The sequence below is a fragment of the Dermacentor albipictus genome, chromosome 8 (assembly GCF_038994185.2).
Source record: "Dermacentor albipictus isolate Rhodes 1998 colony chromosome 8, USDA_Dalb.pri_finalv2, whole genome shotgun sequence".
Lineage (NCBI taxonomy): Eukaryota > Metazoa > Arthropoda > Arachnida > Ixodida > Ixodidae > Dermacentor > Dermacentor albipictus.
In genome coordinates, this window is record NC_091828.1 from 48,165,883 (window position 1) to 48,310,061 (window position 144,179).

General features: G+C 46.6%; 2 protein-coding genes across 2 annotated transcripts; one reads left to right on the forward strand and one right to left on the reverse strand.

Annotated features, from left to right (window-relative positions):
- Nucleotides 1-953: 953 nt before the first annotated feature.
- Nucleotides 954-21,966, reverse strand: LOC135910191 (NPC intracellular cholesterol transporter 2-like). The gene is made up of 5 exons (XM_065442243.2): nucleotides 21,825-21,966; nucleotides 20,840-21,026; nucleotides 5,912-6,010; nucleotides 3,494-3,672; nucleotides 954-1,389 (listed from the first exon to the last, which is right to left on the reverse strand). The coding sequence occupies exons 2-5, from the start codon at nucleotides 20,934-20,936 to the stop codon at nucleotides 1,306-1,308; spliced, it is 459 nt and encodes a 152-aa protein (XP_065298315.1). The 5' UTR covers nucleotides 20,937-21,026; nucleotides 21,825-21,966; the 3' UTR covers nucleotides 954-1,305.
- Nucleotides 21,967-38,361: 16,395 nt separating this feature from the next.
- On the forward strand, nucleotides 38,362-115,111 carry LOC135910199 (uncharacterized). The gene is made up of 5 exons (XM_065442250.2): nucleotides 38,362-38,789; nucleotides 98,172-99,084; nucleotides 102,935-104,233; nucleotides 107,612-107,848; nucleotides 114,617-115,111. Exons 2-5 carry the CDS (start codon nucleotides 98,470-98,472, stop codon nucleotides 114,809-114,811), a joined length of 2,346 nt encoding a protein of 781 aa, XP_065298322.1. The 5' UTR covers nucleotides 38,362-38,789; nucleotides 98,172-98,469; the 3' UTR covers nucleotides 114,812-115,111.
- The last annotated feature ends 29,068 nt before the right edge of the window (nucleotides 115,112-144,179 follow it).

The following is a 144,179-nucleotide window of genomic DNA, read 5'->3' on the forward strand; positions in this document are numbered from 1 at the left end:
ACAAAGGTGAGCTACAATCTCAGAAAAAGAAATTTGCGGATCCCACATACTATGCGAATCAAATCAAGCGAAGTTTTGTATGCTGATTGCTTTGATTGGCGGTAATAATTGGTGATGTTGGCAGCGAATGTTTAATTTCTGCATCGTTTCGTGCAATGCGAAAGTGGTCAGTTTATGTTAAACCTCACCTTTCGTGCACCACTGATGTTTGTCCGCGTTGTCCAGAGAACACACAGCAAGACGTGTTGCTTGAGGCGTTGTTGTGCGTAATTTTTGATAATCTCTAAGATTAGAGCAGTGCCACTGCCTCACATGGCACATCGCATCCTGGCAGAAGTGTCAACATTTTATTGAAATATGGGCCAGTGCCTAACTCAATTAATTGTTATAGAATAGAACGTATAGATTGTATATATACATTCGCAGTATGCACCACGTTTTTCTGCCTAGCGAAGAAGTTCCTGTTCCGCGCGACGCTTCTGTCAGGCCTTAGTGCCCTCGACGTTGAGTGCACGGTTTGCTGCCATTTTTCTGGCGCGTGTTTACGTGCTCCTTCTGCATACGTGACCAGCACGCTGTTTAGATGCCAGCTACGAGCGCTCTCTTCAGGCTATGGACGATTGTAACGTGTACACTATCACAGCCCAGCACCTGCATTTTTGTCGCACAGGATATCAAATACAACACGTGCCATACGCACAAGCTACGCATCCCGGCCCGCGGTTGCGCCGGTCTGGATGCGCGGAGGCGAGCGCCATCTGCTGGTGGTACACGGCAAAAACATCACAGCACCAAGAAAGTCTAGAGTAGAGTCAAAGAAGGCTTTGTTTAAAAAAGTGTTCTAGTAGCGGTCCAAATGACGGACCTTAGAGGAATTTAAACACTCGAGCCAAGCAACGTAAATCACGACATCGCTTCGAATCACTAGTGTGACGTGATTATCTCTTTATTTACGTTTTACTGGACAGAAGTTGCTCCCTCCCCCCTCCCCCCCCGACACACAGGTGGAGGTGGTTGCAATATGCTGCCATATGCTAGGCATGCAGGCTTCTATCAGAAACTTGACTACTAGTTGACGTATACCTTGTATATTGCACGAACAGCCAGGTCATTCCTGGGCGCCACGAAAAGGAAATTCCATCATTGTCCATCGTTCACAAGAACGAATTTGTCAAGACAGAGTTGCGAAGAATTGCACTTTTGAGTTTAAAGCAGGACCACGATTCATTCTTTCGATCCGTGGACGTCATAAGTTGGTCTGAGGCCGTGAAACGGAATCGTCGTTGGCCACTGTGACTATGATGTTCAAGCAATTTTCACGGGCACGTAGAAACAGAAGATCGTCGTGCCATTTCCATCCTTCAGTCGAATTTCCGATTTGACTTGAAGCTGCAATGAAGCGAAAGACAAGCCTGCGTAAATGAATTGAGTGCCAATAACCTTTAAAAGGGCCAGCAATGAAATCTCGTCGTCTGTAATGCATACGGTTAAAAAAAGTGGCCGCGTCTCGGAAGTGAACTGTTGGCAGTGGTAACCCCATGGCAATGCAATAGTAGTACAGTTTCGTCACGTACTGCGACGGTCACATTCACACACTGCATTACGAGTTTCCTTAAGTTCCCGACTGCATTGCTAGAAGCTTTGGTTCCCGAATGCATGGCTGGAACAAATTTTCGCTGATACATATGTGTTGTACAATTGCACAATTTTACCGCGCCCTTACGACAAAACTACGCTATTGTCAACTGTACAGACGCACAGCGTCTACAGTCGTCTGCTATGTGCAGCGTCTGCACATAGCTTCGATCGTGGCAATGTGCTTTGTCCTTGTGCGGCAGTAGCGCGGGAACGTCGCAGATCAGCTGCGGCCCGTAGTTTTTGCAAACGTCTTCTGCTCAGCACATACCATGCAGGAAAGATAAAGAAGCACCTACAAGATAAATTTTTTTTGAACTAGTTCATTTCAACAGCCGCTAAATACGAGAATCTGATCAGCGGAAAGCCGCAGGCATTGTTCAAAGATGCGGATGACGCATGTTACCACAAACTCTGACGGTGTGCCCAAGAAGATTTAGTGGTGTTGGCTCTCTATTTTGTTGCCGCGCGATCTTTGCAACCGACAACATCAGCAATACACCCAAATGTGCGCATTTTGAGAAAAAAAAAAAGTGAAATTCTGAGGTACCACGGCACAAAACAAAGCGCGCCGGGGTGGAGGATTGCGGAATAATTTTGATCACCTGGGGTTCCTTAACGTGCCCCCAGTGCACGGTATAAGAGCGTTCTAGCATTTCGTACCCCTCAGGTTGCGGTCACGAATTGAACCCAGACGTCGTGCTTTGCAGCGCCGCGTCTTAGCCACAAAGCCGGGTGTGCACATGTTGATGCGTTGTTTGTTAATCAATGCTCAAATGCAGATGATAGTTATGACTTTCATGTACCTGCCGTTCACTTGCTCCGTAAATTCGATGCTAGATTGGTCTTTGTATTAAACAGCCCTAAATATGTCTTCAGAAGAAGAGCTCATTTGCCCGACGTAACGTGTGATCCATCATCATCCACCATTGAAATATCGGAGACAGTGCTAGCGAAACATAATATCAAAAGTTTGGGGGGCTGTACGAGCACGGCCGCAGTCCGTTGCCGCAGCTTGGTGTCTCGCCTGAGATTGAGGTGTCGTTACTCATTTTGCAGCCTCAAAAGGTCCTTTCTTTTTATTTTCCATTGTACACAGTGATCTGTATAACCATGCGTACGGACGTCTACTCGAAGAGAAATACTTGGTGCATGCGCATGTATTAAATCATCTTTAGTTTGGTAAAAAAGCGGGTTTTAGATGACTCATTGAGGTGAAAACGAGAGGTCAAAAATTCAGAAATGCTTTTTCTGCCGGGTTTGATAAATAAGCCGAACTTTTATTTTGTTATAGTTGCAAATGTGCTCATGGTCACGTAACGCGAACCAGCAGACATTTAGAATGCAGCAGACAGGGTCAAGCTGTCGCTAAACCGGGTGTTACTGCACAAAGCACTGACATTATCAAGAGCCGGTGTGAAAATATTATCTAAACCTTCTATTGACGTACGGCCTGATGAACTAGTTGAGTAGGCAGCAAGCCTACAATTAGTTCAGTGAAAACATGAGTGCTAAGTAAGTAGGAGGCCAGAACAGTTCAGCCAGCGTGTGTACAATCATTGAAAAAGTAATACCTCTACGCTGTTTATTCTGAAACTCCAAGATTCTCTTTTTTTGCGCACACTACTTCTTTAGACGTGAGAAGGGGCTAAGACACATCGTTTCATCGGCATTTCCAGTAATAACTGAAACATGTTACTAGGGGCTTCAGCTGACATGATACACATCACAATGACAGAACCAACTAGCAGCAACAGATGAGTTGCTGTTGTGATTTCTTACACGTTGTCTTTTAAATCACTGCTGCGTATCATAACGGTAACGAAATATCAGCATTTCCTCATAATGACACACTCACCGTAGGAAATGACGGCAGCACTGAAATCTCCTTGGCAAAAGTGTACTGCTTTCCAGCTTCCAGCGGACACGATAGACCACTTTTCGCGCAGGCGTTTTTCTTGAAGCCCGGCAGGGGCAGCCAGGTGCCGGGTGACAGTTCCCCTTTGAACGTCGCCTGAAGTTTGTCAAAGCTGGCCTCTGCGAATATTGCACGCAAAATGTTAGCGATTTCTTTACTACTCGAAACATTAGCCACAACGCCTGTCAAGAGGATTCAATAATAATAAAGAAACTAATTGTCCTTCCCAGTTTGCGTAAATGTAGTAACATAAACATGCTCGAAGGGTGACCACCAAATTCGGCTTTCAAGTCACGTGCTAGCTTACAAACCTTTCTAGATTTAAATCGAGGAGCGAAATGTTCTTTGTAAAAGGACTGTTGGCCGCCTCATCTAAATATTCAAGCCCCGACGCGACTAGGTTTTAATTTCCTTTTATTTGCAAACAGAAATTAAGAACGTTTGCTCAGGCCCTCCCTGTTCACACAACTCACGTGAAATTGGCTCATTAGCCAACTGCTCCAACGATTCAATTTCGATATTTTTCACAAATCAGAAAAAGCACTAAGATGAATGTTCGGAATACGCTTTAGATTTCCGTGAACATTATGTGAAACCTTAAGAAGGTTTCTCGAAAGAAATTCAACTCGCTTAGGTGGGCTTCAGTAAAGGTGGACTTGGCTAAAGAAAGCGCAGGTATCTCCACATTATGAAATGTGCGTGGCAGGGACTTCCCCCTAAATATGCGAAAGTAATCAAAGGGAACCATCTTTTTCGCCACCATTGTGCCCAATTAACGCGCACGTGCTGTGGTATCACCCACAATTCAAAAAATACTTCCTCTTAGAACTTCTTCATACTATATATGAGTAGCTGTGGCAAACACTGCAACGTAGCATGATGCGACTCGTCAGCGTGCCACAGTGCAGGCTAGCCTCAGTCTGCACACTGGAGCAAATACTCGACAGCTGCTAAAATTTACCACTGATAGGTGGTGTTCAAATTCTGGTGCGTCTCGACGACACCAGGCTCATAGCACTTTCGTTTCTTCTCCGGAGGAAGCCCGAGACAAAGAGACGCGGTATATTTTGGTATATTTTTGATATACTTTAATTAGTTCTAAATGAAAAAATAACCCGCCAAAACGCAGGTGCAGGAAAAGAAGCATGCGCACACAAACAGCCGCCGGACTTACAAATTCTGGTCCTGCCTTTCATTTTCGCTGCTTCCTCTTTCATTTAAAATGGGACAACTAGCCCAGTGCCTCACGCTTCTGTACCCCTTTAATTTAGTTAGTCTTGCAGTATTTTTTTCTATTCCTAATGCCCTATCTTTTGCTGTCACTGTTTAACTTTAGTTTTTATCTATCATCGTGCTCTTTCTATACTTCCTGAAAAGTGGGCTGGCGTCATGGCCCGTCTTTACAGTGGCCAGTCGCCGTGACCATTCTTTTTTTTCTTTCTCTCTCTCTTTGCCAATGTGCAATGTGTCAATGCGCATGTGTTTTGAAACCATATATAATAATTAAAATATAAAGTTTTACCGTCCAGAGGCTTAGAAGGAAACAGTAGGGGAGGGCATTCAAATAATCCCGACTACTTGAGTGTACATGAGTTCCACATGGAGATCAGCTCACGAACACTTCTTTAGTATCGCTCCTGTCGAAATACGAACACCGAACCGGCCGCCTAACGTGCTGCAGCATAGCACCGTAGACTGTGAACCACAGTGGCAGCTGCACTTCTGAAGTGCTTGCTACAATGGTTAAGGCATTAAAAGCCAGAGTACGCTATAATGAAACTGAATTATTGTGTACATCATTTTTGGACAAGGTGAAGGCACCTGCTTCGTCCCTGGCGCGTGGCCCACCTTGGGACACTTTTGCGAGATCTACTTTGGCCATGACTTACTTTTGTATCTATAATGCATAAGTGAACGGATCTAGTATTACGCATGCTGGGGATTAAGTTTCAAGAACGCAGTAAGAATATGTGATCCAAGGCAATGGTTTCTTACCTCCAAGATGCGCAATTATTCCATACAAACTTCTAACTACGCATATGTGGTTTTAAACACACATTTAAGAAAAGGGAGGCCAAAAGAAAAACCTATCCTTTCGCACATATTTTCCGATCTCGGCAAGGCGCGTGGTTATTACATACCTGTTTACCCATACCGCAAGCTCGTCTTGACTTTTCGTCGTACAGACACACACATGCACACACCAGAAAGCATCTACGCATAAATACACAACAGATCTCACGATACCGACCTCGTGATAATGAATCGAATACGGCGCAGTAAATGAATATACGCTATCGGTATGTCACGTGAGCATATCACTCCATCTTGTGCGTTGAGCAAATACTGCTTCCTCACCAGGAGTGAAGTCCACTTCTATGCGGACACTCTTGCCTCTCTCGAATTTGCAGGGCAACTCTGGGCACGGGCTCACTCGCACTTCCTTGAAGTCGCCTCCTGGTGGAAAAAAAAATAAACAGGAATTTTGTGTTGCCTCATAATGTGGCCTCTACACAAAGTATCACAGCGCAGTACGCCCGGATCAGTGTGTCTAAAGAGGAATCTTTAGCTCGGGCCCAACTCCCACGCGGCCCATTCAAATGCGTGGAAAACGCAACAGATTTTACTGAGATAACGCCTGCACCGATTATAATGAAATTTAGTGCATTTGAAAGGGAAAGTTAAATTCTAGTCACTCTTGCAAGCGGCATTTCGATTTAGAACCTGAAATTTGTTGAAAATATTGTCAAAATCTGAAAGTCTGAAAAAAAAATAGAAGCACGAAGTTCACAAAATGATATTTCTGCATCAAGAACAGATATCGCGGTTCTGTAAACGGCATCCGCTATAGCATTGAAAGCGGGCAAATTTCCTATGTAACATTTTATTTTACGTGAATTTGTTACGTTGTGCAGAAGGCTCTGCAAAAGCTGGATTTCCGTATTAGTACATTTTTCGATATTCATGTGTGCCATGTTAGTTTTCTCCGTTTAGATGTACCAATAGATGCAATTCCCATAATTGCGCTATCATTTTTCATTTCCGAGTTACAGAATTGTGAACTTGGTAGTTTTGTTTTCTGATAATTTCGGATGTCTGCGGCTTTTTCATAAAAAATTGACGACCTAAATAAAAACACCGAAAGCAACTGTCACTATAAGTTCGCTTTTTCTTTTAAGTGCGACAAACGTCGCCAAATTTGGTGCAGTGGTCTCCGAGAAAAACGAATTCTCCTTTTACATGTATTTAGATATATAGGAGCACCCGAGCTATAGCTACGTCTCAAGACGTAGTCGTGGCCAACCAACGTTCGCCAGATCCGTTTGCCCAGCACTATCGGGATAACGCACGCGCAAAAATACGAAATTGGAGTTGCTATAGTGTCCACATATCAAATAACACCATGAAAAAGAGACACACTGTAATGGCTGAGCCAGTGAGTGCTGACGCGAGACTGAATAATACGTGATACGCCGAACGGATATATTTCGAGCGCAAACATGTAGCAGAAAATATTTCGTGAGCTAGGATAACAAGAAAGCCTTAAAATGCGCTCCCACAAACAGATATTTCGAGAAACCATGTACACTGAAGAAGGAGTCATGGCCGGAAAAATGAAGCGATCGCATTAAAATTGCAATTCCATCCGCTTGCGATATCACCAAAACCGGCCAGTCGCGAGCCTGTTGACAGGAAGCGTGGCATTATGCCGCTTCATCTTGCGCAGCGACTCCTTGCGACAGAAAGGTTGACCTTCGGGCGCACTGTGCAAACGATCGCGAAGCTGTTCGATGGCCTCGGCGACGCTCGACGTTTACGCTGTGGCTTCCGCATTTCGAACGCCGTCTTACAGTAGTGGCAGCTTACAATTCAGCCACAGGCAGCACTTTGCTCGTACGGCCCGGCAATGAACTGTGTAACAAGGACAACTGCTGCAGTGATTCTGAACCCCCCCCGATTCTCGAAGGTGAATATATGTTCGAATAAAAATTTCGACTGGAGAGGCGACTACACGTGAGCGCGGAACAATTATTTCGAGGCATTTTTTTAGGTAATTTAAGGTGCTGCAAATTTTTTATGCTGTTGTAATGGTTCGAAAAGCGTTGTTTTGGCGCAGTGGTGAGGTGTTTTTTGTGCATGAATGGTGAAACCACGCCTCTTCTGACGCACTTGTGTGGTTCGTTCTAAGCGTGAATTGGCTGAAGCGGCGCCTCTTCTTTAACGTGCTTTACGGTACACGCACGGAGCGAGCACGAGTGCCCGTTTAACCTCGCGCACAATGGTCATGTCATTAAAAACAAGGTAAAAGCAGTAACTTAAGCACCGCAGGTAGCTAGTTTACCAAGTCCAACCGTATTTTGTGGTTATCGATTGCACAGTGACTTAATGACCCGCACCCGCCGTGGTTGCGCAGTGGCTATGGTGTTGGGCTGCTGAGCACGAGGTCGCGGGATCGAATCCCGGCCACGGCGGCCGCATTTCGATGGGGGCGAAATGCAAAAACACCCGTGTACTTAGATTTAGGTGCACGTTAAAGAACCCCAGGTGGTCAAAATTTCCGGAGTCCTCCACTACGGCGTGCCTCATAATCAGAAAGTGGTTTTGGCACGTAAAACCCCAAACATTATTATTAATGACCCGTTTTATCCCAGCTATCGAAGAAAGGTTTTCGGATTTACGGGTATATCCACCATCAGGCGGTACACGAATCAAGGCCATAAGGGCAACAGTTACTTACATTCCCATAACTGCAGCATACATGGGTTCATACAGTTGACAGCAAAAGTTCACAGGCCGCGCCATCAGCGAAAAACAAACATTTATTTCTGCAGTACCGTGCAACATCGAGTACTCTCAATGCATTACATTGGTCGAAAAGGCGCTCTAGGCTATACCACTTTTCTCCGTAGTTTAGGCATGCAGGCCAAACACACTCCTGCCCGCGAATTCACATACTGCACACATAGTTCACTTCAGGCGCCAATTAATTTAGTACAACGACGTGAAGTTTACAGAATTCGGACTCCGTGTGAGAACGCTGTGCAAGAACGTCAGATGTGACGTCAACTGTTTCATCTCTAGTATCCTTGTAAAGCACTCGTCCAGCCACCTGTAATACTTGCTGGATGCGAAACAAACGCTAAAAAATGAAAGAGAACCTACCATGGGGATAGCATACTGATACAGAGAACAAGCACCCAGACGTCAACATTTCAATTCGCTTACCTAAATTATCTTGCAAATAATATTCAAATCTGCAGCACAGATCCAATCACTGCTGCTTCGAGATGTTTGCGAAATGATTGAAATAAAATTTTCATCGGGTCTTTCCTTTAAAAGCACCATCTCGCATGAAGAATTCTGAACGCAGCTCGGAAGGCATGTTGATTGCAATTTTAACAGGAAAGTTTCATCAATGAATTTGCAATACTATTAGAACATCTGTAAAAGATGGCATGTTTTTTCACAGCAATGACGACTTCGCAAAATGACCACAGTGCCTACAATGACTGTAAAATGATCGCAGCGTCTGATTAACGCTCATGAAATGTGACAACCACTGTTTGCATGTTCCGTTTACAGATGCGAAAAAAATGAACTTGGGAGGTAATCAGGGCAGCGGTTGAGCGCAAGAACTGCAGGCGTTTTGCATGAGCCCCCTGAACGAAGCTAACGACAGCGACATTCGTTTGATATCATCGCTGCCCGAGCCGACCAGGAGATTCAGGCCTGGCTGTACATGGAGCGGAGTCACGTGACTGTGCTTGCACCGTTTTTGCGGGAACAAGCGCTCGAGCCGGCAGCCCGCGCATTTTGTTTTCTTGTTGTTGTCTTTTCCCCCGCTCGCGACGGTGTTATGGCAGTCGCTCTAGGTTATTAAAGCGCTCGCGGATCACACGATCACAAAGAAAAGTGAGAGGGCGAGAAGCATGGGGAAGGGCGTGCGGCGGGGCGAGCTGGAAAAGGAGAGGCTAAGCGAGGAGGAATGTAGCTTCCTTCAGTTTACTCGTGGGGGTTGGTTCCGAAGCTTGCGCAACGAAGCCTCGGGGATCGTGGCACCTTAGGCGCGATGGCGTGGTTGAGGATGGACACGTATTTTATGCGTAACTTCCTTCTTCGTTAATGTGACGCGACTGCATGCGTAAGCGATAGAATTCAGTTTTGCCTGTGCCACCGAAGATAACATCAATGAAAAAAGCTTGTGAAAGCTTGTGTGTAAGCTTGTGAAAGCTTACAGCGTTAGCTAACTAATGGTTTTGCATAACTGTTGCCGTCTTGCCCCGGAAAGCTCCCCTTCGTCCATAACGTTAGCCGCCAGCGTTTCCAGGAAATCATTACGGTTACACAATCTGTAGTTGCCGGGAAGCGTAAGAAGCAGTCGGGGTTGTTTGACTGCTATTGCGTTACACTCTTACATGCGAAGCTTAAGCGTCCTTGAAGTTTTTCAAGTTTAAATTTCTCTCAAAAAGTTCCACTCAGATCCCAACGTCAATTCCACAGAAGCCGAACCCCTCACGCTATTCGTCGCAGTGACGCTGAATATTTCCTCTACCTCACGCTTGTTTTGTGCAATTCAAATTATACTTCCCTTTTCTTTTTGCCAGTAATCTTCGCCAACCTGTAACGATATGTGAATTTGCTTCACGTGCTAGCAGGGCAACGTACTTAGCCAGGAATTACTCTCTTATGCTGCCGGAAAGGGAATGTTTTCTTTCGTCGTTCGCAAATGCATGAAGGTCTTTCCAAAGAGCAACGTGGTACATCCTAATCATTCCTGGTGCAGTCTCCCTATTTAGTCTTCGTTTTTATTTGCTGCGAGTGTCATTTGTTCGTACTTAGTTTCATACTTCGTAATTGGTGTTTATGCCCCAAACAAAGGAGCAGCCAAACCTTCGCCATCTACATGCGGAACTGCAATTATTGCCCGATATTGGGATGCAGACTTCACTTCGTCGTGCGGGACTGGGATATAGAAATATGGACCCTTTTTGCGGTGATCCCGCGGGAACGGCCATGTTTGATGACGTGGTGACGCGCCCATTGCTTGCCTCCGCTCCTTCCGTGTTTACAATGGATGTGCATGACGCCTGGTGCGGCTCAGCAAACCTCTGTTTCGGTGGATATCGTGTACCTGACTGGGTGAATGACATGAAGCTTTGGCTGCAGCTTTAGGGGTCATGTAAGGGCTTTCTGAGCTCACTGAGCCTTGTCCAAACGGTGCGACCCGCGCATACGGTGCATGTATGCAGCAAAAGCGACGCTAGAAGTGTATTTCAAACAGTCCGAACTTTCGCCAAATGAAATAAATTAGCATGAGTGTTTTTAGCTCTTCGTTTTCAACTGAGCAAATACTTTTAAGCAGTGGCCTGTCACGTTTCTGAGTGATGTTCTCCCGGCGGTCACTATCAAATTGGTTTATTTTCTCCGTTATCGCTCGCGTGTTTATTCAGTTCTGATTGATTTGTTCTTGCTGGGCCCAAGCCTTTTAACGTAGATGTTCTGTACGTTGTTGTAGCTTGTAGCAAATACGTATTATCGCTAGTCACTAGCTTACATTGTGCACCGTTACGAAACGTTCAGCTTCGTACATTTGTGTGCTCTCGGTGTAGTCGCTTGCTTCCCATGCTTCGGCACATGAATTCAAGTTTGCGCCCATATACTTTTTATTGACACGTTGGTGATAGATTGGGTGTAAGTTTGCGCACGCGGTGGGGCAGAAACCTGTTGGGGCAGAAACCTGTAGATAACGCGGGAGAAACTTACTATTCCAGTAAACGGCGCTACTCCCTTTGACACTGTCTAACGAACGGCACTCACTCTTGCCGACGCTCCCTGGTTGAAGTCATTGGTTTGAAGGTTAGCGATACAACGCTGACGGATAACTGAATTTTGTCACCCGCCAATATGTGCATTGCGAAGGGATGGCAATATAGGCGTTCCTTACCTAGCAGCGGCTCGTTATATTGGTCCCACAGATTCATTCCATTCCTTAAAATGCTAATCACTATTCTTGCAACCAAGTACCGCACATGACTTCTGTCCACATCTCCACGTTTTGTAGCATGAACAGAGCACAGAGCGTTAGCGAACACCCAGTTGCGTTTCCGACATCTGATCGCACAGAAGCATAGCACAAGTTACAGTCGTTTCATATTCCTGCGCATTCGCTGTGGCAACGTGGGATGGACGGATGGATGGATGGCTGCATGGACGGACGGACGGACGGACGGACGGACGGACGGATGGATGGATGGATGGATGGATGGATGGATGGATGGATGGATGGATGGATGGATGGATGGATGGATGGATGGATGGATGGATGGATGGATGGATGGACGGACGAATGGATGGATGGGTGGATGGATGAATGAATGAATGGATGGATGGATGGATGGATGGATCGATGGATGGATGGATGGATGGATGGATGGATGGATGGATGGATGGATGGATGGATGGATGGATGGAGGGAGGGAGGGAGGGAGGGAGGGAGGGAGGGAGCGATGTTATGAGTGTCCCTTGGAACGGGGTGGTGTGCTGCGCTACCAAGCCTTTGCTATTGTACTGCTTAATGCCCTACCTAGGTTAAAAAGAAAAAAAAACATGGTGAATTCCCATAACGAAATTTTCTTACCCTCTATTGCGAACTTTGTTCTTGTACGTCTCCATTTTTTGCGGTTTCGCTTATTTTTCTTCCCCCAATCTTCCAATCGCTCTCTACTAATCACTTTTACGGACGTGTTTACTTTAACCCTGCTCTCGCTGAACACAAGGGCTTTAAGGAGGCCAGTGGTGCCTAGATGGACCGCTGGGCAGATATGTTCACATTCCAATAAAACATGCTCCATCGTTTCCCTCGCTTTACCGCAGCAAACACATGCTTCTTCTACCTTCCTATATCTCGCTTTATAGGTGCTTGTTTTAAGGCATCTTGATGTCGCCTCGAAAGGTAATGAGCTTTCCTTTGAGTTATGATAAATTGTTTATTTCCTGATTTCTTTTCTTCCTCTCCAGTAGTTACTGACGGCAGGTTTTTTTTTTTTTCATTGCCGCCACCCATGAGATTATACCAGCCTCTCTGACTTTCCTGTTGACGTTCCTTGACACTGTGTTGTCCACCCTACACGCCGCATACTTGCTAACGAGCTTCCTAGTTCTTTCCGTCCACTGTGAATCAATGTTTTTCCTGTAGAAATACTTCCACACTCTCCAAGCCTTTTTACTTTCTTCCATATTCTTCAGTCTTTCTTCATTATCAATTTTACTGTGAGCTTCCCTCCCTTCAGCAATTTTCCAGCCCATATCGCTCTGCACAGCTTCATTTTTAGTCTTCCCGTGAGCGCCCAATGCGAGGCGTCCCACTGAGCTTTGGTTCCCATCGAGTCTTCATTGTAGCGCTGAATTCAACCAAACAACCGAATTTCCAAAAGTAAGTCCTGGAACCATTACACCTTTCCACATACCTCGGAGGACATCGTACTTATTGTATCCCCATAGCGCTCTGTGCTTCATTATGGCTGCACTTCTCTTCCCCTTTACTGTTAGTGTTTTTTCGTGTGTTTCCATATATCTATTGCCCTCGTTTATCCCTATACGAGGGTATTTGTAATCTTTCACCCGAGGTAATTGCTGGCCCTGTATTGCCACTGTCTGTTCATGCTTTTCATTCAATACCATAACACCTGATTTTCTAACGTTAAATTTCAAACCTAAGTTATCGCCTTCCTCTCCAAAGATATTAGCCAGACGTTGCAAATCACTTTGCTTGTTAGCGAGCAACGCAATGTCGTCCGCATAAAATAAACGTGGAAGCTGCTACTCTACTACTGCATCCGCCTCTTTGTAACTGAGTGTAAACCCGATATTACTTCCTTCTAGCGCCCTCTCCATCCTGCCCGTGTACATCATAAACAGCAGCGGGGATAAAGGGCACCACTGCCTCAGTCTCTTGTTGATATGAACTTTCTCCTCGCTGCTCACCCCTTTCCATTCAACGCAAACGGCATTTTCTAGCTAAATCTCTCTCAAAAGCTGTAGACGATCGTCGCCTAAGCCTTCCCCTTCCAGAATATCCCCGAAATGTTGCGGTCTTTGTTGTCGTACGCTCCTATAATATCTATAAAAGCCACTTATAACGTTCTGTTTTATACTCTTCGTATTTCAATACACTGAGCAAGAAGAAATAAGCTATCATCCAAAACGCCTACCTATACTGAAGCCACTCTGAAGTTCTCCCAAAATGCCACTATTCTCTGCCAACGCTTCCAGCTTCAACTTAATTGCTTGCATTGCTAACTCGTATATTACCGATGTAATAGTCAACTGTCTATACGAGTGAATTCTTTCTCCCTTTTACCTTTATAAATTAAATTTATTATACTTTGTAGTTAACTGTCTGGTACTCGTCTTTCCTTAAATGTTTTTCCACTGCTTTCCCCAGAGCTTGCTCACTTTTTGGTCCTAGTTCATTAATTAGCCTAATGGGAACCTCATCTAGCCCTGCGGCTGAGCGCTTACGAATTTCTTCCAGTTGAAATTTGTCAGCACCAGCTCCTTTTCCATCTGATTATCTTTCAAGCTCTTTTTTTTTTTCTTAGAATACAACCCCGTCATTGTCTTGCAAAGATTCGGTTGTTACTTTCCGATATAATTTAATGCCACTTCCCCTTCCAGTTTGTTTCCATCTTCGTCTGGGATATATGGTTGTATTGTTGTTGACTTCCTGCCCAAAAATTTCATGTGGTTGCATAATATTCTAGGTGCGGCCTTCTTTTTCTCACGTATTTCTGACAACCAACGTTGACTTTCACTTTTTATCTTTGCTTGTGCCGGCATTCGAACCATAGACTTTTTCTCCCGGTATATTTCCCATTTACTGGTTGCTTCATCCTGCGGCAACTGCGCCTCCTTTGCCTCCCTGTGCTCTCGAGATGCTTTCTGTCGTTCGGCGATCGCTTCTCGTATCTCCCCGTTCGACCACATTTTCGCTTTCTTTTTTCGTTTCAACGAACATTTCGTTTCTCTTTCCGTTTCGCTGTTGTGATTAAACTTAGAACCTCAATATATTCCCACTCGTTACTTGGCCATTTGCCAATTTCTTCTTCGACTCTAGTGACTATGTTTTTTTTATTTGTTCAGCGTTCAAATTTGGACTGGCCATTTTGCACTCCTTGCTCTCTTTACCAACTACATATCCCATTTTCAAAATGATGCGTTTATGGTCACTCCCTATGCTGCTACACCTTTCCTCATCAATGACCATTTCTTTACACTTATCATGAATTCCTTCTGTCATCAGGCAGTAGACAATGGCCGATTACCGGTTTCCCACTTCCCACGTTATCCGCCCTTCACACTTGAACCCTGTGCTCACGATAACGAGGTTATGCTGCTCACAAAGGTCTAGCATTGACTTTCCGTTGTTCTCGGTAAAGCCATCTAAATCCCGTATATGGGCATTCATGTCATCTAAGAGGATAATTTCGTCATCATTCCCGAAACCCCTAATATCAGCACTTATGCATTCCACTAATTCTTGATTCTTCTCGGTGCAATTGCTTACGGTCGACAAATACGTTACGCCAGGCCAAGTTATTTTTTCGAACTCATTGTACCTGATGGCAAAGACGCTCTTGATATATTGAATTTACTCTTTTCCACTTGGGTCCCTGATGGTTGAGTATTCCGACTCCCCTACCATTACTTTCCGACTTAGTACTGTTGCACCCTTCCCAAACCTAATTCTCAACGACTGGCTGCTCTTCCGAGTGTCAAAGGTGCGTTTCTGTACCCGCATACACCCATATTTGTTCTCTAACTGCTCCTGAATCTCTGCCCAGTTTTGCTTTCTTCTGCCGCCCTGCATGTCGACGTAGCCTATTGCATGGTGAGCTTTCTTTTTTGTATTCCTCCTTTTTCTGTTATTGAGGGCGATGCTATTCTGAGGTTCCCCTAGGGGACCTTCTTCATTATTACCTACTCTGGCCTCCTGAGTGGGCCCCCTAAAAAAGCAACAGCGCGACGAGCAAGTCGCCAGCCCACTTCTCGTCCAAGCCTGTAATTGAAGTGTACCCGGTCTCGATCAAAACCACCCCACTTTCTCGCTTTCGGCGGTGTACCGTCGAAAGCACCATCTCGTTTCTCCGAAGCAAACTCCGCCGCGAAAAGGGTCAATCTGCGGCAACTTTGCCTCTGTTGGAGCACAACTTGTGAAGCGTTACCAATTTCATGCTCGTTTCTGCGCGTTTGACGCAATCTCGTGTATGAAGGTCATAAGAAACCTTCCAAAACTTCCGTGTACTAAGGAATACGTGGCTGGAGCATTTCCAAAGTGCCATCAACAATTTCTGTGACGCACCAGCATGTTGGTAAACTGCCATAGCATAAATAAACTGAGCTGTTGTGCAAGTCTCTCCTCTTTCCGGAAAGAGCGCTTCAGTTTTCTCATGCATTTTTTTTTATAGTCACTACAAGGACATCCGTGGGTGACTCAACCAGAATATTTAAAAGACCCTTTGATGTAACGTAGAATAAACAGAGAAAATGGAATTCGTCAGAGTTCTTCAAAAACTGCACGGTAACTGCGAGAAAGCGTCTAAATGGCATGAATTATCTTTAGGATTTAAAGCTTTTAAGGCACACCATTAGAACAGGCGCATGGAATACTAGCCATAGTTTTTAGCTACCAATTTCACCATTCACGGCGCGGTGACTTCTGAGGGAACTGACAATGAGCACAGCGAACTAGCTTGCGTGGGACATTTATCACCCTGATTCAGGTAAATATATATGTGCAACTTACTGAAACAATAATTTAACTTCAGTTTAACAGTTTATTTCTGAGTGCCTCGTAATTTGCTATGCGCAGCTCTGCGGTGCATGTGTGTGTGCGTGAGCGTGTTTTGGGATTTGGCACATTCGCATCTCGGGCAGGCCATACATGCCCAAGTAGTGTAGCCATCTTTTAGTTGTCTTTTATGACTTCTTCCTTAGACTTAGTTTTAACTTTATATGCTACTTATTCTTCAGTAGATTGATGCTACACACATGATAGGTGTTCGATAACGACATGCAGTTCGGCTGTAAAGGGGCTTAAAAGTGTTGCCGGTATCAATGTTCCAAATTGTAGCCAGTATAGTTTCCTCAAGCATATATATTGTATAAGCTACGGATGTGCATGGGGTGGGGTTCAAACCCAGTATTTCATAAAATGCGTTCGAAATTCCTTATAAATATATGGAAGATGAAATTAGTGGTGTGGTCTTGATTGCTTCTTGCCATGGAGGCACGGACTTGAAAATGATCCGATGTATTATTTATTCAAGTAATTATGCAAAAATAGGTCAATTGCTTTTAAACGAAAAGGCGCCTTAAATTCATTCCAATCGAAGAACGGAAGCGTACCACACGATGACCGTTTCCAGAATTTCAGAAAACTGGACAAGGCAGATTTTCGCAGCGCAGTGAATCGCGGCCAGTTTCAGACAAAACACGGGAACCGAACAGCCGAACAGCACAACTGTCCACTAGTGAACATACCGTTTGTGCTTCACCGGTGGGCAATCATCCAGCAAGCGCCTTTATCCGAACAGCTCTCTCACTCGCTTGTTGCTTGCCCGATGGTGAGGCGCAAGTAGTCACCTCACTCATAGGCGTCTAGTAAGACAGTGACAGCTGCGCCATTTGGCTGTTCAGTTTCTGCGTTACATTGGCTGGAATTCATCACCTTATCAAAAAATAGCAGCGTCAATGTTCTGGAATTCCGGAAACGGTTATCAGCTCCGCAGATGGCACTCCTCCATTGAAACCAGTCCCAGGGCTCTCTCGGTTAATAAGTCTTTGGTTCAATCTGCACAATTGGTTGAGTATTTACTACACCGAATCATTTTGAAATATATGCGTCTATGGTAAAATCAATCTAAAGAGTATTATTTAATCAAGTAACGTTTCCTATATTTGGGACATTTAGAACACATTTCGTGACCCACCTGCATACTCTGACAGAGTAAGCATTTTTATCTTGCGATTACGGTGTGTTAGGGTTTGACTAAATAGTCAACTGACGCTAAAGAAGATGAAAATTTCTCCATGTTTGACGAATGATTTTTGGTGAAATGTTTGGGCTGGGGGAAATGGCAGACACGGCAGTGAACGTCATCAGAAGGCTTTTCTTTTATTTGATGTGCCTTTGCACCGTATAACGATGTGAGGGAGGGTGGGAGCCACACAGCACGCCGCTAATGCGCAACTTGGCCAGCAAGAAATGCGTGCGTGTTGATGAAATTACGCATCATTGCGAGAACATTACTTGGTTCGCTGTGCGACCCCGCCGTCATCAGAAAGCTGTGGCTAAAAAAACGGCACACAAATTACGTCATACTCTCAACTAAGAAAAAAGTCGCACTTTCGCCCCAAGGGCGAAGCATTGACTGCGATAGCAAATAAGTAGACAGCTGCATGGTGTAAGGATAGCAGTTTCATCATCCGCATTAACTTGGAAAGATTCGCTTACTAACTGAATTAACAAGCATGGTTTCAGCCCGTACGAGCAAACATGAACACCTCACACTCGATGAGCGGGGAAACACGCTGTCAAAAGGCTCGTGTGAGCAAAGTGACCTTCGTGCAGTCTCTTGCTTGAACGCAAGAGCGGCGAGAACCCTGAGCGCACAAAGGTATGAGCCGCCTGCTGATCCCGTTTACGAATGGCCTATTAATTTTTGTTCAATTAACCATTAATCATTCATCGTGTTTGCCTTTAATCAATTCATTACTTTGGATGGAGTGTTTTTGATCGATTAATTGATTATTCGAGATTTTTGTCGGGCACGGTAAGAACGTTGAAACACCGTTATCTAAGGTTTTTAGGAACCTATTTTAATGTTTCAGAGGTGGAACCCAGGTAAGAACTACTAGTGTATAATGTTTGATAAAGAATAATCTTTAATTTGTTAAAGACTAAATAGAGCTGGCACAAGTGGCCTTTGAAAACATTAAAAATATGTGATTTAAAATGCCAATTAGAGCAGATATAGACACGATACATGGCACTCATGATTCCCTATACTGTACAGTAAAACAACCAATGAGAAAAAAGGGGAAAAGTGAAAGGTAAAGTCCAACTGTAAGGTATGCAAGAAATTGCAATATGCCCAGCCGGAAAGAATATTACTGGCTTAGGATTTTAAACCACATGATCCTTTCTACAGAGCGACGGAATGTCAATTGGCTAGGATGTATGGGTTAAACCGGCACCTTCTTTGAATGTCCACACAACCGGCGTGCGAGAATAGACGCTCGGAAGCTATATATTGGCTGCGATCGACATGAACTAGATCGCTATGTCAAATACATGCTTCAGACCGATGCGAATGCTGTGCCACGTCTTCAAAGGAGTGGGAGTGACACGACGATAAACGACTGGGTTTCTACAGTAGGCCGTGAATTTCGAGGACATTTCAAGCCTCCGGATTCGGGCGGCGTGAGAGAGGAGGGGAAGAAAGAAGAAAGGGGAAGCGCCCGGCCCGGCAGCACTCTGGGACTCTCAAAAACAGTCGTCAATCGCTCCTCTACCACAGCCGCGCAGCCATTGCTCATGCTCCGCCATTCTAGCGCGAATTCAAAATTTTCACGCCAGTTCTGTCACAATCTAGGAAACGATTAAACGAACATGTCTAATCGATTAGGTCGACTAAATGAAAGGTGGACATCGATGACGATTAATCGTTTTGCGGGATACTTTTATACGATTAGTCATTCATCGATATTACCGATCCAAATTCCTTTCAAGATAGGGCGCGCGCGTCCGGGCGCGCTGTATCAAAGCACCGCGCACTGCGCAAAGTACGTACTTGTAGATGGAGTTAAAGTCGTCGTCCCCCCCTCCTCTCTCCCCCGCTGCCTCCGCGCTTTCCTTCCTGGAGAGTGCGAGATTGAGCCGCTATCATTAGTTCCCCTCGCGTCCGTTGGCGAAATGCGCTGCTGCTGCGGAGGCCTTCTTCTTTTATAAAGCGAGTAGGTTGTACAGGCAGTGATTTCTGCATTATTCGGCAGTGGCTAGTAATAGATATAGCAAAGAATTACTGCGGTCTTCTGTTAAACGCAGCGAATTGCCTTAGAGCACACGCGCATATGCCTCTCTCGCCAGAGTGGAATTTCACGGCTGTGCAACAGAGCTCTTGTGGTTGTTGCCATTGGCACATCGATACTCTCCTGTGCAGTGCACTGGCGCAGCGTCCACCATTAATTATTCTCGTCTTGCGCGTTAACAGTCAGCCGCAGTGTTCACACGAAAAAGGCGGTTCAGCCAGGCAAACCATGCATTTAACCCCACTTCTTTTTCCATGGCGCGCCGATTCCTTTGTCGCTTCAACTACGTTTCCTTTCTCTGAATAAAGCAACATTTTAACCGCGACATTTTAAGTCGAGGAAAGATGTTTGTGGAGCAGGCCCGCAGAGGAAACGCTAAATTTAGTCCAAGTGAACCTGGACAAACAGGAAACTTGTCACTGCACTATGATTTTCCAGGGGGGAAATTTAGTTGGCCCTTTTCGGTTGGAAGTTACGTGAAAAGACCACGGCGAAATCCAGCATTCTCTCAGAGGATGTGCACGACAGAATTTTGCCCCTTCTATGATCCTACTTCTTGTGTTTGTATATATACACACACACATATATATATATATATATATATATATATATATATATATATATATATATATATATATATATATATGTGAAGAACAATATTTTAGAAATACACATAGTGGGGGAATGACGGACTGTGAGGTAATGCTGTAAAACGGCTTAGTTGGTTCCCATATGCTTCATTGCTGCCCCCGTCGCTATATTGGCGCGCAGAGAGAAGACGCAGACTTCGAAAACACTGGGTGTTTGTGGTGTCCAGCGGTCGCGGTGCGCTCATATCCTGTCTCTGTACATTTTACATTGCGCCTGAATGTAAAACATAGCCCACCCAGGTGCCATCAAAAGAAATAAGAGCTGTCGTAGCTAGCCAAGCAAACTTGCTAATGTTGACCACTCGGCGGGTGGACGGAGCATACTAGAAGTTGGGCTGCTCGACATTTGCCGAGACACATGCACAGAACGGAAACACACACACACACACAGTGGAGTAATGTGTGCGTTTGATGGGATGAGAGCACGTTTGAAGGCGATGGGGTGACGAGTGGAGGTCCGCTGTGCGCGTTTATGTTCTGTCTATCCCATCAAAATATTTCGCAGTCCAATTTCCAGAGAGCCCAGCAGAAACCGCAGACTCACCGCACTTCTCCGGCGTGACGACGTCGAGAGCGGCCACGGAGTAGCCGGCGACGAGCAGAAGACCCAAGGCAACCGAGCACGCTGAAGCACGAGCCATGACGGACGTATAGGCACGGACCGGGCTGATGCGTGTCCTTTCAGAGCGTATTTGCGGGCGACTGCACGCGTTCTGCGCTCGCCGCTTCCTCTTGAGACCAAAAAAAAAGAAAAAGGAAAGAAGAATAAACGTCCACCGCGTAAAGAAAACGCAGCGTTGGGCGCGGCAACGAAACGTGCGCCTGAGCGAACGAAACGAACCAAAGAACTCGGTGTCTCGGAGGGGAAACGATCTACGCCAGCCGAGCAGAGAGATAGATAGTAATCTAAACCGGAAGCACGGCGAAGCGTCGTCAGGGGAGAGGGAGTCCCGCGACGCGCCTGGCAGCGGTCCCAATGCGCGCGCGGCGCGCCTCCTGTCGGGGCAGCGCCGTACATTGAGAGGAGGGGGTCTTCTGTGTTTGCCGCAAGATGGCTCTGCGTGTGCGGAAAGCGCAGAAGAAATGCAGCGGAAACGCACTTCGAAACTCGTGTAATTGTGACTTCTGTACGTTACATGTTCATAATTACCGATATACACCGCAGTATAACTTTCCACGGCTCGTTTCGAAGGCAACACCGCATTCACTAGAGGCGCGTTTGCACCGCTTGGAAGCATCGAACTCGTGGCTGAGTGGTAGCGTCTCCGTCTCACGCTCCGGAGACCTGGGTTCGATTCCCACCGGGCCAATCTTGGAAGTTGCTTTTTATTTATGAAGCGCCTGCCGTGATTTATCGCTCACGGTCAACGCCGCCGACGCCGACACCCGACGCCGACGACACCGGCTTTTCTGCGACACGAGCTCCTTAACGCTATCGCGTTAAAACTGCGCCCGCTGCACGCACTATCGCTCGCTCTCGCCTTGTAACCTTAACCCTCTCTCTCTTCCTTGCCCACCGGTCGTCTTACCTAACAGGCTCAGCTTCTTCCTGTTCACGTCATTCTGGTCGGCTCGCCGAGACATGGCAGTCGTCGGCGTCTTCCCTGAGTTCACTCGATCGCGCGATTTCCGCTTCGCGAACTCCCGCGAACGATGTGGCTCCGGGCAGACCTCGGGGCTGAAAGAAAACGGGCAGCGAAATTCGGGCACATTTCGCGAGAAGAATCGTTAGAACGCCATTCCTTGAATGCGTGTAATTCCCAACCCTCCCCTTCCTTCTCGCATTCGATGCAACAGGCGACGTCATTCAGATCCCAGCACACGTGAATGCGTCTATGGCAGCGACATCTGTCATGTCGGTAGCATGCGTAGTCCAAACATAGATAGCGTAATTGGACATCGCTCGAATGCTATACCGCGCTTAATTAACGACGAGATTAAGGTCGACTCGCAATAAATGGTTTTCTCGAAGGCGCAACGGAAACGCGAAGTTCATTAGCGCAAACTGATTTTGGCGACTTGTATGTCCGCAAGGACACCACGACACGGTGGAACGATGTCGCAACGGCGAGAAAGTGCGACTACGGTGCCTCATGGTTGAGTCGCTGAACAATCTCACAATAATACCTCAAGGTGGCTCCTGTCGGTTCTGCCAAACCCGTTGAAAAGAGTGAAATCGTATTTAAAGAAAGGAGCGAGAATCTGGAGGTTGTTGCAGCGAGGCTGCCGGGAAAGGAGCGACGATAGGGAGAGAGAGAAACGAAACACACCACGCACGCGTTTCAGCTGCTGCTCTCCCCCAAGGGAGGCGTCACAATGAACGCACCTGCACGTGCCGACAGCACACTTGCGCGTACACAATTTCGCTTCGAAAGGGCGTGAATGTTTCGTGCCTCGTGTACTTACCCGAGGCTCCTCAATGCCTAGTAACTGACAAGCATTCTTTATTGCTTTGGGTGCCGACGTTACCGGGACAAACGGAGACAAACATGACCAAGAGTTTCCTGAATGAGAAGAAAGCTTGAAACCATGGCGTTTTCACCATGCAAGTACACGGCTCCCTAGTAGGATGTTTGTGTTCTATCGACTGCGGCCTTTCCCTCCCACTTCCTTTCTGCATGCCGAGTATCACATTGGCGCTAAACACACGCCAGCATAATACCCGCGCTTTCCCTCCCTCACACACATGCACAGACGCACCGACTGCCCATCTACATCTAAAGTGCTCAAGCAAGCAGGGAAACCACCACACAGGCAGTAAGGACCAGTTATGATGAAACCCAGTGTGAAGGGATGTCGGAATTTTCTGGGCGTGGCATAGTTTGTAATTCCTTGCCTTGCAGAAGTTTCGATTAATTAGTGCTCAAAATCTGCAGCGCAACTTATTCCTCTTGCGGTTTATTCTCGCGCTTTGGTTAAAAATGCGGTTCGGAAATATGGTGACTCGAACAGCCCGACATTTCTCGGAATTTTGAGTCCGTATTTTACAAAACTGGTGCAAGGCACCAACGTCACAGGAAAAGGTTGGGCTCCGAATAACAACCCACTTCAGTTGTGCAACTATAACATGCTAAGTCTGACAAATAAAAAACATCATGTTCCATAAGGCAGGAACTATAGCGAAACCGTCGAAAATTATAACAAACAGCTATACGCTTCGCGGATATAATGATACTGCAACTACATCGATGCTACTGTTACACCAAATAGGCAGTGTATTCACGATACACTGTAGGCGATTGAGTTAATAACGCTTGCGCTACAGTTTTGCGCAGTACAGAATTGAGATCTTTACTTTAGGGGACGCAAGGCGTTGGGGCTCCTAGTGCATGGGCGCGTTTGCGTACGCAAGCAAAAACACGTTATAGACCCGCCACGGTAGCTGAGTACCTGGCGTTCCGTTGCTAAGCGCGGGGCGCGGCGACCGCATTCCGATAGGGCCCGAAATGCAGAAATGCTCGTGCGAAACTCTTTGAGTGTGCGTTAAGGAACCGCAGGTGGTCAAAATTATTCCCTCTATTCATTACGGCATCTCATGTAACCCGCGGCGCAGTTTCGCAGCGTTAAACCCAAGAATTTATTAAAAAGTCCGAAGACACCTAAGCACTCCTCACGAGTTGTGAATACGCAAGCATTAATGTCCACTTGAACGCCGCTGAGCGGGCTTTCGACTTATGAACTCCTCGAGGGCAAGAGACCACGTTGAGATGCTTAGCGTGTTTTGATTCTGTTTTACCCAGGCGCAGTTAGAACGCACGCGAGAACTTGAGCGGACAAGCTACGCGCGAATACCACAGGTTTCCGAGAGCGAAGGTGACGTGGCGCCGCGGCGATGCCCTCTACCCTCACACAGTATGGGGGGAGGAGGTGTTCCCTTTCGCCGGCACTGCGAGGCCAGAGACAGCAAGCGCGAGGGAGCGTCGTGAGCTCGCGATGCAAGTCAAGCGTCCGATATTAAGACAGCTAGAGAGCTACAGACAATTACAAGTTACCCTCCTCCGTAGCCATGCTTTTCCTCCTCAACTCGTTCGGCGAGAAATTGGGGCTAAGCTCTGCCTCATGAATGCAACGTCATGTTGTCTACTTCCGGTTGTCTTCAGCCAGCGCGCGATGCCTCTCCGACCTCTCCGCTAGCCGCCTAACCGTCGATCCCCTACGAGAGCTATCCAAACAGCGTGCATTGCGACCGTTGTTTTAGCATCCAGCGTGCACAGTATTGCAGTAAGCGCAGGCGAGTTGGGTCTTCTAGCAGGGTTGGGCGGAGGCGCTATCTAAAGCCCCTCCATATTGCTACCGCTGTGATGAAGGGCTTTAGTCGCTTTAGCGTAAACGTGAGCGATCTGCACGGTGAAAGCGGCCTGGTGGTGCAGGCCTTTATGCGCCAAAGAAAGAGCGACTATTGCTGAAGCCAAGTTTAAAACATATTAAACATTTAAAAAGACAGCGTCTTCACGTTAGCGCTTCTGCCGGAAATTAGCTCTATTTGTCTGGCTGAGCTCTGTGCCACCAGGTGGGTGCGCCGTGCAGGCCGTTCACGTTTGCGCCTCCGCTCTTCCGGTAAAACGCCTAGCCTACTCGCGCTTGCGTTTACCAGAATACCGGCACGATAAAACTGTCTATTGTGGTAGTATTCCTATGCGGTAAAGTGACGGCCGCAAATGCGTAGATCTTTGCGTAGAGGGGACACCGACAGTCCGATGCGCTGCAGCCACTCCGCTCGTCTGCTGCCTTGAAGGACACGATGCCGTAATTTGACATATCGCCTATCACTACGTTTGCAGCCCACATCGCAACAAGGGCGAACCATGGTGCTCGCTAAACGAAAGATCAAGACCAACACTGACCGCGCAGCTTGCGTCAATATGGAGCATGTTGTAACACAAGCAGACGACACTTGCTGGGTGCCGGAAGTGCTTGAGGGCAATGCTAAATTCTTGTGCATTCTCTCTGTGCAACTTTTTTTATAGAAACACGTTAACCAACATTCCAAGTATTAAGAACAACATTTGTCCACCATAAGGAAGGAAAACATTATCCATGACGCGAGCTGGGGAGCCAGTCGGATAGTTAGTCCAGCTGACGTCAGATGGGTAACACGACTCAACTTGGGTGGGTGGATGAAAACTCAGTGGAGCGGTGGCGCTGCGATAGGTGGCGATGTACATTTTCAAACCTTATAATAAATTACGCGCTTTACGTGGAGGGCCTAAATGTGCCAAATAACGATCCCAAGGACCTGCTCTAATGAGTCGGCACGTTTCCACAAAATCGTCAAAATCATTTATTGGTCCTTTTAAGAGAAATGCTTAGTTCAGGGGTTCCAATCTAGATACATGGCAAATGGAGATATCGTTTTTCTCGCCAAAGCACTGCGCCTGATTTGACGAGCTTTGATGCATTCAAAATAAAAAGCCCAAGTTTCGCCCGAAAGGCGAAGTATCGATTGGGATAGGAAATTAGTGGACGGGTATACGAAGTAATCAGAGTAGTTTTATCGGCCATACAAACTTATAAACATAGACATACGGAGTAACGAGAATAGTGTCGTGTGCGCACCGGCAAACATGAAGACATGTCTCTTGAGAACCACGGCAGTTCGCTGTCAAAACGCTGGAGGGAGGAAGCGCGGCAGCAGCGAAGAGCGAATTGACCTTCGTGCTGCGCCTTGCATCAACCCGAACTAAGCCGAGAAAACACAACGTGCGGCAGCTCACGTCTCCATCGCAGATGGCTTTCAAGATACCGCGGCCCGGAGCAAACGTACACCCCTTCCCTGCCCTCCTGCCGGAGCCTTGCGCGTGATGAAAGCGGGCGCGCTTGGTCCCCGCTTTCCTCCATTGCATCCGCGAGATTAAGCCACGATCACCAGCTTAGCCTCGCATGCTTTCTCCCGCACATACTACATACGGCACGCGGCGACGATTTTAGCGCCCTCGGACTTAGCACGGAACCCCACAGCGACGGCGAAAGCAGAAATGCGCCTGGGGAGTCCATGAAATGCGCCTGGAGTGTCCATATAATAGATATCACAACAAAAACTTACAACCTAATTATTGTTGCAAGCGCACTTTTTTTTAATTTAGCCGTCCAATTTCTTTATCAAAATTGTGGAAAATTTAAAGATATCATAAAATCAAATTACGAAGTTTACAACTCTATACAACCAAGCAATGAAAACGATATACAAATCTGTAAACGGGACGTAATAATACATCTACAGCGCACGAAACCGATGTATTATACTGCTCTCTGAAATGTACCACTAATTTGTTAGTGGGACATTTCAAAATCGTTGTATGTATTTCTAGCTTGCGCTATATTGCTACTAGGTGAACAACAACTGTGTCCGTTTCGGATGCTCTAACGGTTTCTGTGCACACAACTGTGACATCTGTCCTTAGTGCAGACCTGCGATTCTCAAACATTCCAGACCGCTGATCAGAGCTCTGCTTTCTGCACTCACCAGAACTCAACTTTCCGTCGCAAATGCAGTGCATTTCTTTCAAATCGATCCGGCGGTTGTGTCGGCAAAGTATTTCTCCGTTTTACGTGCATATGAATAAAGAGCATCGGAGTTTACTGCGAGCGAAAGCTTCCTCTTAAATTAAGGGCTACTGCTACACAATTCGAATTTGGTTAAACTAGCATAAATTAGTAATATTTATTACTGAAATCATTTTTCAAAGCTGAGGATTGGTAATTGTCTAATTGTCTTACTAGCAGCCTTCTTATAGTCCCTAAGCAGACGGGTCGTGCACCTGGTGCTTAGCGGCTATGATGTTAGTCCCACCACATAGCAGTAGCGGTGCCCGATCTCAGAGGTCGTGCTGAGGAACCGCGATATCTTAGTGATGCCTCACATCCGGCCATGTAGTAGCGACCCCGTTTTCTTTTCTTGTTTTTTTTTTAATTCGCAATCAATAGCCTACTTTTGAAAGCCTATCGCGACGAAACCAGTGGTTCTTCAAATCTACAAATTGGACTCTAGGTGATTCTGTATTACACTCTCAATATAAGCATTCTACACGACACAATGTCTCGTTGGCTTAATGACATGCAGGATTTTGCCTCGCGTTTTGTGTAGCAATAATGAAAACGAACGCACCGGTACACTGCATACTTCTCTTTGGCCTACGGAGCCCGCGGGCGGCCGAGAATTTCATATTTGCATAATTAGACCACGGTGAAAAAACTACGGGCTATGGGGAAAAGAGAGGGCAACCCACCGTTTCTTCGCGATGGTCCTCGGATGCAGTTACACGCACCCGACTATTGCCTAGAACTGAACCTCGAACGCCCCGCAGCTAACCTGCTTGGCAGGCGTCAAATCAGCATTTCGGCAAGCTTCACCGACGTCTTAGCGAAAGGCACACGGTTGCAGAGGAAGAGCGACTGCAGACATCATCGTCAGCGCGCGAGATAGCAGATCGCATGTCGACCCATCTCTTTGGAACAGAAGCCACCGTCACGTGCGAGGGCTCGACGATGGTAAACACCTTCGGGTGCGCATGTCAAGATGATGATAAAGCTTCAGTCAGATACAGATGGCCCATGGCGGCCCACCTATGGCAATGAGGTCGGGAAATCTGGAGACCTGGACAGGTCCCGTTGACGAGGAATGCTCCCCCGCGCGATTGCAACAAGATGAGAATGCCCGATTTCGCAGCAATGGCGCACAGCGTTCGCAGGACACCCGCCGGCCTCCGCTGAGGGACGGATGCACTTATCGAAGCTCGCCACTTGCCCATGGGGCTTTCGTTGGGGATTGCGTACATTTGGAACTCCATAGCACGTGCCCGATAGCTGCGGTGGGGGGCCCTGTTGCACAGTAGGCAACGGCTTTGTGTCGCCGGTTGCTGTTCCAACGTAGTATTCGAAAGGCGCTTTCTCTCTTTTTGTGCTAATCCTACGCATACGTACATCCATAAAGCAAGCCTTGTTCATGAAATGTTTCCGGCAGATATGTGCCACCTGCGGCACTACGACTCGCAAATCGTGCGATGCAGTAGTCACACCGATCCAATGCAAGTCCCACGGATGAGAAAACGTTCGGGAGTATTCAACGCCTGCAAAAGAAATTTTTTTGCCCGTATTGGTCTATGCTTAAAAATGCGTTCAAGCGTTATTTTTCCCGGAACGCAATGACGGAAAATATACATGAAATAATCCGTGGTTCTGCAGCCTAGGCAGGTTAACCCTGAACTGTCTTTACTAAATGAAACGCCCGTGCGACCAAAACTAGAATATGCATGTGCTATGTTCTACCCTTACCAAACTGATATCACTAAACTCTCGAATCTATTCAGGACAGGGCTGCTAGATTTCTTGTTTCGGGTTACACAAATCACCACTAGCGTTTCATCACTACAATCTAAACAAGGCCTATCTCGTCTTGCCTGTAATCGTCCCGTCTCTCTCCTGTGCGCTATCACAGGTGTTTTTATTCACTACCTCGTGACAGCCAGCCGATCCAGCTGACTCACCGTGTTCATGGAACACACTATCCGAACTCGGTCATCTCGCCGCGAGCCCGAACAACTACGTTCCTGCTGTCATTCTTCGTCCGAACCGCCCGAGACTGGAAAGGTCCTCCAAGACCAAGTGCACTCATCCGCGATACAGCACGCTTTAGATTTGCCATCGAGAACTTTTACTCATCTTTATAATGGTTAAGAGACAAAGCCGGCAATATCACTACTAATATGGATGAGATAGTTCAAGTGGCTGAGGAGTTCTATAGAGATTTATACAGTACCAGTGGCACCCACGATGATAATGGACGAGAAAATAGTCTAGAGGAATTCGAAATCCCACAGGTAACGCCGGAAGAAATAAAGAAAGCCTCAGGAGCTGTGCAAAGGGGGAAGCCAGCTGGGGAGGATCAGGTAACAGCAGATTTGTTGAAGGATGGCGGTCAGATTGTTCTAGAGAAACTGGCCCCACTGTATACGCAATGCCTCATAACCTCGAGCGTACCGGAATTTTGGAAGAACGCTAACATAATCCTAATCCATAAGAAATGGGACGCCAAAGACTTGAAAAATTATAGACCGATCAGCTTACTGTCCGTTGCCTACAAAGTATTTACTAAGGTATTCGAAATTATAATCACGAACACCTTAGACTTCTGTCAACCAAAGGACCAGGCTGGATTCCGTAAAGGCTACTCAACAATAGACCATATTCACACTATCAGTAAGGTTATAGAGAAATGTGCGGAATATAACCAACCCTTATATATAGCTTTCATTGATTACGAGAAAGCATTTGATTCTGTCGAAATCTCAGCAGTCATGGAGGCCTTACGGAATCAGGGTGTAGACGAGCCGTATGTAAAAATACTGAAAGATATATACAGCGCCTCCACAGCCACCGTAGTCCTCCATAAAGCAAGCAACAAAATCCCAATAACGAAAGGCCTCAGGCAGGGAGATACGATTTCTCCAATGCTATTCACAGCGTGTTTACAGGAGGTATTCAGAGACCTGGATTGGGAAGAATTGGGGATAAAAGTTAATGCAGAATACCTTAGCAACTTGAGATTAGTTGATGATATTGCATTGCTTAGTAACTCAGGGGACCAACTGCAATGCCTGCTCACTGACCTGGAGAGGCAATGCAGAAGGGTGGGTCTGAAAATTAATCTGGTCATTAAGGGTTACGGACTGGATTCCAAGGGAAGGGAAGTGTAGCAGGGGACGGCAGAAAGTTAGGTGGGCGGATGAGATTAAGAAATTTGCAGGGACGGCATGGCCACAATTAGTACATGACTGGGGTTGTTGGAGAAATATGGGAGAGGCTTTTGCCCCGCGGTTGGCGTAACCAGGCTGATGATGATGATGAAGAGGAAAACTAGCTTTTTTACCGCGAAGGGATTCCTGGTCTTAACGCTTATACAAAAAACTGTGAGGGCCAGAGAGGGTACAGTACATTGGAGATCACAATGATGAGGTCCCGCCATCCAGCAATTACCAAGAGACAAGGAGGCTGTCCAGCCGTCTATACAGTGTAAAGGGCAAAATAAGAGAGCATAAAGTTAGTTGAAAGACATATCTGCAATGAGAAATTAGCTGAACCACAACAATTCACATTAATAAACAACAAGCAGTTGTGACTCCACTTCCAGGCAAAGGACCTGCTAGGCGACAAGGTTTGCAGCTTTCTTGGAGCAAAGCGTCAGCGCAATTTTACCATTGTATGAATTAAGTAACCATGGCCGTAAGGTTTCTCAGTTGCTATGAAGCGGGAACACTACAAGCTGTATGGTAACACAAGCGTGCGCGCGCAAGCACGAAAAAATGTAAACCAATCAAGAACAAAAGGAAACAAAGTCTAGTTCATGACTATGACCAGCGCCTCTTCTTTGAATGCAGTCCCTTCGGTTGCTTCGTGCTCCGTTAACCATAAAGACTATAAGCAAGCAAAACCCTCGTATAAAAAAATAAAGATGACGAAGACCGCCAGGGCAGAAGAAGCCAACAATGTGTAATTGTCGCGGTTGAAACCTGAAATAATTGAGACATTGTTGGCAAATAATTAAGTGCAAGGGTTTCCACTTATCGCAAAATTAGATATCCAGACCTGCTACGTACACAGACACATCGAGAACAACGAAGGCGGCGAACGCAGATCCCGCCATTGTGGTATTATCAGTCAGAGATAACACACAATGCAGCCAATGTCACAAAGCGTTGATGCAAGACACACGGCAGAAAGCGTCAGAAATGTTAAAGATCGCCAGTTAATATGACAACATGGCAGCACAAGATTTGGAGGGGCTTCTGAGTGAAACGAAAAGATCCCAATTACGACGAACTGCGGCGATGGATGCACTCGGCGCTAGACCACGTGTGTACTGAGCGACGATTTGTCCGCCTCTGGCGAGCACGCGGAGCAACGCTTGGCGGCGGGTCGCGCGCCTACGGAGCAGCGGGCTTGAAGAGTCGGACGCCGGCGATTGCTCCGAGCTGCAGTACTGAGCGCGGGCCAAACGCGCTCTCCACGGGAAACGGTCACCCGGAGGCTCCACGGCCCTCGAGCCTAGATCGCTGGCGTCGGACACTTGGGCCTGGTGAATTCCCTGTGCTGCTTTGTAGGCACATGTCCCACCACCACGTACTTCCGCGGACTCACCACGGGGGGCGCAGTTGTGGCATGCCGCGCCTGTGTGATTACACAAGGCACGGCATGCACACATATCACGCGCACGCGTGTTTCAATGGCGAATCCGCAAGAGGGCACGCGGAAAAAGTGCCGGTGTGGGTTTTTTTCATTTCAGCGCGTAGCACGATGAAAAAAATAAGGAGTACAACACATACCAGTTCCCAAGAAACGTGCGAAAGAAGTCATTTCTTCACAGAAGATTTCAGCCATGAATGAGTCGTGCCTCACTTTTAATGAGCTACTACTTTTTCCAATTTTCGCAGAGTTCTACTGGAGGTAAAAGTGAGACCGATTGCCGAATAGTGAGGTTTGCTGGCGCATAAGCGTGGGCCGCGAATCGATGGGCTTTGGTGATTGAATTTGTCGTGGACGTGGCAGCCCCGTGCGCCACCGTTGTTTAGTCTTTCTGTCTGTGCAGACATTTTGCGATCCCTCTAGAACGCGCTGAGTGCTCTCAGCCCCAAATTTTTTGTTTTGTCAATCGTGGCTCTCCAATCCACCCTGGAGCATTCTCGCGCTGTAAACGAATAGAACTTGCGGCCACGAGCAAGCATGGAGCGCCTACGTCGCATCGGTGGCACCGTATTTTTGGGTCACGTTTCTCGCTTCGTAATTATATAACAATTATGGCAAACACTCTTTGGTATGGTAAATACATCAGGTATGGTAAATAAACTATGGTTAATACATCAGCTCAACTCAATAGACCTAATTTCCGAAAGTGTAAAAAAAAATCGAGCATCGCATTTTTTGTTTAATTAAGATGCCACTAATTTACTAACAAGCCTAAACTTGGGCATTTCTTGTGAATGCTTGGTAGCGACTAGGGCAAAAAGATTTGCTTCAAATTATAGCGACTTTCTGTGAAACAGGTTGACAAAATTTTACAATCCTGCTCTTGACAGATGTGGAGAAAGAAATGTGGACTTTGTGCAATGTTCCGTTGTCGCATTTTTCTTTCTCTAAGTCATTGCGCTGATGCTCCGCGTAAATTATTGAGGACCAATGCTGTCGACCCGCAATATATGTCTGAATAGCTTTAGAGCGGCAGTTAAAAAATTATCTCTTTGGAAGCTGACCAAAATGCGGATTCAGCAAAATCCGAGAAAATCGCTTGTGAGCAACCAGCCACTTCGATATCTTTTTTTTTTCTTCTGGCGACAAATTTTTATCTCGCGAGACTAAGAATGCTTTCATTTTGCTTTGCACTCAGGCAGCAAAATATAACTTTTTGATCAAAGTTAAGATATGTTCACCGTGCACATTCCCGGCATAGCCGAACTTATTTGAATACACCCGATTGTGTTTATTCGACAGTACAGGACTACGCAACCGCCAGTGACCATCAGAGTGAACGTTCTTCTGAAGCATGCGCACTGAGTGAATTTGGCCTCTATAAGTGTTCTTAGCGCAGCCAACAGCGCTCTGCCTCGGTTAACCTCCCTGTCGGTCCATCCGTTCTTAGTATCTCCTTACCAAATCTTTTTCAGCTTTTCACATATTCGGACATCTTATTTGCCAGAAGCAGCATTCAGCGAATTTACTTCAACAAATCGGCAGCCTTGTTGAAATAAGCTATATTTATTTATTGCAAAGGTTTATGCAGTAATGTTGACGGCGACAAAGGAGAACCGTTACCATTTCACCGGACCAAGGAATACTATGGCACCGTGGTGAAAAAATAAATGCTGTGATGGGCACAGCTAGCTAGAAACACAGACCCGGAAATTTGTATAGAGAGAAGAACCTTGGTGACATTCGGTAAAATAGGCGAAAACGAAAAACCATTTCAAAAATAAAAGTAACCCTTCTAACCTTGGTGCGAAAGACATCACATCGTCCATTCGGCTCCCTTCCGCTCAAACTGACAATCTGCTTCTCTCCTTGGCGCTGTGTTTGCGGAACCTTTCGCCATGTAACTCATACAGGAAAATGCAAAACGTAGGAAGGACAATTGCAAAGCAAGAAGCTTTTGCGTTACTTCAAGATTCAGTCAGTAGCAGGCAAGAACCACGCCACTCGCCCCCTACGTTTCCGCCTGCGCTGTCATTAGGGATTCTTACTCTTTCCCAACGCTTGGGGCCAGATGTGGAAGATAAACTAGGTAGCGGCAGCAAGGAGGAAATATTTACACACGAAATGACTCTTCCAGAGAAGGTAGCAGTTTACCCGTCCCGAAATATATTCGCGATACGACGTCGAAGAAAAACAGGGCCAGATGACTTCCTTCACACAACTCGCACCCGGCACTCGTCCTAACGATTTGCCGCTGAATTCGCTTTTTTTTTCAGTCCAGAAAACAATGCAGATAGGGAGTAGGTCGAATTCATCACGGTGTTTCATCGCTCGCGCCTGGCCTACCAGTGCCAAAGTTTTTTTTTTTTTTAAACATGTGGCAGTGGTCAGACAGATGTTAGTTTTGTCGCTCGGAGACGAAAGTTGGAATGAAACCCAAATTACTGCCAGATTTCAGGCACAGAATACAGTTGTCAGATGAATAATAAACGCGGGGACGTGCCCACGAGAGATGCGAGTCCCTTCAGAGTATCGCTGTTGTCGCACGTAACGACTGCAACAACGCAACAGTGCGAAACACTTCCTTGCACCGTGCGCGAAGTGTTTCATCTTTTTCTAATTACCAAGGTCCGGAAACTGTTTTGAGCATAGGTTATAGAGAAATCGCACATTCGTGCCCCCACTACACGTCCCTGGTAGAAAAAGAGAGAGAAAACATCATAGAAGCTGGCCTCTGTCTCCATACAAGGTTATCTCTTTTAAATAAATATGATGCACCCACTGCCGGCAACTTTTTGCGATGGTGCATAGCGATCACGGATCCGTGCGCCGGCGACAATATCAGAGATTACAATTTATCTCTTTAGAGCTTGTTTGGAGAGTCACGTTCCCCCAAGAACTTTAAAACATTGGCCCCTAGAACTAGTCACCTAATGTTGCAATAGGTTGTGTTCAGTCATCTATGAGATTCATAAAAATATCCTCGTTGTTTTCAATTAGGGTGGCATGTAATTGTAACGTATAAATCCCAGAAGAAGTCTTTATTTTCTATCTAAACATGTAAATTATATCAAGAAGAAGCATGATCAAACACAAGAAGAATATTTTGCGGACATTTTTTTTTCAGCTGTACGGGGCAAACCCAAGGCAGGAAACCGGAAGTGGGCTTCACCCCAAGCCCTCTAAGGCTTCATTTTCAATTTGTATAGACAGCTTTCATCATATGTGAACCATAGTAGTACATTTCATTTGCTTTACGTCACGTCTGTGACACGACTGCACCTGGATATCTTGCATCGCCCTGTCTCCTCCAACCTTACTTTCAAAAGACAGTGTTGAAAATCGCCAGCGACCGTCACAATTTGTTGCACCCGTGGTTGAGGGGCCCGACGACTCAAGAGAGAGAGAGAGAGAGGGGGGGGGAGCCGGCAAGCGGACGAGGGGTGGCCCGCTGTGCTAGCGACCCGGCCGGCGCCTCGACCCGAAACCTGATCCGCGCCACAGGGTTTTCCGCAGACCGCCCGCTGAGTGCGGATCGCCGGCGCCTCCGACAGGGACGAAGGCGCCGGTGCGGCCAACGGAGAACGTGGACTTTGTGTTTCTTCTCTCTTTCCTTTCTCTTAATTCCTTTCGATGTGTCTTTCGCAAAGTAAACCAGTCCGAAACGGATCCCAGCGAGTGAAGTTATTTCCTTCGAGGCTCCTGCGCGCGCACGCCGAGGCCGTCCAGTTCAGTTAACGCGCAGCAAAAGTTAACGCAGCCGTCCAAGAGCGACAGCAATTAGAGTCAGCCCAACGGCACGAATATTCATTCACAGACAGTAAGTAGTGTGCGAAACTTTATGTTCCTCGCTCAGTGTTACTGGCCTAAACCAAAAAATGATGCTTACAACCTGCCATACAGTGTTGGCCGAATACATTTAGCCAGAGACTTCGTACGCAATAAATACTTAAACTGGGCTGGGAAAAAAAATTGTATGTACCTTAGGCAGCCTTCTTCAATAAAGGGTTAAGGTTCGTTTCATTGTAAACAGTTCCCGGCATTCGTTGCATGGTGGTTGTCGTTCTTAACATGACCAGTTGTGGCGTAATGTCCTCAAACTCAAGGTAGGGAAATTAGAATACCGCATACAAAGTGCTGGTAAACAGGCAAACAAAAAAATCCCTTTCATTACCCGCCACTTCTGCGGTGACTCAAGCCAACAATACGGCGCTGAATAAATGTGACCCTTGGCTATGTTCTCTCGGTAAGTGTCAATACGTGGGCGACATTTCTGGTCTCCAAAATCTGAGTAAGGAGATTCGAGAGCACGCAAAAAAAAACGTAATTTCTTCGGTGCTTTTACGCGCGGGGTTTGTGGTAGTCAAAGCTTTTGTACTATTAAATTAAGCACGTGCACCTGCAATAGGACTTTTGTTTTCATGTCAAGCGCATAAGCGATTCATAAAGTAAAAGTTCTCCAAGGATCTGTCACATCGAGGATGATTATCCCGACGGTAAGAAACTTCAAGCGCGATGAATTCCTAGCGTCCTCGGCAACCTTATCCCGGAAAAACCCTACAGCCACGCAGTGGTTTTTATAAGACAACCGCTTTTCTTTGGAATCTATGAAAGGCCAAAAAAACAGGGCAGTCCGTGATTTTACTTCTCCCTTCCTAACCTTGATTTTATGGGGAAAAGGAACGGAGCTTTCATGCACACAGCACATGGTTAAATAAAAATGGCTTGAAAGTAATTATGTGATGGTGATAAAAGTGTAAATTGATGTTTAGGTGTAAATCGGCAGGCTAAAGAGGGAGGAAGTCTCCAAAATATATTCTTGCAACCAATAACTTCGTCATCGCATTAGCGCCTTCTGAGGGAAATTTAAAACCCGTGGAAGTTTTAAAATTTCTTCTAAGAACGTCCCTCGTGAACTCACTTGCTCGAATTAACGAACTGCATGAAATTTGGCCAATTAATTACCTGGTTATTTGACATTCATGCAATTTGCCTATTTGATGAATCTACCTGAGGCAGAAGAAATGCGCTAAATGAAATTGGCGATGTTTAAATATTCCGTTAGAATATTTAACACGCCAATAATAAGAACACTTCGTGTAAGAAAAGAAACGAAATTGAAACAAATTAATGTGGAGACACGCCGACCACCAACATTGCATGGGAGTCTTTACATCAAATATGGCATGCGTAAACTGAAAGTCTTCATTGATATTGCTTTCATTTATTTATTCCTAAGAAATGCTTTAGTAGCCTATGAAGAACTCAGCCATACGTCAATAAATACCTACAACGTCAATGGCAACAATATTTACAGTGGCATAAGAATTTCACAAGGCTTATGAAATGTGCAATAAATTCTGTTGGGACATTTCAATTGTCTGCTATGTATACGAGCGTTTGCGATGCAATTGATAAGGAGGCCATTTATTTCGAATAGGAACGTGGCAATCCTGGTCACAAGCACAATAAAAAATAAATAAACACGAGGTGCTGGCTTCTTCCGATATCTCTGTTGTTGTGAACCTGCTTGTTGTACTTTTGTGCACAGAGTGATATGAAACATTTTTCTGACAACTCGTACAAATGTTCTAATTACTTAACAGTAGCGCTCCAATGTATCGCAAAACGGTTTCCGATGTCTTTGATCACTACGTTCGCAAGAATACAGCGCGCGCGGCTTTTCAACAAAAGCGGTAACATCGTAATTTTAAACAGAACAGCGCGTATTTTGGCAGGGACGAGGGTCGAGGCACAGCGCTCGTCCGTGTCGTGTCTCCATCCTTGTCCCTGTCAAAATACGCGCTGTTATGTTTAAATTGGCTTACAAACTCGCCCAAACGTTCGTTTTAACGGTAACATAGATCATCCGAAGAAGCTGCTTGAATTTTAAGCACACGTACTTGCTAACTGCAACACTGTCCGAAATAAAAGTGCTTAGCGACGCTCGAGTACAATTACGACTGGAGCGAAAACAGTTCAAATATTTAACTATAGCCAGCTATCACTATCTACATTCTTTCGTATATATTTGTGTCCTCGCGTTATTCAAGACAACCACGAAGACCTTATAGCAAGGCATTCTTTATGCGAGCGCAGCGACGAACTAACTAGCATAAATGTCTGCTAATAAACCCAGCTGATCCAGCTCTGCAATGCTTTCCTGAAGTCCGGCGACGGTCTTCGACTGCAGCTATTTGGTTTACAGCAAACAATGCGCAACACGCATCTTGTTTTCTATAAAGGCCATTTGTTGCCGAAAGTGATTATATAGAGGTCCAACAATTATCTATAGGTGGGAACCAGCGGGGCTGCACATGGCCATGTGAGTTTTAACGTCATAGAGGCTTGATTGCTCCGGTCGATCATGGCCGTACGATAGTACAGGTCTCGAGGCTCAGTTGAGCCCTCCACTTTGTCGATGGCATAATACTTACTTACGCTTTCTGCGAGCATTTCTTGCTTTCGGTTTCTACGAGCATTTCTTTTCAGCGGAGTGTTCAGCAAACATCTCGCCAAGCACAGACGGGTTACGGCGCCGTCCGGTAGTTGGGCGGCTGCATTGTTTCCGTCGCCGCCTTCCGCTTCCTCTGCGAGATGACTTCATGGCGCGCGCAGAAAGCCCACAACCGCGGCAGGACGCCCACGTCCCTCTTGTCAACACACCAGCAGACCACACCTTCGGTACACAGCGTCTGATCTTGTTTGCGTACGCTAAACCGTACGCGGAGGAGTGACGTCATCCTCTCTTTTCTTTCTCGACCGTTCATCCGGCGGTGGATCACAGCAGAAAAAACTCCCGAAGTTGCCGCTACCCTCCACCAGGCGGCAACGCGGCTCGCTCGCTGGCTCCGGAAGAGGCGCCGGTGGTTTTGCAACGGTTTCTTTGTGGTGTGCGTGCTAGCGAGTGATAAGAGAGCTAAGGAGAAGGCGATAGTCTGACTAGGCGACGTCAAAACGAAAGCAAAGGGAAAGGAAATCGAGTGAAGAAGGAAGGAAGGCAAAGTGAACGCGGAGACCAGGAGAGCCTGATACGGAGGCAGTACATCACTCCCGGCACGGAGAGCACGCGTACGCGTGCGAGCCCGGCGAATGTGACTCGTAGGTTATCGCGGACCGGAGTTTAAGAGGCACGCTCGCGATTGCTCCGGCACAATTCGGCAGCGCCTTCTTTTCTCTCTCTTCTCCTTCTCGCACACGGTGTCGAGATAAGCACGTCAGGACAATCGGTCCCGCGCGTATCTCGTGTAACAACCTCGCCGTGCCGGCAACGCCAGCAGGACTGACGACGCCGTAGGGAACGGCAGTTGTGAAAGGTGAGTCATGGTTGCGTGTTTGTTGTAAGCCGCAACAATGCCACTCAGAAGTACGCACTGCGAATGTTGAAACAAATGGGTGAAATGGTCGCGGTGACTACAAACGCGAGCTTGTGTCAACGACGACGTCACGGTGCATTCAAGCAACCCCTCGCTTCCCACGCCCACGGGACCGATGCGCCGCGTTCGGATCCGGGCTCCGTGGTGTGCTGCATCGTTTACTTTCTCGCACTATGGTAGAGCTCACAGGAAGCCACTTACGTGTAACCACCGAACAGGGCTCTAAACTGTAACCATCTCTTGCCGAGGCCGCACCACCATGTCACACGTGTTGCACGGTGTACAAGGTGGCCTAACGTCAAAGCATCAAATTTTTCGTCGAAGCTGGAAACTATTCCGGTTCCAGCAGTGACTTAAACGAAATTTCATATCGGGGGGATTCGGAAGCAGTATATGAGGTGCTGACTTGTAAGGCAGGCGACTACAGCTGTTTACGTGCGGCTGAATGCTTTAAGAATCAGCAGTTTCGGTGGCTAATGCGGCTCCTTAGGAACGTAACGCTTTTAAATTTATGAGACTGAATGGTGAGCTTGTTTACTGAAACACATAGGGTGATGGAAAATGAACACTCAAGAGTAGCTGTGAACGTTTACGTAGCTTTGTAGCTTCGGAAGAGCCACTGTGTACAAGTGCCTGGAAACCGAAGATCCACGCGACGGCCCATATTCTCTGGCGGGCACACGGCAATTGCTTGAAAATTAAGTGCTCGCCGAGTTTTAGAAACATCATATCATACTCAGCCATTCCAGTAACGCACCTGTAGCAAAAAAATGAAATTACTCGCAACGTAGTCCCGTGTCGATCCCTAAATTTTTCAACAGTACTTGGCATAAGAAAGCGCATCACATCATGACCTGAGATCTTTTGGGGGGCATTGTCACGCCGTCGTGTGGTCCGGTGATGATTAAGACATTGCGAAAGATGCGTGTTAATTTCTCATTTGGCCATATTTGTGTTCATAACGAAACTAAGTAACACTCGAAACACAATGACAGCGACGAACCGCATCACCGGAATATGATCTGCGGGTCAAGTTTGTCGGCTTTACATGGTCCATCGTACATTGAACTTCTATACGACCTCCAACACGATGCCCGTGGTCGGAATGGCTCCAAGATTACGGCTACTTGAACGTAACAAATTGTGTTTAATAAACACCAGTATAGGGAACGGTACTAAACTCTGCAATTGTTTGTATCTCAGCGCCGCCGTGCTGTTTTGGTGCTCCTCCATGTGCCTTGTTTCAGCTAACATTGAAAACTACTCTACATTCCAGCACGTGCCACGTTCCAGCATATAAACTATTCTGTCGTGCAATCTCATTAATTCTGTATATATAAAAATATTTCGCTATAGAATAAGTGACAACATTGGAGAAAGTTCTGATACATGCAGGCACGTCTTACGACGAGTGAACAGCTTGTGCCTGGTTAGGCATTCAAAAACAGCCACCGAAAAACGATAAACAGTGTACGCGTGTCAATATTTTGTCAATGCTGTGTCAACAGACGCCAGCCGTATCTTTGTCTTCCACAACTGTAAATGGGCATTGCTTTTCAACGAAAGCTTGCTTCGCCGTGGTCGTTGCCAATCTTTCTTCACAACTCAGCTTTTCTAATTTATACATCGCATTTTATATATAGACTCACATCTCCTCTTGAAACGAACGTGACATTCATTCGTACCAATATATTTCCTCTATTTTACATGCCGTCGAAACTGGAGGGGCTCTTCACACCGTGTATACAGGCGTACAAAAACAAAGTTCCCAGTAGTGGTTCAGAAAGTTTGATGCTGGCAATTCTTTTTGTGTATGTCCATATATCTTTGTTATGGTCATATAACAAGAGATTGGTGGCGCAATCCACCGCAACACAGTGCGCTGTGGTGATACAATAGGTACGAGGTGCACCAGGATATGTGCAAAGGTGTAACGGTCCCAGGGCTTACATTAAGGAACACGTGTGTTTGCTTCAAATCAGGGATACAATCAGGCCTCGATGGCAACCAAGGTTCAGTGAGACGAGTCGCATTGGGCGCTCAAGAGATTTCTACTAACGAAGCTGTGCAGGGTTATATGGGCTGGACAAATTTTTAGGCGAGGAAAGCTCCGAGTAAAATAGATTTTCGAGAATGACTGAGGAATATGAAAGAAAGTCAACGGGTTGCGTGAGTGTTCAGATATTTGTATAAGAAAAACATTGATTCACGGTGGAGAAAACGATCTAAGAATCCTGCCAGCAAGTACGCGACCGGTATGGCAACATGACAAAAAAGAAAGTCAAACGCCAAGTCACATAGTTTGAGACAATCTGATGGGGGATGTCAATAGAAAATAAATCCGCTATGAATAACTGGCGAAGATTAAAAAAGGAAATCAGGAAAGAAACAACTTATCTTAACTCAATGAGAAGCTCATTAGTTTTCGAAGCGACGTCAGGATGTTTTATTAGTCTCCTCTGGCCTCCTTGAAGACCTTGGGTTCAGGGATAGCAGGGGGAAAGTAAACATGTCCGCAATAGAGATTATTAAGAGGCGATTGGATGTTTGCTGACAGAAAAGTAGGGAGACCACAAAGAACGGAGGCGTACAAAAGCAAAATTCCCAGTCATAGTTCAGAAAGTTTGATGCCGGGAATTCTTCCTGTGTGGATGTTTTCTTTTTTCTATAAGTCGGATATTAGGCAAAATAAGAACAAGAGCTTAGTGCCGCAACCCCCCTCCCCCCCCATTTCAAACGGCATGCACATAGCATCCATCCATCCATGTTTGCGACGTTCACTCTCGCGTTATAGATTTTACCAGCTCTCCATATTACCTTGTCACTGCTTTATCAAATAACTTAAATTTTTTAATCATGTAAGAAGCCCTTATGATTCAGGTAAGCTGTTCTAATGTTGCTGCCATTCTCTTGCATAGAACGCCCCTTCCAGGGCACGCCATCATATGTGTTTGGGTGCGTGGTAATTGCATCAAAAACATACTGACATTTGGCTTACTATGCCGCAATACTGTCGCAACGGTAACAATAATGAAAAACGGAACCTTGTACTAAATATGCCAATCCCTCGCAAAGAAATTATGACAATCCCTTTGGTACAGTTCTCTCTCCACTGTGTTTTATGTTTTAATGGCGTCGACTGTTGTGTGGAGATTTAGAAGCTTTCCAATACTCGAAACTTCAACCACGAATCTGATAGTCATTTCTATTCGATTCATATTCGATTAGTCGCTTTTTGAAATCGTAGAATATTGGTTTCTCTTAGGATACAAAGAGTAACAACAGTTATTGGAGTGCAGATTGAAATAGCTATATGCAAGTGACTACTGTTCCGAATGGTTCTGTCGCAGGATTTCGAGCTTTAATTTTTGCGCAGGAGCATTAGTTCCTGAGCGAACAATAGGGCCGATAATCTCTGCTAAGTGTGATCCAGCAATTTTATGGAGTAGTTGAACAAGAAATCCTCCAACTTAGGGGGGCTGTGTAAAAATTGGTCGTTCAGTCTAGCCACACTATCACTGCTTTAAGCAACGTGTAGTTCCGCAGCAGCAAACACACTTTACGTATATCTTATGCGGCGCTGCTCGCTTGCTTCATCGCTGTCGTCCCGGTGCGCTTCATAATAGAATTCTCTACTAATTTGCAAGTTCCTCAGTTTACCGGACGTCCGATAGCGAACGGTATTACGCGCAGGTATAAATTACTGAAAACAAGATTTTAAAAACAATCAAACGAATTTGACAAGTTTAAATAGGACGGATTCTTTGGTACTCTTCGCAGGCCAAATGTCTGTAACATTCTTTTTCCATTCGTACATTTCACTATTAGAACAGCTTAGTACGCTGTCGACTTAAGAGGAAGCTGTAGCTTGGGACAAACTCCAATTTTCCTTGTTCAAGCACATGTAAAAGACAGAAATGCTTTTCTTACTGAACCGCTGAATTCACTTGAATGAAATGTGTTGCATTTGATAGTGTAAGTTAAGTTGAAGTGACCGTAGCAAGGAAAACTTTGATATAAGGAAAAGAATATTGTACAAAAATTACTCAAAATCCGTCACTTTGCACCAAAACTCATATCGCAGTTACGTCAGCTGCATCTGTTGGAGCACTTAAAGTGGCCAAATCTTTTATAGGGATTTACAGCATATCTAAATGTGTTACAATGTTTACAAGGATGTAGGAAAGTTCTACTCACAAATTAGTCCTATATTGCGTAGTAGTGTATGTAGAATCAATTCTGTCAGTTTTAGACATAAAATCAAGTGCAGTTTACAGAAATGTAAATTCCTCAGTTGGAGCTGTGATATATCAAATAAACAAAATATGCAGTTCACAACTCAACACAATCGATGTCACAAATAAATACTCAGTTTGCTACCGTCAATATGTTATAACATTTTTCTTTTAAATTAACAAACATCATCAACTTCGATGCACTAGTTGCCGAGAAAACCGATTTCTCCGCTCCCGTGTATTAACACAGATAGGAGTTCCCGAGGTAAAGTTTCTTTTTAAGGAGGAACACTGGAATTTTTTATAGGCTTCATTATGCAGCAGGTTTCTTAAAATTGATAAAATATTAATTAGCTAAGTTCCGGCGCGAATAACAGCATGACTAAAAATACGTGTTTCCCGAATTCCCGTTTTTTTTATAACTTACTGCAAACCTTCAATCACAAAAGCACTGTCTGTTTCGATATGAAAACAGCCAGTTGCGCCTTTAAGGGCTACCTCAGCTAAGAAAATATGTAAGTGAGTATGTGTCAGGTTTCTGCATTGCGCTTTGGACAAAACAAGAATTTGAAGCTTTCGCTCCGGTCAGTCGCCACAGACGCGTACTTGAATCAGCCCAGAAATGTTACTGAAATATGAAGTACTAAGAAAATGGCAGAATAATAGCGCTGCCAAAGACGAGGAGAGTGAGTCATTCGTCAAACGTTATCAGGCAAACACCCCTCTCTACCTGCGCACCTTGATACGTGGCCTTGGCTCAACACAAGGCGATATCTTTACGAGACAAGGCAAGACACGATTTCCCGGATCGTGTGCGTGCTGGGAGGTGTGATAAATATGCCCGTTTTCGTTCCATAGAACTGTTTCTAGAAGAGCTCGCGTACATTGACTGGAGCCGAAGCTTTGTGTCAGCAGCGTATAAGGGATGTGAAACACTGTGTGAAATCAACCTACATAATTTTCCGTTAATCTACGTACAGGGTTACCTAGTAGAAAGAACAATGTTGACGGCTGGGTTTATTTTTTTTATTGTGAAGCATTTAAAAAAATCGCCTGTGAAAGATAGTGCGAGTCATTCAAATGCATTACTCAAAGAGGTGAGTATTATACCTGCGCGAAGAATCCAATCCCACAATCGAATAATTACCAAAACCCACTGATTAATTTTCCAATGATTTATTTTATGGCACATACTGCTATTTTTAAGTTCTAGCCAATTGGTTGGCAAGGCGTATCCACTTACAAAGAAATGTCAGGATTAAACCCGTTTTAAGTTATTGATTTAGAAAGTGCACTACACAATACATGCGCGTTCCAGTTACTTTTCTGCTTCAATGCATAAAGTGGCGGACTAGTAAAAAAAAGTGGAGTAATAGTGCATTTGTACAGCAAATTTGATGGCGCATATCGAAACCCGTGCTATCCTTAGAATGCCTTGCTTTGTTTGACTCGGGTTAGCGTTTAGGCGACGAACCCTACAGGAATAGGGGTGAGTACGTCCAGAAAGTTAGTTTGCTTTCGCTCCAGAAAGCAGCGAAAGCAAAGCTTTGTTTACATGTTGAAGCACGCAAGCAGTCAGATTGCAGTCAGAGCACTCAGACACACTCGGAAGATCAATTTTAAGCAGCTCTTTTGCCCTGGTTCCTTACACAAGAGAATTCGGTGACCTTGTCCCGACCGATCAGAAAGGTCGCGCTGTTTACAGCACTCCGCCACGGACGCATCACTTTGCTGGACTCCGCCTGTGATGTCCAACCTTTGAACCCACCTACCATGCAATGACGAGGCAATCAGTTAATAGGGGTCCATGCCAGGCACGTACCCAGGATTTTTTTAAGTGGGGGGGGGGGGGGCAAACCGAGGTAAATTTTCTATGAAACTAATGGGAGGGGGTACTTTTACTAGTATTCACGTGAATAATGGATACGGTTCGCTATAAAAACGTGTCAACCCGCAAAAGAGAAATTAAATAAGGTGTATCTCACGGATACACGCCTGCGAGATATACCTGTTCTCTACTTGACAAACAAGTAACATCAAATGGACTCGCGCAGAAAAGAAGCGCAAGAAGAACACAGCCAAGGACAAGTAAACAAGCGAAAGTCTAAAATAGAGATTTCTAGTAGCAATTTTCGAATTATATCTGGAAGGATTAAATCGAAATATAGAGAAACTGCGGAACAGTCACAGTTCTTTTGAAGCACTCGTTTACTACTCTACCCAGTGCCAAAACCGACTCGTATAGATAACTTGGAAGTTTCGTAACGGTGCGAGGTCACCGGCCTCGTACAACCGCGTAGTGCGCCGAACGCTGCGCTTCAAGACGTACTACGCCCATCGCGAAGTTAGAAGGACGCCCACATATGCACAGCAGAGAAGTGACAACGTCAGGCGGCTCGACTGGTACCTGTAGAAGCGTCATTCAAACCACACGGAATCATCCCCACTTCCGGCGGCGTTCTTTCTACTTTCTTTTTAAACAAAAAAGATGTTGACCCATAAATATTTTCACAAACAATGGTTAAATTTGTTAATTTTCGCTTTTTCTTCCTGTTTGGCTGTTGCCTCGGCTCTCTCCCATATATCGCGAAATTTCTAAACTTGTTGCGACTCTTGTTTCCAGTTGCCAATTTGCGCGAAAAGTGCTGTAGAATTAGCAAAAAATCAGACGAGGTAACGGGTGACATTATATTGCTTATGTGTTTAGCGGTTATTGCAAGGGTTGGCGACGGACGCTGTTTCGCATGATCTTATTTTCCACATTCCTAACCCATATCATGGGTTAGGAATGTGGAAAATGGGTTAGGATCTGTCAGCGTCGCGGCGAGCCGTCACTCGAGGAAGTGTACTGAGGCAAAAGGAAAAGTTGAACACAGCTAGCGTTTTCTCCGGCAGCAACTCGTTCCAGGAGCATACGGACCAGCTTACTACGAACTGAATCTCTTTCCTCGTCCTTGGATGAGTGTAAACAAAGAAGGTTGAACTAACGAAGGAACAGCGATGCGCCTGACCGTTGCAATAGATGGTGACAACTGGACGCCATCTCGAGTTAATCGCACGGGCACCGAATCGATGAGAAAACTAGCCTTCGTACCCCAGGAGATGTCGGTAACTACCGCCACCCAAAAGTATTGAAAGAGGCAGCAAAATGTTTACCGCCGAATAGCTGTCAAGTCTCAAGATTGCTTTGGGGGTGCTTTAGGAATGTGTGTGAGGAGTGGTGGCGTGAGCGGGAGGGGGGAGGGGGAAAGCGCCCCCTCCGGGCCCCCCTTGGCTACGTGCCTGGTCCACGCTGCCCCTACTAAATTGATGGACATTGGTTCCGTCGTGCAATTACTAGGCTATCCGGGTCGGTCAGCTTGTACCGATTGGAGAAGCCTGACCTTGACGGTCGTTAACGCTTCCACAAAATGCGGCGGTTGCTATCACCTCTTTGTTTGCACGTCAATAGCCTGCTCTGGCCCCACCGTCGTCGAAGCGGGCGCTGGTGAAGTGGCGCCTTCTTAGGAAGCACCCATAAATCCCCATTTTCATTTTGAGACGCAACAGCCTTCGAGATAAATGTCCTTTGCGAATTCCCCTGTTACATATCATAATTTGCAATATGTGCCGTAACATTATTAGTTAACCATATAAATCGCGATTTTAGGCCAAGCTTTCTTTCTCTCTTCCTTTCGACTTTTCGACTGCTACTGCTTCGATGTCTCGCAGCCGCGTCGGGATGTGGTTCAGAGCGTGTATACATTTTAGAAGCGCGGCAGATAGGAAAGACGACGTGGGAAACTCCTTTCGCCCTTTCCATCGCGACGCTACTATGCCCTCTGCAGTTCCCTGGACATGTCTACATTACCCTCTAGACTGCTGTGATTATTCGTGATGCCCCGCAAACATTGCAGAAATTGCAGCTCTTACTTCTGTACTCATGCACGGTCACAATGGGGATGTCCGAATGTCCTGATTCCCCCTTTCCTTAAATTTGTGTACGCATCACCATGGTACGGCACGTGACAAACTCATGAAGTCATTCTTCTCTACGTTACTGTTGTTTTGCTCTGTAGAGCCTAGAAATGTTCAATGAAGATTGAAGAGAACTTTTCCAACGTGAAAAAAACTCATCATCATCATCATCAATCGCCATCCCAAAGTGCTTCATCATCATCAATCACCATGCCCCCCTTTGAAAAAATTACATTGACTTTCCACATCGTGAAAGCAGGTTACGGAGCTTCTAAGCTGTGTCGTCTTGCCACACACACCCGCGGTGTCGCAAGCCGCCTAGCACGCCTAAACGGCGCCTTTTGCCGGTCTTGTTGAGCTTGCGCTTGCCAACAACTTCGGATTTGTTGAACTCACGTTCGCCCTAGCACCGCTTAGTTTGCTGCTCCCTCCTCGCTCGGTATCTCGATCGCCAAGTGAACCCGGTATTACCATACATAGCGCCCACAGAATCCGCAGGAACTGCTGGAGGAGGTGAACGCAACGCGCCTCTGACTACCCTCCTTCCTCCCCGCACTTCCGCCGTACGCTCCTTCTTTCCACCTCCCTGCGCCCTCCTCCTCGGGTGCCCAATTCCCTCTCCCAGCTCCTCCGACGTAATGTCACCGATTTTGCAGACGGGGCCTGTACGTTTGCGCGCACAAATCTGGGTCCGCGCATGTTGGTACCAACGCGGAATTGTCCAGAGGAGAGTGATAATGGTTGAGACAGGGTAGGGAGAGGAGGCAGAAAATGGGCAGAACCGACGCAGTCACGAAACGATGAAACGAGCGAGCATTGCCACTCGTCGCTCTTCATGGTGCATTCATGGGGTAAGTGCGGGAGATGAACAATGCTCACAACAACGCCTCTAGCATGATGATGAATGTCGTGTTTTCAGGAGCAAGGGCCAAGTATGGCCAAAGATTGCCAGGCCAGTATTATTGAGTTCGCAGTGGAGCGATGAGTTACCAGAGGTAGATGTTAACGTGGCTTTGAAGGGGTTGCTGTGAAATAGTTGCTCAAACTGCATAAAGCTTATGTGGAATAAAATTATGGCAATGGCTAATGAGGTGTACGGTGGACACGAAAGATACATCGTGAAAGAAATGATCATATACTCAAACATTCCAGAGGCAAACGTTTGCAAGAATCACTACTGCCCTAACAGAGCCTTTGAAAGGCAAGGAGCAGGAGGCATGTGCTATACTAAACTACTACACAGCGGCTTTTTGTTGGAAGTGGATGTCCTACCAATTTATTGTGCTATTAAAATGTAAGACAACCTCGTTCATGAAACCCAAGACTGCTCTGGTGTCAAAAAGCGGTTCTGAACCAAGAAACATTACGAAATAAAGAGGGATATGCTGCCTGTATGCTACAGGAAAGTGTTTCTTTCTCTCAGCTTCTGTGGAGTGGTCAGCCGTACGTGGAGGGTGTTCAGCCTCTCACCGCATCTAAATGCATCAAGAAAACACGCCTCGCTTTGTGTTATGTGTACTGTGCAAACAAACAAAAGTTGTGCACGCAAGCAACGCTTAACATCAAATCGCCACTCTAGTGTTACACTAAACGCTGACGAACTTAAACATGTGCCGTAAACATCACCGCCAGTTATCGTCAATCAACGCAAACAACGAAAAAAGCATCGCTTACATCGATTCGGACAGCGCGTGGGATCCACGTCGCTTAGTTTTTTTTATGTATTATGTATATCGATTTCTTGTGAAAGTAATAATGTCCGCCTCCTCGAGTAATCCAGCACAAGACAAGAATTATGTGACTTGCCGCAGGCGATTCTTAAAGAAATCTCTATACACTAAACAAGCATCCCATATCTAAAGATGTTTTCCCTGGCAGACGCCTCCTGAGACGCAAAATTACTCATCGTTGAATAACAATTCTGTAAGCACAGATGAAAGCGGGGTAATTGCTTCATTATCAATTTCTATTCGCATGCGAACAATAATAAAACGTGCTTACGAGCTCCTGTAGGGGGTGCCAGCATGCACATAATTAAGCGTTTGCACAGGCTTTTTGTCTGCGCCCCCAAAAGCTCCGAGCCATTGAACTCGGGACATTTGCCAGGGTGCCAGGCTATTGAAAAGCCGTTAAATTCGCGAAAATATGCAGAAAGAAAGGATTCGTGAACAAGCTATGTTATTTTAAAACTAACGGAAAAAAGCAAAGAGGAGGAGTTAACAGTGACAACGCTGAGTTACAATGAAATAAAAAAAAAGCTTTGCAGAAGGATACCTTCTGCGCAGTAGTCCTTCACCCACGGGGCCAGATTTCGAGAAATGTTTACTATCGTCCACTCGTCCACTTATTCTGCGGCAGTTTATATGACTTTGCTGGAACTGTTCAACCGTTAATAGTTTTATCTGGGCGTATAAAATTCCCCCGTAGTACTGGCTGTTCAACTGCGCGTGTAGTGACATCTGATGGTATGAGGTGGAATGCAATACAATAGTCGATTGTAACAACGAATGCACACCGCATTAAATGGATATAGCGGCACCGAGTACAAGACATGTTAAAAGGGAGGTTCGATGCCGGCATTTAGTTGTCGTTATGACATAATCTCCTCAAATTTGCCAGCACCGGTCGGACACATCGCTTCAAGAAAATGAGCGCCAATCCTGCAACCAAGCAAGAAAACGCTTCAAGGAAACACCGTGTACAAGTAGGGACAAAAAGGATAGAACAACCGATAGCCATTGTTCTGTCATACGTAATCCTGTCTGCGTATGTGTCCGCTGTAATAATGCATCTTCCAAACCGAACCAAGTAGACCTGCTCGTTGGCCTTGCCCAATGTCGAAGAAACGTAACCGCATCAAGCGACCTGCGCATTTACCGCTCCCAAGTGTTAAAGCGCTCCTCTGCGGCACGTTTATGGGAATTCCTTTGAGCAGCGACCCCTACCACTCACGCCATTTTGCTGATATATAAGACCTCGACTGGTCTGGCTTAAAAAGCACGTCAAACTAAGAGGTACACACTGTATCCACCGCCTGCGCGTATAAAATACGGCTGTGCCTTTCCGCGGCTGCAAGCCCGTCGAAACATAAACACTATTGATGTTTGGACTCTGCGACGTCAAAACGCCAGAAGCGGTCTTGATCCGAGGAGAGTCTAAGCAAGCAGGATGTATTTTTGGCACTGGACTGCTCCTCCTGCCAGGGCGCTCCGATTCCCATCGCCCTAACCCTTTGACCTCGACGTCTGTCGCGAGGCGAGCTTTAGGGCTCAGTAGCACTGTCCGTCGCGTCAAAAAAAAGGAAAGACGTCTGACAGGTGCGACAGAGTAGTGTGCCAATAGGCGACAGCGGTGGTGACGTAGACAGCAGCATACTACTCTGCTATCATGCAGGAATCTCTGAAGCCTGACTGTCTCAATTAGCGATTCGGCGTTCAAACACCCTTCGGCATTGTCCATGTCGCATATTTGAACACCACCGAGATGAACAGCTCGGTATTCGATGAGCCACACGTGGGGACACATGGAACGCAGATGTAAACAGCCCAGCAGCCGCTGCTGGTGCCAGCTTCAGCTTTGTAATATGGGGGTATTTAGCAATGGCTTCTTAATTTCTGATTACCCATTTTGTAGGGGCAGGGATCCGTCACCGTTCTGGCGACGGGAACATATAACACTGCTCTACGTCTCCGGCGACCCGTTTTTGACGAGAAAACGACTCGGAAAACCCTCTCCCATGACGAAAGTCGGTGTCGTTATGGTGACGCAATGGAAAATTTGACGGCTGTTTGAATGAGGCCTTAGAGGCAAGCGATTTTATTACAAAGCTCCCTGTTTTTTAACGTCATTAATATTCTTTGGCACCTTCACCCGGTTTACGATCTATCTATCTGTAAGTCGTCGGCTCGGCTAACTTTTTTGCGCCAACTTGGCTCATACGGTTGGCGACGCCCTAACGGGGGAGCATCGGGCTGCTGTGATCAGACAACAGAGTTCCAAACCAACTGCTGCACCAACTTGAGTCACTGTGCATCTACTGTTCTTCATTGAACCTCTTTCACACCAACTTTATTCGCTGGGTAGGTGACACAGAGTATGTGCCGCTCTTAAATGAACTTATTTAGTTCCAACTTGGGTTAATGGGTGCTACTCTTCAATAAACCTCTTTGATTCCAACTTGTTGGTATGTGCACGGAACACATAATATCTATCCACATTAGCGGTGGCATTGTGAATTTATTAAACCACCGAGAGAGAGCGCCCTCAAAATCAAAACTGATATCATCATCATTACGTAGTGAGCAATATGGCCGCCGCAGCAGCGGCTGGTGGGGCTGGTCGCACTGCCCGTTCACTGTTTTGGGGCGTTTTGTTACCGCTATCGGGGCGGTATTTGTGTGGTAGCCTAACATGACTTTAGATGCCTTTATTATGTCGCCAGGTGACCCAGAGGCCTCAAATAGCAAAAGAAAATGAACCCTTCGAATGAGTAAGCTTACATTGTTCATTGTACAAGCAGTGCGTGCTCACAATTTTCGTACACGCCAGGTGGGCTTAATGCTGCCAGTAACGTAAACACAGATACTTACTCGTCTATTTAATTGAGTTCAAAGCTGAAATCGAGCGAATTTCCCCCACCATGTTCGGTGGGCTGCTTAAAGCAGGGAGAACGAAGTTTCAGACCACAATATATCGTGCTGCGCAACCCTAATACTCTAGTATATACTAATACTCTAGTATACTCTAGTGCTTGGCGCGTACGATACGTATATTGCTTGCGTTCGACGATTTCAGCTAGATTAAAAAACAGGAACATAATATGTGCTCGGCAGAGGTGTAGCATCAGCAAGATAAGCTCAAGCTGCAATGTTCCCTTCTTTTCATAACGCATTGGCGAAAGGAAAGTAGCAAAGGAAAAAAAAAGTAATGCTAAATTTTGCAGCATATATTGTCTGACACTCATATTTCTGTTGCATGTTTAGTGCTGCGGTACGGCAGTACAAGCATTGACACAAGTGGGCGTGTTCTTAGGTTTGCAAGGAACGTGAGGAGACAACAGTGCTTACAAGGACTTCTGCAAGGATTATGTAAACAAACAAGGGCACTAAATAAACACATAACAAACTCAATTATTGCTGACAAATCCTTGGAAAACGCAATTTACCGCTTTATGTTGAAATAGAAAAATCTCGGTTTATGTATTCGAACAAGGCAAAGAGGTTGGAAGGAGATAAACTCTGTAATTGAGTAACAGAGGTGAGCAAGAGCAGCCTCAGCCTGGAGCCAACGTTTCAACATGCAAACATATTTGTGAGGGCAATGACGAAGACAAGTTACCATGCTCAGGCTTTCCTTCCTCGTCCGCTGTTGATTGGCTGAATTTTAAGCCAAATTTACTATTCTGTGACTATATTTCAAAAACTACTTGGAAACGCAGTGTGCTCAAGTTTGTCATATACTGTTTAAAGATTTTTAAAAAATGTTCTATTGATTTGTCATGTTTGTGAAATGTGATGCAGGCTGTTTGTGAGCTTCCGTTTGTTAGCATCTGTTATATTACTGTGCAAGGCTAGCCTATTGATTTCATGCTAACTCTTCATGAACCATGTAATAGTGGCTGCCAGAAATTCGGTCATCATTGTCATTTCCTCAATATTTCAGTGAGCACTTTTGATGGTTTTAAATTTTTTCTATTTACATATAACAAATTATAGTTGTCTCGGAGCACGTGATACTCGGAGGTATTGCCCGGTAAGCTGATTTGCGAATACCAGATGACAAAGTTTGTGCATTAGCAAGTATGAGTTTGCTATCTTCTTTGTGTTTCTGTCGTCAAGGTTGTAATGAACAGAAAATTAACAAGTTGGGATACAACGTGTTGCTTCTCCGTTTGTCATAAGATGGCCTTAAAGAAAGTAAGCTAGCATGTAAAATGTTCGCGTTCCTCTCAATATGATACAAAACTGTAGATTGCTGCGTTCCTGATAGGGTTCAGATCCCTCTAGCTTGTAAACTTTCAAATATTTCATGGTGAAGCACATAGTGCAAGATGGCCTGTCGTCATTATGGTGGTGGTTGAGCTTCTTGTGACTTGGCGTTGACAGCTTGAACACCAGTCATCCTTTTTGTCCGTCTTTCTGAAAACAGAAACAATGAAGCCCAGATGATGCGTTGTGAAGATTGAGATCCTTGATGTTACTTCCAGCGGTGACACGTTCACTGTTGATTTGTACATCCAGAGACACTAGAGCTCAAAGAGGTGAACAAATATGAGTAGCGTCTTGGTGGCTGGAGTCAAAAGACAAAGGAGCCTCAATTTCTGTTGTGGAAGTGTAGGTCAGTTCGTCATTCATGTCTGACTAACAGTGCACAAAACGCTCCATGACAGAAATCCACACATACACATACAACACTTTTTCCTCGTACATTTCTTTCAATGGTGTTTGTAAGGTCTGTGGTTAGTCAAGCCTTGATCAGATGACAACTGATTCTGCCACATACTTGTAGTAAGCACAGTAACCATGTCTCAAATGCAATCTATCACTCTATTTATGCAATGCACTCTATCAGCGGAAGTGCATTTGCCACTGCTGTGTTGTAAGTTTATCGCGGCGCATCATTTATGCAGAAACCAAAAGTATTTATTATTTATGCTGTACTTTATGTTAGGAACATCAGCAACGTGACAACATAACAAGAGCCTCGTTTTATTTGCCTTTGAGGAGCAATAACTACATAACTATGGTTATTGTCCAATTTTAAGACAATACCACAGGAGTCTGCTTTACCCGCCTCGCACGCAGTGAAATTCAGAATTGAAAATGCGAAGCTTTGCTTTTTATTCACCGGAGCATGCGCCCAGGGTCTGCATGGTTACTCCACTTTCGTGGGTAGTATCTAAGCAGACTGTGCTTGGTTCCAGCGATGAATCTCGCTCTAGTTAGCCCATTGTTTTGCAAGCAACACGTGATTACGCATGCATACGCGGCAGATAATTAACGATGGAAGTCATGTAGCCATTATGCCCGTGAAACGCCACAGCTGAAAAAATGCACCATGTTTAAAGAGGTTCACTTGGTGGTGGCTATCGAATGTTGGACGCATAAACTGGCAGAGATATTACTGTTACCAAAAGGAAACTTCTTTAAAACGAGTTTTCCCTAATGCTGCTCAAAGGAAACGATCACACCTTTTTCAAATATTACCGCCGTAGAAATTGAAGGGATAAATGGTCTGCACTGCAAGTGCGCGAAAACTTATATTAGACAGAGTGGCAGTTGTATCAATATCAGACTAGAAGAACACAAACAATCACTGAACAGCTCTAATGCTCCACATCTAGCGTCGCATTGTTTCAGTTGCGGTTGTAAATCTTTGTTTGAAAACACAAAAATCCTTTCAAGACACAAATGCCAAGCCACACTGGAAATAATCGAGGAATGTCACATTAAAAGATTAGGAAACACTTGTGTTAGCCACGCTTCAATATCTCTTTTATTAGGCGAATTTCAATATCTTCTGAGCACATGTGTTAATCTCAAGTAGTGTCTTTGGTTTTTTTGGCGTCGCTACCTCTTGATATGTTTGACTGATGGTCTTTAGTCTTTCTCTTGTTCATATACTGCGTTATTTGCAATCACTTGTATATATATGTTGATAGTTTCAATAAAGCTTTAGCTGAGAGTTAGCGCTCGTCCAGTCTGCTTCTAGTCCCTGTCTGTGTGACTTCGCGCTACAATCCAAGAATATGTTACCGTACCAACTCGCCCAACTTTCTATCCTTTTGCACGAATTTATATATTGTAGTAGAAACGCACTTGCAGAAACGCCGCTCATTTGTACCTTTTCACTTCTAGAGCCCGTAGTTCTCATGCCCCTACCGGTGGAAATTACCAGCTACTCGATCTTTCTATTCCATCTGATAGTTTTCATGTATAATACATTATACACGTTGGAAGGCGATTCAACCTCCTCGTGAATTCCATCAAACTTCGGGATCGGCACACATCCTTAGACAGCACTATTCTCGGATCGGCCAACATTTTGATGACGTACATTCATGCGTTCATTATGGTAAGTAGTTTCCTGAGTTGTAGACGCTGTTGCGTTTGCGGGTGTCCGAGCGGTCATGATTTTTTTCGTGGCTGGTGACGTGCCAGGCGCCAGACGATCGAGAGGTCCGTGGTGACGTCTAAGAAATGAGGAAAGGGTTTATTTACACATTTACATTGGTGGGAATTTACCTGTGCTAGCACGAGTACTAGCACGAGTACTAGCGCGAGTATTAACGCGAGTACTGTGTACGAGTCGCAATCCTCAATCCCACTTTTTATGCACTTCTTTTTCGCCCTTGACCTCGACGGGGAAATTAACTGTTCGTCTTCTCAGCCAGCCACAAAGTTAAAGCGTTCGAAAAATCCCGCCCATGACTTCGCATCATTCTGCCGGGCTCCGCCTCCAATCTCGCACGTACGCCCTCACAAACGAGGCAACGACATGGCAATCGAGGAACACGATGTCGAAGTCGCTCCCCCAGAAGCCCTAGATGTTGCCCCTTTGATCAATTAGTGATCCATTTGTGCAGGTCCGTTTGTCAGGACCAGGCTCCGGTAGAGTGGCGGCAATCGTTCCGCGAAGGACGACGTTTGCGTCGCCTCGACGAGAGCGCTTTTGTTGGCGTGCCACCGTGTGTGTCGGGTCAAGTGTCGTCCAGTCGGGCGCTCATCTCGCCCGTCAGCTTTGGTTACGCTGATTTAGTATGGTACTTAAAAACAAACCGTAACGACGTCAAAAGTACTATCCGTTTATGAGGCACGCCATTGTGGGAGAAAACCATCCGTGGTCTTATGGTTACAGTACTGACCTTCTCTGCTAGATGTCCTCTGGTCGAATCCAGCCGTCGGAAAAATTGGTTAATTCAATAAGATATATATATATATATGTATATATATATATATATATATATATATATATATATATATATATATATATATATATAATTTCTTCCAGTCAATCAATCAATCAATCAAATTTTTATTTCCACCGTCAGTTGGGGGTCCCTTAGGCGAAAAGCGGCAGTAACACCACTTGAAAATACCTAAAGGCCGACGTACATGACAGCGGTATTACGATTCATACGTTCAAAAAGAAATTTGCAGTGATCAAGTAAAAAATGCACCTTAAATGTTGTGCAAATACAACAACGGAACAATATAACAAATAAAGTCAATATATAAGTACACTCCAGAACAGTTGTACATTATAGTTGAACTATTCAATGTTCACGTGAACACATGCATAAATGACAAAAATAAACATGTTACAAACAGTAATGAAACATACTTGACCATGTTCGGGCAGTATAAAAGACATTAGACAAGAGTTAGAAAAAATTCACGCTTTTATTTTTTTGTAAACGTAGAAATGTTGGCGTCTTTCTCTTCATATTTGTTAAGCAGGGACGGCAGTGTGAATCTAAGAGACTGCAAAAAATAGGTCGTGCGGGAACGAGGAACAAGCCACTTGTCGGCGCTGCGGGTGCGTAAATCAGTGTAATGCATGCTTATATTAGATAATTCTTTAATAAACACTTTCAATTGTTAATTTGCGACGAAATAAGCATACTATACTATAGAATATATAGGTATAATAAGCAAGTCCTGCTATCGGTCCTAACACTTCTGAAGTCTTTGGCTCGCTGACTCGCATTTTGTTCCAGAGGGCCTAACCTCGGTCCATACTATGCCACACTAGTTGTTTAGCTTCACTACAACGGGACAGTATGTATGTATATATATATTAGGGTTGTGCGAATATTCGAAATTTGGAATACGAATCGAATATTTTCCTTATTCGAAGCGTATTCGATTCGAGAAATGCATATTCGTAAATTCCCGAATATTCGAGGATGGCGGAATAATGGTCGAAAGGGGAATATTCGGACAGACTGTGAATAATTTAGCAATTAACGAATTATATGCTTGCTCCACATTCTCCTAAGAACATGTTTATTCACTGAGAGCTTCACATGATCCGGTCATTATCTGTATGCTCCGCATCAAGATGGCAAGTTGGGCCAGTTGGTTGGGATTCATAGTTAGGTTCGTTACAGCGCAACACAGAACAAGGACAAAAGAAGGTACCAAACGCCGACACAGCGTTACAGCACTGTGATCTTAACTGCTGTAACGAACCTTACTATGAATGTGTACGCTCTGTTCCAGTCTATCTGCATCAGGCCCCGTGAGACATGATCAGTTCCAATTTTTTTTTTTTTACCAAGCTTTATTCCAGGGCTCTTTCATAACAATATATGATGTACTTTCGGGCTTTGTAAGTATGCGCAATAAAATATGCACCTAGAAAATGTTACCTGGAAATATGTTGTCACAGTGCATAGAGAGCCCTTTATTTCTGAACATGTTGAGAAGTCAATTTTCCTTCGCGATAATCTGTAACAAGCGTTTACCTGACAGAGCATTACCTGACATTACCTGAGTGCATTACCTATAATGAGTGCCTCTTTAACCTGAAGCAACCTCGTAAAATGCAATATTATTTTTAAAAGGGTAATAGAACTATTGTTACCTCGTTTCGCAATTTTTTAATACTACACATATATGCGATTCGATATTCGAAGACAGTTTTTCGCCTTATTCGTATTCGAAAATTTCAATATTCGCACACCCCTAATATATATATAGATATACATTATATATATATATATATATATATATATATATATATATATATATATGTAATGTATGTGCTGGAACCATTAGGTAGACCAGTGGTCCCAAGGGCACATACCAAATAGCACACATCGACCCACGTTTTAGGCTGCACCACCTCCGTCATTGTGTTGTTCATATAGGAGGTTGTGGCCAAGTACTGCACCAGGGTGGCCAATCCTGCTCTGGTGAGGGAGTGCGTTACCGGTTCTGGTCACCGGGATCAGGCCACACTCCAGGCCTGTTTATGCAATTTTATCAACACGCGGATTTGTTATTTTTTTTAATCCGGTGGGAAATTGCCGGCACCGGGATTCGAAACACGGACCTCTTGCACGCGAGGCGGGTGTTCTACCTCTACGCCACCGCTGCAACTTTTCAAAAATCTAAAAAATTATAGACCAGTCAGCTTACTGTCCGTCGCCTACAAACTATTTACTAAGGTAATCGCAAATAGAATCAGGAACACCTTAGACTTCTGTCAAGCAAAGGACCAGGCAGGATTCCGTAAAGGCTACTCAACAATAGATCATATTCACACTATTAATCAGGTGATAGAGAAATGTGCGGAATATAACCAACCCTTATATATAGCTTTCATTGATTACGAGAAAGCATTTGATTCTGCCGAAACCTCAGCAGTCATGGAGGCATTACGGAATCAGGGTGTAGACGAGTCATATGTAAAAGTACTGGAAGATATCTATAGCGGCTCCACAGCCACTATAGTCCTCCATAAAGAAAGCAACAAAATCCCAATAAAGAAAGGCGTCAGGCAGGGAGATACGATATCTCCGATGCTATGCATAGCGTGTTTACAGGAGGTATTGAGAGACCTGGATTGGGAAGAATTGGGGATAAAAGTTAATGGAGAATACCTTAGTAACTTGCGATTCGCTGATGATATTGCCTTGCTTAGTAACTCAGGGGACCAATTGCAATGCATGCTCACTGACCTGGAGAGGCAAAGCAGAAGAGTGGGTCTAAAAATTAATCTGCAGAAAACTAAAGTAATGTTTAACAGTCTCGGAAGAGAACAGCAATTTACAATAGGCAGCAAGGCACTGGAAGTCGTAAGGGAATACATCTACTTAGGGCAGGTAGTGACGGCGGATCCGGGTCATGAGACGGAAATAATCAGAAGAATAAGAATGGGCTGGGGTGCGTTTGGCAGGCATTCTCAGATCATGAACAGCAGGTTGCCATTGTACCTCAAGAGAAAAGTGTATAACAGCAGTGTATTACCAGTACTCACCTACGGGGCAGAAACCTGGAGGCTTACGAAAAGGGTTCTACTCAAATTGAGGACGACGCAGCGAGCTATGGAAAGAAGAATGATAGGTGTAACGTTAAGGGATAAGAAAAGAGCCGATTGGGTGAGGGAACAAACGCGAGTTAATGACATCTTAGTTGAAATCAAGAAAAATAAATGGGCGAAAGAAATGAGGAGGGAAGATAACCGATGGTCATTAAGGGTTACGGACTGGATTCCAAGGGAAGGGAAGCGTAGCAGGGGACGGCAGAAAGTTAGGTGGGCGGATGAGATTAAGAAGTTTGCAGGGACGGCATGGCCACAATTAGTACATGACCGAGGTTGTTGGAGAAATATGGGAGAGGCCTTTGCCCTGCAGTGGGCGTAACCAGGCTGATGATGATGATGATGACCTCTGTCATCGACCTCCGAAACAGTCTAGAAACTTACCCTACACGGAAAAGTGATAGCAACGCGCGTAGGCAAACGAGAAACTTCATATTTCACGTAGTAATATTCGTGTATGGCTCATAAGCAGAAGCATGACAAGCAAGTGGCATGCTATCTTGCTCTTCGTGCTCTCTTAACGCATAAAATAGCAGCGCAAAGCAAAGACAGAAAAGCCAAAAATCGCTGGAGTGTGGTTGATTCATTCATCCTGTTTAACGTTCTCAAGCAACGATGCATCTGCGAGAGCCGCAGAAAAGGAGGGCACATATGGAAACTATACTTTTGCGGAATCAACAAACCAGTGGATGCATCTTTAGTTTATTACGTACGACTTGACTACGGTATGTTAAAAAGGATCCGCGTGGCGAGATGCGTACTTGCTGCAACTTTTTGAGCAGTATCGCGCGCCGAGGTTCAGTCATACTTGCGCTACAACTAGCTGATATGCTTGAAAGAAAGCACACTAAGCGCTGTAGTTGTCTGTCGTCATCGTCCCGTTTCTTAGCGCCGTTTCCTTCAAGTCCAGCAATCTACCAAGCAGCCCAATTCAATAGGATGCTACTATGCCTAATGACGAAACCAGATTTCATTTACCCCCATATTCAGAAATGCATCTTAACTTTAAAGCTCATGCCTGACTTGATATAATCGACGCCTGGTGAGAACGCCCCTAAGACGCTCATAGCGTTTCTTTAAGTGCGTTCATGACAGGCGTCATTTAAATCAAGTCAAGCGTGAGCTTCAAGATAAGATGCATTTCTGAACACGGGGGTTAGACTGCCCATCGAAATCCATGTAGGGTAAGCGCATTCATGACAGAGCGGTTTACATCGTGGCCGTCCTGACAGACTGCACTTGGCTGGCTCCGACAAGCCTACCAAACATATGGGTGCCAACTATATCAGTGCCTGTGAAAATTCAACGTCACATGTGCTCTTTTCTCGTCGTTTATCTGCTACCTCCCACCTCGCCATAACTATAGGGCGGAGCAAGTTAAGCCTGAGAAGCCGAGATACCGAGATCGCCTCTACACCGGCTTACAGCTGACTTGGGGCTGGCCATAATTTCCACTTTATGCAACCTGTAAAAACAGTCCTCGTCCTCTGACAGACGCGTATTCTCGCCAGCTTTTATATTTCATCCCTACAAGCGTATCTCCTTGATTTTCTTTCTCTATTTCATTGCCCTTGGTCTTGCAAGCTTTACGGAGGGCAGTGGTGAAAGAAAATAAAATGACGCGTCATAAGCGGCTAGTACATTCAACAATCTGCAATTGCCTATTAAAACGCGGAAGCGTTGATCATGGTGACGACAGAAGTGCGCAAGTGATCCCATTATTTGTCTACGATCGGGATGGATAGATCACAAAACAAATTACTGTTACATAACGGAATGTCAACTCAATGGCGGTGGTTATCACATCTTTATTTATTTATTCAAAATACCTTACAGGACCGAAGAATGGGCATTGGGTAAGGGAAGCTTCAAAAATTTTACACAGTATAAAGGGCATACAATTATACAGAACATAAAGCACTTTCTTAATAATAATGCAACGAAGACTCAAGTTTACACAAACTCGAAACTCCCAGAGCAAGAAAGAAAAAAAGCAGACAAGAAGCAACACAGACAAGTTTCTTTAAGTAGAAATTTAATGTTCCTGTTGTGAGGGAATTTTTATTTGTTAGCTTGAGCTACCAGGATATCGGGTATGACATATAAGTCGGCTCTCTGAGAAATTCTTTTTTCAGGTGTGCATTTTGAAAGATCTTGTGCAATAACATGCGGGAAATTTTCCTGTGCAAAAAGAAACTGTGAATCTGCAAAGATAGTTTCATCCATCATGCAGAGGAAAATCGGCAATAATTTGACAGAATGCAACACGCACTACGGTATTTTACCGATTCTTTTTTACTATTAAGACATTATTGGCTATAGCCGCTACAAAGGACATGCATATTAGCTTATGCCTCACAGGTGTTCTATATAATGTTAACTTGAGAAATGATGGTGCCCTTGAAGATTTTTGCCCTATATAACCTAAAGTGCGATTAACATTGTTAACAACGCAGTTAACAGGAGTTTGCCAAGAAAGAGTAGCACTTACGGATACTTATAAAAGGGTACTTCGTCTAGCATAGAATCAGCTATGTAATAGAAAGCAGGGATCAAATTATCCTATTTTCAGGAGATTCTCATTACATTGCACTTCTTACGATTGAAACGCATTTGCCATGCGTTGCACCTGCTAGTATAGCGTAAGGTCAGGCTGAAGTGCTGCGAGGTGCGTGTCAGATTGTATTACGCAACAAATTACGCCGCCGTCAGCATATATTTCAATAGATGACTGAGCTACATTAGTCACAGGCTTAATATGACTCAAAGATAGAACGGGCCCGAGGACACAACCTGGCGGCACACCTGAATAAAAATCTTTAGCGGTCTCAAACTGCGTTCTGTATGAAATAAAGTTTTCAATTAGAGCAATGATTTTGAGGGCGTTGTTTAATGTGCTCAACTTTAAGCGTAGCAATATTCAATCGATGAAACACCCGTTACGAAGAGCAGTGAATTGTTCCTGAGTAAACGAAACACGTTGCGTCTCAAATCAAAATGATTTCCGACAACCTTGCTGTTTAGCTACTAAAAATGACTCGAGGAAGTTAATTAAACCTGTATTGAATATGTGTTCTAAATATCTGGAGGGGTGCTAGTTAATTCTATGGTTCTATATTTAAGAGAATTAGAATACCGGAGTTGAATAACGGTAGCAGCTTTGCCACCTTCGAGTTGGAGGGTGAACTGCGAGAAACGATTTACTGTGATGAATATTTGGGTTTTTTGGACATGCGACAGCTCTCTCCTAATTAAATTAAAATCAGCTTTCCAACAATGCACACTAACAATTTTAACGCCCGTAAGGGTGTGAATGACTTGTCCCATGTGTGACACCCTTTTGGGGTATATTGCTACATCCTAAGCGAAGGGTGCTAAGTAACGCACCACAAAGGAAAGGGTCTTAACCTGACGACACCTTGCCTATGGGTGTTAAATAAAAAGCACCCTTTGAGACATGAGTGTAAAACAAACAGCTTTCCTACTTGAGTGTAACACAGACACCACCCTTTAAACATGGGTGTAGCATAGACAACACCCTTCCAAAAGGATATTATCTCTGCAAGTATTTCAGCGATCACTACAGCCATGTAGTTAATGGACAGACTAGTTGTTGAGAATGTTGCCTAGCCTTAGCTATGGGACTATCTTGTTGAGTATGAGCGAGAATGTGTGAGGCGTTGCCAAATTGCTCTTCTGGTCTATCATGTGGTAGCATATATAACGTGCGACCCTTTCAGGAAAAAAATTTTCACGATCGCAGCAATGCACACGCCCTGTTTTTTGTCATCTTCTTGCGTCCAGCCGGCAGGATGCACTGCCGGCAGGATGCGGACCGCAACAACCAAGCATGCCGAACTAAGGACACAGGATGTCCCGCTCCTTTGTGCGCAAGTACTTATCACTTCGGAATACATCGCTGCGCCAAAAAAAGGAAAATAAAGACTTGGGAAGGAAGAGTGCGAAACGACAGATTGAGCGCTGTTTCGTTTCGTACTCTTCTTTCCCAAGTCTTTATTGTCCTTTTTTGGCGCCACGATGTATTCTTTAGATCCCAACCAACTCACCCAGCAACAAGTTCTACTCTACTTATCACTTCATGGTAAAAGCACACAACCAAAAGCATGATGTTACATGCATTTCTGAAATAATGGAAAAACCTCCACTTTTATAGGTCAAAAATTTTCGCAGCTACACCAGCTCGACCAGGAAGGAAAGCCGCCAATGTTCGTTGTTGTAGCTCATATTCGATGCAATAGAGCACAATCAATGCATGCATTGGCGACAGTAACCAGTGCAGTACTACAGAAGCATACATTCACCTGTCAAGCAGACAGTTTTTTTTTTCGTTTTAAGCACAAATTTTATACCCCTATTCATCAAAGTTGTCATTTATCTACACGGGATGCTTCTACTAATAACTTCACATATATAATGAATGAAAGGTAACTCTGAAAGCCAAAGAACAAAGTGCAACAAAGGGCTTCCACTTAGGATAGTATTTCAGCATGTACAAACAAAACTACATGCGTAGCTGTGCATGCTGTTTAATATATAAGCATGCCCTATTTCCTCGAATTTCTGTATGCTCCAGTTACTGCCAGTGACCTACTCATACCAAATTATTTAGTTTATTTTTTCACCCTGTGTTTGCACTGAATGCCCCACACGCATTGAAAGTTAAACATTCAGAATAACAATCAGCTAGTCTAAGGTTGCCAAACTGAACATAATCACTGTAAAATTGCGACAAAATGCCAGAAGAAAAATATTTATCGTTTCATCGAAGACAAATCGTTACACAATAAAATTTGCACATTTTAAATGTAAAAGGAAAGATAAGGAGTGATACTATACCAATACAAAGACATCATCATCAGCAGCAGCAGCCTGGTTATGCCCACTGCAGGGCAAAGGCCATACTTCTTCAACAACCCCGGTCATGTACTAATTGTGGCCATGTCGTCCCTGCAAACTTCTTAATCTCATCTGCCCACCTAACTTTCTGCCGCACCCTGCTACGCATCCCTTCCCTTGAAATCCAGTCCGTAACCCTTAATGACCATCGGTTATCTCCCCTCCTCATTACATGTCCTGCCCATGCCCATTTCGTTTTCTTGATTTCAACTAAGATGTCATTAACTCGCGTTTGTTCCCTCACCCAATCTGCTCTTTTCTTATCCCTTAACGTTACACCTATCATTCTTCTTTCCATAGCTCGTTGCCTCGTCCTCAATTTGAGTCGAACCCTTTTCATAAGCCTCCAGGTTTCTGTCCCGTACGTGAGTACTGGTACGACACAGCTGTTATAAACTTTTTTCTTGAGGGATAATGGCAATCTGCTGTTCATGATCTGAGAATGCCTGCCAAACGCACCCCAGCCCATTCTTATTCTTCTGATTATTTCCGTGTCATGATCCGGATCCGCCGTCACTACGTGCCCTAAGTAGATGTATTCCCTTACCACTTCCAATGCCTCGCTACCTATTGTAAATTGCTATTCTCTTCCGAGACTGTTAATCATTACTTTAGTTTTCTGCAGATTTATTTTTAGACCCACTCTTCTGCTTTGCTTCTCCAGGTCAGTGAGCATGCATTGCAATTGGTCCCCTGAGTTACTAAGCAAGGCAATATCATTAGCGAATCGCAAGTTACTAAGGTATTCTGCATTAACTTTTATCCCCAATTCTCTCCAATCCAGGTCTCTGAATACCTCCTGTAAACACGCTGTGAATAACATTTGAGAGATCGCATCTCCCTGCCTGACGCCTTTATTTATTTCGATTTTGTTGCTTTCTTTGTGGAAGACTGCGGTGGCTGCGGAGCCGCTATAGATATCTTTCAGTATTTTTACATACGGCTCGTCTACACCCTGATTCCGTAACGCAAAGACATAAGCACCGCATAATGACACAGGCTTGGTCAATTAAATTTTAAGCACGAAACAGTTTCTGTTTAAATAACCTCACTACAAACTATCACGTTTTCATTCGGAAAGCACTGCATGTTATCATAAAGTACGAAAAGAACCTACCGCATAAGAAAGAACACGTCTGAGTGCATCTATGTGAAGAAAACATGACTAGCAATAAGTAGTGAGCACTGCACAAAAGTTGAATATGAAAACTAGTAATAATAAAGACATATACTTGGCTCAGCTAAAGTAACTGCAAAATATGGCAAATATTACAAGACAGCATAAAAACTGGGCAGGACAGAGCACTGACTGTTAGCTATAGTTGCAATATACACACTAACCCTTGACATAAGATGTCAAAACTGGCGGAAGCTCTGCCATGGCTCTGCAAGAAAGAGGACTAAAAAACAAAAGGTATACGTTTTATCTATCCATCTCAATAATAATATAATATTTGGGGTTTTACGTGCCAAAACCACTTTCTGATTATGAGGCACGCCGTAGTGGAGGACTCCGGAAATTTTGACCACCTGGGGTTCTTTAACGTGCACCTAAATCTAAGCACACGGGTGTTTTCGCATTTCGCCCCCATCGAAATGCGGCCGCCGTGGCCGGGATTATCTATCCATCTCATAAATTACTGGGTCTAACTAAAGATTAGATATATGACCCCTTGTGTGTCACAAATGCCCTGTTTCCAACACCTATGCCTGATGACCAGCCTTAGTTGAAGATTGACGCACCAACGTTTTGAGGAAACGCCAGTAAAAATGCTGCTGGTCCTCAACTTTCTGTTGTGACAATACATTTGTGTGCAGGTTTGAAGGCAGTGGTCTATAGGGCTCAAACACCATGTTTTGGTTGCACAGGTACCGTCTACCGAACACCTGGTTCAAAATAGCTTCCATCTCGGAGTGGGCCGCTACACTGACGGCACAGCACTATTTTTCACTTTGCTAGTTGACAAAGCTTCAGCAACTTCAATCACCTGCGACAGCTTTTAAAGGTGTCATAATGTCAGGTAGCAAACACAGAACCACGTAGCAACATTTTCAGAGTGTCTTGTGTACGTCGAGGTGTGTAATTTGTGCTTTAGTTCGGCAGCACTGCCACAGCCACAACTGTTCATTGCAACTACTAAAGCTTCAAACACATCGACAAAATAAATTAGGACAGTTGCTTCAATGTGGGGCAGATGCTCAGATGCAAGCTCTCTTGAGCCATGCATAATCAGCAGACAGTGCCAGTAAGTCCCGTAGCACAGCTTTCAAGCACTCCAGACTAGCACACCCATTACATTGTACACAGAGCATCTGGCGTCCGTTTACCTAAAGAGGCAAGGTAGCCCCAAGAACACGCTTTGTGACGGGCACGCTGGCCACTTTTTCCCCTGAAATGCAAGTTCCATTTAGTATTCCAATGCCTGTAGTGTCCTTCACATTTAAATGAATGTTGAATACATGGTAGTAACATGAAGACGACATCATCAGTCATCAACTGTGTGACAAATCTGGGTGCAAGCCATTCTCTTACCAAATTTACCTTTATGCATTGCGGCCAATGCGCTCCCAAGGTGTATGAGGCATGAGTCATTGCAGAGCCCTAAGCTGTCAGCATGATTTCATATGCAGTGACTAGTAATGAATGGTTGTACTTTTAAGTTGAAGTGAATATGCGCTTATTGTTTACCAAATCTCTTTTTTACTCGGACATGACAATTCTAGGATGTTTATGTTCTCGAGGCTTTTTTCCCACTTTCAATCTTTTGAAACGTGTATACTGTAGTCATGAAAACAAAAATGCTACAACTGGCATGAACTAAGATTTATGTCTTATTTCCTAGCAGCTCATTGAAACGAGTCACGACGAAAATTCAGATGCTGTTACCTCATCAGACACTCAAATTTCTTAATTACTAATTAATTACTAGGAATTAGAGTGAGCATCCCTTAAATACAACAAACACTGGTATAAAAGTTATTGCACAGCTTTGCAAAAATGTTAGAAACATCAAAAATGTTCACATTCTGAGGCCAATCGTCAAAAGTAAATAAAAAATCATTAAGCTTTCTTAAAGGAGGTTAGAAGCTTTACAACTGGCAGTCTTGGTGATGGACACGCTTATAGATGGACAGTCATTCAATTGTGACAAGGAAGTTGAGGGCTTCGCGTGGAAATGTTCGCGAGGCACTGAAGAGTAGTTCTTGGTCCACATGAAGGAAGTCGCTTGCATACACAACGTCTGGGCCACCATACTGAATGCATGGTGTTACCGAGACTTTTTCTCCCTGCAATGTGGCAAAAAACGCATGTAAGTTTAGATAATATTTAGACATTTCATGAAATTGTTTTAATATCTATAATTTTCTATTATGTGTCAATCATTATGTTGTTTCATAACCGCAACATATTTCATATATAAGCAGGTAGAATTATCAGCTTGGTCAGCTTGTGCAAGCTCGTTTGGGGCAAGAAATTGAATTTGACAGAGACAACCTCAATATTTTTTATTGAAAAATGCTGAGGCTGGAAAGGTATCTGTGGGAAAGATATCCTGAAGTATATTTTGTGAATGTAAAGCACAACACCTCAAGTGACATGCACTCTTGCGAGTGGGAAGTGCACGGTTCAAGTGCATGGTGCAAATTAAACCTGGAGCACCAATTCTGAAGAAAGATAAGCACCTGCTACTGCAAAAAGACAATTAATTGATAGGTTTTATAGAACAAGGGCATCTTTGGCCAAAGAGCGCCAAGCCTATACTGCGAATGGTAAACTTAGTGCACCTTTACAAAGCAAATATATAAAGATGACTGATGCCTCTCTGCACTACCGTTGCTTTGCTCTAGCACCAAGTTATATTAATGCATGTACACGTTCATATACATTGTACACCCAAGTGTAAAGGCTGCAGAATTAAAATTACGCATCAACCAAGTCACAATCTTTAAAACTTGAACCCCTGGTCCCGAGCTGTACTAGTGACTGGAGGTAGTACCAATATCGCCAATCACGAGTCACACTCGTTCTGCCCGATGTTATTCTGCTGTGACTGTCAAAAATGAGTTACGGTGGGCATTGAGGGAAAGCTGCCCTCAAGACCAGCTTTTATTTTTGTGTTAATCCTAACAAGAGATCAATGAAGTAATATATTTTTAGAATGCGAATGACACAGAAAAAATGAGTGCATAAAAAACTTGGAAAATTTGGTACATTTTCCGGGATTAACGTAGGAGCTAAAGGGTAGAGTGGCAATCCAGAAACTAGAACTTTTGACATATTTGCTACCAGTAAATGCTATAAAGCATCTTGGCATCGTGTAGTTTTGTCTAACAAGGCAAAAGGGATTCTTATAACTAAAGAAATAAATGGAGAGGTATCCTGAACCATATTTTGTTAATGTAAAGCAAAATCACTCAACTTCTGTTAATATATAATCTCCACTCTGTTCACCTGCACTTTCTGAACTAGTTCAGGAGGTGCTGCATTTCAGTACTGGTTCTACCAGTTCAACATGGCAGCAACTGCAAGTTGTGATTCATTTTACTTAGTGCAGGCTTTGTACAGGGCGAGTTCACAGCATTCCCTGCACGTGGAAGAAACGTAACACATGTTTATGCAGCAGGTGTGGTGCCGCTTCTGCACGAGCGAGGTGCAGAAATGACCGAAGTGTCTGACATTTTGTTCTGGAGTAATAGGTTAACTTTTGCTGCACATAAATCGTACTGGTCTATAATTGTGGTATTTTGCATAAACAATTCAAAGCCAACTGTGATGAAAGTTCACTGTGGTAAATTGGTTATGATCGAGTAGCATAAACTACTGAAGCAACCTTGGTAATCTCTGGAAGGCCAGTGAAGTACTTTTCTTATTAGCAGCCTTATAACAGCATTCTAGCATATGACACATGCACCCCAGATATGCAACAAGATTTTGCTGACTCAGCAAGAAGCGATGCTTCATGTGCCATGAGGCTACTTCAGTCAAAGCAGTATTAGTGCTCTGTAACAGCAATGTCAATGCACATGATCCAAATGTTTTTCAGGGGCAACAATCATGCTTGAAATCATGTTAATTTTTTTTAAACACATCATCAGGCCATGTTAGAAGTGCTTCTGGAAACCCTCCTATTTATTAGATTAGTCATATATCTGTACACAAAGGCTTTTAATTAGGTCCCATGCTATATCATCATTTTAACAAGAACTTCACTTAGTAATACACATGTTGTGATAAGATTTCCTTCTAGGATCCCATTGAGATGCTGTCCAAGATGAATTCATTATTTTTTAAATGAAGCTTCTGTTTTTCCAAACGGGAAGAAAGGGAACTGAGGGTTTCTATTTTTCGTAATCACAGCTGGAAGAAGTCAGGGAAGGCACATGGAAATTCATTTGCAATTTTCTATTGAAATGTAGAAGTGATAAAGGGAAATGAAAATGGTCAAAAAAAACAACCAGCCATAGGTGGAGAACAAACCTACAAACTTTGCATTAGGCATGCGATGAACTAACCACTGTGCTACCAAGGCAATATTCAATCGTCCGCAATGATCCTTCAGATTGTCGACATAGAACACGGCCGCTTTAGCACAGTGGTTGGCATATCACATGCGTAATGTGAAGGTTATGGGTTCGTTCCCCACCAACAGCTGGATGTCTTTTCATCCAGTTTCATTTCCCTTGAATTTATCATTTATATACGTCATATAAAAAAGCTTAACACATGCACCTGTATGCTTTCTTGGCCTCATTGTCTGCTGGCTTCTTCCAGTTGTGTTACTTCCAACACATATACATATTCTCATCTGGTAAGTAAACAGATTTTGCATGAAGCTGGAATGCAATATAAAAATTATTGAAGGGCCGTGTTACGTAGAAAGCCTTACATTTCCCAGGCAAGGAGTATTAATGTCAATCTGAAAAAAAACCAGTCCCCATTCTAGACAGCACTGCTGTGTGCAACAGGGTTTAAGAAAAACAACTTGTTCAGAAATAAAGCCATCAAATAACGCGGAATATGAGAACTGGATAAAAATTTGTGCAGTTGCATGTTGAAAATTTAGCACAGCAACAGATGAAGACATAATGAAGGAAGTGCGAGGATGGTTTATTTCGGAAACACGAGGCAATATACTTGAAATATGCACAGGAACTTAAATGTGCAGAAAAATTGTTTATGTAGCAGCTAATCTATGAACAGGACTAGAACACACCGACAGGTCTCGAGCATGTAAATCTCATCGTGCCCCTAAGTCAAAGAAACATGGCTCTTTCTCATGAGTCGCTACACATGGCTGGCTCGCCCAACTTCGCCGCTTCTATATATGCCTTGTAAGCACCAGATGGCCCGTGTGACTTGTGCAAGCTTTAAGTATGTACAAGTGCCACGTAACTGGAGAGGACCAACGTAATGTTGTTAGTCATCGTTTGGAGCATGTCAAACCAAGTTTTGCGTTCTGCCCAATTGGGTAATTTGTTATCAATGATTAACTGCTGAAATATTATATTCATAGCAAAAGCGTCAGTGCAAAAATTGTAGAGCATGCTGAAAAATTCCCAATCCAGTTTTCTACTGCTTAGTAGATGCAATACAAATGTTTTTTTTTTATTTTACAAGCTTGAAAGAAGCCCGTAAATACATGCAAGTACTGCCGCACAACTAACGGCTCGTGCACCTGAACACCACTTGGCTCCTTCTTTCAGGCTTGACAAAATACTTTTTGAAAAGAATATTTTAGAAATTGATTAATAATTATTGACTATTTATGTTTCAGGCAAAATGCATGAAATAGTGTGGCTTCCACCTCCATTTCCGGCGACATGAAATTACTTTATTTGCATGTCCAAAGCCTGCTATACATGGTGTGTGTCTTGAGCTCATTGTGTAATTTAGGTTGGTTTTTGACTAACTGAAGCTTCCCAGCCTAATAATGGAGTCGAGAGCCTAAAAAGAAATTGGTGCATGAACGGTTGCTGCCAATACTCCATACTCCTTGAACCTAGGGCAAGGTGCTTGTGATCCAAGAAATTGGTAGTTCTAAGCAGAATTTCTCAGCTTGACCTGGTGCCAGTTACTATGGCGACATGCTGCTCAGTCATGCTGATCACAGCTTCAATCTAGGCCATGCCAGCTACCCTCCAATGGGGGTAAAATGCAATAACGCTTATGGCACTTAGGTTCATGTGCACATTAAAGAAGGTCAGGTGGCCAAAACATTAGGCTGTGACCTTAACATGTAAAACCCCGGAATTTAGTTTTAAAATCTCAAACTGCTTTATTGGGAGCAGGGCATCTTATTAAACTTTACCGCACGGCCACGGTATCAAGAAGCTCTGAGTAAATAAAATCAATTTCTTGAAACAATGTCCACACCTAGCACACATTTACAAACACTTCTCTGCATGCACCTCTGCTGCTGTTATATTTAGTTCCGCATGTCAAGACGGGTTGGGATGCTAGAACATCTTTCAAACCCATTTTAATGGTTTTTGCTGCTTTAAAATTTTTGTTATTTTGCATCTCTGTTTGTGCCAAATGCACATTTAAATGCGTCAGTGTCTTCAGAAAGTGCACTCCTCTTTATTTATTTGTGCATGCAAAAAGTGTTCAGAAGCACTGCTTCCAGCAGGTCCGTATAACAAGCAAAAAAATTCTATGTGGGCTGCACAAAGAGAAATTATTGTTTTTGTAAATATGTCATTTAGTTCTTAAAGAAAGAAAGAAGGCAGCTGTCAGTATTCTGTTACAAAGTGGAAATTCCGCCTATCTGCTTTGCTTCACTTTCTAATGTTGATGGTCCATTAGGGGTCACTCAACTGACCGGCTAAGCTTTGGCCACATGGGATCTGATGTTACAAGGCCCAAGGTCGGTCAACATCCTCACCAAAAATCGAGTTCAAACTCTATAAAATAAACATTTCCTCATTTTGCCATCAGTTTTGTCATCTTGTGTGTTTCACACACGGCCGTCAGTGAAATATTTCGTCACTTGGATGCTGAAAAAAAAAAAACTCTAGCTTTTTCTGGCAGCCCAGCTGAATACACAATGAAGGGAGAACATCAAATATCAAACACAGTTGTCACATTAGACTGATAAAGTACAGCATAAGTGAAAATAAATCAGTGATACTGTGTGCGTTGCCTTCGGATGCAAGAAACGTAAGAACAGGAACTTGCAGCCACGCCACTTTGAATTTCCCGCGTTTGCTACACCTCACAACAAGTTTGGCATTGTCCGGTACTGGGGGTAATTATTGGCTTAAAATAAGATAAACGAGTGCCGGCGTAAATTAACAGGATACTTAACCGGGTAGTATTTGCGCATTGAACGACTCACGTAGCGAAGCTACTGTCAAATACCCGATGACGCATTTGCCAGCGGCGGAGGACTCCGGCTCCCCAGCTCCGGCGAGACGCTCGGCCGCCGCGACGGCGAAAACTACCGGTCGCTCTCTCGAGTGCGCACGACTACACCAGGCACACAGACCTGTTCAGTGGTCAGCGAACGCGCTGTGCAGCTCCACTGCCTACCTCAATCAACGCAGCAAGGTGAGAGCTTCCCGAGGACCCCACATTTTTGGAGATCCGACGCTCTCCGGCTGAGCCGTCAGCCTTCCTTTCTGGCAGCGGCGCAGCCGCCGTACTAGGCTCGCGCGGCCACTTCCCAGGCTCCAGCATGCAGGTCACAGTGTCTGCAGAGGACTTGAACCCGTCCGAATACAACCCCCGGGACTGGAAGCATGTCCTGTCCATGCACGCGTCCCGTCGGAACACGACCGGAGCCTCCAAATCGTCTCCCGCATGCCCAGGATCCAGCATGGGGACGCCACAAAACGCAAACGCCACGACGCCATCGCCGCCTACGTTCCAGCCTCGCCAAGAACAGCTGCGCGCTGCGAGAGCAGCAGCGTTCAAAGGTCGCCAACTCGCGCCGTTGCCTGCCGACGCTTACAAAATTGTCTACAGATCGCAGGGAGGGCTCGCGCTTCTCGACATCCCACCGCGCTCGCTACTCGCCACAATCATGCAAGCAGCGCAGCTACAAGGCCAACAAGACATCCAGATCCGAGTACATCCCACCAACAACACGTGCACCATCGCCACCACGTGCCAAGAGACCGCCCTCAAACTCGTCGATCTCAAGGAAATTACACTACGCGACCGAAAATATGCTATCACAGCCTACATCGCCCCACCAGCCGGGGCGGTGCGCGGAGTGATCACGAACGCATTTTGGGATGAAACCCCCAGCGAGGTCATCGCAGACCTTGAGGCCCGAAATTCCGAAGTCCCCATCATTGATGCCCGACGTATGGGGAAAACACGCTCAATCCTTATCACCTTCGCCTACGGACCAGTTCCAAGGAAAATCATCTACGGCGGCGGTGTCCACCTATGCACGGTCTACCGGGGACACATCGACGCCTGTGCGAACTGCAGAAAACCAGGACATCGAGCAGATGTATGTACCCTGCCCCGCTCCCACCGATGCCCAAGATGTGGCGAAACTCATGAAAGAGTGGACCCCCCAACCTGCGCTCCACAATGCATTCTCTGCGGTGGAGGACACATGACCGGAACAAGTGGATGCAAAGCAAATCGAAGTCCTACTACACGCCAGCCGCGATCCACTCAAAAGAAGACAGAACATCGACAAAACCATCGATCCAGTCCCAGCCCGCGTCGAAGCTCCGGCAGCCCAGCTTCTCGCCCTTCGGACGCTCGACATCTCACATGGGCCGACCTGGTCGCCGGAAGACATACCCCCCCGCTCACCAAGACTCCCGAAGCGCTGCAACAGGAACGGGAGCTCCAGGCCCTCAAGGAAGAGGTAAGTCGCCTTGCTTCCCTCGTCCATACCCAACCCCCGACACAATCAGGCCTCCCTAACTTCACTCCACCCCCCGAGACGGAATCTCCCAGCACACCTCCCACGAAAAAACAGCGAACCACACAGGAAATACCACCCCCTCAGATGACAGACATAGATGCCAAACTCGGAGCGCTTGAGGCTAAATTCGATCGTAAACTACAAGAACTCGAAACACGCCTCGAGTCTAAACTCACTCACCTCGTAGAAACTCTCACGGAGAAATTAGAGCACCGCATGGATGTTATGCTTAACAAGATGCTCGAAAACATAGAACACCGCTTCACACAAATGCGTCCTTCCATACCCTCGCAACCCACCCTTCAGCCTACACAATTCACCCCTCCTGTCCAACACATTCCAATGGACACGCAACTAACCCCCCCTCTCCGCCCCCCCACGCTCCAGTATGGCGGCGCGGGGAAATAATTACCTACAAATTCTAACTTGGAATTGCCGTGGCTTCCGGGGCAAGCGTGCACCTCTGCAGCTTTTACTTCCCACACTCACTCCTCAGCCCCAAATACTTTTACTCCAAGACGCTGCACATTGCGCAACCCTTCCCAGCTACACCTCGGTACATTCAGACGCCACAGACAAACCCAGGGCGTCCACACTCATACACCGTAGCATCGCTCACAGGGTACACCATATCGCTTCAGAGACGCCCTGCGTGATCACTGAAATCATACACCATAAACACACGTTACCATCCATATTTATTGTCAACATTTATCACCTCCCATCACACCCGATGGCGTCTCTAGAGTCCCTACTTCGATCGGTGCACCGGCTGGCAGGAAAGCACCCCCTGTTAGTCGGCGGAGACTTCAACAGTCAACATACAGACTGGGGATACAAAACAACAACACACCGAGGTCGCAGGCTCTGGCTGCTCCTCCAGAGCCTCCATCTCACCGTACACAACAACTTCCTGACGCCCACTCGGATCGGAAATAGCGTCAGCATGGACACCAGCCCGGACCTGGTGCTGACCCACTCCCTCCGAGGCGTCACCTGGACCAGAACACAATACACACTAGGCAGCGATCACTACATTATACAGGTCACTGTCCCATACAAACAACCCCGTCACACTTACATGACACACAAACTCATAAACTGGGACTCTCTCCGCACCACTCGGGCGGCCCGCTCTGACACCCCTATTTCCGATATCGACACCTGGGTGAAATCACTCCAGGATGACGTCCAATGCAACACAAAACTCATTGAAACCCCTGCAGAAACCCCTACATTAGACACCCGACTGGCCCACCTCTGGGAGGCCTATCACAGCCTCCTAGAACGGTGGAAGAGGAATAAGCTAAACAGGACACTTAAAAAGCGGCTGGCCGCGCTGCAAGCCCAAATCCAACAACATTCTGAGGAGCTCTGCCGGTCCAACTGGGGCCAGATATGCGACGGCATTGCTGGGAACCTGTCCACCAAGCGGGCCTGGCAACTCCTCCGCCACCTTATAGATCCGACGCAGACAAAAACAGCAACACAACACCATGTAACAAGACTCGTCCACGCACACATGGACAACCCTGACAGCCTTATAGATACACTTCAAAAAACCTACACCTCCCCAGGCACACCGACTCGCTTGCCTCCCTACACAGGGCAGCCCAATCCCACACTCGACACGGACATAACGGAGACGGAAGTCAGAGCGGCCCTCCTGACTCTCCGTACCAGCTCCGCACCTGGCGCCGACCAGATAACCAAATCTATGCTTCGTAATCTGGATGATCAATCCATCACACAGATTACGGACTACTTCAACCAGTGTTGGAGGGAGGGCACCCTCCCCCAGTCCTGGCGTCATGCGAAGGTTATTTTCATACCCAAACCCAACAAACCACTTACACTCCAAAACCTTCGCCCGATCTCGCTAACCTCATGCCTCGGAAAGCTTTTCGAGCATGTAGTATTATCGAGACTCACACAACACATGGCGGAAAACGACCTTTACCCTCACAGCATGGTGGGCTTCCGCCCCCATTTATCCGCGCAGGATGCCATGCTACAACTTACGCACGACATTTTCGACCCCCTTATCCCGGGTCACACAAAGGCAGTCTTGGCTTTGGACCTCTCCAAAGCCTTTGATCGCGTAGAACACCATGCGATCATGACTGCCCTCTCGCCACTGAATGTGGGTGCACGTACGTACACCTACATTCAGGCATTCCTGACCGACCGCGCGGCTCAGATACACTTTGGCCCACTCACCTCCCTCTCTTTTACTTTACGGAGTGTTGGCACCCCGCAAGGGTCCGTTCTGTCCCCCTTTCTATTTAATATCACCCTAATCCCCCTGGCCCGACAATTGGCAACCATACCCCATCTCAAACACACCCTCTATGCCGACGACATCACGCTGTGGACTACCCACGGCAGTGACGGCGGCATAGAGGACACTCTCCAATCTGCAGCCACCTTGACCCAAAATTACGCTGCCAGTATCGGTCTTTCTTGCTCCCCAGAAAAATCCGAACTGCTACTAATCAGACCTCGTAATCGCTGCTCCCCATGCTCCCCAATCACGATCGAGCTGGACGGACGCCCAGTGCCGGAGGTTGAAACCCTCCGAGTACTGGGACTCCATATCCAGAGTGATGGTAAAAACACCACCACCCTGAAGAAACTCAAGCAGATTGCAGGTGCGATTTCGCACCTCATTCGCCGGGTTTCAGCCCACCACAGAGGCATGAAGGAGCGCGACCTATGTCGCCTCATCCATGCCTTCGTCCTCAGCCGTGTGCTTTACACAACCCCATATTTACACTTATCCCGACACGATACTAATGTCCTAGATGCATTAATACGCAAGGCGTACAAAGTAGCGTTAAAACTACCCATTAATACACCCACAGACAGACTATTCGGCCTGTGCCTCCACAACACTATCGGGGAACTTGTAGAAACCCACCGACAGGCGCAATACATTCGCCTGACACGAACATCCACTGGGCGGCACATCCTGGACTCCCTCGGGATCCGGATACCGGCCAACGACCCTACACAACTCGCCACCCCACGCCACATCCACCGGGAGCTGCTTATTAAGCCGCTCCCGAGGAACATGCATCCACAACACCACGAGGCGCGCCGCCGAGCTCGAGCTAAGGCGCTCCATCGCTATTACGGCCCCGAACCGGACGCCGTATGGGTGGACGCCGCATGCATGGGAGAGCAAGCGGTTGCCGCCGTGGTGGACTCCTCCCTCTCACCACTCATCACACTACCCCTCCCCCCACACACTTCCCCAGAAGCTGCAGAGGAAGCTGCGATTGCCATTGCCATCACCCATACGGAAGCCCGGTACATAATAACAGATTCAAAAACAGCTATACTAAATTTTGCACGAGGCCGAGTCCATGTTCCTGCTTTTTGCATACTGAACTCGCCCGTTGCACCTCCACCCCGCCATGTGGAGCTGATATGGGTGCCTGCGCACTCCGGGAATCCCGGAAACGAGGCTGCCAACCTTTTAGCCCGAGGTTCTATTAACCGGGCTCAGGTGGCCTCCGATCCGGAATTCACGAAGGAGCGCATGCACTCTTTCAGCGATCTGACGCAGGCTTATAGGGCCGCACGTCAGATCTACCCCCCACCTCACCCATCCCTAGACAACAGGCATGCGACACTGTGGAGGCGACTCCAGACCCACACACTCCCCTCCCCTGTCACCCTATCCCATTACCATCCCTCTTTCCCCACGCCCGCCTGCGCCCTCTGTCCCGAACCGTTCGCATCCGCCATCCACATCCTCTCGCTTTGCCCGGCGGACCCTCCCCCGCGGGGCCTGGAGCACCTGACATCATGGGAGGACTGGGAGACCGTGCTCCGTTCTGAGGACCCGGCAACGCAGACCATCGCGACCAGCCGGGCTGCCAGTGTTATGGACCTACGGAACATAAACACTTGAGTGGACTACGGTCGTGCGGGGGCCCAGGGGCCTACGTGGCCCGAACACCTCTGTTTAAATAAAGTTTTTAACAACAACAACCAGCGGCGGAGCGGTTTGGGCGAACAATTCAATAAGGAATGCGAGTTTCACCAGTGGCTACTACGCTAAGATGGAATTTGAATTTTGTGCTAAACTATACTGTATATTTATCCTCCGAATAAAAAGTTGGAAATTTGTTACCTGATATTGCATACGAATGAAAGTGAGGAAATTGCTTTTATGGTATTCTTCCCATGCGGCATGCAGCAGCTACCACTCTCATGCAACAGAAGCACGAAAGCGGTATTCGCGGCACGGAAAACAAACACATACCGCCACATCGTTGCGCCCCTTGCATTTGGAACTAAGCACTATCAAGCCAGCTAGTTTTCTACTTATAGCCTTCATAACGCTACGAACAGGACCAAACATCGAGCGATACAACTGTCTGATCTCGAAAATTATTACCGCTTCCATTTACATACCTATCGCTACCACAAGCAAACGTCGATGGGCTAGCTGTCCACAAGCCCCAGGTTAGACTGAAAGCAATATATTTCGGCAACCTAAAACAATTTCCACGCTGCCTTAGCACCGTAGTATGCGCTATGTGCCGCAGTTCTCGTTTGCCGCTTGAAATTCACACCATGCTGACGGGCACTGCATCTTTTAAATGAAATATTGCATGCTTTGCTCCAGAGCTCAATAGGAGGGCGAAACGCATTTGCAAGTACCTGAAATCTGCATGTCGAAAACCCGACGACGCTTCCGAGAACGGGGTATACCGCCACAGCAGCCATACGGCCGCTTCACTTGGACGTGAGGCACTTCTATCAAACACTTCACATGCGACATGTCTCACACCAATTGTGCGAACATGAGAAAATGACGCAGGTCACAACGCGACGCCGTGCAGCCGTGCATCCACCGATGAGCTGCGTGCGCGGACTTGCAGAAAAACAAAGCGATAGGCGCGAAGTGATGTCGGCTCTCGTTGCGCAGAAGAAGCAGCGGTGCAATGGGAATATAGCGGACACATGAATGTTGTCAACTGTTCGTTCCGACGTTATGCCAGTGGTAGGGGCTATAGTGGCGTGTGTTGCGGCTGTGTAACGTTTCATTTCTTTTCCTCAAATATTATATATATGTTTAAGATTAGTTTTTTTTGTTAAACGTTTTTACAGTGTCACATTGTATTGTCTTTTTGTCAATTAAGCGGTCAATTATGGCCTCTCAGGTCCGTGCTCGCCAGCTTTGCGCGCAAATCTCGGAGGCCATAAGACAACGCGTTAAGAAACAGCATTCTTGTCGTTGTTAACACTTCATCATCGTTTGTTTAAGTGAGATAGAGGCGTAGTCTCCCTTTTTCCGGGGGTGGGGAGGGGTCGACCGAGACGGCATCGCTCAGCGGGAGGCAGGTGAGTAGGCGGGTGATGGTTGTTATCGCGAAATCCGAGGGCCCTACGATTTTTCCTAATACGTAAGCATTTCTATACTTACCCAACAAGAAAAATTGGAGGACGCTTAAGCTTCGCCTTCAAGAGTGGAACGCGACAGCGTTATCGCATCTCGTTCGCACCGCCTACTCAAACCCTCTACGCCAGCCAAACGTCGCGATCGGCAGAGATAGCCGGGCCCAGACGCGCCATGAAGGCGGACAGGGGCATGGGGCGAGTGGGGCGTCACGTGTCGGGGCAGCGCCGTACATTGCGAGGAGAGGGTCTTCTGTGTTTGCCGCAAGATGGCTCTACGAGTGTGCAGAGCGCAGAAGAAATTTAGCGGAAATGTACTTCGCTACTCGTGAAACTGCGACTTCTGCAAGTTGCATGGGCATAATTACCGATATACACCACAGCATAACTTTCTACGGCGCGTTTCTAAGGCAACACCGCATTCACTAGAGGCGATTTTGTCCCGTTTTGAAGGAACGAACTCGTGGCTGAGTGGTAGCGTCTCCGTCTTACACTCCGCAGACCCTGGTTCGGTTCCCACCAGCCCATCTTGCAAGATGTTTCTTATTTATAAAGTGCCTTCTGGGATTTATAGCTCACGGCCAACGCCGCTGACGCTGACGACACCGGCTTTTCTGCGACACGAGCTCCTTAACGCTGTCGCGTTAAAAAGCATCCGTCTGTCAGTCCGTACCGTACGATATCTTTCAAGATAGAACCCGCAACCGCGAGTGAATTCACCTTCGTGCTAGTTCTCGCTTCAACGCGACCCAAGTGGCGCGAACACAGCCTTCACGAAGCTCTCAGCACATGCCGCACTATGCACTTTCCGCAGATCACTTTCAAGATAGGTGCATGCGCGCCTGTTTTCAAAGCGAAGTAAACGACGAGAACACAGCGCGTGAAGTTTTCAGCCTACTGTGTAATGACATTAGAGCAGTATTCACGTACAAAAGGAAATGCAGCCGGTAATTGGTCTGCCTAAGGTGTGCAGCCAAGTGGCAGCTCTCCTCCCCTCCCCCGCTTCTGTTGACAAGTTCGGGGGAGGGGTCTAGAGCAACCTGACACCCCTGAACCCACAGTGGCGTAGCCAGAAATTTTTCGTGTGAGGCGGGGGTGGGGGGTCCAAATTGACCGCGGAGGTGGAAGGAGCTGGGCAAGTTCCATGGTAATAAAACGTTACTGTTAGTAAGCGTTACAAGTGCCCGGCGTGCGCCCCTTGCCTACGCAGCTACCCCCCCTACCGCAATCGACGCAATAGAGCTATCAGAATTTGCATGACACGCATACATCACATAACATGAATGACACGCCACGACCCTGGCATGGATGTCGTAGCGTCATCATCATCAGCCTATTTTGATGTACATCGCAGGACGAAAGCTTCTCCAGCGATCTCCAATTACCCCTGTCGTGTGCCAACTGGTTCCACGTGTCTTCAAACTTTCTGGTTTCATCACTTCCACCTTATTCTCCGAAGTCCTCGACTGTGCTTCTTTTCCCTTAGCACCCATTCTGTAGCTCCAATAGACCAGCGGTTCTCTGCTTTACGCATCGCATAGTCTTCCCAGCACGACTCCGGTGTAAAATTTTGCCTGCCCGGAGTTCCTTAACGTACAGTTAAATCTAATTAGAAGAGCTTTCTGTCTTTTGTAATTCGCGCACCATCAAAATGCGGTCGCCGTGCCCAGAATGCAACGCTTTACCTCGAGCACTGCAGCCCCAGGCCACACATCCACGGACACTACAGCCAGGCGGGTCAAGTCATTCGTTCTTCTCGCAAGAACGCATCTGCGTCCGGGGCGCGTGTCACTTCCACCGAGTCGTCTCGGTTTCGCCCTGCATCGCTGGGCCGAGTGATAGCGGTGATAATTTGCGAGCGCGACCACGGGGCTTTCAAGGTTGGGTGCGCGAGCGCGGTGGCAGCGCGTGCCGTAACGTCTCGGAGATGCGGCTGTCGTTTTGGAAAACCCGCCTTTGACAGTGTCCAAGGTCGGCGGGTGTAACGCGCCTCTGTCGCTTCCTTTAATAACACCGCTCAATAGCATGCCACGTGTAGACCGTAAGTGTGCAACAACACGTTAAAACCTATATGTCCTGCTACGACGACGAAAAAAAATGCAGTGCGTTGGAAACATAGGTATGTAAGTTATTGTGGCGCAAAAGCGCCCTTCACAATTTGGCAAAGGTGTTTCATGTAACAAGAAGTTATTACCTCAGAGTTCTTCTTCTTTTATAAAAAAACCTGTTTCTGTTGAAAAGAGTATTCATGGTCGTAATATCTTGAAACGCTGCGACGTCACCGTCCCCCATTGAATGGTTCGTATGCAGTGCTAGATATGATGCAATTAAGTCGCAACATGAAACGTATGTATATCCAGCTCATTTACAATGAGGCGTCGCCTCTCAGTATTTCTTTTCTATTTACAAGAAGCTGGATGCGCGCTGCTATATAATGATGTGAATAATTTGTTGCGCAATTTACAAAAAGCTCTTAAGCTTTGTGAATTCGGCTCCAGTTCTGAGCCGAAGAGCATCAGGAAAATTACTACGGGTCATTGATTTAAGTGGCGTTCTGTTTTGTATGTGTGATGGCTGAAACAAGTTAAAGATGTCTATCGCTGTACAGATGGCTAAAATATATGTGATAATGATGATGATGTGTATAGTGCCCCAAGAGCCAGATACAGTCCAACATCTTATTAACCAAACACTTTGGGCCTCCCAAGTCATTCCTTATATATATAGACAAGCAACTTCAGTGTGTAAAGGTCGCCCTCCGCCCAGCTCACTGTAGAACCAGGACAGAATTATTCACTCGTTATAAAGCTAATTTCTTGGTGGAGGCGTTCAATGTAGAGGCTCGCAATTCTCTGCCAAATAGTTGCTAAACGTATGTGTTGATAAACTACCGGTGTATACGCTCATGATCAAATGTGAAAGGACCACAGGCTCGCCTAAAAAATAAACGCAAAAATTTATTCGTAATTCACACCCGCAAACTCAGATGAGTGCACTTAAAAGTTCACAATGCCAAATTTCAACTGCAGTCCTCAGTATTGGGTCACACTGACAGGCGGAAAGGAAAATTGGCTCTACTGCGCAATCAGTGGTCCGTATACTTTTGCTCAGGGTAGTACGCTACGTGATGAAGTGTACAACGAACATAGACTGTCCCGTTATAGAGAGAGATAAAGGCGAAACTGTGGCAGCAATGTGGGGGCTCCGCATTTCTGTGGCAGAAATGCGGGGGCTTGTGGGTCCGAATCTGTTAACGTTTAGCATTATATTTACTGAACATTCCTAGCCGGTGTTACATCTAGACGTAAAATGGATGGACCGACCAAGAGCAACGCCACTGCCCAAATCTGTGTGGTTTCCTAACGATAAGCTAGAAGAATAGTAACTGAAAGGTACTATTATACAAGTGCGGTATTGCAACGTTAACAAAATTTTTAAACATCCCCTGTGGCACTTTGAACAATGTTGCTTATGTGCTCGAATACTCAAAGAGGTATGCATTATGTACACTAGGAAATTATACGAATACTAGACTATTTAATAAAATGTGCCAACCATTATATTTAAGCTAATTACTTTAGCGAACATATTGCAGCAGACAAATTGAAGCCAGTGATATCACATGTCACGTACACGGGGAAAGAGCTTTGAAACAAGCACCAATTTTGAGATATGCGCAGGCAAACATGCCGCAAAAATGGACTGCTGATCCACTAACTTCTTTAACAAAACATACTTTTGTGCACTGAAGCTCGATACTTACTGGAATACTAATGCAGTTCGTCGCACTTCGAGAACGCATATCTCGAACCTTGAGTCATCCTCAGTATCAGTTCTAGGTGGATAGGGTTTTAAAAGTCACTGGCTACAATTTGCAAATAGCAATATGTGGCCTAAAGTAATTAGTTTAAAAGTTGATAAGCAATACTGAATTATTCCGATATAAATTTTAGTTTTTGTGAATTTAATGTCTGCCTCTGAGAGTAATCTAGCTCAAAAGAATGTTCCTACATGTCAGCCGCCAGCGACAACATCCGCACGTGACGTCATTGAAATAACCCTTTAAGGCTAACATGCCGAGGATGACGAGGCCGCTTTTGACAAAATAGGTCCTGCTATCGAAACGTTGGCCAGCCTGTCTGAGGCACCTTATCCCTGTTTACAGACCCTATACTATATGTCATCGGTAATTTCAAAAAATTTAACAATAAATTAAAGCAACCAATATATATATATAATAATATTTGGGGTTTTACGTGCCAAAACCACTTTCTGATTATGAGGCACGCCGTAGTGGAGGACTCAGGAAATTTTGACCACCTGGGGTTCTTTAACGTGCACCTAAATCTAAGCAAATGGGTGTTTTCGCATTTCGCCCCCATCGAAATGCGGCCGCCGTGACCGGGATTCGATCCCGCGACCTCGTGCTCAGCAGCCCAACACCATAGCCACTGAGCAACCACGGCGGGTATTATATATATATATATATAAATATATATATATATATATATATATATATATATATATATATATATATATATATATATATATATATATATATATATATATATTGTTACGTCCAAGCGCGTCAAAGGGACGCGGGGATCAAGAAGAGAGGGGAAGAGGAGAACGAAGACTGTGCAGCGGCCATTCCTGTTGTTCGTAGCCTGCCGTTCCTGCTCTCGCACGCCTCAATAAACCCCTTTTCCCCGTGCTTGTAACAAATTGGTGGACGGTGCGGGGTACACCTCGTAACCACGGAGCCTACGCTGCTACAACTTCGCCGAAGCCGTCGACTTGCCGGACTTCCGCCACCCTCACCTGACATGCCTGAATACGCCTGCCAGACTCCCGAAGGATCTGACGCGGCTTCTAGGCCAGCACCTGGTGTACCGTGGCAATACTACCGCGTGCCACTCACTTTCGGAGGAAAAGCCGGAGAAGATGTCGACGAGTGGCTCACGAACTACCGAAGGGTGAGCCGGTCTAACGGTTGGAACTCGACCGCACAGTTGTCCAATGTTGTATTTTCCCTTACCGACACTGCGCTCGTCTGGTACGAGAATCACGAAGACACGCTCACTTCGTGGGAGCTTTTCGTCGAGGAGCTCAGAGCGTGTTTTGGAGATTCTAGCGCAAAAAAGAAACGCGCTGAACAGACGCTTTCGCAACGAGCTCAGATTCCCGGCAAGACCTGTACGACTTATATAGAAGAAGTGCTGAAACTGTGTAAAATAGTCAACTCTCAAATGTCTGAAGATGACAAAGTTGGACATTTGTTGAAAGGAATAGCCGAAGACGTCTACAATTTTTTGATCGGCAAGGAAAGCTTGGATTCCGTGTCTGACGTAATTCGCCACTGCCGAACCTTTGAGACGCTGAAGATGCGACGGATAATACCGAAGTTTGGTCGCCTGACTAATGTCACGACGGTGGCGAGTGTAGACCCAAGCTCGTGTGTTGACCTTCCATCCACTATACGGCAGATTGTTCGTGAAGAGTTGCTCCATCAGGAAGAGATGTACCGTTGCACACCCGGCATCACTGGCGCGTACTCACCACACGAGATGAGAAACACGGCCGTTTCGACGACATGGCAACCCACGGTGAACTCAGCGACCATCGAGTATAGGTCTACCCCACAAACGAGAGGGACCATGAGCTATCAAGGTCATGACTACGACCAACGCCCACGCCGCACACACGCCTCCCAGCGGCCGATGCCTAGCCATGATGAATGTCACCCACCTACTGTCTATGCAGTCGACAGCAACATGCGCGACTACATGGAAGAACATCGCAATTTGAGGCATCTGCCGGTATGTTTCCAATGCGGTGTCGCGGGCCACATAGCGAGGTTCTGCAATCGTCGCCCAACGACGTGGAATGGTCGATCCGGATCTTCAACAAGGCCCACACCTCCTACGAGGACAACTCAACAGCCGTACACCACCTCTTGGTCAGCTGGCGTCCCTTCTGGCAACGATTACTGGCAGAGAAGCTTCCGGAGCCGCTCGCCCGCATCTGACAGGAGTTTGACGCCACCGCCGACTTCTCGTGCACCGCGTTTACGTCAATCTCCATCGCCAGTGCGCCGCTCAGCCTCGCCTTCACAACCGGAAAACTAGCTAGCGCGGCCGATGGGGGTGAGGTCGCTCGACACGTGCTATCGACAGAAATGCCCCCTGCAGTTGCTATGATTAAGAACAAAGTGCATGTACTTGTTGATGGTGTTGCTACAATGGCTTTAGTGGATACCGGAGCAACTGTATCCGTAATGAGTCTCGGTTTTAAAGGTCGGTTGGGGCGTAAAGTTGTATTTCGGTGGGACCAGGCTGCAACGTTTTGTGGAGTGAGCGGCGAGTCGTTGCGCCCTGTTTGTGTGTGCACTGCTGACGTATCCTTGGCTGGTGGAGTTTTCGCGACGGAATTTGTAGTTATTCCCCGATCGACGCACGAAGTGATTTTGGGCATCGACTTTTTGCGACAGTGTGGTGCGACCGTCGACTGTCGCACGGGGGAAGTTTGCGTCGATGGCCATGTTTCGTCCGGGCTCTTAGAGGAGACTTGCAGTCAAGGTGAACTTTGTGTATCTGCAGATACTGTTGTGCCTGCGTCCACCTCTGTGTGCGTGCCGGTTGTGTGTCGCGGTGAAGTGCCAGACAGTTTCGATGCCTCCGTAGAGCCAATGCATCTAAATTGTATGAAGAAGAACATTTTTGTCCCTCATTGTGTGGTATCCATCGGCAAGGGGCATGCTGGCTTGTGGACGGCCAACTGCTCGGCAGAACCCGTCCTGCTTCCAGACGGCCTGAAACTCGCCTACTTTACAGAATACTCGTCCTCGTCCGTAGCCGTACTAACAGATCCGCCGTGTGAACCTGCTGACCTTCGCCACGTCTCAGACAAAAAGCTTCTGTCTATGATAAACAAGTAAGTCAGCACGAGGGAGCGCCATACCTTGGTGGATACGCTTTCTAAGCATCTGTCAGTATTTGACTTTGCGCAGCCGGACAAGGCATTCTCGATTCCCGAGTCACGAACACGCCATACTATAGATACGGGATCTGCGCGCCCGATCAGGCAAAAGCCTTATCGCGTGTCGCCTAACGAGCGGAAGATAAATGGGGAACAAGTGAGTGACATGATGAAAAATGGAATAATACAAGAGTCCTCGAGTCCTTGGGCAGCTCCGGTCATACTTGTCAGAAAGAAAGACGGTAACTGGAGATTTTGCGTAGATTATCGAAGATTAAACGCCGTGACTAAGAAGGATGTCTACCCCCTGCCCCGGATTGATGATGCAATTGATTGCCTGCATTCGGCCTCTTATTTTTCTTCAGTGGACCTGCGCTCAGGATATTGGCAAATCCCTATACACCCGGCAGACAAGGAGAAAACAGCCTTCATAACCCCGGATGGATTATTCGAATTCAATGTGATGCCATTTGGGTTGTGCAACGCTCCAGCAACCTTTGAAAGGTTCATGGACACCATTCTGCGTGGGTTAAAGTGGAACATCTGTATGTGCTATCTTGACGACGTTGTTATATTTGGGCGCACATTCAATGAGCACAATACGCGCCTGGATATTGTCCTCGACTGCATCAAAAACGCTGGCCTGGTTCTGAACTCCAAGAAATGTCACTTTGGTGACCGTCAAACCCTTGTGCTGGGTCACCTTGTTGACAAAGACGGTATCCGGCCTGATCCCCTCAAGACGGCAGCTGTCGAGGCATTCAGTGCACCGCAGTCAGTGAAGCAACTTCGCAGTTTTCTGGGCCTTTGCTCTTACTTTCGCCGATTTATTCCTGGTTTTGCTGACGTCGCTTATCCTCTGACAAATCTGCTACATAAAGACGCACGGTTTGACTGGACACCCGAGTGCGATTCTGCATTTCGTCAGCTGAAGTTCCTGTTAACCTCCCGACCTATCCTTCGCCACTTCAATCCTACTGCGCCGACAGAAATCCACACAGATGCTAGTGGCGTTGGTCTGGGTGCCGTATTGGTCCAACGCTATGACGACCGTCAGCACGTGATTGCTTACGCAAGCCGCTCATTAAGCAAACCTGAACGGAATTACACGGTGACAGAGCAAGAATGCCTCGCTGTAATCTTTGCGGTTCAGCGATTTCGCTCGTACTTGTACGGACGCCCATTTCAAGTCGTCACAGACCACCATTCCCTGTGCTGGCTCGTGAACCTTCGCGACCCTTGTGGTCGCCTTGCGCGCTGGGCTTTGAGGTTGCAGGAATATAACTTCACTGTTTCCTACAAGAGTGGCCGAAAACACGCTGACGCACACTGCCTTTCCCGTATGCCGCTTGCCACGACGGACTGCGACGCAGACGATTTTGATCATCTCGTCGCTTCTGTGACACCCGCTTTTCCGGATATCGATGCGTTCAAAGCAGAACAACGGACAGACACTAAATTGGAGCCACTCTTTACTTCTGCCCATTCAAGTGCAACAAGCAGCTACTGTGTACGTGACGGGCTCCTGTACAAAAGGAACTACTCAAGCACGGGTGCACGCTTCCTTCTAGTGGTGCCGGAGCGTCTCCGGCCAGCAATCCTTCAGGCTATGCACGATGACCCTACCTCCGGTCACTTAGGCACTGTGCGCACACTTTATCGCATTCAAGAACGCTTTTACTGGCCCCGGATGAGACATTCGGTTGAGTTTTATGTCGCCAGCTGCATACAGTGCCAACGTCGGAAACGCCCAACCACTGCCCCATCTGGTCTCCTTCAACCTGTGCCGCCTTCCAGCTCACCCTTTCGGCAAGTTGGAATTGATCTGTTGGGCCCTTTTCCAAAGTCATCTAAGGGGAACCGCTGGATAATTGTCTGCGCCGACTATTTCACACGCTATTGCGAGACGGCGGCTATACCATCAGCAACTGCCACCGAAGTGTCGCTTTTCTTACTTTACGCTATTGTTCTACGGCATGGACCGCCTGGTGTTATCATAAGTGACCGGGGACGTCAATTCACGGCGGATATCGTGGAAGAACTTGTGCGTTTATTTAACTCGCACCTCCGGCACTCGACGCCGTATCATCCCCAAACGAACGGCCTCACTGAGCGCACTAATCGAACAATCACCAATATGCTTTCCATGTATGTTGCGTCCGATCACAAGAATTGGGATGAAGTTCTACCGTTTATTACTTACGCCTACAACACCGCCAAGCACGAGACAACCGGCTATGGCCCCTTCTTCCTTCTATATGCTCGGCCGCCCCGGTATACGCTCGACACTGTCCTCCCTTTTTACGACCACGACAATCCTACGGTCGCCGATGCGCTATGTCTCGCTGAAGAGGCTCGGCGACTTGCGCTTCTTCGGACTTTGGCATCACAAGAAAACTCCAAAGCCCGCTACGACGCACGACATCGGCCTGTTACATATCACCCTGGTGATCTCGTTTGGCTTTGGACTCCCACAAGGAAGCGCGGTTTGTGTCAAAAGCTGCTGGCAAACTACGATGGACCGTATGTTGTCATCGACAAAGTCAGCGAAGTTAGCTATACTCTCGCGCGCCTCACGAACACTGGTAGACGTTCTGCTAGGACACAAGTCGCACATGTCGCACGGTTGAAATCATGCACGCCACGACAAGCTAGTTGACTCGCCCAGGGGGCTTTGTCTGCGAGGGGAGGCATGTTACGTCCAAGCGCGTCAAAGGGACGCGGGGATCAAGAAGAGAGGGGAAGAGGAGAACGAAGACTGTGCAGCGGCCATTCCTGTTGTTCGTAGCCTGCCGTTCCTGCTCTCGCACGCCTCAATAAACCCCTTTTCCCCGTGCTTGTAACAATATATATATATATATATATATATATATATATATATATATATATATATATATATATATATATATATATATACACATATATATATAAATATATATATATATATATATATATATATATATATATATATATGCCAGCTTCACATTGAAACGACGGGACAGTTATTCCGTGTGTGCGCAACAAAATCGATTATGCCCTAGTTTTTTAACGAGAATTGAAGAGAAGTGAAGAGACATCTGCTAACCTAATGTACCACGTGACGTCACCCCTTTACCCATGTGACTGTAGGTTACTTCGTCATGGCTTCGTGCTTGGTTAGCAGGATATGGATTATGCTGAACATTTAAAAGCGACAAGAGACGAAGGAGAAGAGCAGTACGCAACACACACGGGCGCTGCCGTTCCAACTAGTTTTATTTCCAGAAGTATACGAAATACATGACAGAAATCGTACACATGAAAATATAGAGAGATGCAACAATCATATGCACGCGGTCGCCGTTCATTTATAATTCCGTTTTTCTTTTAAGCATACGCACCGAGAAATCGTGTCGTTTTCTTTTTTTTTTCGTCACAGTCGGGGACGTAGTCAAGTTCCTTCTCCTCCAGGCCTTCCAGGCAGACGATTCTTCGAAGACTCTTCGTCGCCGTCCGGCGACACTTTGCACTCGCGGAGGCCAACTTAGAAATACGTAGGCTTATTATGACAAAGTCGCATACATCGACTAGTGGCGGCCGATTGTCAGCTCGCTCGGTTCTTCCTACTCATCTCTACACACTCCTTTACATACCCTCGCGAATTGGGTCGGTGCCATTATTTTAGGCTTCCTCGCTGGCCTTTTACCAATCAGTCCCTTTTTTTTTCTTTTTCAAGGTAGGCGGCACCATCACCAATACACACCGTGGCCGCCCCCCTTTTCTAGACCGGTTCTTGGAAAACAAACACCAACCTCACTTAAACAAACGTCACATGGCCCGCTTGCTTGAGGCTCAGACGCCTCGGGGCAGCCAGCCCCGTGCAATCGCATGCTCCCCGAACACATAAGTCGCCTCGCGAAGCTACTAACCGCGGACACGCTTCAGAATCGTACTCGCAGTCGACGTGGTCGCCAGGCCTCCCGTAGCGCATGTGCATGCTCGACGGCGTAAACTGTACTTCTCCCACATCGCGACGGGAGTGGCGCCACCTTCGGCAGTGCCTACGTTTGTGTTAGCCTCACCAGAACGTGCCTAGATGCCGCTTAGCGACATGCGCGAGGTGAGCCGGTTGCTTGGTCTCTCGTTTGATACGATGCTCTAATAGATTTACATACGTCGTGGGCACCGCAGTGGAAGTGCGCCATCCCCACCGGTTCCTGTATCAAAACGTAGCGCAGTTCTAGGAACACAAACGGCCATCGGCTGGGAAAGAACAAACATCCTTCACTTGCGTCATGCGTGCGGCCCCCGGGTTCCAACGTGGTTGCGTTCAATGTGTGTAAGGCTCCTTATGTCAGTCAACTTGACTAACACTATGGCCACACATGCGTCTTTCACTTTAGCTATCTCTGTTGCTGACACAGTAAGTTAGTTGACGGATCCGTTCGCAGCAAGTTCAGCGCTCTGTCTCTCGCCTTCACTTCGCACGGTCTGAAGCGTTCTTCGATTCCACTGTAAGCGGTGGGCACTTTATGGTTACAGAATTGGTGCCAAGGGAAGGGAAGTGCAGTCGAAGATGGCGGAAAATTAGGTGGAGTGATCAAATTAAGAGATTTGCAGGCATAACCTGGTATCACCTATAGCGCAAGTCAGGGTCTACTCAGTGCTGCTGATGATGAAACGAAACACCAGAGATTGCACGGTGAAACCTTGGGCCCTGTAACGTAAAACTATTCGAACATGTTTTTATTCCAACCTCCTGACGTCACATTTGCGCAACCGCACACGCAAGCATCGTTCGGTCACCTGCAGGGTTGTCTCAACAGACCATTCAAACGCTCTCCTTGTTCATAGGAGGTCACTTTTGTTTGCTTGAAAAACGAATATCGTTGCCTACACTGAGCCGCTGGTCGTATCTGATTGGCTCACAAGAGGCGAGGAACACGTTACAGTGGAGAGGGATTCGATGGGGCCGAGCCGCTGTACCGAAAATCGATAACCGGATGAAGATGGTGCCGGCGTCTGCGATTGGTCCGCTTTCCCTTACTTAGCATGTTGTGGCTCGTCGACAATCGACAATTGGGGCGGCATGCAACGGAAGCTTAAGAATGGCGCTAAAACGGATACTCAGGAAAGAAGAGTTGGCAGAACGAGGTCGTTAACGCACCGAAAGTGCTGGAAAACTTAACACGGCTACGCAAAAAGTTTTATTACACGCAAATAAACCCATGCTCTCCGGCAGATGCGTGTAGCCAGTGCCTGAGCGATCGGTCGCAGCAATCTTTTATTCCTCTCGGAACGGGGCAGCCTGCGGCTATTCAGAAGAAAATTCAGTTTTGTTCGGCATAATAATGCATTTTTAACGCGTACATGTCACTTTGACGCAGTGAGTTCTTGCGGTTTTGTGACGTCGCGTGACAGGTAGGTGAAGTGGGTGCAGCCCGAAAACACTTGACCAATAGCTGAGTGTTAACGGCGAAAAGGCGTCGAATCCGAAATATTCTTTTTCTTTCGTTCAGTCCAATCATGCATAATCAGTGTGTACACGTCATATCAGATGGGGAGCTACCGCGGTTTTAGTGACGCCGCGTGACAGACAGGTGAAGTGGGTGTGGTCTAAAAAGTTTTTGACCAATCGCATAGGGGTAATTGCAGAATTGGAATAGTTTTACGTTATAGCGCCCCTTGTATAGTCGAACCCGTCTAGGAGAGAACGTTGGCACTGAAAAGAGCAATGCGATATTGAAAATATTCTATAACCAACGCGCTATTTAGACTTACACAGCGGCTGCGGATGAGATAAAGCGAACATCACACACTAGAACACTGTAGTGAGCAGCACAGTACTGACAGCACTGTTGCCAACGTGCTTTTTTTTAGCGTGTCGCTTAACTGGCACAATAAGTCGCTAAATTTTTGTTACATTTCCTTGCAATGTCACCAGTAATTGTCGCTAAAACTGCCAAATTTTAAATAATGTCGCTGCTTTGGAGACCTCATATAAGCTAGCTAGGCCTAAAGCAGTGCATTTATCAGCATGATGTAGGAGGCTTTAACTTTACTAATTTCTTTACCCAACGGGTGTTGACAGCTAAAATTATCTGTAGCTACAAGTTGTAAGGTGGCCAATCCATCACAGATGAAAACAACACGGGTAAGGCGCATGGTTTTCGTAGTCGGAAAATGCCTTTCGGCCGCATTATGCCTGCCCATTTTCTAGTCCTCGGTGCTCGTGAAAGAACTAAATCCTGCGAAGCGCCCTTGGTCATGTCAACACAAGTGGCGATGTCAGTTACGCGACCTTTGCAAATTCCAATTACTGCAATCCAAGTGAAAGCTCCTCGCAGTGTAGATTAGTCTTTAAGGTGTGAATAGTAAAACCGGTGCGCGTTCAGATTAGCACGAATTTCTGCAGAACCGGGCTAAGCCGAGCCCCTGAGATATGCACGCCTTTCTTGCATATGACTGAAGAAATGCAAAGATGAAGAAATGTACAGCTGATCTGTCCTAGTAGTCGCGTACCAGATATCCCCGTAAAATATATTGCAATCATTTTTTGTTAAGTGAATTTGCTGGTGCTTTTGGGAATTTCCAGAGATTGAACGTGCTTAGTGAAACTGTAGTATCCTCAGCGTTAAGCGCCATAGTTTTGGTAAAAAAAAAATCTGCGGATAATAAGCGGTAAACGTGAGGGAAATGCATTAGAATTGCATGGCATCTCTTTGAGGTCCAGGATCCGTGATTCAAACCGTGTTCACCGCATTAAAAAGTGCTGTTCAGGAGCTCAATCGGCACAGGTCCTGCCTCTTCTAGGAGTAGCGTTCAAGATAATATATTTTTTTTTATTCAAAAGAACCTTACAGGCCCTATGGAAGGGCATAAAGTAAGGGGGGCACATTAAACAATAAAGGGTATAAAAAGTACAAATTTCTAATAGGAACAAAGCTATAAAAAGATTACCATGTTACACAATATTGAAGGCACTAGGAATACAAAGCAATATCTGAAGGCACACGAACACTTGTTACTGTTAACAGAGCAAAGGAATACCGTTTATGAAAATGATGTACAACATGGCAAAAATGCACGATAACATACACTAGATTGGTGACTCGTGAACGGTATTAAATGGGAAAAGCATGAGTAACTGAGAGCGGAACGTGTCGGGATTAGATATGGAGGCTATGGTATCAGGGAGGTCATTCCAGAGACGGATGGCACGTGGTAGTGCCGATGAATTAAATGCATTTGTTTTACCTTATATGCGCATGAAACTGAACTGATTATGTAATCTGCGTGAAAAAGAGTGCGGTATTTGTAGTTGCAACCGGGTTCGTTTATTAGTGTAAATATATTTGTGAAATAAGCACAGAAGAGCGATGTTACGGCGGATATCTAATGGCGGCAACAGTAAGTCTAGTTTAATTTGTGTAATGCTCGAGTTTATGCTGTAGTTACGCGATATGAACCGGGCTGCTCTTTTTTGTATGCTTTCCGTCATATTTATTAGGTAATTTTGATGAGGGGACCAAATTGGGGAGGCGAATTCTAACTGTGGCAAAATGAATGTTTGGAAAGCGAGTTTACGAATGTTTGGCGGGGCATTTCGCAGATTGCGTCGTATATAGCCCAGAGAACGTGATGCTTTGGCGCATGTTGAAGTGATGTGTGGGGCCCATGAAAGATTCTCTGTAAGAACAACACCAAGGTACTTATATGATGAAGTGTGAGAAAGCATAGTGTTATTAAGATGATACGAATATTTAGAATTTACACATTTTCGGCTGAAGCACACCACCTCGCACTTTGTAAAGTTTAGTGTCATGAGCCATTTGTTACACCAGTTAGCGATAAGGTTAAGATCTGCTTGAAGTTTCAAGTGATCGTCAGTCGTGTGAATAGGACGGTAGATTATACAGTCATCGGCAAAAAGGCGCATGCAGGAAGTAATCTGGGTGGGTAAGTCGTTAATGTAGATTAAGAAGAGTAAGGGGCCGAGGACGCTGCCTTGTGGCACACCAGAGCTAACAAAAGAAGGCGGGGAAGAGAAATTGTTAACAACAGTAAACTGTTCTCGAAAGGAAAGAAAATTACGAATCCAGGATAATGTTAAAGAGTCAAGTCGTAAGGCAGATAATTTAGAAATTAGGCGACAGTGGGGCACTCGGTCAAAAGCTTTAGAAAAGTCAAGAAAGATACAGTCAGTTTGAAGGTTGCAGTCTATGTTAAAGTGCAAGTCAGTCGTTAGTTCGAACAATTGCGTCTCACAAGAAAATCCCTTCCTAAAACCATGCTGATTAGAAAAAAAGAAATTGTGAGCTTCTAGGTGGCTATATACGTGGGAAGTGATTATGTGCTCGAGCATTTTGCAACATATGCAGGTTAAAGATATGGGCCGATAGTTGTCAGGTGTATGAACATCTCCAGATTTGTGAATTGGTATTATTTTTCCTATTAACCAATCGGTGGGTAACTTTCCAGATGCTAGGGATTGTTGAAAAATATGGCATAAGATCTTGCTTGAGGTAGTGATGGTGTTCTTTAAAATCTTAGAATTAATGTTGTCAATACCGGCGGAAGTAGATATCTTGAGGTTACTAATGAGTAATTTAACGCCTTCAACTGTGATATCGATTGGTTCCATGTATGCGGCATCAAGTTCAGGAAAAGTTGGAACATTGGAAACGTCCTCCTGAGTGAAAACAGATGAAAAAAACGTGTTGAATACGGTGGGGCAATCGGCGCTAGAAATAGGTATGTTTTCTGTTCCGTGCAAAGTTATGGTGTTAGTATCTCTTGTCGGAGATATGGTTTGCCAAAATTTTTTAGGATTGGAAGTTAGCAGCGATGGTAGGTCTTGAGAGTAATATTTATCTTTGGCGGAAGATATCGCTGAGCAGTAATTGTTTAAAATGTCTTTGTATGCCTGCCAAGCCTCAGCAGTGCGTACGCGTTTAGCCCTGTTATAAGAACGCTTCTTTCTATTCTTTAGCTTGCGAAGAGACTTGTTGAACCAAGGGCTGGATTTGTCGTTAGTTATGGAGATTATCGGGACGTAACGGTCTACTAATGCTGTTAATTTGTCCCTGAAGAGCACCCAGTTGTCGTTTACGGATCGACAATGAAATGAAGGTAGTAGCACTTGGCAAAAGAATTCTTCTAGTTGGGAGTTAATCTCATCGTAATTTGCTCTGTTATAATCGCGAATTTGTTTAGTTGTTGTGCCAGACACGGGCTTCGGGATGCTAACAGCTAGTTGGATGAGGTTATGATCACTAAAGCCGCTCATATTTGAAATGGAAGTAATAGTGTCAGGGGCGTTTGTGAAAACCAAGTCCAGGATATTGGAAGAGCGTGTAGGGGCCTTCACTATTTGGAACAGGTTAAAATCTAACGTTAGATTGATTAGTTCCAGAGACGCGTGACATGAAGATGACATATGTTCCCAGTCGATAAGCGGAAAATTGAAATCACCAAGAAGATAAACGTGGTTGGATGGACACAGCTGGAGCGCTTTAGTGACACTGTCCCGCAAGTCATTGGAAAAGGAATGGTTGCAATCTGGGGCCCGGTAACAGGCGCCAATAAGTACAGCACTGGAGGACACATAAAAAGCAGCCCACACAATCTCGGGAGATGACCCTGAATCGATAAAATATGAATGAAGGGCTTTCTTAATGGCGATAAGTACACCCCCACCGCGCCTATTGATGCGGTCGTTTCTATAAATTTTGTAAAGATTATTTGTTGGCAGGATCTCATTGTCGTTGATATCTGGATTCAACCATGTCTCAGTTAGTACTATTATGTCGCAGTCACTATCGTCTAAAAAACCACAAAGTGTATCGCGTTTAGGTAGCAAACTTCGGATGTTAGTGTAGGCCACTGAGAGCGAGAGAGCGGCTTGCGGCAAGAAAGGCAGCTGATCATTTGGCGAGCTTGGGCTTGTGTCTAGCTATCTGGCAGATTGTATTACTGAGTCACTAGCGGTGTCGTAGATATATACTTGTTTGTCTATGCATAGCTTATCGAGCACCAACTTAAAAGGCTTTTCAAGTGGCCTAGCAAAAGCTACCAGCTTTCTTCTAGCAACACGTGTTGATGGCGCGAAGTCTTCACCAATTGAAGATGTTGTCCCCCTAAGTTTACGTGCTGCGGACAGGATACTTTGCTTGTCCTTAAGTGAACACAGTTTTGCGATTATGGGCCGTTTTTTTTTTCAGTAGAATATTTTCCTAGGCGATGAACCCTCTCGTACTGCATACTGGTTGTGGGAAGTTCGAGTTTTTCTTCGCAAAACTTCTTAATCTTTTCTTCAGACGTGGCCCAATCTTCTTTTTCGTCATCCTCGATCCCGAAAAATAATAAGTTTGATCGTCTTAATCTGTTTTCTGCATCGTCACATCTGCTTGTTATTCGCTGTAGCTGGCTTGAAATATCTTGCAGGGTATTCTGAGGGGGAACCGCTTCAGCGGTAGCATATATATATATATATATATATATATATATATATATATATATATATATATATATATATAAGGTAACGATACGAAAGGCGCGGACAAGAAGAGAGCAGAGAGAACGAAGAGTTTGAGAGGCCGGGCTGCGCTACGGTCACGCTACGATCATCGTCCATCTATACTGTAAATAAACCCATTTCTTCGCAACTCTTCATAACAGTTGTGGGGGATTTGCGGGGTATCGATCCCCGCACCTCTCGCATGCCACTTAAATCTTCGCACAAAATAACTCTTCGTAACTCTTCGTACCACGAAACTCTTCGTAAGAATATATACCACGTGACCGGCTTCCCACACTTCACACACATTCAATTTTTGTACTTTGGCTTCTAATGCTACCGCTTTCACAATCAAAACAAAACTAAATTTACGAGCATATTGTGAAGCCCGTTACTCTCAGCGAGCATTACATGATCTGCTTTAGTGAAATCCACATTGCTTTATCACTGTCACAGAGCGCACACGCCCTTGAGCCAATTCCGACTGCCTATACAGAGCTTTAGAATAAAAGGCGTTTTGGAAACACGTTCTCTAAGCCAGTTTCAAAATTTTAGGCATCTAATTTATCGCCAATTTCTTCTGTCCCGTCGCTAAAAAAATATCTGGTAGCTAGTTAAAAAACATTGTCCATAAGCGCATAACAAAGTGATTCATTACCTAGAGACAAAATCACTAATGCGGCAAGTCTAATTTACACAACTCTTATTTACACTTATTCTTATACTAAGAATAGCCGCTGACGGGAACAATACCATGTGCGGATGACGCGGTACGCCACAGTGCCAAAGTACTTCTTTCGTGGGGTGGTAAGACAGCTAGCTTTTGCTGTTCGACCTTTTTCTTCTTTTAAATTTTCATCGGTGAAACATTTCCGACATATACACAGCGAAGCGCGCCGGCAACCTAATGACTCTTACTCTGTCGGTTCCACTGCAGTGCGCTGAAATGCGATATTTGCATCAACACGCCGAATATCGTGATAGCCTAGAACGCAATTCGCCGCATCGACGGGGCAGAGAGCAACGGCGGTTTATAGAGTAATCCAGGTCTCCGTATTATTATTTTCTTTTTGCTTGTTTCCTTTGCATTTACCACTCGCATCGACATCAGCAACTTCCCATCTCGTTTTACGATCCAACTTGAGAGGCACGCATTGTGCTATGCCGAGATGCGCCACACGCTGCCCTCCAGCTGCCTTTTATGACGGCTGACGCCAGCAATTCTCGCCATCACCTCACGCAGACAAAAAAAGAGCGCGGCCAAATACTTAGCCCGCCACCGCCTGCTACGCTAGAGAGACGAGGCATAGGCGATGAGTCTTCAATTGCCCCGTCAGCGGGATTATTACTACGCCCTCCCTTCCCCGTCCCTCTTTCCTCGCAGGCCTCGCCAGAACCAGCAGCGTGAAACAGGCCGGGACTCCAATGAAGCCTCCTTTCGGAAGCCAGCTCACCACCACCGTTATTGCCCCGACCGAAGGCGCCGATGGCGGTTACGCGGAACCATATGGACGCCGCCACGGCTGCCGGTGCAATCGTCCGACCGCAGCAACGGGAGCAAAATAAACAAACGACCACCGCGGAGCCGGCCGCAGCGGCGTGGCACCGTAAAAGAGGAAACTCCGGACCGCCGCCGAGCCGCTTCCGAACCGCTGCCGCCCGGAGCTGCAACCGCCGTAGCCATGGCGGCTACCGCCACCGTCCGAGGCTTTGGCGTAGGACGCATCGCGACGACGGCGGCAGCAACCGTCGCAGTGGTTCGCATTCTCCTTGCTGGCTTTGTCCTCGCGTCTGCCGAAGCGTACCTGCTCGCCATGGAGCCGCCGCCACAGGCGATCACGCCGGATCTGCTTCTCGCCGAGCGGGTCGCAGCGGGACTGAACGCAACCCAGTGCACTGACAGCTGCGATCCGGACCTTGAGCCGAAGATGTGCGCGTGTCGGTCCCCCCAAGAGTGCTCGCAGACGGGCGACTGCTGCGCCGACCGCTTTCTCGGCGAGGTGGCCAGGCCCAGGATCGCCTGCGTTCCCGCGGTTTCTTACCGGGAACTGATGGCCGTCGTCCGTTGTCCCGAAGCGTGGTCGCCCGCCGACGAGAGGGACGACGAGACAAAGGCTCGATGCGAGAGGGCGAACCCGCGCCGCTTCGACCTGACGTACCTGGACGACCTGCCCGTGCTGAGCCGCCAGTCCGGGACCCTGTACAGAAACGTGTACTGCGCCTCGTGCAACGGGGACACCAGAGACCTACGTAGCTGGACGCTGGTGGTCGAGTGCACTCCCAAAGAAGCGTCTGAGGTGAGCTCCGTTCTGAGACGCAGTTAGATCGCCATGGGTATTTGCTACGTGATGGTGTCCTTACTCCACCGAGGGTGAAGTTGTGGAGGTTAGCCAAAGTGTTGTTTTCATTTATAAGTGAACCTCCGGCGCTATTTAGTCGACAAAGACAGCAAGCCGTCTCGCAGTCAACATGCTCATTAATTTCCTAACGGGAGTACGGGAGTTTTGCGAGAACCCTTCTAGACACTAGCACTCGACGGAAGGCGGAAAGATAGCTGGCAGTTTAGGGCGGAACAAAGCGTCACACTTTCAGAACCTATTAAAGCGCATATACACAGATTCAGGGAATTCAAACCAAATGCATCGCTTCCTTACTTATATGAATGAAATATTAGGCGACCTCTCGCCAGCTTTGGGCACTGCAAGCAGACAAGCGCGGCGCGTAGATCGTGAGGTGGCAGTAGGGTTGCCAATGTCGGGACAGGTAGAGAAGTCAGGGCGACTTCAGAGAGCGAGGATGGGGACCGGGGCAGGTGGCGACGGTCGAACGTCTCAGTGGCAGGGGTCGCCAGTGTGCGCGCGTAACCAGATTGAAAAAGATTTATTAGGCCTGTACCGTGACCCAATTTGCAGCACAAAAGCTGCAGTATACCATGCCTGGCTAACGTGGCTACCAATATAGATAGAGTTACCGTGAACGGTTAGGGCATAGAACAGAACTAGCGTCACAACATAAACGAAACCATCGTTATGTTTATGACAATGCAACAGAAGACAAAAGAGAAGAACGTGCAGCTGATCTGGCAGGCACTATAGAAAGGAAACAGTCTATTTGTTCTTATACAGCAGAAAAAAATTGGGCGGTACCCATCTCACGATGACCGTCGACGGCATTGCGTTTAGCAATGAATCGCTGTACCGACACAATATAATGGCCACCGTCGAAACTAGTTATGTATGAGGCATGAACTTCAGCGGTATTCCTCCATGGCACATCCCTAAGAACATTCAGCGCCGTCTTGCACTGCCGCCGCGAAGCCTGTGCGAGGCCTCCGAGATGCCCAGCGCGCGTGCGAACGCTCAGAAATGCGTCATGCGGCAACCGGGCTCCTCTACGCGCTCCTCTCTGGACACGCTGCTCCATTTGGCGGCACTGCTGAAGAGTCCACGCGTAGCCTCCGAGACCAGAAGAACCGCGCGCCAGTGCCCGCGATCGCAGAGAAATGTTCCCCTCGTTCGGCCGCACACTCAGTGGCACATACACAGTGCCCCAAATTAGCGAGAGGTTCATTGAAGAACGGCACATGCAAAGTACCTTTGGCCGAACCCCAAAGGAAGTGTGTCAGACAGTACACCAGTATGTCAGTGCGACTGGGAGAGTCTCCGTGTTGAACACATTTTCCTCATTATTAACACTGCATCGCGTCATTTTCGTATTATAGCATCTTTGTCATAATTGGCATGACCACTATTCGAGAAATAGAAACAGAAAATCATTTATATTTACTAATGATTCATTATGAATAGTACTGATGAATAAATTACCATGAAGAAAGAAGTTTATATTACGTTTCCAATGATAACCAAGACCAATCCCCCCTCGCGGGTATGTGTCAAAATTTGAAAGAAGAAGTGTACTTGTGGTGCAGACGCCTAAAGCGTCGGGTTGCACTCCTCGATGGTCCCTTGTGACGTGGGTTTGTTTTTGCCAAGCATCGGACAATATTATAGGACATTTCACGTCATTGTAGAGCGGCACATTTCCAGCCGCGCATACCCAGTTACCCAAGTTGACGGTCAAAGACGCTCATTGAGGACCGGCACAGACCGACTGGCACCTAGCCAGTGCTCTATAGCCATGTTGGCGTGAAAGAGTTTCGTTGAATAGCGGCACCTATGTACACATTTCCATATACTCAGCGACCCAAGTTAGTCCGACGGTCGGTATGGAAACCTGGGGCTCTATAACGTAAAACTATTCCAAACTTTTCTAATTCTGCAATGAGCCCTCTGCAATTGGTCAAAAACTTTTTTGAACCGCCTCCACTTCACCTCTCTGTCACGCGACGTAACGAAAACCGCGGTACCTCCCCATCTGATACGATGTGTACACACTGATTACGCATGATTTGACTGAACAAAAGAAAAATAGTTATTTTTATTAGACGCCTTTTCGCATTAGCCCTCGGCTATTTGTCAAAAGTTTTCAGGCTGCACCTACTCCACCTGCCTGTCACGCGACGTCAAAAAACCGCAATAATTCACCGCGTTAATGTGACGTGTACGCGTTAAAGACGCATTAATATGCCGAACAAAACTGAACTTTCTTCTGTATAGCCGCAGGCTGCCCCGTTCCGCAAGGAATAAAAGAGGGCTGCCGCCGATCGCTCAGGCACTGGTTACTCGCACCTGCCAGATACCATGGGTTTATTTGCGTATAATAAACGTTTTTGCATGGCCGTGTAACGTTTTCGAGCACTTTCGGCACGTTTGCGAAATGGTTCTGGCAACTAATCTTTGCTGAGGATCCGTTTTAGCGTCATTACCCAGCTTCCTTTGCAAGCCGCCGCGATTTTCGACCAGCCACCACGAGATAAGTAAAGGAAAGCGGACCAATCGCTGACGCCGGCACCACCCTCTTCATCCTGTTATGGATTTCCATTGCAGTGGCTCGGCCCATCGAATTCCTCTCCACTTTAGCTTGTCCTCACCTCGTATCAGCCAATTAGATAAGACAAGCCACTCAGTGTAGGCAATGATATTCGTTTTTCAAGCCAACAAAAGTTACCTCCTATGAACGAGGTGAGTGTTTCATTGGTCTGTTCAGACAACCATGCGGGTGGCCGCCCGGTGCTTGCGTCGGCGGTTACGTAAATTTGACGTCAGAAGATTGGAATAACAACATATTGGAATAGTTTTACGTTATAGGGCCCTTGTACACCCAGCACAGCAACCCGATTCGCTGCCTATTTGACCACTGATTACCCAGTGACCTAGGAAGGCTGGAAAACGGTTAAATATAATATACAAACGCAGATAGATAGCTGGCCCTCCGGAAAATCCATGAAGCACCCTAAGAATGCTAACGAAATAAAAGGCAACAGTCGGTACATTTGGCCGTCCGGACCACGATAATTCAGGACACGGGTCATTTGCGCGAAAGTGTGGATTGTTTTGCCGAATTCGGGACGGTTGGCGACCTTATCTGACGATCATGTCTGCAAATAATCAAAGGGCTGCACTCCATGGAAACAGCTTTAATTTTCAAGACACGCCCTCGAGCCCTTCCTCTCGAGGGAGCAGCCGCATGCAGCCAAAGGATCAGTCACATGCACACATGTCTCCATGTAAGACTCGCCGCCTACCGCAACATCGATTATGGCACGTGACCATTGCAAATATTCCAATGTAGAACGCGTCATACGAGGGCTGGTAGTGCGCGAAGCGGGAAGAGGAGGAAGAGATGAAATAAGAAAAAGAGAAAATGGCCTCGCGAGGTATGCGTGACAAGTTCGCTGTACTGCGATGAGGAAGAACACAAGCAAGGATTGTTGCTTGCGGACGCTACTACAGTGAGAAGGAGAGATAGTATATAATTGGTATTGAAGCTCACCCCCTGGTAGTATGATAACGTGACAGTTCAATTTCTCCTGCTTGCACCAATATTGAACCAATTTGAAAATTTCTCGCGGCAAGACGCCCCCTAAACAGCGCTCTACAACTTCAAGTGTCTGACGACATCTTGAAATGGAGCCTGCTGAGATACCCTTTAAAAAATGCTTAGTTTTATACTGTTGTAGAAGCGTGCAAAGCATAGCGGAATGGCACCCTAGAAGCTTATAAGAGAATTTTGTTAAATTTTTCGCAGGCCCTTGACAACGGTAATGCCACTGTAACAGGGTACCAATACCAATCGCGCAAGATTACCGTCCGATGGGGCAGCGTCGATCACAAAAGCGCCACCTGCCAAATGGCGATCAAGGAATTGGTCAACAAAACGGACGAACACATCATCCGCGAGCTCAAGGTCTCGCCGTGCACGCAGACTCCTCTGGTGAAGTCGTGCCCGGACAGCTACAACAACGCGGAAGTGAGACGAAAGTGCCACAGCTACACGAGCACGCTGGAGGACAGCGCCAACATGCGCGTCTACAAAAACCTGCACTGCGCCATCTGCAATAAGCGCAAGTTAAGTAAACTGAGCTGCAGCCTTAAAGCACAGCTTGGGCCTCCGACCAGACCTCCGGGATATTCGGGCGCTTCCTACGCCGTGGTCTTAGACTTCAGCAACTGGCAGACGTCCGTCATGTCGGCCGCACCGACCAAGAACGTCTGCGGTCGCGACGAGATTCACGAACCGGTGGGGAACCGGTGCGTGCCGTCCGCCTGCCCGACCGACGTGTGCGTCCGCCGCGACGACTGCCAGTGGACTCGCCTCCGCCGCGACAAAGTCAGGGTGCGCGACGACTCGACCCTGCTTCCGAGTCCAGACTCCGAGGTGGAGCTCAGGCCGGACCGTTGGCACATGGACGGACCAGACGCCGTGATGGCCTGCATGTCTCCTCCGCAGGCGGACTTCAGCGCGGCCCTGAGGCCGGAGGGCTTCGAGAACGTGCTCTCCACCGCGCTGCTTCTCATTTCCGTGCTGTGTCTGGTGCTTCACGTGGTGGCGTACGCACTCGTCCCCAAGCTTCGAACCGGTCCCTCGCGGCTGGTGCTGTGCCTCGCGATGTCGGTGCTCGTGGCGCAGGGCAGCTTCGTGGTTGGTGGAATGTTCCTGGCGTCCGGCTCGACGCTGTGCAGCGCGTTCGCCGTGGTGTCCCACGCCGCTCACCTGGCGGCGTTTTTCTGGATGAACGTGATGGCGATGGACGTGCAGCGGACGTTCCGCAGGGGAGCGGGCGGCAGTTCGCGCGCCGCCAGCGCATTCCTGTCGTACTCGGCGTACGCGTGGCTCGCCCCGGCGCTCCTCGTGGCCGCGGCGTCGACGCTCCAGTATCTCGAGCCGGAGTCCGCGTGGAGCCCTTCGTACGGCACGCCGTACTGCTGGATCAATCGACCACTCAGCCTGATTGCGTTCTTCGGTGCGCCCGTGCTCCTGTTGCTTCTGGCCAACACTGCCTTCTTCCTCCTCACGGCGCGTAGTATTCACCTCACCACTAAACAGGTAAGCGAATGCTTCGTGCTGCGTTGTAGCATGTTGCTGTTTTTTTAGGCAGTTCACGCTACAGCACAGCTTACTTGCATGTTAAATTACACGCAGACATCCGACAAGGTTTCTGGCACGGCGAGGTCCTGGGAGAACTGTAAAAGTATGCTAGTGTCTCTCTGGAAATTAACTGTGTCATGATCCGTCTCCAAATATCCGTCAGTGCCGATATTACATTTTGAATTTTGACACTTAGTTACGATACCTGCAAATAGGTACGCGGCCACTCGATCATCATTTTCACATCGCTCAAGGTTTTACGAACAAATTCGCCGGCAGCACATGCCTCGAACACACGAATTAATTTCTATGGTAATGTCCCGGTTCTTCATAATGAACAAGGTACCCCAAAATGCTTGTAAAGAGCCAGAGGCACACGTGACTCCACAACGATAGAAGTATGTAACTTGGGACTGCTATTGTATGAAAGACGATATGAAGGAGCTTGGTAGAATTCCACAGATATTTAGCATTGCATAGGCTATCAGCACAAATCCATACGTTCATGCACCTGCCGCGCCATAAAGTGTAGAACGAATGTGCTGTATACTGACATATATAGATACAGGCATCCAGTAGGACGACAACAGTGAGGTATCTGCACATCTTCGCAACCACCTTCGGTGGTGGAACAACGCTCGTTCTGGTGTTTCTACTGTCTTCCCGGGTGTACGTCCGCAGCTGGTGTAACAGAAGCTCCAGGAAGCCACAGAAAGTGGAAAAGGCATCACCCGTGTTTTACTGCTCGCTATGCAGACAAAGTAAATATAGGACTATATTGCAACATTTCCGAATGCTGGACGCCTTTGTGTCAGTTGATATTTGACAAGCGGCAGCGCTAACTCGAGGAGAACGAAGAGCATCACAGCATGAGCGCTGACTCTCAAATAAATGTTTATTTGAAAGCGACACAAAATCGAGACCTTCGTTGCACCCGGTTGATTATTGCTGCACATGTAAGTTATGTTATCGTATTCAGGTTCCCGTTTGGTTATATATTCATGCCGCTTTCAAGCAAACTTTTAGTTGAATGTCAGCGCTTGCGTTGTTGTCTTCGTTTCTGCCGAGCGAGCGCTGCTGCTTCTGAAATATGGACTATAGTTCGCCATAAGTACGTTTGGGTTTGCTAAATGCGGAGAACACTTGAAGATATGCGACAGGCTAAAGCTCAGTTAGGCTACGCCTCGCTTGAATTTGTGTAAGGCCTATTCTCGGCGTACTTACGGGGACTTTTTAAATGGGAAGCTTTTATTTGCGCACGTCGCCGGACTCTACGACCGTGGCTGTAGCCTGGCTGTTCCCTTGCCGAACAGACCAACCAATCACAGCGCAGTACGCGCACCGCGTATGCCGCTGGGTTGCTTGTGACACCAGATGGCGCTCGCATCCTCGGCAGTGCAAGCGCGAGCGAAAAACAAAAAAAATCAGAAGCTCACCTTCGTGCATCCGCGGGTGCATGGTAATCAGGAAGTAAACGCTTCTTGCGGATAGAATGGATTCGAATTGCGCTGCGTACGTATGCGCACGAAGGCTCTGAAACCATGATGCTTTCAAGGAGTCCGACGTACTCGCTAATAATGCGGTGTACTGGAATGGGGCAGTGTGTCGTCCGCACAGCAAAACAATAGCAGAACCGGGGACGCTCATGCAATGACGCCACCAGCAGGCCGCTGCGATCGACCGGCGTGCCTAACGCGCGAAATTTAAACATGTGCAGAACTTTCTGCATTTACGAACTAAAACGCTCTCAAAACAATTCCAATTAACATAATTCACAAAAAATAAACACTACAAAGTGTTAGAATATATCAAAACGGCGTCTAAGCTTGTACGTTTCCAACCACATATCATGCAGTGTTCCTGATCGTCTGCTCAGCGTTTCGGTTGCAGATGACAAACAAACAGTCGTCTACTCGTTGCGTTGGGTAAGCACGCATATGTTTCTAGTATTTCGAAACACACGACGATAATAACCCCGGAAGGAGCACCCGCACTGTGCCTGGTGGGTTGCTTGTGATTCCTTTCAAGTTGCATCAGCCAGGAAGGCGGTTGCCAGGCTTCACTGAAAAAAAAATGCCCACGCACATACACACACACACAGAGAGATATTTAAGAATGCAGCACTTCGCGCGCACTTAAAGAAGCTCAAACGCGGCAGGAAAAACCACACCAAGCAATCAGCGAGCTCCGTACGTACATGCATAACCTCCTCGACCACCATAAATGCCAACCCGGAGGCCTTGTGTTGCACCATTATTTTTCCTGTTGCCAGCTATGACTCCAAGCTTCAGCGACAGGTGGCACTGCAGTAGACCGGCGTGCTCCAGCACTTCAGCGGACGACACACTACCCTATTCCAGTACACCGTACTAATAGTCAGCCACTCCGCTTGACAAATGGCTCGGTACACTTTGTGTCTGCATGAGTTCCTGCTCTTTATGCTCCCACACAAAGCTTTGCTATCTATAGATCCCAGTTCGTTCGATCTGCTGCATTACTTTTACCACATCTCAATTGTGTCGCTTTCATATTTGCGACAGGCAGATAAAGCGTCCGGCCAAATTGGCGTCTCGTTTGCTTCCCTGCGCCAGGGCAAAGCGGCAATAGGGTGGCTAAAAATGGGAATTGATTGCACACTGCAGGCAAACAGGATTGCGCGCGGCGCAGCCAAGAGACGGTCACTAAGCTTGTAGCCTCGAAAAATTCCAGAGCGTTCGATTACGCCCTGCAACGGTGAAGCGCTAAACATTCTTGATCCTCAAGAGACAGGACATCGCTATCGGGCCACGTAAAGGTTAATTGGCGCGACACGCAAACACATCGGCGCGAGTTCCGTTAATCGCCATTCTAATAGAGAGATTTAGCTTGTACGGTATTCGGGTAAACCATGGGGTAAACGGAGGCGGGTGGGGGCGTTGGTGCGCAGACATAAACGGGAGCGGCCTCAATGGTGCAGCCACCTGGTGGTGCAGACCTCAAAGAGCCAAAACAGCTAGTATTGCCTTGACCAAGTGTATTATACTTCGGTGCTGGTGTAAATTTTCGGCAGCAACACGATTACTCAAGTGCCAGAAATTTACACCACCAGCGAAGGAGAATACACTTGGTTAAGACAATATTAGCTGTGTTTGTCTGTTTGAGCTCTCTGCCACCAGATGGCAGCACCGTGCAGGATGCTCCCGTTTACGCCTCCGCCTGCGTTTACCCGAATAGCGGACACGCTAAAGCTCTCTAGTAAATGCTATTTCGCTGTGCAGAGATGTGGCTTACAAAGGCGAGGAGAAAGTCGCAAGAAAAGCGCGAGCACGTTAAATATTTCTTAACGCTGTCCGACAGACGAAGGTAGCCCGACGTTCCGTGTCCAGCGGAGGGGTCAGCGGCGCCAGCGGGGAGCGGGGCCGTCTGGCGCTTTACGTCAAGTTGGCCATGGTGTTCGGGCTCACGTGGGTGTTTGGCTTCGCGGCTGCCTTGACCGGAGTGCAAGCCCTGTGGTACCCGTTCATCGTGCTGTGCAGCCTCCAGGGAGCGTTCATCTTCCTCGCCTTCACCTTCAAGAGGAGCGTTCTGCGAATGGTGAGCGCGGACCTGCCACGCTTGGGACAAAGAAAATACACCTGAAGGCCAAAAACAAAGAAAAAACAAAAAAATGCGATAAATTAGTGAAACGCACTAAATATCCTTTAGTTACTGCATATGTCGACTTTTTGTTGCGAAGATTCGCACGCTTCGTTTTGCAGGGACGCTTTGAGCAGGCGCTCTACTGCAGCAGGAAGGAGTGTCTACGCCAATGTCTATAAAGTGTAATTGTGGAATGTTCACGTAACGGATACGAAACATCTATTTGCCGCGAAACATGCATTCCATAAAGTTGGTGACGCTGCCACGCGAGTGTGGCTTTACATGAAGTGAATCCACAAATACGTGGTAGTAAAAAATTCAGTACAGATGTAGCGGTAAATGCGAGAAACATGCGCGAGCATAAGGTCCCACGTATGTAAGCTTTTAGACCGTGCTCACTACACTGCAAGGTGGTGTTTAGGAGGTCACTCGACACACATTCAGCTTCTTCGAGGAACGAAGTGCAACTGATGCCGAACTAACGGTGTTCATATATATATATATATATATATATATATATATATATATATATATATATATATATATATATATGAGTGTGTGTGTGTGTGTGTGAAAGAGAAGAAGGGAAACCAAGAGGGCCGATTTTGATGAGCCACATTTTAGGAAGCCGACAAGCAATCACACCAACGACAGCACACGACAAGTTACCTGCAGGTGCTAATTGAAATGAAGAAAGGTTAGCTAAGACTGCCTAACACATCCAGGGTTAGTTCTTCGAAAAGACAAAATATAAATATTGTGCTATGCACACGGCCGTGTCAGCGGCCCTGTGCATGGCACTCTTTTATCCTGAATTCTACACCCTCGCCGCTAACACACCTTCGCTGGTTCCCTACCCACCCACCTTACCCCTCCTGCCCATTAGAAGAAGCCTACCCATACATACCGCGCCGAGGAAGTCATATGTCGCCTTCAAAAAGACAAGTCCACTTGTCGAAATGGCTCCCGCTTTTACCTTACTCTCGTTTCGCTCATCCTCTCGCGGGAACCTGAAAGAGTTCATGACACCTAGTGCCATTCAAAAACACAGTAACCGTGCAAGTTGCAACAGTTAGCGGTTGTAGTAAAACGCGCTGATAATACTCGTATTTGTGTTCTGGACACCACGCGCCCAACGCAGGGATCCCATGGCCGAGGAAGCGTTAAATTTCTGCAGCAAATAGCACATTTGTAGGCCCTATAACTCCAGATGAGCACTGTTATAGGTTTTACAAATTATACCTGCAATGACACAATGACCTCTCTCATAACGCGATCACTCTTCCTCGGATCGACAAAGGTACTGACGAGCCATGCCTTTCTGAACGCCAAGCTCGGAGCTATATTTTGCTCCGATTGCGTCATGCGCGGCTAGACGAGGGCGCCACCTCTGCACACGACTCATGCATGACTGAGTAATGGCTTCATTTCTCTACACAGCGAAGCTATAATGAAGAGCGCGGCATCTATTGACGTATTAGAAAACCTACGCGCTTAAATGATGACGCAGCTAGTGGCGATTCTACGGTCTGATCTTGCAGTCGTGATCCCTTCCTAGCCGTACTGGGCCCGCCGCGGTCAAAGTTCCTATGCGCGAATTGAAATCGCTGTCCTGCTGCCTGAGCCTCTTCACATTTCTGCACCCTACGTATCGAACCGGAGGGCGCGATAGGCGAATTTTTGGAACATATTGCACATTTACAGGCCCTATAACTCGTGACGAACACAGGTTTGAAAGTTTGCTGAATTATACCTTCCAGGCATAAAGGACATTCGACTTCGCCCTGTCATCGTCTAGCTGCCTGGGTAGCTTAGATGGTAGAGCGGCTGCCCCAGAAAGGCGGTGGTCCCGGGTTCGAGTCCCGGACCAGAACGAATTTTTCTTCAACTGCGAGGCTTTTCTTTCGAGGAACCCGAATAGGTTTCCTTTGTAGCATTTTCTACGAAAGGGTGGGTGTCTGATTTTCCCTTCATTGATTACTTCTCTCCACCTTGCGGGTCTTCGCAGAACTATTACGTCAAACCTACTAAGTATACTGAGACATTGCAGACGCCACCATTCTTGCCCCTGATTTGTTCTGCAGACTTCCGGATTCCAACAAATTGAAAGCATATTTAGCGCCAGCAAACAAGGACGGAAGGGAGACGACAACACAATGCGCATTGTGTTGTCGTCTCCCTTCCGTCCTTGTTTGCTGGCGCTAAATATGCTTTCAATTTACCAACACGCCCAACAAATGGCAATCCAACAAATCCTCCCGATTGCACGGACACGGCCGTGTAAACCTCCCGAAAAACTGCCATACCTAGCAGAAAAAAAAAAAAAACGTGTGATGCGGGCGGCTCAGCTGCATCATGGATGCCATTATGCGCTTGGTAGCTAAGCGAAGTCAGATTTAAATTCAAGGCACTTGTGTCTAGGCAGTGCAGGCATAATAAGGTGCCCAGAAGTCCTGCTTTTATCGCCGTTGTTCCGCTGTACCACGGTTTACGTGCGGTACGGTGTTCTGTTACGCTTTGACCTCTCCGTATTCAGAGTTGTCCCAAAATGCACGCCCTGTGGTTCCTCATAGGCTGTTCACTTTCACGGGTGTTCTGGCGCCAGATTAAAAAAAAAAAAAAGACTCGAGAGGCCGGCGGCAGAGCCAAACACCGCAGGAAAGTAGGCAGCAGCATGTGCGATATTATAATGGTTCCGAAAGCGAACCGCCCGGTTGCCCTCAAGTTAGTTATTGGTAGGAATGACAGCCTTTGCTGACGAAAGCGCTATTCAGCGCAATCACGCGACGGCAAGCGAATTTTTCCCCTTCCGAACCGTTATCAGATCACGTCCATCCTAGGACGCACGACCAATTCCGGCTTGTTCTTTTATTTTTACCATCCAGTTGCATCGGACTTGTCAATGTGCTGGCTAACGAGCCATAGCCAAGCAAAACCGCAACGACCACGCCGTCTTCATGCCGTCTTTCTTGTGTCGCGTGTAGTGCTGGAAGCACGTCGTGTAATGCCGAAATGGCAATGTGCGAGCTTACTGAAAAGTTTCGAAGAGTTTCCCTTCAGATATACAGAACTTGCAGTAAATGTCTAATCTTCTTTCCCTCTCCAAACTCCCCGCACTTCCCCTCTCCAGTCCCCCTTTGGCATTAGAGTATAGTCTGGACGCATTAGGCGTAGCTCAGTTCACTTTAGATCGAGATAAGCTTTGAAAACTGTGCGTGAGGCAGGGGTGCAGTATATACAATGTCTAATGTGTAGCTTTCTTAAGTCGGCTTCGCCGCTAAGAAGCCTTGTTATATACTGAAGCATATAAAGAGTAGAAAGGCCTCGCCGTAACGTATTGTTACCAAATATACGTATTTACGTATTTTTGCCTAATATACACCCAGGCACGCACCATCCCCGAGAAGAGCACGAGCACCTAGACGCCTAATGACTGTACTGGCAGCCATTCAGAGCTGTTTGTGACGTTGATGTGGCCCAGAAAGAAAAGGAGTGTTATTTTCTTTTTTCTAATCGCAGCCCTCCTCCCCTTTTGTGCTTATCACTCGAGTTTTGAGGTCACCAGGTTGTAATGTACGCTTATGTACCAGTGGTGCTTTCATTAGTCTACACAATGATTCCAAAGTGAGATGCGTGGGTAGTATCGCTACAAAGATAGAAGCTGTAATGCTATAACATGGTTTTGTTACATCGGTTTTTACACGCCACCACTCTGACCGTTTACAAGTATGTTGCACATGTATAATAATAACAAGAAGAATAAGAACAAGAAGAAGAGGTGTGTCTAGCGCATTATGTACATCATTAATAACAGAAGGTTTCCTTGATCTTTACTGAAATGTCTTCACTTGCTCTGCAATTCTATATAGCTAAAGGCACGTCCCTCAGTGCACGGTCTCGTGCAAATTTTTTTAACTTCTTGGCTCGTCTGCATGTCTTTCCGCGCACCTAGCCGGTGGCATGCACAAAATCTCGCAGATTAACTTACAATGCTCGAATACCCAGTGGCACATGACCATTTGCACATTCACAGTGGCCCCATGTTGTACACTCCGCAAGGAAGCAAGCCGGGGGAAGTAAAGAAAGGTTCGCTTTAAAAAAAGCACAGCCTGACGCAACTGTTTCCGTCATGCAATGTGAGCCAATGAATGTTGTTGGTTCACGCGTTAGTCATGGTGGATATTTATTCTAGCGGGGAAAAAATAGGCGTGCTCGCACCGGAAGCTGCTTCACACGCATCTCATTGACTTGGGAGAGGAGTAGTTGTTTATTTTAATTTTTTCCTGCTCCTGCAAGGTAAGCATTACACGCGAGGGGAAGCTGCAATGCTTTGAGTGCAACAAAGCAATGGGTGAGCTGTATGGAAGTGTTGTGACAGCTGTTTCCACTGCTCGGAGGAGAAAAAAATGAGTACGGCAAATAGAGCCGGAACTACCGTTTGTAAGGTAGAAGGAGCACTGGAAAGAAAACCAGTGCACTGGCACTGGTTCTATTTCTTTTTTCTTTTTTTGGTTTGCTGCTAGCTAGATGGAAAGCTTATTTTGTAAAATAGAGTCTACGAGCAGGAATACTAAATGCGCACTCATTTACTCATAACGCGCTCACTTTCACAGAGACAGACAGACAGACAGACAGGCAGACAGACAGAAAAGAATGAATGAATAGAATTTATTGATAGGAAAGACAGAGAGGTCGACCTGAGCTAGTGCGCTCTAGTCTGCTACTCTGCACTGGGGAAGAGGGAAGGGGAGTGAAAGTATTGGGATGGATGATGATAAGAGAAGTGGTGAGTGCTTATGTACATGAGACAGTTGCCTCGCTAGAGCCGCTCGTCGAGCTTGGTGTCCTGCAGGAACAAGAAACTTTATTTGGTTCTAAGGGACTACGTTGCACTAGTCGAGGACCGCACCCGCACCGGGGGCGGAAGACCGTGATCTGCAGCGCTGTCGCAGGCCCTTTGGACAGCCCGAAGCTGACAGTAGTTTTTTTAACAAGGTGATACGGCTTGTCAGACGACCTCTTATTATAGAGTATATAGTTACAGCAATGTCTCCATTTGCGTTAGTGTCACTTTTTTGCAAAACTGCAAGCGCGCTTACGTTGAACGTATTGGAGCTGTTAACCATTCTATAATTCCTATTTAATATAATTTTTCTGTAAAACATCTAACAAATTAAATTTTTAGACTTCTTTTTTTTATTTCCTCTACAGTCTTGTGCTCGTATGCGGTTGGCTGATCTTCTTTTGTTCCGTTTCCTTGTACGCCAAGCAGTAATAGACCAAGAAACAGAGTTTGACCGCCTGTAACATCAGCTGTATATGGTGTCGCGTTCAAACTGTATACACTTTAAACTGGTTTAACGGGATAAAAGAAAACGTTTGAAGCACGATCCCAGCTCAAGGTTACAATGAAGAATTTCAGCATCGCGCATGGAGTATTTAACATAGTGACAAGTGCTCAAAATTGCAATTGTCATAGTGACAAGCGCTAAGTCAACCCGGAAAGCTTAAACATCATTTCAACATGAATGAAAAGCAGAATGATTTCAATTTTTACAGAAACACTTAAATGGTTGCGTAAAACAAGTACTTTTTTTATAGGAATGGACGAAGTAATCGTAGTTCACACAACCGGACGGATTTCCGCTATAACCAGTGGATGATCGCGATCTAGCTGAGTGCTAGAGGAGCTGTTCGCGGCGCCGTTCGTTCCAGCCTTGCCACGTCACAGTTGTCTGCTGCTCACGCGTCCCATAAAGTATTTACAGGCAGAAAGCTGCTGTTTAAAGGTTGCAGTCTTCTGCGGACTGCATCAGGTATCCGCCCCATCACGTGTGCTTTAGTAAACGGTTTCCTAACAATTAGCAACTAAAAACGACGGGCTTAACGTTAACTCTCCCACGCCTAAATCAAACCTTGGAGCTGTCCAATTGAGTGCATCAAATATGATAACGTTTGTTAACGGAACAGAAAAAACGCGTCCCTTCGCAGTGTGGCTATCAGCACAGACGGCATTCTGAGAAATCATTTTTCACTTTAGTGTCCCTTTAAGCACACTAGTCAAAGGACACTATCAGACTGATGAAGTGGTCCATATTTGTTAATTTACAGGCAATAGCTTGATTACCAGAAAATAAAGTGATAGTCAAAGTCAATTTTTTTTTATTTCATGCCGAGATTTTCTCTGTACGTCCCTGTGACGTAACGAATTGCAACGTATTGTCTAGCTCGTGGCAAGTTTCAGGAAATGAGCCAGAACGGCGAAGTTCCTTCAGCCTCGGGATCGTTTAGTATACAATGCAGCAACAAAAAAAAATGCGTCGTCACCCGCCTATTGCTTTTGTCTTTTCCGTGTATACCAAGCCTCTTCTCGCGATATGAGCGATTCTCTGGATATCGTATAAGGGTAATTTATTAATACAGAGCATTATATTCTTCGCCCTTTTAACGTGCACAAAAAACCGTTGCTGAAGGAAAGCGTCATTGTGGGCTCTCGTATTGCATGTCGCTCAGTGCGTTGCTCTAACATGACGTATGAAATAAAAGCACACCGCGAAGCGCATCCTCTTGGTTAGCCACTTTCGCGGTCATTTTTCTTTCCCCTCTCTGCAACGAATCGAAAAATGTAGAATGTGGTATGCCGAAAAGAGTGGCCTGTCCATGCACCGTTCGCATAACATTTTGTTCACACGGTGCTTCGGCATCCCCCTCCTGTCCCCGCAGGTACGGGACAGGCTGTGCTCGAAGGAGGCCGATCGGCGGCGACGTCGGCGGAGCACTTCGACCACGCTGACCGCGCTGCACTCGACGCTGTCCGCTTCGTCATCGGCGCTCGCATCGGTGGCCACGGGCCGTGCGATGCCCGCGCAGACCGCCAGCCCCAAGGGGGTCCAGAAGCCGCTGCTGCGCCGCACGTAGGCCGCCGGTTCGACTCGTTGAGCCGCGCATTCGCACGTGCGAAACAACCGCGCACGTGCCTGAACTCGCGCGGCTGACGTCACGCTCTGTTCGGGGGAACAGGCACACTCGGGCGAAGAAGACGCCAGCCGAGGGCGGCGGGCTGAACAAGACGAGCCTGTCGGAACACCAGCACCGGCACGCCACAGCGCATCCACGATCGACGCGACGGCGCTAATGCAGAAGCGTCTGCCAAAGCGAGTGTTATTTGAAAAGAATGGAACCAAAATTTGACAGAACATAGAAAACCCGCTACATGGAACTGTTGTATTGTAAAGCGCTAATGGAGAGCGGCCTTCTACGAAATCTGCGCGCTCTCAGCGGTAGCCCCGGCACTACTGCGTTGCAACACTTGCGCAATAGCTTTGTCTTGAGCATTACCTGTGCTTAACTAAATCACCAGCACATTCAAATGGAAAACATGGCGGATGATGCTATACGCTTCTCCGTAGGGTTTAGGAGACGGCCCGGCATTTCCATGGACCTGACAAAATCGCCGGAAACACCCGAAGTTTCAGGGCGGCCCGGCGTGGATGGTGCCTTGCACTCCAGCAAAGTAAAACGCCGTTGAGGCCACCATGGAAAGGGAACACGTTGACTCAATAAAAACCCTACTGCCAAACCCCAGTATCCAGTGTGCAGTGACATGCCAGATTACGGGCCAGGTGTCGCGCTCTGGATGCTGTTGCGCTGGGTACTGGTGCGCAAAGCAGGTCTTGCGCTTGAAATACACGGTACCGTAGATATTTCTTTGGAATACAGAAAGCAACAGGGAGTGTTCTAGTGCAATAAAGAATAAGGAACAAGTAAAAACAAAAGCTTTACCACTAGGATTCAATCGTCTGACCAACAGATCACAAGCTCGGTACTTTACCACTGCGTCACGCCAGCTTCTTTTTTTTCTATTATTACAAGGGAGCAGAATATTCAGCGAAATAAGAAAAACAAAGCACTGCAGAAATTTAAGACGACTGAAAATACATTCGAATGGCAGGCATACAAGTGGGAGCGTCCAATAAAGGCGTCCAGTCCGGCGCTGTCCCTTGTGCAGCGCGCACACTTACGAACGTGCAATAGATTCCCGAAAAAACGACCGAATGCTTGGCGGTGGTTAAGCGCGCCTGTCACACATTCTACAGCGCCAAAGGCTATGTAGACCAACTTTTAAGTGTTATCTGTAGAGTGTATGAGACGAACACAGCATCTCCACAATGTACAAAACAGTGATATATCGGTTAAGCATGTGGACTCTTTTTCAACCAGATTTTGGCAGGAAGGGTTGCCGAACGTAAATTAAAGAAAAAAGTTTTAATCCCTTGAGGAATGATCATTTGACGGGCACGCTTAACTACATACAGGCAATGACATTCTGAATGAAGCGAGCGATAGTAGGGAAACAGGAAACAATGCGTCTATGAGTGCACCAGAAATTGCTTTGCGGGAGGCAGTGAAAATGTAATCCATATCAAGGCGAACCTTAATAATGTGAAATCCTTCGACAACCTCCTTCGAGAAGCCCCAAGGACTGCTCGTGGTGCATATCTGACAGATGACGACATAAATATTTCTGTAAGGTAATTGATTAATCAAAGTTGTAATACCTTTTAGAAATGGACCGTTTATGTCACGAAAGAAGAATAACCGGGAGACAAGTTGCCTAATAAAAAGGTGAACTACGCCAAGACACCCACTCTCAAGAGGGAAAAAAAGGTCATCACGTCGCATGGCCTGAACACATGAGCTCCATACATATACATAGGCAGCAAACACACAACGGAAAGCCTGCAACCTAAGCCGCGAGCAGTGTAATACCTGCAGGACATAAGTCGAGCTGCTAAGAACACATTGCAAGGTTCAGCTCGACTAAATATGAACAAATGGCGCCCCTTCCACTTGGTAACCTACGCTGTGCTTCTGCAACTTCCGCTGACCAGTGTGGATTACTATTGCGATATTGAGGGAGAGGTAAGCCTAAGTACTTAAAGTCTTGCCTGCACTAAATACCTGTGAAGTGGGCTGGCATCGTACACCTTTGACCGTACCAAAATCCTGACCTCTCCACAAAGTTTACTGCTGCACCAGAAGCTGAGCAAAACCATTGCGGTATGGCAAGGGAGTTCTCTACACTTTCTTCTCAGCACGAAAGAAGGCTATGTAATCTGCATAGGAAAGTACGCAGATCTCCTTGGATAAGAAATTGAACCCATGAAAGGTATGACCTTTCAGACTTCGTACGCAAAGCGGTTCTAAAAGAAACGAATAATACAGGGGACAAGGGACAACCTTGGCTTACCGATGCCCTCAGGTAGATACATTCGGATAGACAACCAATAACTATTAGCCTTGTTGTGCCATCACCATAACAGATAGTCATGCTTTTAAATTAAGAGACCCAATGTTTATGTGCTCTAACACACGAAACAAGATGTGATGATTAACTTTATCAAATGCTTTCGGAAAATGAACCTAAAATATTGCGACCTCATTTGCACTTTCAGCTACACACTCTAGCACAGCCCACGCAACGTGGATATTCATCTGGATAGATTTTCCTTTAATATCACATGTATGATGGTCTCCCACCACTGATTGAATTATGCCTTGAAGACGAATAGCTAATATCTTCACAAATATTTTATAATCCACGTTCCAAAGCGATGTGGGGCGATGTCCCACGACTTTTTGCTACTTAGTTGCATCACTGCATTTGGAGATAAGTCCTGTGTGTCCTCAATAGAGCGTAGCAGGTAGGTATCAAATCCGGTAAGTTTCTTCATGCACTTTAAGCAGAAAAGGAGCCAATATAGAGCAAAAGCACTGACAAAATTCCGCACACATCCCATCAGACCCAGGAGTTTTGCCTGTATCAGGGAAGTAATGGTTGCTTCAACTTCTGTGATACATGTCTCCATCAGCATCAGCACATGCTTCTTAGGTAAGCTGTGGCAGCAACGAAACCATTTTTTTCCGTTACAGCTTCACTATTATCAATTTTATGACATTGAAAAGTATTTCTAGTATGGTCATTATTATAGTCTCGTCATTAACAATCGCTCCGGCATACCCTATCTCGAGCACTTGCTTCGAGATAGATCACCAAGCGAACGGCTACAACGCTGTTGCTCCAAATACCGTGTAGTACGCGCTCTGACCGGTGCACCTCTGTATCTCTCAGTGTCGATTGTCTGCATTTGTGCCTTAATCTTCCAAATGTCGTCAACCTGCTTGCTAGAATGCAGGTATTCAAGTTCGTGTAGCTGGTCTAGCAACTTGTACAACTCTTTATATTTTACTTTATTTCAAGAGACAATGTGGAAGCTTCTTCAGTGGCGATCATTTTAACTTCCTGCTTGAGTGTCTCCCACTGCGCAAAGAAAGATTAAGAACTGCGACTTGAGACTTCAATAAGAACTTCAGGGATGCGCTTTAGAAAAGGCTTAGCTGAGAGCAACAGCTTCTTCAGTGGCGATCATTTTAACTTCCTGCTTGAGTGTCTCCCACTGCGCAAAGAAAGATTAAGAACTGCGACTTGAGACTTCAATAAGAACTTCAGGGATGCGCTTTAGAAAAGGCTTAGCTGAGAGCAACATAATATTTTTGATAAGTTGCCGCTCTTCATGCGAACATTGAACATGCCGGTCGCCAAAACAAACGGACACTAAACAATGATCACTGATCAATAACACAGAGTGCACATTGTAGACGTATAGTCGATGGAGGATAGGTAATGACACATAAATCCGATCGAGCCTCGCATGAATTGTATGTTGAAAGTGTGTACACAGAAACGGGACATTTTCGTGTTCCCCTACATCAACAAGCTGGTAGCCACATGTCATTCAAAGCGTCAACAATGGTATCGTGGCGCTGCCTTGTAGATTACCGATCTTGGGCACTACACACAATTAAAGTCACCTATGACAACCAATACACGGTCAGCGCGTAAGTGCTTGGTGAATGATAGAAAGTAGTCCTCCCTGTCACGTGGTCTACTTGGCACATGCACGCTAAGAAACCTCCCAACTAGACTTTCTATATTGACATCATACGGTACGAGGCACCCTTCGCTTTCAGTGCAGTCTCGAAACGTTGCACTGCCGCGTTTCTCCTCACAAATAGCATGTATTCTGCAGAGACACCAATCGCGTGCCTGGCACATACTTCATACTTCGAAAAAAATGGAGCTTCAGCAGCCGCTGTGTCGTCATCGCATTCAATTTTTGTTTGCTGAATTGCAATAATATCTAACGCGAGGCTGCCCAATAAGTGTAACAGCTTACCCTGCCGTCGCTTAATGCGCAGGCCACGGACATTAGACAGTAGACAGTTTTAGTTTCACTTACGTAAACGCTTTGCGTACGTAGAGCTCTTACGTGTGAGCAGTGCGCCTGCGCAGAACGCAAAGGGATTGCGTGTGTTTCACGGACGTACGTGAGGCTCAAAAGTTTGCGTGCGTTCCTTGCGCACGTAGAGAGATCCGAGCGGCGCTCTCGCGAGATCTCGAACGAAAGAGAGCATCATTGCAAGATGGCAGCCAAACACACCTATAAGGTAGCTCCGCGCCTTCGTTTTTCTATAAGCGACTTGGATTTGTTGCGAGACGTAAGGGAGCGCAACCCTTTCGAGGACAACATGCGGTATAGCACTTCTAGGGATTGCGAAGCTCCGATCGGCACAAGAACACACCTTTACGTGTTTTGCGTGCCAAAACGATCTTGGCGCGGATACCGAGCGTTTGCTAAAATGTGTGTGTTTGAGCCTGAGAGTGTTTTATGTATTAGTTTTTAGTACCCTAGGGAAAGTCGAAGCGCACGAAACGCCTCAGCTTTGTTATCGGTGCGACAATATCAACCAGCGGCAGGCTTCCTAGAAGTCCGCTTGGACGCGTTTGCTCCACCTCTGGGTTTCGTGTCAACAGCTCTGCGACTACAGCAACAACTCCCAGTCCTCGGTTGCGTACGAACAACACTCTAAGAAAAAAGGAGTGACCGCTGCTCCATTATGAAAGAAACGGCGATGTCCCCTGTGTTTGTCTTTAAATGAAGTAAGTTTCCTTCCTCGTGTATGGGAACAACGGTTCCTCCCTCTCCTAAACCAAAATGGCTGCCTCAAGGCAAGCGAAGCGATGTATGCGACTACGCCTATGAACTATGCTAGTTCGCAGCTGGAAAACGACGTACGCGTCTTAAGCATAGTGTACGTTACGGATATTTAAAAAAAAATTACCGACGATTACGTTACTTCCTAATGCGAAATTTGAGCCCAGCAAATAAGCTGTTTCACCTTTTCGATAGATTGAGGCAAAGAAATCGAGCAACACATGTATGCGCTATCACAGAATTTTTTTTTATTTTTCACACGTATTCCTTTAACAAAGACTCCACTAACAGTTCTTGACAGTCATGAAGGAAGCTTTGTGGTCGGAGAAATAGACTGATATATGTTCGACTTGGTACACCAATGCTTGATTCTCAAAGACGAGGTCTATACAAGTGCCTCGCGAGGTTGTCACAGCCGTGGGACGCGTTACGAGCGAGAGGAACGGGATGTTCTCCCGCATAAGTGTTAGGAAATTGCTGTTTGTCTTTATGTCAACATTAAAGTCCCCCACTACTAACATCGGTGTGGATCGATGGACGGTTAATGCGAGTTGCAGGAAGTGCACGACGTCTTTCGTGAGTGCGGTAGCGGACTCACGAAAGCGGTATCAGTCGGTCGCTGCTAGCGCTGGGGGGATGAAAGGGGGGCGGAGCTGGTTACGAGGCCGACGATAACGCCGACGACGACGCGAAACCCAGGAACGGACGCCAAAGAGCCATTTGTGTAGCCAGCCCTCCTCCACAGTCTCTCCTCCTCCCTTCCATCATCCTCCCTCGCCCGGAGAGCCGACAGCGCGCATGCGCGGCGGCGGAGCAGATTCGTCGGCGAGCTGGTCACGAGGCCGACGACAACGCCGACGACGACGCGAAACCCAGGAACGGACGCCAAAGAGCCATTTGTGTAGCCAGCCCTCCTCCACAGTCTCTCCTCCTCCCTTCCATCATCCTCCCTCGCCCGGAGAGCCGACAGCGCGCATGCGCGGCGGCGGAGCAGCAGATTCGTCGGCGAGCTGGTTACGAGGCCAACGACAACGCCGACGACGACGACAACGCCGACGACGACGACGACGCGAAACCCAGGAACGGACGCCAAAGAGCTGCGCTCTAAAACACTCTCGCTAAGCTTTCTTTGGCGCATACAAGGAACTAGGTGCATGTACAACACTATTTTGTGGCGGTGCATTCCGCTCGTCTGCCCCGCTTATCACCCAGCATTGACGGCCGGCTGATCATGTTAATAAGGCGGGCGGAGCGTCGCTGCAACCACTGTCCACGCGCGGAAAGGAATGGCATCGCTAGAACATCGCAGCGTTGAACTTACGTAAACATTGGTATATCCACGGTGGGTATATCCAACGAGCACATCATAATTGGATTTCTCCGCTCTTTGTGAGCATGCACGAGGAGCAGTGGTTGCGAGGGGGAAATGTGGGGAATTTCGGTCCTTGAGATTTTTCTTCACCTAGGTACTACGGGGAAGAAAGTTGTTAGCTCCGTTTGTCCCTATCGAGCTGGCAGACAGAATGCGTGGCTGGCAATGCGAAGAAGCCGTGTCCGAGGTGAGTTTGTTGCTATTTTGTTGCGACGGTAGCATATAAAATCTTTATAGTCCCAGGGGGATACGTTATTGGAAGCGAGGTGTCTTCTTGGATGACTTTAGTGGCAAAGCATTACATCGTGCCGATGCATTGTTCATCAGTGTCGTTGAGCAAGGTCAGCATACCGCACACTTCAGGAGATTCGCGGGAACGCAAACAGTTTATGAATTCGACTGCCGTGCCGATGCAAAGTCGTTGCTTCTTTTTTTGTGTGTGTGTGTGTGTGGTGGTAGCATACTAAATTCAGATAGTCGCAGGGAGATACGTTTGGACGTGAGGCGTTTTCTCGGATGACTTTAATGGCAAAGCATTACATCGTGCCGATGCATTGTTCATTAGTTTCGTTGAGCATACCACACACTTCAGGGGAATCGCGGGAACGGAAACAGTTTATGAATGCGGCTGCCGTGCCGATGCATTAATTCTTAATGTAACTGAGCATACAACGCACTTGGAGATTCGTGGAAATAGAAACAGGTTGTACTCTGTATGTGAAAGTACTAAAACTTGCGTCGCCATGCAATCTGAGCCCTAGATCGTTGTGAGAGCTGTACAGCCACACTGGAACACACTACGCCCTGCTGATGAATATGGAACAATTGTATGCTAAAGAAAAATGGCCGTCATGCAATTTCATAGCAGTAGTTGTACAGTAACACTGATATTGGCTACGTGGCGCAGAATTGTAGCGATTCTGAGGTGCTTGTGCACAAAGGTAATTAATGAAGGAGCGCGTATTACTAATTCCGGCTGCTACGATGTGTAGCTCATATACGGGCGCTTTATGTGGGCGAAACAAGGCCTCCGATCGCTACGACCGCGTGCGAAACAGCTCTGAAGGCCTGCCAGTACATTTGTTCGACGTCTCCGTGCTTGTACTGCGACAGGAGACGTGACGGCAGGTGCGCACGTATATCACACTATACCCTCCGACAGTGGCCGCTCTCCACTCTTGGTATACTTCGCCGCAATACACTGCACATGTTTGGTTGCGCAACATTGTCGCCGTACGGGGAAGCTGACTTTAGGCAAACGGCATTCTGCAACGCTGGAGTCATCTTGTCCGTAACTCCGGATAGAAATCGCATACATGTTCAAGCTATTTAAGCTGCATCATTTTGTCGATGTTTACCCCTCTTCACTAAATGAATAGGATAACGTACGCCTAGCTGTGTGAGTGATTTAAAATTGATAATAAGCCTGGTAGCATATGTACAGTCAGTAAAAAAACGCTATTTATGCAGGCGTCCACGCTCCTGTACAAAAAATGCAATTCAGTGATGACCGTGTGGAGATGGATCCGCACCTATATAAGCACAGTCGGCTCATCAGTCGCAAAGTAGGAGCCGAAGAGAAATTTCCACTACATGGATGACTTGCCTTGTATGAAAACGTTGTGTTCACCTTTTGCTCTCCAGTTCGCCACATAAGCATTGCGTATTAAGGCGAAGTCTAACTTTTCAGTGCAATGCGTTTGTCACTGGCTGACCACAAATTAATCGCTATCAATGTCGTATAATGAGCTTTAAAAAGTTCTCTTCAGCTCCTACTTAGTGACCGATGAGCCGGCTGTGCCTACAAAGGTGCGGATCCACCTCTAAAGGGTCGGTCATCACAGAATTGCATTTTTTACAGGAGCATGGACACCTGTATAAATAGTGTTTTTTGACTGACTGCACATAGGTTAGCAGGCCCGTATACAAGCTAGACATCATAACAGCCGGGATTAGTAATACGTGCTCCTTCATTATTTACCATTGCGCACAAGCACCTCAGAATCGCTATGAATCTGCGCCACGTAGCCAATATCAGTGTTACTGTACAGCTTTCACAAAGGTCTACTGCTATGAAATTGCATGACGACCATTTTTCTTTAGCATACATTTGTTCCGTATTCATCCGCAGGGCGTAGTGTTTTGCCAGTGTGGCTCTACAGCTCTCAGAACGACCTAAGGCTCAGATTGCAAGGCGACGCAAGTTTTAGTACTTTCACATATAGAGTACAAAATGTTCCATTCCCACGAATCTCCAAGTGTGTTGTATGCTCAGTTACATTAAGAACTAATGCATCGGCACGACGTAATGCTTTAATTGCCATTAAAGTCATCCGAGAAAACGCCTCACGTTCAAACGCATCCCCCTGCGACTATCAGAATTTAATATGAAACCGCCGCAAAAAAAAACAGCAACAAACTCTCATCGGCACGGCAGTCGAATTCACAGACCGTTTCCGTACCCGCAAATCTCCTGAAGTGTGCGGTATGCTGACCTTGCTCAACGACACTAATGAACAATGCATCGGCACGATGTAATGCTTTGCCACTAAAGCCATCCGAGAAGACAACTCACTTCCGAACGTATCCCCCTGCGACTATAGAAACCTAATATGCTACCGTCGCAACAAAATAGCAACAAACTCACCTCGTACACGGCTTCTTCGCCTTGCCAGCCACGCATTCTGTCTGCAAGCTGGATAGGGACAAACGGAGCTAACAACTTTATTCCCCGTAGTACCTAGGCGATGAGAAATCTCAAGGACCGAAAGTCCCCGTTTTTCTCCCCCGCAACCACTGCTCCTCGCGCAAGATCAGAAAGAGCGGAGAAATGCACGGAGGAAGGAAACTAAGGAGAGGCCCTACCCCCTCCGCGCGCTAGGAGAAAAGTGTGGCGGAAATGACGTATAGGGTCTCATTTTTTTTGCTGCTTTTTCATTTTTTTTTGCAGCATGGCCACGCCTTTTGGGCCACAATGGCGGCGCTGTTCTGATTTTTCGAGCGCTCACACGTGTTGCTCTGGTAGGTTTCGTGCCGTGGTAAAGGCGCTGTGTGGGCGGGTTTGCGTTAGTCACCGTGTCTTGTTGCGCTGTGTTACCTGCACCGTGCTCTGCCGGATGTTGCGCGAGCGCGCGTGCTCCGCGCGCGACACCACGCGCAGCGCGGCGTGGTTTCGCGAAAGATGTAAACAAGAGAGGAGGGTGGCACAAAAGGTGGAGCATAACCATGAGCAACGCCAACTTCCGGCTTCACTTTTGCTTCACAAACAGTGACGTCAGGGCCTCTCCTTAGTTTCCTTCCTCCATGGGAGAAATGCAATTATGATGTGCTCGTGGATATCCATACATTAATCCGTCGCACACACACACACACACACGCACGCTTATGTAAACAGCACGCTTAGCGCCACCTAGGCAGGCTTCATATTACTAAACCATACATATGTTACGGCGCAGCCCGATAGCGAGCGCTAAAAGCTGACAAAAAATCTGAAGCGCACAGCCGCAGGGCTAGAAGAGGTTCCCGTTAGGCTGAATAATGAAAATCTTAAAAGCACTTCTTGTTGGGCTAGTCTGTAGCTTTTCATTATAAAATGTAAGGACGCCAAATAAACGAACACCATTCTCTTCTCTTGTGTGTGTCCGTTTATTAGGCGTCTTTATATTGGATAACGATTAATGAACAAGGACCAAGAAGTAAGGAAGCTCTGGGGAATACAGTGGAAGAAACTTTAAAAGATAGACATGTACCAGACAGTTAGCGACAAAGTAGTATAAATTTAATTTAGAAAGGTAAGGGGTAGAAAGATAGAATTCACTCGTATGGACCTTTCACCATTACATTGGCAATATGCAGGCTTGCAAAGCAGGCAATCCGATTAAAGGTGCAAGCAAGGGCAGAAAATATTGGCGTTTTGGGAGAACTTCAGAATGGCTTCAGAATAGGTAGGCGTTTGGATAACTTATTTGTTCTTACTCAGTGTATTGAAATATCAAGAGCAGAAAGCAGACCGTTACATGTGGCCTTCTTAGACATTACAGGAGCGTATGACAACGTAGACCGCAACATTTTGTGGGATATTCTGGAAGGGGTTTATTTTACGCGGGCGACATTGTGTTGCTGGCAAACAAGCAAAGTGATTTGCAACGCTTGGCTAATATATGTGGGCAGGAGGGCAACAATTTAGGCTTGAAATTTAGTGTTAGAAAATCAGGTGTTATGGTATTCAATGAAAACAGTGAAGAGACAGCGGCGATACAGGGCCAGGAAATACCTGGGGTAAAAGAATTTAAATACCATGGTAAATGGATAAACGAAGGCAGTAGATATATGGAAACACAAGAAAAAACAATAACAGTAAAGGGGACGAGAAATGCAGCCATAATGAAGCACAGGGCGCTATGGGGATAGAATAGGTACGAGGTGCTCCGGGGTATGTGGAAAGGTGTAATGGTTCCAGGACTTACTTTTCTAAATGCGGTTGTTTGGTTTAATTCAGCGTTACAATCACGACTCGATGGGAACCAAAGATCAGTGGGACGCCTCGCATTGGGCGCTCACAGGAAGACTACAAATGAAGCTGTGCAGGGTGATATGGGCTCGACTAGTTTTGAAATGAGAAGCTCACAGTAAAATTGGTTATGAAGAATGGTTGAGGAATATGGAAGAAATTAGATCAGCTGGGAGAGTATTGAGGTATTTGTACAGGAAAAACATTGATTCACAGTGGAGAGAAAGAACTAGGAAGCTTATTAGGAAGTATGCGCCCTGTAGGGTGTGCAACACGGCAACAAGGAACGTCAAGCAGAAAGTCAGAGAGGCTGAAATAATTTCAAGGGTGGCAGCAATTGAAAAGAAACCTGACATAAATAAATACTTAAAAGAAAAAAAACGAAATCAGGAAAGAAACAATTTGTGATAAGTGAAAGGAAAGCTCATTACTTTTCGAAGCGAGATCGGGGTGCCTTAGAACACGCACCTATAAAGCGAGATATAAGAAGGAAGAAGAAGCATGTGCTTGCTGCGGTAAAGCTAGGGAAACGATGGAGCGTGTTTTATTAGAATGTGAAGACGTCTGCTCAGCGGTCTATTTAGGCACCACTGGCGTCTCTGAAGCCCTTGGGTTCAGCGAGAGCGGGGGCAAGTAAACATGTCCGCAGTAGAGATTAGCAAGAGGCGATTGGAAGATTGATGGAAGAAAAGTAGGGAAACGACAAAAAACGGAGACGTACGAAAGCGAAATTGGGGGACATGATGATGTGTGGTTTTTTGTGGCGCAAGGGCCAGGTTTGGCCAAAGAGCGCCATGACAAGTTGTAATGTTGACGATGTATTATGGAAGATGTGACTTGGCTGTAAAGTGGCCTAAAAATATTCGCTGTAGAGTGCGTAAAATTAACTTGTTATAAAATTATGGCGATGACAGATGACGAATACTATGAACACTAAAATCCATCGTGAAAGAATGATGCAGAATAGAAAATATATGAGATGGTAAAAATGCCTGGAGCACTGTTGCCTCGCCAGAGCCCTTCAAACACAAGGGCCTAGAGGCACGTGCTACACGAAAGAACTATCGCAGCGCCATCCTCTGAAGAGAGGAGACGCTACGAACATGTTGGGCTAACAACATGCAACACAACATCTTTCAGATAACTTAGGACTGCGTTAGTGTCGAAGAGCGGTTCTGGGCCGAGTAACATTACAGGATGAAGGGGAATATGCTGCCGGTATGCTAACGGAAAATGTTTCTTTCTGTCAGATTCGGCTTTCCGACACTCCAGGAGGACATGGAGGACGGTCAGCCTCTCCCCGCATCTACCGCAAGTTGGAGGATCATTTTCAGTGAGTAAGAAGTTGTGTGTACCAAATGTGTGTCCTATTCTGAGGCGACAGAATAGGACATCTGTTCGCCGTGATTTTGTTACGGAGGGCCAAGAACCTAACTGTGGCTTTATCACGTGCAGTTTGTTATTTACTTCTACGTCCCACTTACGTTGCCAGTGGTTTCGCAGTTTCCTTCTTAAGAAAGGCTTCAGGTCCGTGACAGGGACCGAAGCAGTAGGACTGACTGTATGCAATGAAATTGATGTGGCCATCTGGTCTGCTAGAACGTTACCCTCGATGCCCCTATGTCCAGGCACCCAGCATATAATGACATGCTGGTTAGACATATACGCTCTACAGAGGACGGAATAGAGCTCAATAATTACGGGGTTTCTGTGTTTACAGTGTGACTTCAAGGCTTTTACCACGCTTAAGGAGTCTGTAAATAAAATTGTTTTTTGAACATTTGATTTTCTGATATGTTTCATAGCCGACAGTAGTGCATAGGCCTCAGCCGTAAATATGCTTGTTTCAGGGTGCAGTACACCGGATTCCGAGAAGGATGGGCCAATGGCTGCGTAGGACACCCCGGCATGCGACTTAGAAGCGTCCGTATAAAACTCTGTGCACGAGTACTTGTACTGGAGCTCCAAGAAGTGCATTTTGATATGTGTCTCTGACGCATGTTTAGTGACTTGTACAAAGGATGTGTCACATTCTATCAGCTGCCACTCCCAGGGTGGTACTAGCTTAGCTGGAGGCATTAGGCGTTGGTCGAGAATTGGGACATCCATTTCCGTGCTAAGTTCTCTTGCACGCAGTGAGAAAGGACGTCTCACAGAGGGTCTGTTATGAAAAAGTGTTTCACATGTCAAGTCGTTAACGGTTGTGAAACACGGATGTTCCTTATTAGAGCGCACCTTCAGAAAATAGTTGAAGCTGATGTAGGTTCTCCGAAAATGGAGTGACCACTCATCGGACTCAACATACAAACTTTCAACAGGGCTTGTTCTAAATGCCCCAGTGGCCAGACGGATTCCCAGATGGTGTACGGGGTCTAACATCTTTAGCGCGCTCGGGGCGGCAGAGTGATACACTGCGGCTCCATAGTCTATTCGCGACCGAACTAGGCTCCTGTAAAGATTCAACAGGCACTTCCTGTCGCTACCCCATGTTGTGTATGATAGGATTTTAAGTAGGTTCATTGTTTTTAGACATTTTTCTTTAACATGTTTTATGTGAGGAATGAAAGTGAGCCTAGAGTCAAGAATAACACCAAGGAATTTGTGTTCTTTGCTGACAGGAATTTGGTGTCCGCCCAGTTCTACACAAGGATCTAGGACCAGGCCTCTCTTTCTTGTGAAGAGAACACAAGCACTTTTGTGGGGGTTGACCTTAAATCCGTTTTCGTCTGCCCACTTGGGAACCTTGTTCAAGCCCTGCTGTACCTGTCTTTCGCATACTGTAAGGTTGCAGGATTTGAAGCCTATTTGTATATCATCTACGTATACGGAATAAAAAATGGCAGGTGGTAGTGAAGCACGTAGCGTGTTCATCTTTACGATAAAGAGAGTGCAGCTGAGCACGCCTCCCTGGGGTACACCAGTTTCTTGCGTAAAGGGACGTGAGAGTTCATTGCCGACTTTTACTCGGAAGGTACGATTTGACAAATAGCTTTCAATTGTGTTCAGCATATTTCCACGGATGCCAATTGCCGACAGGTCTCGTAAGATCCCGTAACGCCATGCCGTGTCATATGCCTTCTCCATATCGAGGAATATCGATAGAAAAAACTGTTTATGTATAAAGGCATCGCGGATATTTCCTTCCATGCGCACAAGATGATCGGTTGTGGACCGCCCTTCTCGGAATCCACACTGATAAGGATCGAGTATATTGTGGAGCTCAAGGAAATGTATAAGTCTGCGATTTATCATTTTTTCAAAAAGCTTACACAGACAATTAGTTAGAGCTATCGGACGGTAACTAGCCGCCAAGGAAGGGTCTTTTCCCTGCTTTAGGACAGGAACCACAATCGCTTCTTTCCATGTGGATGGGAGGTACCCCGAAGCCCAAATAGTATTGTATAGTGTAAGAAGTGTAACTTGTGCGTCAGTATGTAGGTGCCTGATCATGTCATACATGACTCTGTCTGGTCCCGGTGCAGTGCTTTTACATGTGTTCAAGGCAGCTCTCAACTCGGCAATACCGAAAGGCCGGTTATACTGTTCATTCTGCCTGGATTTCCGTATGATTGGCTGACGTTCTATTATTTCTTTATGCTTAAGAAAGGACTGGGAATAATTGATTGAGCTTGACACACGCTCAAAGTGCTCCCCTAGTGAATCTGCCTGGTCTTGCAGGGTTTCGCCTTGTGTGTTTACTAAAGGGAGGGAGTATCTTTGTCGCCCTCTTATTCTACTGACCCTGTTCCAGACTTTGGCCTCATCTGTATACGAGTTGATACCTGTTAAAAAGTTCTGCCAGCTCTCTCTTCTGGCCTGTCGGCGGGTTCGCCTGCCTTGGGATTTAACTTTTTTAAAATTGATAAGATTCTCCGCAGTGGGGGAGGCGCGTAGCAACCCCCACGCTTTATTTTGTTTCTTACGAGCGATCCTACAATCATCGTTCCACCAGGGAACACGCCGTTTGCCTGCCAGTCCATTTACTTGTGATATACATTTAGTTGCGGCATCTATGATGAAGGCTGTAAAGTACTCCACAGCTGCATCGATTTCTAAAGAAGACATATCAGCCAGCGAGATGTTAGTAAGTGTTCGAAATTTCTCCCAGTCAGCTGTGTCTATCTTCCACCTAGGAGCTTGCGGAGGATATTCGTTTTCTTTAGATGTTCTTATCAGTATAGGGAAGTGGTCGCTCCCGTAAGGATTGTTCGTGACTTCCCATTCGAGTTCGGGTAGTATGGACGGGGAAACTATGGTAAGATCTATTGAAGAAAAGGTTCTGTTTGCTAGGGAGTAATACGTGGGTTCCTTCTTATTCAGCAAGCAGGCACCTGAAGAAAAAAGGAACTGTTCAACAAGACGACCTCGCGCGTCTGTACGAGAGTCGCCCCACAGGGAGCTGTGCGCATTGAAATCGCCAAGAACAACATAGGGTTCTGGCAACTCGTCTATAAATGACTGGAATTCATGTTTGTTTAATTTGTAGTGTGGGGGTACGTAGATCGAGCTAATGGTGACGAGTTTATCCAGAAGAACAGCTCGAACCGCCACTGCTTCAAGGGGCGTTTGTAGCTGTAAAGGCTGACACGCAATACTTCTATGAGTAAGAATCGCAACACCACCCGATGATGTGATGGCATCATCGCGATCTTTGCGAAACGTAACATACGTACGGAGAAAGTTTGTGTGTTTAGATTTTAGGTGTGTTTCCTGTAAACACAGCACTTTTGGATTATGTTTGTGGATGATTTCCTGCACATCATCAAGGTTTCTAAGAAGACCTCTGACGTTCCACTGTATAATTTGTGTATCCATATTTAAAGTAAGTTGGTGCTGTGCTTACGGAAACGGCAGTGATGCCTTAGATTACAGAGCTCTTTCGAGGCCCTATAACCGGGGTTTTGCTCTTTCTGGAGCGTTCGAGTGAGCCTCGCCGCTCCTTCGGCGCTTGGTGCCCCTTGAGGTTAGGTGTGGTGTCCATTGCCTCGGGTGAGGCGCCGGACACGTGCTCTTGCGAGCGAGAAGTAACTAGAGAGGGTCCCGCCTTGGAGGGCAAGACCCTTGCGCCCACCAGCCCGGAGGTCGATGGGGCATTTTGAGGAATTTGGGAGCGCCGGCTGTTGCCAGCGCTAGAAGGGGCCGGGGAGGGTGGGGCAGCCTCGGCTGCACCCACCTTCGGGGTCGATGGCCCCGTCTGCTGGGTAGGCGGAGCAGCGCTAGCTGCAACCGCCGCGGGGGCAGATGGCGTAACTGCCGACTCACGGCTTGTGGGTCGGACAGCCGCCGGAGGCCGTTGTGACGCTGCCCCCTGACGCGCCACTTCGGCAAAGCTGGCCTTAGGAAGGTATGCAACCCGCCTGCGTGCCTCTTTGAATGATATGTTTTCTTTTAGTTTGATTGTGACTATTTCTTTTTCTTTCTTCCAAGACGGGCATGACCGCGAGTATGCGGCATGCTCGCCATCACAGTTTACACAGTGGAAAGCATTCTCACAAGATTCAGAGGAGTGTTCGGCCTCGGAAGTTTGGCGGCCTCGGCAGCTCTGCGAACTGTGGCCAAAACGCTGACACTTGAAACATCGGAGGGGATTTGGCACGTATGGTCTTACACGGAGCTTGATGTACCCGGCCTCGATTGACTCGGGCAAGACACTTGAATTGAAGGTGAGTATTAAGTGTTTGGTCGCTAGTTCTTTACCATCTCGCCTTATCTTAATTCTTTTGACATTTGTAACATTCTGTTCGCTGAAGCCCTCCAAGAGCTCAGCCTCAGTGAGCTCCAGCAAATCATCGTCCGAGACAACGCCGCGGGAGGTATTCATCGTGCGGTGCGGGGTTACTACTACTTGGTTCTCCCCAAATGATACTAGCTGTGGCAGCTTTTCAAATTGCTTCTGGTCGCGGAGCTCCAAGAGGAGGTCACCGCTAGCCATCCTCGACACCTTATATCCTGGGCCAAAAACTTCGGTAAGGGACTTAGATACTAGGAACGGGGAGATTGTTCGTACTTGTTTAGCTGGTTTTTCTGCGTGGATTACATGAAAGCGAGGAAAATTGTGGACTTGACGTCCGAAAAACTGAAAGGCCTCTTCGGTGCGCCCTCGTTTCTGAGGGCGATCAGGGAGTTTAGGGAAAGCATTTTCCATAGGTATAGTTGGGTTTTCGGCCGCGATGCCGACCACCCACCATGGAGCCCAACAGGGGGACGTGACAGGAGCTCCTGCTATAGAAACCCTGCCAACGCCAGCCGTACATCGCTGCTATAACCAAATACAGCATAACCAAGGCTGGCTAGCTACACAAGGTTAACCCTTGCCGCCGGGAAACTAGGAAGTGAGGAGAAGTGATGAGAAGACAGGAAAGATGAAACAGGCGAGAGAGAAAGACGAAGATTGGAGAGGAGGACAGGAAAAGGCGACTGCCGATTTCCCCCGGGTGGGTCAGTCCGGGGGTGCCGTCTACGTGAAGCCGAGGCCAAAGGGGTGTGTTGCCGCCGCCGAGGGGCCGTAACGGTCCAAACACCCGGCATTGGCTCAACCCCCAGGATCCCCTTTTCCCCGGACACGGCTAAGCCGCGCACGGCTACACGCGGGAGGGTCCAACCCTCGTGTGCTCGGGTACGTGGTGTCGCAACACACCAAACGCCTGCTTGCGCAGACGCCCCTGCGGGGAAATTGGGGGACAGAAAATTTGGTTGCGGGAGTTCAAAGTGGTTAATTTTTCCTGTTTTTGTTTTTTAACCGAGGTGGGACACTAAGCAGTATAATAGCAAGAGCTTGCTGGCGCAACCCACCCTCCCGTTCCAAAGGGGACGCTCATAATATTCATCCATCCATCCGATCCAAATAGTGTTCGTGTAGTGCTCCCGCAGGGAGCCGAGTTGCGCATAACTTTTCCAGCGCCACTTGCAGCGCTATTCACCGAGAGCTACAAAATGACGTCAAAATTCAGCTGCGCCGTGCGAAACCAACTTTACGGACGGGATGCCGACTCGTCGTTTCCGTCAGTGCCATCGACATTGATATAAGCGGACCGTCGAACTTGCGTTGCATTCATCGGCTCCGGGCTGTAGCTACGCTATTCCACGATATTAGGTCCAGAACTTTGGTGGAGTGTTACGAAACACATCACTTTGACATTGGTATTCCAGCATGACGAGATGCAACTCACCAAACTGTACAAACCGCACAGAAGCTGGCAAAGCGTGGTGCGCGCGAACGAGCAGGCGTGCGTCGGCGACGAGTATGGCTACTGCGTGCCAGCCGAGACCGGCCTGATCCGAAAGGGACCACAATATGCGAGATGCGTTCTCCTTATTTACATTGGTGAGTTTGCCTTGTTTACACCAAAGCAACACTTATCTCGAGTAACACCGCTGTTTACGCAGAGATGCGTACGGGTGGCATGAAAGATTGTTCACCTGTACGTTTTTTGGCGTATATGTGAAGCGCGACACAGACGCGGGACAAAGAATGAACGACATGCCTGTGTCGCACTGCACATATACGCCAATAATGTTACCACACTAACCAGCCCAATTCGCGGTCTTGCTTGTACGATTGTTCTGACTATATATGCGTCTCTAGAACAGTGTTTTCAAAACAGAGTAAGTACAAGCGTTTGGTGTGTTGCAACACCACGTACCCGAGCACACGAGGGTTGGATCCCCCCGCGTGTAGCCGTGCGCACCTTTGCCGTGTCCGGGGAAAGGGCGATCCTGGGGGGTTGAGCCGATGCCGGGTGTTTGGACCTTTAAGACCCCCCGGCGAAGCCAACACACATCTTTGGCCTCTGCTTCACGCAGACGGCACCCCCGGACTGACCCACCTGGAGGAAATCGGTTGTCGCCTTTTCCTGTCCTCCTCTTCAATCTTTGACTTTCTCTCTAGCCTTTTCATCTTTCCTGTCTTCTTTTCACTTCTTCTTACTTCCGAATTTCCTGGTGGCAAGGGTTAACCGCGTGTAGTATATCCAGTCTCGGTTATATGCGTTAGGTTATAGTGGCGGTGCATAGCTGGCGTGTGCAGCTTCCTCAGAACCTGTAGCGTCCCCTCGTTGGGCTCGGTGGTAGGCGGCTACCACCGCCGCCGAATTTTGAAATTTTTGGGGTATTATGGCACAAGCTTTCCCGCGACTTCCAGATCGGCCTCTGAAAAGAGGCCGCACGGATGCACCTTTTCAATTTACCCTCCGAACCGACCTAGACAACTGTCCATGTTTCCACGTCTTACCGTTTTAGAGAGCAGCTCTTTGGCGTCCGTTCCTGGGTTTCGCGTCGTCGTCGTCGTCGGCGTTGTCGTCGGCGTTGTCGGCGTTGTCGTCGGCCTCGTAACCAGCTCGACGACGAATCTGCTGCTCCGCCGCCGCGCATGCGCGCTGTCGGCTCTCCGGGCGAGGGAGGATGATGGAAGGGAGGAGGAGAGACTGTGGAGGAGGGCTGGCTACACAAATGGCTCTTTGGCGTCCGTTCCTGGGTTTCGCGTCGTAGCTCGCCGACGAATCTGCTCCGCCGCCGCGCATGCGCGCTGTCGGCTCTCCGGGCGAGGGAGGATGATGGAAGGGAGGAGGAGAGACTGTGGAGGAGGGCTGGCTACACAAATAGCTCTTTGGCGTCCGTTCCTGGGTTTCGCGTCGTCGTCGGCGTTATCGTCGGCCTCGTAACCAGCTCCGCCCCCCTTTCATCCCCCCAGCGCTAGCAGCGACCGACTGATACCGCTTTCGTGTGTCGGCTACCGCACTCACGAAAGACGTCGTGCACTTCCTGCAACTCGCATTAACCGTCCATCGATCCACACCGATGTTAGTAGTGGGGGACTTTAATGTTGACATAAAGACAAACAGCAATTTCCTAACACTTATGCGGGAGAACATCCCGTTCCTCTCGCTCGTAACGCGTCCCACGGCTGTGACAACCTCGCGAGGCACTTGTATAGATCTCGTCTTTGAGAATCAAGCATTGGTGTACCAAGTCAAACATATATCAGTCTATTTCTCCGACCACAAAGCTTCCTTCATGACTGTCAAGAACTGTTAGTGGAGTCTTTGTTAAAGGAATACGTGTGAAAAATAAAAAAAATTCTGTGATAGCGCATACATGTGTTGCTCGATTTCTTTGCCTCAATCTACCGAAAAGGTGAAACAGCTTATTTGCTGCGCTCAAATTTCGCATTAGGAAGTAACGTAATCGTCGGTAATTTTTTGTTTTGACAACAGAGAGTACCTTGTTTACTTGCGGCAGATTGAATGGAAATTTATGTTCTTGCTTTGAGGCACAAGCAGTTCATAATTTATCCTTTTCTGCGCAATGTTAGTATTTTAGGAACTTGTTTGAATAGTTCGCCGAGATAAAGACATTATTAAAGGGTTCTGCAAATATATCGGCACGTGCACTTGCTTATCTTTATCGGGTGACCAGGCTTCCCCGCCTAACATGTTATCGCACAGCACAGGATGCGCCTGCATGTATCGGAAGTTTCTTGAATGTTATAGATGGTTCAATGGGCTCTGTTGTCAGGGGACTTGTGTAATGTGTGTAACTTCATGTATGCGCGATGCGAATGGTGTAGAACTTTCTTGAACACACACGGGCTCCAGCCCTTACTCTGGAACCTTCGATGACTGACGTATAAAAGCCGGCGCACTTGACCCGCTGATCAGAATTTCGGCGATCGCAGACTGTGATCGCCGTGTTAAGAACGGCCAGCTGCAGTGCAAGCTTGCCACCCAGTTCCAACTATGGCGGCAACATTCCGGGAACGTCGCCGCCAACTTCTAGCCATAGCGTGACTAAATCGACTTTTTGTCGGGGAACAATACGGGCATCCCCCACTCTTCGTCGCTTCAGCTAGGATGCGTTCGATGAAGCAGGCTTTGTGCTGAAACCGCCACCAAACTCTAGCCTCATCGCCGTTGTGACGGAATGAGTTCGGCGGGCCAACTATTGTTCCCAAACTCACCAACGCGATACCCGGAACGGCTCCGAGTTCTACAGAGCCCCTCTGACATCGGCTCTGGACATTCGAACGTGTGTGCATTTGTGTGTGTAGACCCTCCTGCGGGGAGGCGGCTAGTTTGCGGTGACGAAACGAATGTTCGCATCACCTTGCATCTGGAGAGGACCGAGTGTTTAAAAACCGCTGTTGTGCTGCTGCTCAGGTCACTCTCTCTCAAGCAGTCGTGTTAGACTTATGTACTTTCTCAAACAGTCATGTTAGACTGATATAAATACTGTAGATAAACCCATATTCCTCGTTCTCGATGAGAAGCAGTCCTTCCCTTCATCAACGTCCTCAGCGTGGGTAAGTTGGACGACGGCATGGGCCAGCTACCTTCTAATTCATGCCCGACTCCAATCTTGACAACGGATCACGAGCGATGGGATTGAACCCCCAATCATGACAGCCGCTATCGCTGTTCTTTGAGTGCAACCTGCTCTTGAGGGCACAAGTTCGCCGAATGAAAGGCTAGTTTCGTCTAACGCAGTTTTGCTGCCTTTTCGCTTGTTCGCATATTTCGCTTGGTTTACACATTCGCTTGTTTGTGTAGTGTTTCCAGCTGTAAGTAAGTGTATCGTGTATGAGTAGTAGTTCCTCCTAAGCTTGCTGACCTGCTCCCACATCCTTTTGCGTGTGATTAGTTCTAGATGCATACGTCTGGGACGACGAAAATATGTCACCTTGTCTCCGGATGTGTCGAGCTGTTGCTTTAGCTTGTTTCAAGTTCGGGAAATTGCTACGCATTGGGTATATACAGAATATCCCCAAGACCTTATTTTGCGGCTTTTCTGCTTGCATGCGTTCATGTGTCCACCAAAGATTCAGCCTTTTCTGAACAATGACAGACAATTGAGGAGTTGCCTTTCCAGGTGCGGCGATTATACACGGAGTAAACTTTTCATTGATTTCATCAAGGCTCAGATCCATCAAAATGAGCTCCTCCGACCTGGCACTTCCCGTGAAAACAAACCAGTCTGCCCTTTGTAGTTTCCAACGCTACGGTTAGGGGTCTACTTCAAAAAGGAACGAAATACAGCTTTGAGCCACCGTCCAAGAAGCACCAGCTGCTCGCTACGGCCCGGCGAATAGGAAACTGCGCTGGCGGGGCGGGGCGGGATCGAGCCACCAGTGACGCAGTGGATACCTTTCTTCGGACCGTGCATTCGAAAACCACCCCTAACCCACCCTTCAAGAAGTTAACGTGCTTCCTACGGCAAAATGACCTCGTCGCTGTACAGGCGGACAAGGAGGATGGCTTCGTCATCCTTTCCAAGGGCGCCTACGGAGAGAGGGCCATCAGCGCGATTGAGAAGAATTTCATGGCCGTGGATTTCAACCACAAAAAGCAAAAAGCCAAAGCGATCAAGTTGCTTGAGAACTTCAACCTGGAAGCTCTTCGGAAGGCGACGAACCGGGCTGAGGTAGGCGTCTTGGAAGTATTTTTCTCCGGAAGACCCACAAACCTGATTGCCCCTTTAGGGCTATTGTTTCTGAGAAGAAGACATGGCAGATGGAAGTAGAGTAGGGCACTACCTGAAGCGCCATTTATGCCAGTTACCCCTAGATGACCCTTTCCTTGTGCGGAGCTCTAGAGAAGTCGTGCTGACTTTAGAACAAGGAACTTGGAGCAATGTGTACGCGTTTTCACTGGACGTTGAAGACGTGTATTATGCGATTCCTCATGACGGAGTGCTCAGTGCCGTTAGGAACAAAATCGAAGACTTTCGTGAAGTTAGGTTCAGTTGTGAAACAGGAGTGAATAGTGGCCAGTTTTTAGAACTGTTAAGCTTTTACCTTCATTCCACTGTCATTAGTTTCAAAAACCAACACTATGTACAACACAAGCGCATTTGCATTGGTTCGTCGCCCGCTCCCATTCTTTCAGACATCTTTCTCAGCGCCTTTGACAAGTGTGTAAACAGAATCTGAATCAATCATGTGCTCCCTCTATAATGAGGTATGTCGATGACTACCTCGTGGTTGTTAACGACGTTCCAGGGTCTAGGCTAGATGACACTGTAGAATCGATAATTAACACATTTAGGACTGCATCGGATGCTCTAAACTTCACGTGCGAAAGGCCTTGTGACAACAGCATTCGCTTTCTGGACCTCAATCTCACTCTGATGAACACGCATGTCTGTTTCGAATACCAGCCCAGGTTGAACAAGCAGCTAATGTCATTCGACACTGCGCATTCCAAGCTAGTAAAACGAGGGGTTGCAATGACTTGTCTGAAAGAAGCGCTAAACAAATCTTGCAACCACAAAATAGAAATCAGTCTCAATAACCAAGTTTCAAGGCTACGCCTAGCCGGTTTCCCTTCACTACTGATCTCTAGCGTTTGCGACAAGCTTCTTCAAAAGATCAAACAGGCAAGAGAGGGTACTAACACAAAAAAGCCATTTCATAAGAAGAGATTACACGTGATTCCCTATTGGCACAGGGTATCCCACAACCTCAAGAAGGTGGCACAAAGGCACAGCATCAATCTTCTCTTCAGTGCACCATGTAAGCTGGCCAAGATATGCCCTATGATGACAAAAGGAAAACCCGAACCATGCTCTAAGAAACATGCAGCGCCGTACACTGCTTGCAAAAGTAATGTCGTATTCGAGATACCCCTAAGTTGCCAACAGGTTTATATCGGGCCAACCGGACGGTGTTTTAATGAAAGGGCGCGTGAGCAGAATTGGGCCGTAAATAACAATGCGGGGGGCCATCTGGCAGAACACTGTAAACGTCACAATTGCCGTCCGTATCTTCGCGACACCAGGTTTCTGGCATGGTCTAGAGATAGACTAGAACGGGAGATATTGGAAGCCTTTTACATTGCTAAGGCCGAGGGCACGTGCATTAGTTGCCCTTCAGTGACGCTTACTGAAAAAGAGATAGCTTTTCTAAAGAGATAGGGAGGTCGTGATGTCACGTTGGGCCATTCTTGGTTGCATCTATTTAAAGTTCTGTTTCTTCAAAAAATATTTAGTTGGAAGTAGCGCCTTGTCTGTCGTACATGTGTTCTTTCGTCCGCGTCTTCGTAGCGCTCTTTTCATCAAGTATGCATAACCAACTCACCCACATCAAGCTTCTGCTACCAATAACAAAAACACGGCGAACTGATGTCATTTTCCGCCACCTTACGATAGGCCATACCTATGGCACACACTCTAATCTATTGACCGGTAGCGACGCTCCAACCTGTTGTAAAAGTGGCGAGACACTGACCATCCTCCATGTCCTGCTGGAGTGTCGCGAAGCGGAATCTCAAAGGAAAAAGCACTTCCCTCTAGCGTACCGACAGCACATCCCTTTATACCTCTGTATGTTCCTTGGTGCTGACCCGCTTTTTAACCCAGAAACCGTTTTTAACTTTTTACAGGATGTTGACGCAATACAAATACTAGGCGCACATGTTTCGTAGCACGGCCTCTAATCAGAGGCTCCTGCTGCGAAAGCAGCGCTTTCTATAGCACTTGCCTGCGGGCCCTTTCACTTAAGCACCTCGTTGAGGGAGTAGTGCTACTGACATATATACGTTTTTAGTACCTCACACCTTGATGGTATAACTTTTAGGTTAACAGCACACCTCACAAGTCATTGTTATTATGTTAACATGTTCATATCCTGCTTCTTGTCTTATGCCTCTATACAGCCACACTATCTCGTCATAGACAGCCACCATACCCTTTGTTGTTATCTTTCTCACCTACTACAAAGCACCATTGCTTGGCGCTCTTTGGCCATGACTGGCCCTTGCGCCACAAAACCCTATACATCATCATCATTAACAAACATACCCCTTTATTACAGTCAACAGAAAGTTAATCATTCAATTTTAGTTCGTTGCGCTGCTAACAGCGATAATTATCATCTCACTCTGTGTCCCCCAAAACACAAGTTATTTGCACAGGTGGTCTTTGCGTGCATCCCAGTGCCTATATTAAGAAAACCATAAAGCTTAATTTTGAACTCCCTGCAGTAGAACTAGAAAACTTATCCACACAGCTGCCTGGGCCTTTTGTTTAAATGAGAGAATTTAATGCTCATTCTATTTTGGGGGGCAGCGATAAAACTGACCAAAACGGGCAAATTCACGAACATTTCATTGTAGCTAATACCATTTGTCCTTTGAACTCAGGTGGGCCAACGTATTTTTCACTAAATCTCCTGCAACTCAAGTTATCTTGATTTAGCCTTTTGCTCACCATCTGTTTTACCAATTTTAAATGGGAAGTACTGAACACCTCACATGGCAACGATGATTAATCTGCCATTATCGAATTCTCATCAACACTGCTCACTATATTGTTACGGAAGGATAAACGAAAAGAAAGGAAGAAGATCGCGAGACGCTGGCTGCTGCGTGTTGTTGCTGGTTAGCCATCTTAGCCACATTGACACTGCTTCTATATATGTAGTAAATACAGCCTGTCTGTACTCCCAACATCCCCGTAAGAAAATCTCATAAACCGTAGCGTTGGAAACTACAAAGGGCAGACTGGTTTGTTTTCACGGGAAGTGCCAGGTCGGAGGAGCTCATTTTGATGGATCTGAGCCTTGATGAAATCAATGAAAAGTTTACTCCGTGTATAATCGCCGCACCTGGAAAGGCAACTCCTCAATTGTCTGTCATTGTTCAGAAAAGGCTGAATCTTTGGTGGACACATGAACGCATGCAAGCAGAAAAGCCGCAAAATAAGGTCTTGGGGATATTCTGTATATACCCAATGCGTAGCAATTTCCCGAACTTGAAACAAGCTAAAGCAACAGCTCGACACATCCGGAGACAAGGTGACATATTTTCGTCGTCCCAGACGTATGCATCTAGAACTAATCACACGCAAAAGGATGTGGGAGCAGGTCAGCAAGCTTAGGAGGAACTACTACTCATACACGATACACTTACTTACAGCTGGAAACACTACACAAACAAGCGAATGTGTAAACCAAGCGAAATATGCGAACAAGCGAAAAGGCAGCAAAACTGCGTTAGACGAAACTAGCCTTTCATTCGGCGAACTTGTGCCCTCAAGAGCAAGTTGCACTCAAAGAACAGCGATAGCGACTGTCATGATTGGGGGTTCAATCCCATCGCTCGTGATCCGTTGTCAAGATTGGAGTCGGGCATGAATTAGAAGGTGATGATGATGATGTGTGGTGTTTTATGGCGCAAGGGCCAGGTTTGGCCAAAGAGCGCCATGACAGGTGGTAATGTTGACGATGTATTGTGGATGACATGCACAATGAACTCATTATGGTAGATGTGATATGGCTGTAAAAGGGCCTAAAATCTGTAGCTGTAAGTGGCGTAGAATATATAGTTGCTAAAATAATGACGGTGACAAGGCAGTGATGTGGGCTATGGCAATGGGCTGTCGTGAAAACATTGTGCAATAAAACAACATTGACATCAGAGCTTTAAGAGAGCCCTTGAATGCAGGGCTGTTAGTCACGCGCTAAAAATTGCCTGGCCAAATGATTTTCAGGATGTCAGTTTCGTCTAAAAAATCTAAGAGTGTTTGCAGTTTGAAAAACGGTTCGTCACTAAGAAAAAATGCAGGATGGATAGGTATATTTTCGCGATATGCAGAAGGGAAATACTTTTTCCTCTCCGTTTCTATTGCAGGGCACTGGATAAGAACATGGATGACAGTCAGGCCATCGCCGCACCTACTACAAGTAGGAGGTTCCCCGCCAGTTAAGAGGTAGGAGTTAGTACTGTAAGTATGTCCTATTCTTAATCGGCAAAGAAGTACTTCTTTGTACCGTGCTGTTTTGTCACTTATCCAATTTCGCAATCTTGGTTTTATAATATGTAACTTATTCAATGTTTGTGTATCCCACTCTGCTTGCCAATGTTTCCTCAATTTACGGCGCAGAAAGGGCTTTATGTCTGTGGCAGGAATGGGGATATTTCCATCTGTGTCGCTAAAACTCACTGACGTAGCGTTTTCGTCAGCAGCTACGTTGCCTTTTATACCTTTATGGCCAGGTATCCAGCATAGGATAATCGCTTGGTTGCAGATATATGCGGAGCGCAACAAACTATACAACTCATTCAAAACGGGATTCTTATGCTTTCGTAAGCTAATCAGCGCTCTCACGACACTTAGCGAGTCTGTAAAGACAACAGCCTTAGCGACAATTGTGCGCCTTATGTGTTTAATAGCCGAAAGTACACCGTATGCTTCTGCCGTAAAGATACTGGTGTGTGGGTTTAGTGGCCCTGATATTGAAAATGGGGGTCCGAGAGCTGCGTAAGCAACACCAGCAGGGGACTTCGAACCATCTGTGTAATATTCGTCACAAGAATACTTCTCTTTAAGTTCAATAAAATGTGACTGTATATGAGCCTCAGGTGCGTGTTTAGGTAATTCTAAGAAAGAGATGTCACATTGGATAGTTTGCCACTCCCAAGGCGGTGGAAGCCGAGAGGGCGCCATTAAGACATTCTCTAAAAGAGAGACCCCTGTTTTTTCTGAGAGTGCTTCCAACCGGAGGGACAGAGGAGGCCGGACACATGGGCGGTTACGGAACAGCCTGGCCATGGAGGAGTCGTTAATAATTGAATGACATGGATGATCCACAGCTGATTTTACCTTCAAGGCATACGAAAGACTTAAATATGTCCTTTGGTAGTATAGGGACCATTCATTAGATTCGGCGTAAAGGCTTTGCACAGGGCTAGTCCTAAAGGCACCTGTAGCAAGGCGAATGCCTAAGTGGTGAACAGGATCTAGCATTGTTAGAGTACTAGGTCCTGCAGAATTATAGACTATGGCGCCATAGCCAAGGCGTGTTAGTATTAGACTTTTGTACAGCTTTATTAGGCATCTCCTGTCACTTCCCCAAGCTGTGCGTGACAACAGCTTCAGAAGATTCATAGTCTTGAGGCACTCTGCCTTAAGATACTTCAGGTGTGGCACAAAGGTTAGCTTACTGTCTAAAAGGATCCCTAAGAATTTGTGTTCACAGCTCACAGATAACCGTTCTCCATTGAGATTGATTACGAGTTCCGCCAGTATACCTCTCTTATTAGTGAACAGGACGCAGGTACTTTTTCTCGGATTGAGCTTAAAACCATTTTCGTCCGCCCACTTAGACAATTTATTTATGCAAAGCTGTACATGTCGCTCACAGATACTTAGATTACAGGATTTAAAACCTATCTGGATATCATCTACATATACAGAATAAAACATACTATGTGGTATGGCAGTCTGAATGGAGTTCATTTTGACAATAAAGAGAGTGCAGCTCAGCACACCTCCTTGTGGAACACCAGCCTCTTGTGTAAATGGACGAGAGAGAACGTTACCAACTCTAACACGGAAAGTGCGATCCGAGATGTAACTCTGAATGACGCACAGCAAGTTGCCTCTAACTCCCATTTCAGACAGATCACGAAGGATTCCAAAACGCCAGGTTGTGTCGTATGCCTTCTCCATATCTAAAAATACGGACAGGAAAAACTGTTTGTGGACAAAGGCATCACGGATATTTGTCTCGATGCGGACAAGGTGATCTGTTGTGGATCTACCCTCTCTAAAACCGCACTGTAAGGGATCGAGTATCTTGTTGTTTTCAAGAAAATGGATGAGGCGACGGTTAATCATTTTCTCAAATAATTTGCATATACAACTTGTCAGAGCTATAGGCCTATAACTGTCGGGTGAGGAAGGGTCCTTGCCCTCTTTGAGAATGGGGATTACGATTGCTTCTTTCCAGGCAAACGGAATGTATCCTGCGGAGAACATAGAGTTGAAGAGTGACAGTAGTGTTTCTTGGGTTTGAGGGTGTAGGTGTCTGATCATCTCATACATTATTCTGTCACTTCCCTGGGCGGACTTGTTGCAAGAGTTTAGTGAGGCCTGGAACTCAGCCATTCCAAATGGACGATTGTATGCTTCATTGGATGAGCTGTTCCAACCCAATTTCATCTGGTCTGCTAGTCGTTGGTATTTTAGGAATGTATCTGTGTAATGAGATGCACTAGAAATGTGCTCGAAATGTGCTCCTAGACAATCTGCCTGATCCTCCAGAGTGTCTCCTTGTGTATTTAATAAAGGTAAGGGATGAGTTTCGCGGCCTTTTATTTTGTTAACCCCGTTCCAGGCTTTTTCGTTCGTCTGTATACGAGTTAATGCTGCTTATGTATTTTTTCCAGCTTTCTCGTTTAGCGCGGCGGCGCGTTCTTCTACCTTGCGACTTGATCGCCTTGAAATTAATCAGATTCTCTGTGGTTGGGGAGTTACGGAGGAGGCTCCAAGCCTTGTTCTGCTTTTTCCTGGCTTCCCTACACTCCTCATTCCACCATGGAATACGTCGTTTCGAGGGCAATCCATTTGTTTGGG

What these genes read in the sequence shown, in the direction of transcription:
- LOC135910199 (XM_065442250.2), top strand. Translation starts at nt 98,470, where the DNA reads ATGGCGGCTACCGCCACCGTCCGAGGCTTTGGCGTAGGACGCATCGCG. An exon ending in TTCACCTCACCACTAAACAG is followed by an intron (nt 104,234 to 107,611) that starts GTAAGCGAATGC and finishes GCTGTCCGACAG; the next exon opens with ACGAAGGTAGCCCGACGTTC. An exon ending in AGAGGAGCGTTCTGCGAATG is followed by an intron (nt 107,849 to 114,616) that starts GTGAGCGCGGAC and finishes CTGTCCCCGCAG; the next exon opens with GTACGGGACAGGCTGTGCTC.
- LOC135910191 (XM_065442243.2), bottom strand. Translation starts at nt 20,936, where the DNA reads ATGGCTCGTGCTTCAGCGTGCTCGGTTGCCTTGGGTCTTCTGCTCGTC. An exon ending in CGTCACGCCGGAGAAGTGCG is followed by an intron (nt 6,011 to 20,839) that starts GTGAGTCTGCGG and finishes TTTTTCCACCAG; the next exon opens with GAGGCGACTTCAAGGAAGTG. An exon ending in TGCTGCCGTCATTTCCTACG is followed by an intron (nt 1,390 to 3,493) that starts GTGAGTGTGTCA and finishes GCTTCATTGCAG; the next exon opens with CTTCAAGTCAAATCGGAAAT.